This window comes from Schistosoma mansoni, chromosome 3 (genome assembly GCF_000237925.1).
Source record: "Schistosoma mansoni strain Puerto Rico chromosome 3, complete genome".
NCBI lineage: Eukaryota > Metazoa > Platyhelminthes > Trematoda > Strigeidida > Schistosomatidae > Schistosoma > Schistosoma mansoni.
In genome coordinates, this window is record NC_031497.1 from 4,276,870 (window position 1) to 4,420,545 (window position 143,676).

At 33.6% G+C, this 143,676-nt stretch overlaps 4 protein-coding genes across 5 annotated transcripts in view; 2 read left to right on the forward strand and 2 right to left on the reverse strand.

Moving 5' to 3' along the window:
• Positions 1-10,928: 10,928 nt before the first annotated feature.
• On the reverse strand, positions 10,929-44,489 carry Smp_132200 (putative shoc2; the record flags this gene model as incomplete). Its single annotated transcript, XM_018798952.1, has 11 exons — positions 10,929-10,981; positions 14,318-14,385; positions 16,623-16,780; positions 28,384-28,508; positions 30,124-30,241; positions 34,222-34,326; positions 34,582-34,675; positions 35,419-35,527; positions 39,407-39,530; positions 40,782-41,096; positions 44,130-44,489. The coding sequence occupies 11 exons, from the start codon at positions 44,487-44,489 to the stop codon at positions 10,929-10,931; spliced, it is 1,629 nt and encodes a 542-aa protein (XP_018650790.1).
• An 11,561-nt stretch (positions 44,490-56,050) lies between these two features.
• Positions 56,051-73,379, forward strand: Smp_018260 (glycogen synthase; the record flags this gene model as incomplete). Its single annotated transcript, XM_018798954.1, has 12 exons — positions 56,051-56,192; positions 56,278-56,459; positions 60,336-60,531; positions 62,652-62,842; positions 65,416-65,663; positions 65,750-65,870; positions 68,189-68,392; positions 68,491-68,646; positions 69,197-69,323; positions 70,286-70,443; positions 71,270-71,371; positions 72,932-73,379. The coding sequence occupies 12 exons, from the start codon at positions 56,051-56,053 to the stop codon at positions 73,223-73,225; spliced, it is 2,121 nt and encodes a 706-aa protein (XP_018650791.1). The 3' UTR covers positions 73,226-73,379.
• A 12,416-nt stretch (positions 73,380-85,795) lies between these two features.
• Positions 85,796-112,165, reverse strand: Smp_018250.1 (putative troponin I; the record flags this gene model as incomplete). Of its 2 annotated transcripts, none has more annotated exons than XM_018798955.1 (11): positions 85,796-86,759; positions 90,369-90,522; positions 91,861-91,904; positions 93,707-93,798; positions 94,632-94,752; positions 98,018-98,125; positions 100,657-100,686; positions 101,470-101,499; positions 106,552-106,578; positions 109,243-109,255; positions 112,140-112,165. In XM_018798955.1, 11 exons carry the CDS (start codon positions 112,163-112,165, stop codon positions 86,721-86,723), a joined length of 684 nt encoding a protein of 227 aa, XP_018650792.1. The 2 variants fall into 2 exon arrangements, with proteins under 2 accessions (XP_018650792.1, XP_018650793.1); XM_018798956.1 differs by lacking the exon at positions 85,796-86,759 and adding an exon at positions 87,132-87,146 and having other exon boundaries at positions 93,698-93,798.
• Positions 112,166-131,794: 19,629 nt separating this feature from the next.
• The window catches only part of Smp_163450 (tubulin tyrosine ligase-related), a gene marked incomplete at both ends in the record, with an annotated part of 34,240 nt that continues 22,358 nt past the window's right edge, over positions 131,795-143,676 (forward strand). Inside the window, 7 exons of the mRNA XM_018798957.1 lie at positions 131,795-132,924; positions 134,932-134,998; positions 136,187-136,817; positions 138,209-138,342; positions 138,391-138,622; positions 140,929-141,039; positions 142,389-142,421. Coding sequence (XP_018650794.1) covers positions 131,795-132,924; positions 134,932-134,998; positions 136,187-136,817; positions 138,209-138,342; positions 138,391-138,622; positions 140,929-141,039; positions 142,389-142,421 — 2,338 coding nt within the window. The remainder of the gene's footprint in view (positions 132,925-134,931; positions 134,999-136,186; positions 136,818-138,208; positions 138,343-138,390; positions 138,623-140,928; positions 141,040-142,388; positions 142,422-143,676) is intronic.

The following is a 143,676-nucleotide window of genomic DNA, read 5'->3' on the forward strand; positions in this document are numbered from 1 at the left end:
TCCAATGGGAGAATATCCAATTGTAAATAGTCCACCGTTTAAGACAAAGCATACTAATTATTGTTTTTATTGGCAAGGGAAGTTTTCAAACATAAAAAGTTCTCAGCTTTTAATTCTTTTGTTTAGTTGATTAACTAACTTATTAAAACAATTTTTGATTTACTAGTAAAGTACTAGAAAACGAGATATGAAGTAATATTATTTTAAAGAGCATATACATCTTATGAAGAAATTAGAAAAAATCTATTGACAGACTTTCAGGAGAATCATAAATGGAGCAAGGTCAAAAAGTCTTAGACAGCTAAATTGGTAAACACATCTTGACTGTTAGAAGTTAATAAACAAATCATCTACTAAATGTGAGAGAATCAAGAGCCAATTGTCAGTTGGGAGAAGTAGAAATCATCTTTATAACGATGTGAATGAAGTGATTATGATTTTGGTTTGGATACTAGAGAAGATATTAGACTGAGATGTTGATAACAGAAGAGTACTTTTGAAAGGTAACATCTGATCTACTATCTCTCTAAATTAACTAAATTTCGGGAAACTTCTTATATACGTACACACACACACCATAATTAAAATAACATTATACAGATTGTATTGACTTACAGTTAGTCGGGAAGAATTAAGGCACTTATGTGTGTAAGTGCAAATTAAAAGCATGAATACAAAATAACTTGGTGTAATCAGTAGAATTGTTAGTATTTATAAGATATTTTGTTGCCGTCGTAACTGTAGCACTTGTTGAAGGAACTAAAAATAAAAATAATTAAAACTAAAGTTTAGTTGTCAATTCTAAACTATTAAGAACCTATCTAGACAACCAGTTCATTAATTAAAATTTTTTAATGTTTACTATAACTACTCAATTTATTAGATTAAATGAAAAATCTTTGGTAACTAATGGATCATAATGGAATGTACCTCAGGTTAATAATGCTTCAGGGAAACAAATGGAAGATCAATTCATCTAACAAACTTATTATATATCCATCAGGAAAACGAACATTAAACACTAAATATTTCGAAATTCGAATAGGAAAGTAAGGGTCAGATAAAAATGAATTTACTTTCAACAGCATAATCATGATACAGTTAGTTGGCGATAGGGAAAGCCGATAGCTTTTATGAAGATCATTTGGTGTAGATAATTCATATGTTAGTTCACTAGTGTGGAGCATTCAAACTTAGCTCTCAAGATCAATCTAAAATCTTCCAAAGTAGCACGTTAGTACTTGTTTCTAATTCACACTTCAAGGGAGATGCAGGTTTCACAACTTCATTAGGAGTTGGAAATTTAATAGTTATTTACCATTTAAACTGCTACTTTGGTGTGTAGAAAAGCTGGAGATTAGTTGGACTGTCTATCAGTGTTCTACTGATTAATCTATTTGTTTGGTTCAAACATAGGTCATTAGTTCTCTGTTAGTGATAGTTTTGTTAACTTCTGTTACCATGATAAATTTGGAAAAACTATCTAGTTATTTTTTTAATGTTTTTTTATATGAAATGAGCACACTGTCCAACATTGGTCATTGATCCAACTTAACGTACTGCTGGAGGTTGTAAATACAAAGTTGTTACAGAGTAGCTTATAGAAATTTATAGAAAATGGTGGTAATTATCATATTAACGCAATTAAGTATTAAAAATAATTGAAGAGAAGTTTTTACGAGATTAAGAGAAAAAGGTGGACTGGGGATTTAAAATGCATATGTAACCGGAATCTTATCAACAGATATCGTACTACTGTCACTTGGAACCGAAGGTCATAAAAAATGATTTTATTTTCCTTCGTTTCTTGAAAGTCACGGTGGATGAAGTGACACCATCATGTTAAGATCTGGCTCAAAAAAATTACTCAACAAGATGTTCAAATTCAGACAACTTTAATTTATCTCAAAATAATTTCGGTGTAACTCGTCAATTAAAATGTTGATATAAACAATCAGGACAGTAAGTCGAACTACAGTATCAAAATTAATTCGTCTTCGCTTATATTTAAACCAAGGTCGCTTGAAAACAAATACTTGGTCAGCGAAACGTCATATTCAAAGAAAAATGAAATACTAGAATTATTAAAGGTATAATTTCCTCATACTGTTAAAAATGGGTTCAATACTATGAATTCTATGGATGTTGTATGTACTACTAAGATGTTTGTATGAACTAATGATTCCTTTGTACTTGATGACTGTCTGATTTCGAATTCCAAGTACAGTACGTTCGTTTGTGCTCACCTAATTCTGTCTACTTAGATTTCGCTATTTCTGGGATTCCTAGTTCGTACAATAATTCAACTACTTCTAATTATCACAACTATACAACATAAAATCAAATATGAACGTACTACTAACAGGATAATTAATATTTCTAATATGTTCTTTCTGTAAAATAGTAATTAATTTCATAAGAAATTCAGTCAATCAGTGGTGTTGAGTGCTGTTAGAGCTATGAGGGTGGTTATCACTTCCCGGTTGCCCACATCGTAGAAGGGTTCTTCTAGAGGCATCAGGATAAGAAATTGGGTTAGAGTTGGTCTTATTGACATGATGGCGTGACCGCAGTGCTTGAGGTCAGTCATATACGACCATTTTGTGAGTAATTTTCGTGTTAGCTTAGTACTTGTTGAGAACTTACCGCTGGAGACGGATATCCGTGGGATAAGGCGTGGTGTGAATTTTTAAGGTCAATCTTTTCTAACCCCAACCTTCCTTTGTGGGAAGGCATCATCTCTATCATGCTGGTTGTCTGAGGAAAACACCTTACTGCCGTCCCACTTCTATACAGTCAGCATTACGATTTCGCCCTCAGACAAAGGGTTTGCTGCCTTTAGTCTTACTACCCTTCAACCGACCTATCTAGCATGGTAGAACCTTGAGGAACGAATGTTTAAGTCAGTATTGCCCGATAAGTTCATCACGCTAGGCAAGCCCTACTACCACGTCAAGGTAACAGAAACGGTCGAACCATAAGAAATTACAAGAGAATAATGATATTGTTAGTAGATTATAAAATGAATTAAAATAAAGTATAACAATTTGATTGTTTAAATTATTAACCGTAACGACAACTCGAGATATTATCACTACTAAATTTTCAAAGATACAATGAGTGATTAAAGCTTATTACTACTCATTATCAATCATATACTAAACCAGTTAATAAAATAGTGAGTGAAAAAGAAGAAAAAGCAGTAATCACAAATGTTTTGGTAAGGGTAATTTGAAAAGTAATATAGAGAATAAACGCTATTCATATTGAACAAGACAATAAACAGTATAGACTAGTGTATTTATAAAAAAAAAATCTAATTTCAAGATAATTTAATCATTCAATTTTGAATAATAAAAAAATGTTTACTTATTTTAAAAAAAAACTTACATAGATAATCATGGCAGAACCACCTTGAACTATTGGTTCAGGTAAAGCACGTAATGGACAACTTTCTAAATTCAATATAATCAATTTTCCACATAGTGAGAGTTCAGCAGGTAAACTATTCAAATTCGGATTATTATTTAAATGTAGGTCGTGAAGTGTCGGTATATTACCTAAACGAAAAAAGATAGAAGAAAAAAACGGTCAGACAAAAGGTACTTGGAAAAAACCACCGATAATGTTAACAAAACAGACAACAGAATTGAAAATACAAAATGAAGTGGTCATTCTAGGAACTTCATCTTTAAGCCTCGGTGTTACCATTGGACGCGTAGAAAACACCAAACGTAGTTCACCTGCGTTGAAAGATTTTTGGATAGATCTGCGTAATCTCTGAGCAAGTATTTCGCTAGCGGCATCCCCCCTGAATTGTAGGCGCATGAATTAAAAATGTCATACAGATAGAACTATTGTTATTATTAATCTGAAATGATTAGTGATTATTATACTTAAAGTATTAAAATAGAATATAGCTGAAATTGCCACGCTGCTAAACATTGGAAAGATATATGACCAACTGAATGCATAAATTTTGGCAGATTTCTAAAACGATCAAAATAAAAGTGTCCAATAATTGAAACACAGGTCAATAACTTTATGAATTAATACATAAGCTAGATCTGATTATTCTGAAATTAATTTCTCGTAACTTCAAAATACAAGAGTGGGTTTTGCGAAATGAAAGTAATAGTTTCATTACAGCAAACTGACATTCATATTTTCAAAGGTGATAAAGCTCGATTTGATAGTCACATAATTGAACGGATCCAAAAACAATTCATCTACTTTTCTAAAGTTAGATAACAATCATGATCTCAAAAAAATACACTATTTATCATATGACTAATTTCATTTTTTTTTAAATGTAAGCTAATTGATAAACATTCTCAACTATTCTGGAGAATACACCTGATTATCATATTTTAACTAAAACTTTAATCACGAGAGTAATTGTTAATTATCCATATCAAAAGTACTAAGTACGATTATCAAACTTAATCCCATTTGGTAAAATATTGCTGAAGTTCTATAACGTTCATTTAAAATCGAACTCATCTACTCACCCATTAACATAGATTATATAATATCTACAAGTTTTTCACTAAGTAGGTCTTGGTGACCATCGTATTACTAGACCATTAACAGATGATTATAGTAGCTGAATTATATAAAGAGATTAATAGAGTCAGAAATTAGAAACTGTGGGTCAAAAGTTTGAATATGATTCGAACAGTTTTCCTCTAATCCTAATTGTTATACACTTTTATAATTTAGATTTTACTAAATCTATCCTATAAAGGATGGAGCATACAAATGAATTTACTTAAAACCAAGCTTAAATCAACCCAAATTGAATATCTGATGAACCGAATTTATTAAATTTTACAGATCTATTGAGAAATATGTTAGATTATGAATTTCTTTGTGAATGTTGAACCTAATCAAAACTAAAGATTTAACTACCGATTTTAAGGGGTCAAATCTTTTACGGAGTGACAGAAAACTGTGGATTGTTATGTCCTTAGCTTATACGATTGCCAAACTTAGATACACGTACTTATACAACCAACAAATGACACATACACCTGAACGAACGGCCTAGAGTCTCGATTGGCCCTTTTCTCTCCTGTTAAGTTCAGAACACCAATTTCAGCCTCCGCGATATGAACCATGTATCTCAAACTTATATACAAACCAAACAGACCACATCACACCATAAATAGAAAAAAGCATTTGTACAAGATCAGGCGAAAAGTGAGTATGATTGTGGGAGACTGTAATTAATAAACTGAGCATAACTTAAGAATGGTAAGTCGTGTAATAATAGTCTGTAAGTCAAAATAAAGCTTATAATAAGAGAAATATAAATATACATATACATACAATATAAATATACACTTAACAATTATACAAGGAAAGTATATATGTAGTAGTAGTAGTGACAAAAGGAGTTCACTAATCACTGTCATCTGAATATGGCTAACAAAATACAAGAAAGAACCGATTATTAATTAGTGTGAACGATACATGCATATAGTACGTTTTAAGGACCTGAAAGTATTAAATATTATACTTAAGGATGCAAAACATATTAGAAACTAAAATCAATTGGTCGAATTTGTCACTGACTAAATGGGTAAGCTAAATATCCTTATTTGTGATATTAATGTAGCAGGATAAATGATAGAAATCCAAGCCAATATTGAACAGTAAATGGTAGACAACAAGAAACGTGTTTATATTATAATTCATATAAAAAAATGTCATCTTGGTGTGTTTTTGTATACAATACAAAAATTGCTATTTTGATAGATAGAAAATAAAACAAAATCAGCTGGTGGTAACCCAATTATTGTAAAATTTTAAACACGTGTCCAGATATACAAAGCTACATAACTTCCCAAACTGTGAATCTAGGTGACGTGGGTTCGAATCCCATACTGAACATCAGTCCCTTTACAGTTTCTGATGAGTGCAAGGAGATGAGTTCTAAAGTCTCCTATCAATTGCCTTTAACCATCTAACATTCAAATAATAAGAGAATTTTATAAATGAAGTGAATATATATTAGGTAGATTGGTTATCAGTCAGTAAATGATAAGACAGAAAGAATCAAGTAACTTCACATTCTGCACATATGTACAGTCAGCTCTAATAAGTCAAGAAATTTTATTACAATTAATAGAATACGTATATTAGTGATATGGATATTTCGTCTCTCTGTCAACTGTAAACAAACCAGTTCGATATAATTTTACTGAATATTTATAATATTCAGAAGAATGGAATAGTAAATGTACAGTCGTGAATAGTACTTTACTACTATACATACTGTAATAGAAAACTGGAAATTTTATTTACTGTGAACATGGGGAGTGGCCCCCTAAGAAAACTACCTGCTTAGCTTTGGGTGCTCGGACAGTATCCCAGACCTCATACAAATCAAATGATTTGTGTGGCGCATATATATCTGGTGCATCTTCGTACCAATGTTTATGTGTTTAAATAAATAAATAAATCAACATTGTTTTACAAACTCAAGAGAAAATTAAAGAGTTTTATGATCAACTGTTTATAATATTGAGCAACTATACCCTAATTAGTTATTAAGCTACTCATTTAAAACAACAACACTAATTTTGTGAATAAAGAAAACAATGAAGATTTATACACTGTTAAAGGCTTCTTAGTCACAAGTCACGTTGAATAATTTTACGAAGTAAACAATTTAACTAAGATAGGAAACAAAGATTAATCATATTCAAATTTAAATGAATACTTTAGCATGAATAAAATTTGATCTGATCTAATCGAAGGAATAAGTGACTTCATGAAGCAGTATAATTCCCAGAGTTGAATTACACAGTCATTTTATAGAATGTAGAACGATAAACGAGACTGCGATCAGGAACGCACGGAAATCCAGATGTATATATAATTTAACGCGTTATTTTGTTGATACTGTTCATTTTTTCTGTATAGTTATCGTAATATATACATGGCACATTTCGTGAACATTTATGTACAATATAAAAGTACTTTACATCATAGACCGACGTGACACGGAGAACCAATATTACCAAAGAGTGTTTGAGAGATAAATCATCCAAGTTTCAAACTCGTTAGATTTATTTTATTATTTATTTAAACACATGAATATTGGAAGAAAGGGACACCAGATATATACGCGCCACACAAATCTCATTTGATTTGTGTAAGGGCTGTGACACTGCCCAGGTGCCCAAACTGAAGCAGGTGGTTTTCTAAGGGGGCCACACCTCGAGCCCTCAACCTAAAGGTCTGATCCATCAGGCAGTGGAGTATCGTGAGGAAATGCAGTCCCATGGTAGACAGTGACCAACGATTGATTCATACGCCATTTGTTCCTTCAGGATCCTGGAGCCCATGTTCACCATTAGTTTGGAATCGGGGTTTTCCTACTCCCCTAGGTGGACTTGCCGTGTTCATCAACCCGGTTAAAGCGCCGGACATTTGATTTTCGTCTTCTCACTTTCGTAAACAACACCCCGCCACGAGAAGGCAGTGATTAGGACTTCCCTGACAGTGGTTGTATACGCGTGGCTATATGAAAGCATTTCGAGAGGGAGAGCGAACTCTTACACTCTTGGTCGTCTCAGGGCGTTTGGGGGCATCAGGTACACAACATCACACACACACACATAAACAACACAACCTTGGGCATAACCATTAGGTTACATCATAAGCATGATACCAATTAAACCATTGTATCAAATTCTAAGTCTATATTTTTAAGTTCTATCAATTTGAGATAAAGTGAAACGCTTAGTTATGTTCTGTTTCGTTGATATTCGTAATTAAAAATTACATTTCAAGTTAAAATACAATTCGGTAAAATATAATCATTGACTAAAGTTTCATTTAACATTATACTATTCATTTAACCTTAATTATATTTAATATAAACGAATATAAATTGAAATCATACTTATATATGTTATCATTACAGATAAATAAAAATATAATCAGTATGTCACTATTATTATTATTACAATCACTTATCTATCTTGTTAATTCAACATGTAATTTATTACAAATTTAGTAGTGATCAAATTGACATATTAAATTTACATTATGATAATGGTAATATGTAAATGTTTTCAACAATAGATTATTACTATTATTATTATTAGTTATGTAATATGGACAAAGGTTAATTTAGATACATATTTTTGACTGATATTCATATGTTAATTAAAATTTTTTAAAAATGTTATTTTTGATTCAATTAAAACAACATACGATTGTATTCATCATTTAATTAACTAATAATAATAATGATAAAGTTAATACTGATATTATGATGAACTAATTCATTGTAATTACCATAAGACATGAAATGAATGAGTATGGTACTTGTTGATTATAATTTTAAACAAAGATAATAATAATAACAAACGGCGAGACTATAATTTATAGACAAATCAATCAGATCTTGGATTTGGGCACGAAATTCATTCATCTATTTGGCTAAATAGCATTATTGGCATTATAGCTGGTGTCAGCTCGTGATGAAAACCTTGAATCTAATTCCTCACACTTTTTTATGACCCTCATTTAGTCCTAGTTAGTAGGCGAACATTCTCAAGGTCACTTCAGCATCGCTCAAAGGTCGTTCATAAATTATAGTCGCACTAAAAATGACAACCAATCGACCAAACAATATTCACAGTCCAGTTAACTGTGAAGATTTATGAGTGGTAAAGAGAAACAGCCATTCAATCAAGATTGTAACGTCAGTCGGTACACATACTGTCTGTAAACCCATTGTGAAACTTATGTATTTAAAAAAAATAATCTAGAAATAACTATGAATTGAGAAGTAATAGGCTTCAAATTGAGGGATCTTATGAGTATTCTGTAGAACTGGGTGATTATTTTTTCTAGAAATTGATGTCAATCTGAGGACGGTTGAAAATTAAACAGCTAAGCAAAACTCTATACTATTTTATTTTTATCATATTATTCAATAATGGGCAGTTATAACCAAAAACAAGACTTTGAGATCTGAAAGCTGACTATGATTTGAAGTCTCCGATTCGGACTAAATATCTGTCCAATACTCATTGAATTTTGTCGACGTTATAGCTGAAAATACTATTACGCTATTAGCTTTTCATTTGTTATGATGTAACAAATATGTTGAATTCTGAACTATTCAGTTTATGTGTGTTAGCGATATGCATCGGTTCTGCAGATCAAATTAAATTGACCAGGATCTTGATCTGCAACCTATTGGTTAGAATGATTCTTTTAACCATTAAGCTACCTTACTATTTTTATATGTAATAGGTAATGTTGAAACTGAGGAAAAACTCATGTGACATAACACCACCATTCAATGATAATGAATTCAATAATTGTTCAGAGTGTAGCTACATTACCTAAATAAATTCAATATTGCAGAGGTTTTATAAAAACATAAAAATTCTTACGACAGGAAATAATTGTTGGTGTTGATGAGTGATTTTTCAAGATTTACAAAATCAAATTCGAATCAAATAAGTTTTAAGGAAATCATAATCATAACTCCTGTTAGTTACGTATAAATGATTTCAAAGAATGATTTGCGTATCGCCCATGATTAACATGATTTACGAGTACACACACAGACGAAGATGACATTCATATTGTTTTAACAACTAAAATGTACAATCAGTAGTTGGATGACTTCTAGTACGAAGTGATTCCAAGTTGGTTCTGCATACGGTGCAATATAAGTGGCTAATAGTTCAGTTGACTAATTCAGTTGGCGTAATGTAAAAAATGAAGTTGACTCAATAAGTGGGAAACTCTTAGAAATGATTATCAATCACCAAAAAAAAATGTGTACAGTTCATAAAAGATATAAATATGGAATAAAAGAGTAGCATTTTTATTCTGTCCAGAAAACATAGTTACTTTGTATCATTTACCAATACATTATCGCGTTTTAACAAATATTTCACAAGATATCTGTTTCTGGGTTATCTGTAACAAGGATAGACCATTCAAAAGTGTTTCAAATAAACACGTTAGTCTCCAATAAACGATTCCCCAAAAAGAAGATATCCGTGTATAAGTTAGATGATAATATCCAATAATCCATACCTGTGAGATTTTCGTCAGTGTTTGATAGCAACCCTAGTAATCTGACGTGTAAAATATCCTTTCTACCAGTTAATTGTTATATATGGTACCATTTTTCTAATATGACTGATAGACCCAATATTAGTCGACAGAAAACCTGAAAAAATCATCGCCTACTTAACGTAAGTAATGAGTAACAAAGTAGAGTTCAGTGCAATTGATAGTGTTATGCAGACGTTAAATGACTGGCATCAATAAGTTATGCTTTTAACTCAGTTGGTAATATTTTTAGAAAAAAAACAATGACTCAGAAAAAAACTTCTCTATGATCTGTGGTTAAAATCTTAAAGTAAAGTTATTAGGTCAGTAAGTACAAAGAAAATTGGTTTAAACTACAAGATTTTTAGATAAGTTAGACAGAAAGAGAGAAGGTTAATGACTCAACTACATACAGTAAATATGATCGCCATCGGCAGGACTATAATATACGGATGAATCAAACAGATTGAAGAGAACAACTCATGAATCTTAGGGCGAAATACATTCGTCTAGATAGTTCAATAACATTTTGGTTTCATAGCTGATATCAGTTAGTGATGGAAACCTTAACCCTGACTCCTAGCTCTAATTCCTCACAATAATTTATAATCTCATTTTAACCTTGTGAAGTGGTTGGAGTTCCTTAAGGTCACTCTAGTTTCACTTTAAAGTTATCTGTAAGTGATCATCTTCTCCCAATATCATTGTACCAGTTTGTTAAGATGGGCTAACATCAGCCTATCAGAATATCACCGCCTTTTATTCTACTTCATTTCAGTTTGTATTATAAAACATAAATGCACTAAAACGTTTCTTTTACAGTAATTGGTGCTTTATTGTTGGTCCGCTATGTGATGCTCTTTCTTTTTCTTTAGTGAAGCAAAATCTATACAATACCAGAGAGAAAGACAGCTTGTGAACTACTTCAAATGTCGCATTGTAACGAAATAAAAAAGTGTACTGGTTCAAATAATTCTATACAAATCATAGTATTCATCAATATTTATTTGTTTGTGTATACACATAATAAATTGACGGATCAATTTCTACATATTGTTTAAGGTCATATTTTCACGTGTAACATATTCTATGGGGTTTTTTCCGCATAAAAACTCATTTTGTACAAAAAAACTCAAATAACAGCACATGACTAATTCACAAATGAGCTAGAACGCGTGGGCGATGATATTAAACCACAGGTACTTTTTTTCGTACGGAACAACAAGTATCTAGTCTAAATTAACATAGATTAGACTGAATCTCGTTAATCATTTATGATGAAAATACAATAAATGTACAATGCATGGTTTTATGTTAGTTAAAATGTATACACTTGTAGAAATATATTAACAACAAACGTACCTTATTTGTGGTGAGCAGAAAAAGAGGTGACCATGTTTCGTTTATAAAGACAAGAAATCAGTTAAACAGCCTTTAGCAACTCTAATAACAATCATTATTTTAGATTTTCGAGGAACCCATGTAATGTAATTACCAAAGCCAAATATCTATTTACAAGTGATTCTATATTAAGTACATAGATTTCAATGTTTATTGAGGTCTGAGGCAACGGTGTGGTTGTACTGGCATCCACAGAAATGCTGATTTTCACGACGAAAGAAAGGGATTAGAAAAAGTCAGTCCTAAAAATGTCACCTGACTTAGCCCCATAGTTTTTCGTCTCAAATGGTAAGTCCTCTGAATTACGGAGCTGACAAGTAAAAAAGGTTTTGCAAAAAGACCGCGCGTGACCAGCCATAAGCAGTTGTCCTTTGGGCTTTATGATTATGCTCCGAGATCGCTAAGACCAATTAAGACCTAGTTTCCTTTACAAATCTCTCATGAAAAATATCCATTTACAGTGTGGTCAACTCGGGAGGGACAACCTCTCCTATATCTCTAACAACACTCTAGATTACCTTGTTCACGATCAAATCCCTTCGTCACTCGAGTATTTATCCTATCCTTAGTATCCACTCTTCTCCCACGACCTTAATACCATGTGCCACCAACGCTAACAATTCGAGTTCATGAAATGCTATTGTTGATCCCCTGAAACAACTCTATGATATACATGTTGGAGCATTCAATATTCGAAACATACGTCAAATGACACAACAGACTTCCTTATCTAAGTCCTTAGAATTTAGTGTTATTGACGTAAGCTTTTTTACGGAAACAAGAATGAATGATCAAAGTGATGTCTTTCGCTTGACGTCAATATAGAGAACTGATGCGATATATCCTGATGTAGCTTGTAACCTACCCGCTTCTGCTTGTGGTCTCGAATGTGTAGGTCAAAACAGAGAATAGACTCTTTTAAACTGGATCATGAGAGACAGTCGACTGTATACTCTTCGATTAAATAGGGCAGTAAGAACTCGGAAAGATATAATTAATTCTTCGTCGTTGTTGGCTATGCTTTCACTGACTGCAGTTTAGGTGAAGCAAAGGATCAGTTTTACAGAAACCCTTTCGATCAACTTTGAAAAGCCAAACACACATACATTTTAATTGTAGTAAGGGGTTTTAATCCCCTGGTGGGTAGTCTAAAAAAGTGAAGGACACTTGTGTAGGTCTTAAGATGTTCCATTTAAGCGAACGGAAAACGTCTAACGTCTGCTGCAACTGTGCTTAGACAACTACCTAGTTTTAACAAGCAACAAATTTGAGCATAAGGAAGGATATAGTACAATATGGTGGAGGTACGGTAGAAAACTAACGTCCATTCAGAAGCATATGTTTAGACTGTGATCGGGTTTTAATGTGAGGATACATCTGTGAGTCTAACTGGAAGCAGAAAAGACAACAGGAAAACCGACTCAAAATCCAGCTTAACGACGAAAAATGCAAAGGTATACTACATGAAAAAACAATGAATCTTAAGAGTGATGTTCAACCCGATGTAGATTGGAGTGATGCTCAAACAACTACGACAACAGAAGTGATATTTGACCAGTAACTTAAACCAAAAGTTTAGGCGAAATCAGTAAATATCGGTGGCGTCTTTTGAACTAATAAAATGTACAAAAACATATTAGGTTTCGAACATGATGAGAAGCAAAGGGAGCTTAAATATAGAGTGAAAACAGTCAACACATTGATCGAAAGCGATAGTGGGGAGTCAAAGAAAAAGTGATGGAAAGTATTTGATCGTAGATATCCTTGAATCATTGATCGTGTGCATTGCGAACACCGAGTAAATAACGTTGAGGTTAAACACCGGTTACTAGGTAAGGATCACAAGCCAATTAGTGAAGTATTGAATATTTATCGACTGGAGTGGATGGAACATGTATTGCGTATGCCCAGCTACCGCCTACCTTGATGGACAATGATGGCTGGTACAGGAGTAGGTTGTAAGAAATCTAGGAATGTCAAACCGAAATGTGGCATCAGTGGATGAAATTATACAATTATACAAACTTCTACTGTTTATATTGACATATTTACTAACAAATCAAACATCAATTACCATTGATACAAATTGACCAATGAACAGTTCTAAGTCATAAAAACTCGTCAAGTATGATGTTTCTTAGTTAGAAAGAGGAAGATATAACTGAAGAAAATGCATAATGAGCCTGTGATAATAATAATAATAATAGTAATAATGGTAATAGATTCAATTCAATTGAATATTTATTATTGTCATATCAACTATTGCAAAACTACCACCTATGTTCTACATTTTTTTCTTGGAGAACTAACAAAACCGTCACGTGAATAAACAAATTTAAGCTAAGAATTCAGAATGAGATAACAAAACGAATTGACACTAATGATGAACAGTAATTTATTTTTAACTGTTGTTATCGTTGATTATCCATAGCTGTGTATATTATATATAATGTTATATTTAGTATGGTTGGGTTTTTGTATTTAGATTAAGGGAATGAATTATGAAGAATAAAGCATAAGTGGAAGGCTGTGATAAAGTAACAAGAGCTACTTATTCTTTCCCATAATATCAAATGCATATAAATATTTAATGGAGTTAGAAAATATTATTAGTTGATGAGAATAAAAAAGGAGTTAACTGGGAAAATAATTAAATTGTTTTAAAGTGAATGCAACTTAGTGATTTCAGTAGATTGGTCAAAACGTATACTATACGAAATTAAATATGCACCGAAATTTTGTTCAAGATTAAAATGAGAAAAAAACATTGGATAAACTAGATACAGTATACAGGTAACATGTGTAATGTTATTTCGCTTACCTATTTCAACAGGAATATCAGTAATGTCATTTTCACCGGCCATAATCACTTTCAATTTGGTAAGTTGTCTACGGGGATGTAAAGCGAAACAAGAAAATAAACGATAGATAAATAGTGGGAAGATAAATGGTTATTAGAGATATATGTTGTAATGGCAATTTTAAATCTAATAGGAGATATTCTTTTAAAAAAATATGCATCCAATCATCCGAGTCATTTAATGTTCAGGAAAAATGACGCTGTGTAAATGTACATATTCAAATTTGTTTGAGTCTTAATTCTTGGAGTTTCCGAGTGTTCTTTAACTTTTCAAAGTATTCTAAAATTGATTTCACCAACAAGTCCATTCCTTAAAAGTATATTTCAAATTTTATTATAAACACATAGCTTTATTGATAGTTCAAATCAGTTGTTGGTTTTTTTTTAACAGATTATTGGTATTTTCTTAATACGTTATCCAGTTTTTTAAAACCCGGATTACGTTTGGTGGTTTATTTAATTATGAATTGTTGTTATTTTTTTAATTCACAAAAAACCCTTCTGATATTATTATGTTAAGCGTAAATTAGTATTAGATAGTTGACAGTAGTCGACAGGATATTAAAAACTTAGGCGTCATACTAGTTGGTGCTCGTGAGTGGTAGTACCATCTAATTGCACGCTATCCAATGCAAGCTAGGAAGTATAACGGATAATAATGCGTAAAGAATGTGCTCTATACCTTATATATGAAATATTTATACCCAGATTGACTGAAATCTATTGTACAACGATTAATATTAGAAGAGTGAGTAGCATCTATCTCTAAAGCGTCGAATTACTCAACAGATTATTATAATAATACTATACAGTAACACTGTAGTAATATTATATTACTGACTATAATGTTATTGTAGAAAACTCAACTGAACTCTGGGTTCCAGTAATAATCATTTTAAAAACTAATAAAATAGTTGGAACTTTTAAATTGTCCCAGTCTAAGAAAACGAAATTGTTCTCGAGACTGGGTACAACAATTTGCAAAGTTATCATTGCTTTCAAAATTTGACTACTATTAAATACATGGTAAGTTAATAAATTATGATTACCTTTAAGAATGGGATAGATTTGGACCTATTAAAAGAGAAGTGAAATTCTACACCAGAATATCTTTTTTTTATTTAAAAAAAACGACAGTCATCCATGATTCAGTGCGTGCATATTCTATAATGCTGAAGGTTCGTAATGATCGATAGCACAAGGTAAATATGAAAGCAGACTTCAAGTATGCAAATTGTCTGACTGTTTCTTCACCAGATCAGTAATGATAAAACGATTTGAAGAAAAACTACCGACAGTGAGATTGGGATAGATATTATATGTGCATCATTCTAACTATTCTTATGGAACACTGTTTATCATCAGTTGATTTTATTTTTGTATGCTCATAAATGTTTATCATGTTGGCTAGTAAAAAGTATCGATCAATTCGATTAAATGAGGCTATTTTTATTCTCATCTGGTTGACATTAAACATTATATTACAAGGGTGAAATTTTTTATTGAGGATCATAATTTTTATAATTTATGCAGAATGGGCGTTGTAAAAATGAACTCAAAGAAAATTCGATTTATGTATTGGAAAAAACTATATCCAACTATTTTGTTCGTCATATAAGATCGATTCACTCTTAAGTAAACAAGTGATTTTGATTTCATATTATAGCTACTTCTTTTTTACTGTTTTATATGATTAGGTTTAAGATCCGTCTCAATCTACTTTCAGGTTGAATTATTAATAAAAGAAATGAACTGATTACAGCTTACCATTTTAGAAAGCCCGGTTTTAGGCTGGACATAATGGACACCCTATATACTTAAGAGATTATTATTAATTTTTACAAATATGACTTATCAGTCATTTCAATAACAAATTTATCAATCTCCACCTTTTGTATTACTTATTCATGTATCCTTAATCGCAGTATAACATTCACTAGTTCAACGAAAACTTACTATGTATTTTATATTGAATATTGGAAATCAACATTTATGAACACAGAACCGTACATAATTTGAAGAGAATATCATATACATATGTATCTATAACCGATGTCTGATGTGTTTAAGTAATGCTGAATAATTTTATACAGTTGGTACATAAAGGTCATTAATTAAGAAATTCATTTCAATGTGTATGATCTATTATTTTGAGCATAAGCGATTAGGTATAAATTTCCGTTAAAAAGAAATGAATGCTACTATCATTACCTTCACTACTAAACAGAATGAAAAATAAAAATGACAATTAATGTCACGAGCTTACCCAATACTTGCAGGAAATGTTTTTAATCTATTACATAGAACATTTAATTCTTGTAATGATGTTAAACCTGATAAATCATTTGGTAAAGATTCTAATAAGTTTGATTCCAAATCCAGGATACGTAGTTTTGATAACTGTGTAATTTCATCAGGTAAAGACTTCAGATCCAAATACCCAAATATGTAATAAACAAAACGGATCCATTGAAAGAGATAAAGAGATAAAAGTGAAATTAAGTTTTCATGTTGTTTTAAAGAACACAAGTACACTATATATAACAAAAGGTTTTTATTTGTACTAAATTATCTAATATAATTTATTTTCCAAATTGATTTTCTATCAGGTTCAGTTACCAAAAAAAACAACAAATAAACAGAGAATCAACCTGTTTATTTTAAGTAGGTGTGCTATAAATAGATTATTGCTTTTTTTGGTAATAGTATAAATAAATAAATAATTGAATGATTGGAGTGAAATATACAGATGAACAAAAGAAAAAATAAACAGTAAACAATTCATTACTTCTAGTTGTCTTATTTTACTTTATTTTTTTTTTAAAAAAAAGAGACCAGTGAAATAAATACAGTTTAAGATAATAGACACACACACACAATTAATCAGTCAAAAAAAGGTGAATAAAGACTATACAGTTCGCTTACTAAATTTATATATTCATATATAGTTTAATCTTTATTTATACAGTTAAAATTAATCTTTTGATAAATTGATTAAACAAATTTTTATCAAGTGGTTTCTATTTTTTTTTTTCTTCAAAGTATTACATACATCAAGCTATAAGTTAGGTTAACAGTGAATATATTCATAGTTTAATGTATAGGTCAAGTCACTATGAGATATATTTTATATATTACAGCATAACTTAGACAAAATATTGCATGAAGATTATGAGAAAAGAGGAAACTTTCAAATATTACAGGTTAAAAGACACATACACATCTCCAATGAAACTGTTGTGACTTTTTATATAAGAACTCTCGTCTAAATTAGAGCGAATAGTTTCACAGTATTTGAGCGCCGAGTTGATGTAAGACATTAAATAGGAATAATATATTTGTAAAATATCTCACATCACACACCTCTTACACACTAATATATATACCTAGTTTAGACTTTGTTAACGTTGATTGGATGACCTATCCAGTGTACAATGAACCCGGAGAACCATGTACCTATTTATATTCGATAATTTTGATGTTTGATTATAATTCCTTGAAAAAGCTTGGACCAGATCGCCAGGCGAAACGTTGGATTTACTACAAATTTATTCGCTGAGATTTTACAAATATATTATCCCTATTTAATGTTGTGACTTTTGCTCGACTAATTTTCACGTGATGTGGTCACCAATCGGAATATGACTCATATACTGTGCCACGACAATGACGTATTAACCGGTATGAAGAGGCTGGCGTTCTTATTGGTCCTTTTCCTGCTTAATCCTGTCTGTCGAGTCTAGAACACCAATATCAGCTTCAATTGTACGAATCATTTGTTTCAGACATACTGAGTTTATATACAAACAAACCAGACTGCATCATACCATAAAATAAAAAAATAATAATTACACAAGATAAAGATAAAAGTGGTTGTGATTGTGAGAGGCTGTAACTAATAAGTTAGGAATGACTAACGAATATTAAACCGTATAATAAAAGTTTATAGGTCAAATGGAAGCTTAAAATAGAAGGAATATAAATATAAATAACCTAGTTACTCAGTAAACTCCACCTGTAGCCCCTTCGTGGGCTACTGCCGGTCCCGAGCCGGATAAAAGAGGAAGGTTGGGCATGGGGTTAGCGACCCCATTCCGTAGAAAAAATAACTCGCTAAAAAAACACTAACCAGGGAACATTATTCAAACCATTTAAACTCTGCCCTGGGAGTTAGAAAGTCTTCATTTAGAAGAGTTACGACGCTTCATGGTGAAAGCCGAGTTCCTTCGGAAGCCACGAGACCGATGCCCCTCCAGACAACCAGAAAAATTTTTTTTATAGGTACATGGAATGCTTGTACAATGTGGGAGACCAGAAGAGTCTCCCAAATCGCTGCATAAATGAGGAAATACAATCTGGAGGTGCTTGGGATTAGTGAAACATATTAGATGTAGGTTGGACAACAACAACTAGCTTCAGGAGAGCTTCTCTTATACTCCGGTCATGAAGAAGAAAATGCCCCACATACATAAGGAGTTGCATTGATGCTGTCCAGAAAAGCACAAAATGCACTTATAGGATGGGAATCTCATGGACCAAGGATCATCAAAGCCTCCTTCAAAACAAAGAGAGAGGGCATTACAATGAACGCCATCCAATGATATGCGCATACCAACGACTACGATGAAGACGCTAAAGACCAATTCTACGATAGGCTGCAGTTGATCTTCGAGAAGTGCCCAACCAAGGACCTGACCATTCTGATGACGTCATGAGACGACATGGACTGGAAGAAAGGAACGAAAATGGTGAGAGATTTGCAAAACTATGTGCCTTTAATAAACTGGTCATGGGCGGCACTATATTCCCACACAAACGCATTCACAAAACCACATGGACTTCACCGGATCACACTATACAGAACCAAATCGACCGCATCAACAAAATGTTCAAGAGGACGATGAAGGATGTGAGAACCAGGAGAGGAGCTGGTATAGCATCAGATCATCATTTACTGGTGACCAAGAAGAAATTAAAACATAAGTAATGGACAACGGGGCAGACAACATCACAAAAATTTATTAAGGCCTATCTTCGGGATACTGACAAGCTCAACAAATTGAAGATAGCCCTCAACAATAATTTCCAGACCTTTCATGATTTACTCAATGGCGAGGGAACTACTATGGAGAGCAACCGGAAAGGGATAAAAGAGGCAATCATTTCAACACGTCGGGAGGTTCTCGGCCACAAGAAGCACCATCATAAGGAATGGATCACTGTTGGTACACTGGATAAGATTGAAGAAAGGAGGAACAACAAGGCAGTAATCAATACCAGCCGAACAAGAGCAGAAAAAGCCAAGTAACAAACCGAATACACAGAAGTAAACAAGCAAGTGAAGGGGAGCATCAGAACCGACAAAGGTAAATATGTGAAAGCCCCCAAACGCCCTGGTACGGCCGAGAGAGGAGAGGGCGAGTCCTCTCTCTCGAAATGCTTTCACACGGCTACGCGTATACACAAATCGAATGAGATTTGTGAGGTGCATATGTAAGGCGTATACAACCACTACCAGGGAAGTCCTACTCATTGCCTTCTCGTGGCGGCGGTGTTGTTTACGAAATTGAGAGGACGAAAAGCGAATGTCCGGCGCTTTACCGGGTTGGTGAACACGGAAAGTACATCTAAGGGAATTGGAAAACCCTGATTCTAAATCAATGGTTCACATGGGCTCCAGGATCCTGAAGGAACAAATGGCGTATGAATCAATCGTTGGTCACCGGCTACCATGGAACTGCATTTCCTCACGATGCACCACTGCCTTGTGATCACACCTTTAGGTCGAAGGCTCCGGGTGTGGCCGCTTAAGAAAAACACCTGCTTCGGTCTGGGTACCCGGGCAGTATCATAGCCCTCACACAAATCAAGTGAGATTTGTGTTACGCGTATATATCTGGTGCCCCTTTGTACCAATATTTATGTGTTCAAATAAATAAATAATAAATAAAGGTTGTTGCTGATAGTTTCTGGCCAACGGAACTGAAGTATTTTGCGTATACAAGTGTTAATAAGCACTTGTATCTTCTGGATGATTGCTTTCGCAGTTGTCCAGGTTTCCGCTCCATACAGTAGAACTGTCTTATTATTTGTATTGAAAATCCTGATATTGGTGTTGGTTGACAGTTGTTTTGAGTTTCAGATGTTCTTTAGTTGTAAATATTCTGCTCTTGCTTTGCTGATCTGCGTCTTCACATCTGTATCAGATCCACCGTGTTCATCGAAGATACTGCCCAGACATGTAAAGGATTTCATATCCTCCGAACCTTCTCCGTCAAGTGTAATTCGATTGGTGCATGCTGTATTATATCGGAGAGTCTTGCTTTTCCCTTTGTGTATATTAAGACCTACTGCTGCTACACTAGTGGTCTTCTCCTGCATTTATGGTTGCGTGTGTGATAGAAGAGTCGGATCATCTGCGAAGTCTAACTCGTCCAGCTGCATCGTAGCTGTATCCCGTGCTTCCCTCCAGATATTGACGTCTTCATAATCCAGTCGATCACCAGGAGAAAGAGAAAGGGTAAGAGTAAGCAACCCTGCCTGACACCGGTTTTTACCTCGAATGAGTAGGTGAGTTGTCCTCCATGAATGACTTTGCACTTGAATCCATCATAGGAATTCCGTATGATATTGACTATCTTCTCAGGCACGCCGTAGTGTCGAAGAAGCCTCCATAGTGTTGTCCTGCCCAGGCTATCAAGTACTTTCTCGAAGTCAATGAAGTTGTTGTAGAGTGATGAATTCTATTTAATTGATTGTTCCACAATGATACGTACATTTGCGATTTGGTCAGTACACGATCGATCCTTACGAAATCCAGCCTGTTGAACTCGAAGTTGGGCCCACTATGGAGTCCCTCATTCTGTTTAACAATACCCTGTTGAAGACTTTTCCTTGTATTGAGAGAAGAGTGATGCCCCTGTAGTTATCACACTTTCTGAGATCGCCTTTTTTGGTATTTTGATTAGAAGTCCTTCTTTCCAGTCTGTTGGTGCTTGTTCTTCATCCCGAATCTTACTGAAGAGAATGTGGAGTATCTTTGCAGTTGCTGCTACATCTGCTTTCAGTGCCTCTGCCGAAATGTTGTCTGGTCCTGTTGCTTTGCCGCTCTTGATTTGCCTAATGGCCATGCTGATCTCTTCGATTGTTGGTGGGCCAACATCGATCGGGAGGTCTGTGGGTGCTGCTTCGATGTTGGGTGGATTCAATGGGGTTGGTTGATTTAAGAGTCCCTTAAAATGCTCTACCCACCTGTTTCGTTGATCTTCAATGTTGGTGATTACCTTGCCTCCCTTGCTTTTCACTGATCATTCTGGTTTACGGTAATTTCCAGCGAGTTTCTTTGTTGTGTCACACAGTTGTCTCATGTTTACTTCTCTTGCAGCCTTTCCGCCGTCATTGCTAAATCTTCAACTTATTTATTGTCATTCCATTTAATTGTTTGAGGGCTATGATACTGCCCGGGTGCCCAGACCGAAGCAGGTGTTTTTCTTAAGCGGCCACACCCGGAGCCTTCGACCTAAAGGTCTGATCCATAAGGCAGTGGTGCGTCGTGAGGAGATGCAGTCCCATGGTAGCCGGTGACCAACGATTGGTTCATACGCCATTTGTTCTCTCAGGATCCTGGAGCCCATGTGAACCATTGATTTAGAATCAGGGTTTTCCAATTCCCTTAGATGTGCTTTCCGTGTTCACAAACCCAGTATAATATTAGTCCATTGATTGCTTTTAGAAGTTCTCCGTAACTTAATCTTCGCTAGCATATCACAGAAATTAGTAAACAAAAGCAAAATCAATCAATCAAATGAACAGCTAATTAATTATTTCATCTATGAAGAATAAAACGAACAAACACGATATACTCTTAAGTATAGGTTGTATTAGTATTATGAAGCTGTGTTCTACTTGCTCTTGTTGTAAAAATACACAAAGTCACAATAAAACCATATTATTAAATAAATAAATCACCATGTGTTCATCACACACAGGTGACTAGTATCTAAATGAATTTTTTGAAGTTCTGGTAACAAGTCATAACCTGTTAATTCAACTAAATGATGATTAAGTTACTAACTAAACAATGACAATGGATGAAGATTCCTTGTAGTAAAGTTTAAGTTTCAATTTAATAGTACGATTCGCTACAATAAACACTGTTTAATTTACCTCTCTATAAAATAGACTTCATTTAATTATACATTTTTCTTTTTGGACGAAAAGGTAATCATCTATTCATAACAATTTGAAATGTAGTGTTCACTGGCTTACATATTCAGCAATTCATTAAAGTTATAAATATATTATACATAAACGACAATAAAACAGCTTATTCCGAAAATGTTCAACATCATTTGTTATAAAAAAATAAGATGATAAAAATGATCGATTTATTAGAATTGAATGTATTTCAAGACCAGCCAAAACTATAAGTCACAGAAAAACCGTAGAAACAAATATACCTAGTAGATTCTATTATTGGGACAGATCTGAACAGCACGATGAAGCTTTCAGAGGCTCTAAAGGAGCCGAAGAGATTCCGTCACATCAGAACTTGATAGAACCTTCCAGAATATCAATGAAACATGTTATGACCGAACAATTGTACAGCTTTCCTACTTCAAGGTTGGCTGAATTATAATGACGTTATCGTCAATACTAAAAAAATTATAAATGTTCTTATTTTTTGTTAATTTTTGACTCTAACCCAATAGTCACTTCCCCTGATTTCTCCGTTTTTTTGATTTGCGACTGTGGAGTTCTACACGTCCGAGTACCGTATTCTGCTGTAATCAAGTAGATAGCGTAAGATTTATTTCTTCAGCTAAAGGAAATAATTCAGCCTTACACAAAACCCAACGACTATTACGATCCTTCAGTATCACTGATTGATCTCAGCCGGATGAAGATTAATACTGGAAAAAAACTCATCGTTTCAACACAGTGATTCACTAGCAGTCAAATTCTATGATTAATAAATATTGAAAGTAATTTCAGAGACACAAAATAATAAAAGAATGAATGAAAAAAATACGCCCCTTTTAGTTTGGAAAGGGTAGGAAGCTGGGTGGGCTATGTTAGTCATGGCAATAATGGTCACTATGTTGGCCCAACCTTCTTTTGAAAGCGTCAACAGATAAAGCTTCAGTCACGTGTTCGGGTAATAAATTCCATTCGTTGATGATATAAATGTGAAATTATTTTGAAGTAAACAATGGATTTAGTATACATGATTTCTATCCCGTTGAATAAATTTGAATTCACATACCGTAAAAATGTTTATAATTAATATGTATCTGAAATGTTATAATTATTTGTGATTGAACTATACAGGTTACTTTTGTTTTATACACAGATATTAATTAACCATCGAGTTTTGAACGAAGACGAGGTAGATCACGTTGTAAAATAAATGAATTTTTACAGAGAATTAATCTCAGTCAAATAATATTTTGGCAAACTAAATATCGATTCTAGGCAGAACCTGATTAGAACATAATAATGTAGCTAACTTACAATCACGTACAATTCAATATGAACAAGCCATTACACAATCAGCTGAAATAATGGAACTGTTTTGCATCCTACGGTCATTTTTAATTATAGAGATTCCATTGTTTTCTGTACATAACTCAACCTTTGAAGTATTCCTCTGATATTTTAGGGATTCTGTTTTCCGTCTGGGGTCAAATAATTAAACATTTCAACTGACTTGGAAGTAAGGGTGTAAAGTGCTCGGACAAGATTACCTAGCCAAAAGTGACAACCGAAGAGCTTAATGGATTTGATCATAAAAAAACAGTAAGTATAATCTATCAAAATTTAAAGAAAAATAACGCCGTAAATCTATTACTTTTCTGAAACATGCAATTTAAATTTAATCTGAATACCTTAGTAGAATGATATCAATAAGAACATATTTACATGTGTCGTTGGAACGAAATATCAATATCCAGTTGTATTGTATTTTTCAGTTAACTGACAAATGCATTATGATTTTAACATTTCACCAGTTAAATTTAGAAAGTTATTGAATTCTAACACAGTGATTGTATAGTGTAGTCCTTGAAACTCGAAAGACCTGTGGTCAAACTCGTGAAAAGTCGTAAATGCATACTGTCGAAAGATTTCTAAAGAGCACTATTTCTGTCTGTATGCTTTTTCAACTGATCCCAATGTTTGATGAAAATTATCTTTCAACTAAGTATGCAATGGATATGATCGGTAGAAGTGCAACAAATGTGGAAAAAACGGTAAGAATCAATCACACAAACCATTATTTTAAGGATAACTTTGAGGATTTTCTAGAAAAGAATGCTGAAAAACACATGAAGAGAAATCATCAGAACTGATCACCTATATTTTCTTATAAACTTTACATAACTACAGTAAGTTTAACCAATCAAGTTAAACACTTAATCTCCAAACACGATCAAAACATTCCAGTCTATGTCATCTGAAATAATTAGACTTATTATTTTCTCCTGGAAACGATAGTGTATTAAATACTGTTGTTTCCAAGGTGTAAATAGTTAAAGGAAAATAAATAGATTTATTTTACTCTGCTACAATTATTATTCTTGATAAATTAAAAACAACTACAAGAGTTTCATTATTGAGGGCATTTTAAAGATTTGTAGTGCCGCGATTCGTTAATCGTTCGTTTCGATAACCGATATAATTCTAATCTTAACGGCGCGTAAAATCAGAAGACAAAGGATAGCAGCAACTACAGTTTATTGTCGAATAACTCAGGTCAGAAAGTTAGCAACACCTGAGCAAATAATAACGAGCGAGTGAGCAGGCGAATAAGCGAAGGAAGTGAACGAGGCGGAAATGACATGCAGTGGAGATGGCTGGGAAGCCAACTCGAGAGCGAGGCGAAAGATGATGCGTATTGATACTACAGATTATCTAGTAATTCGTTAGCAGACGACTTCAATTTATGATACGTTAGGATTTACTAAGCATTATTATTTATTTAAACACATGAACATTGATACAAGGAGGCACCAAATATATATGCGTCACATTTCATCGTTTCATTTGTGTGAGGGATGAGATACTATCCGAGTGCCCAAACCGAAACAGGTGGTTTTCTTAGAGGGGCCACTCACCGAGCCTTTGACACAAAAGTCCAATCCTCAAGACACAGTTGGACCAACGTCAGGAGATGCAGTCCCATGGTAGGCGGTGGCCAACAATACGTTCATACACCATTTATTCCTTCAGGATCCTCCAGCCCATGTGGGACATTGGTTTGGAATCAGCGTTTTCTAACTCTCCTAGGTAGACCCTCCGTGTCCACCAACCCGTTTACAGAACTGGAAATTTGCTTTTCGTCCTCTCAGTTTCGTAAACAGCAACCAAACCACAAGAAGACAGTTAGTAAAACGTCCCTGACAGTGGTTATATATGTGTGTCCATGTGAGAGCATTTCGAGAGGGGTGTCGATCTCTCCCCACCCCCAGACGTACCAGAGAATAACTCTTGATTATACCAAGAATTGATTTGATATCAAGAAAAAAATTATTGTTTTCAACAAACAATACATTTAAAATATCTTTGTCAAACTATCAGTTAAAAGTTCTTCTTCAAAGAGATAACATGACAGAAACCAATAAGCCATATATAAATTATATATATATAATCTCAGAAATACAACTGTATATAAAGCAGTTTTCATTTTCCAGAATGCAAAACAAATGGTAACAACAAACAGATTCCTTATTATTCAAGTCACATTTACATTATATATATATATATATATATAGGTATGAGTAGAAAAAAGTAAATCATTGAAACAATCTAAAGCAAAATAAAGTGGTAGTTATGATAATTGTTATAGACAATAATCATATGAAGGAGTCATATGACATTTTTTGTTTAAATCAACTTAAACGACAGCTAAAATTAAAATATGAAAATGTTTTCAGAAAATAAAAATCTATACCATAACTCATATATATTTGAAATTATTTTACTATCGGTAAATCCTTTTTAAAAACACTTTTTTTTCCCTTTAAAATGATTATTCTTTTGCAGAAGCCAATATAAAAATAAACGGTACACTAGCAATGTAATATATATATATATATATATATATATATATAGGGTAACAAACTTCTTTTATTGTTCCCATATTTTCTCTGCATACTTTCATAGTTGACAAGTCAAATTAAAAAAAATCTTTTTCATCACAATGGTTCAGCACAGAACATTTGATGAGAATTTACACTTTAAAAAGAAATTAATTTGTTGAGTAATTCTTTTAAATTTGGTTTCATAAAAAGTTATTGATGATAGGCTTATTCTTTATCGAAATCTTAAAGTAGATGACATCATGAATTAATACAGATGTAAACGCGTGATTAGAAAAATATTATTAAATGAGTTATTTGAAGCAATTAATCCCTTTGATAAATTTCGATAATGTAATAAGAAGACGAAGATTATCAGAACTATGTAATATATTAGCGCAACGAATTATTACTTGGAGTATTAACTTGAGCAAAGATTTTTAAATTACCATGTTATTCAGATATTAGGAAATGGTCAATTTAAAGAATGTCATACTTGAATCTATCGTCTACAAATGTGTAAGTACACAATTTAGAAAAAGAAAACTGCTTATTATAGAAAAAGTTGACTGATTTATTGACGCAAGAAATAAGTACACAATATAGAATCTATGATTTGTCTTATTTAGCTTGAATAGATGATCAATTGTATCATTACAAAACAAAACAAAGTGCGAATCGAAACCAGTTACTTAAGCTTAGAAATTATAAGATGAAGAAATAACAACACTTCATGTCACATCATATTAACATTATATTAACATTTAAGTGAACAAAATCTTCTTTTGATGTAGAATAAGTAAAGGCAATAGAATCACAAACAAAATGTTAATGATAAATATATTTTTGGTTATATCCCAATCAGTATGACAGAAAATATATTCATTATTAACTTTCTACTCAACGCTCAATTTATTGGAAACTATCAAGTCTAACCATGGCGTTGATACCTTCAAACACGTTATTAAGGAATAGATAATAACAAGTGTGATAATTATTAGACTGTAAAAAAAATAAATTTCTTTCAGAATAATGATATATATATATATATATATATATATATACCTACTTGTGCGGTTTTGGAAGTGGACTAATTGTAAAGAATTAGTTATGTTATGACTTAGCAAAATTCAAATTAACTATGAAACTGATCTAACGGACGAACATGAAACTTTATTAAAACCATTAAACAACCTAAATATTATAATACAAAAATGGTTGGATGATTCACTGTGATTAGTCTCACAATAGAATAATTTATCCGATAAAATAATTCTGCTGCTGGGCTGGAGGATCCTGAGGGAATGAATGGTGTATGAAAGTATAGTTGGTCACCGCCTACCATGGGACTGCATCTCCTGAAGTTGGTCAAACCATGTCTTGAAGATTGGACCTTTGTGTCAAAGGCTCAGTGAGTGGCTCATCTAAGATAACCACCTATTTCGGCTTGGGTGCTTGAGCATTATCTCAGCCCTCACACAAATGGAACGATGAAGTGTGACGCATATATATTTGGTGCCTCCTTGTACTACTGTTCATGAATTTAAATAAAAGTGGTTGAAAGAGGAGTAGGATTTCAGACAGCGTGAATTTACCGATCTCTCTCTCTCTCTCTCTCTCTCTCTATATATATATATATATATATATATATATATATGGATAGATAGATAGATACCAAACACTGACAACTTATAGCAATGCTAACAGAATCAGAAACTACAATGTAGACCTTAACATCGTGGTAATTAACTTGGTGAAAATGCTGAACTATTATGCTTATAACATATATACAAACAGAAGAATAAAGCCTTAGAAAAAATGAAATAGTGCGAAACAAATTCATTGGCATGCATTATTATCAGAACAAATAATGTTAAAATTTAAATGTTTTCATATGTAAACCGAGAAATAGAAATTGTAAAAATGGTAAATACAATTGAAACAACTCACAGTCAACTGATTATAGTTTAATCGTAGTACTTCAAGAGCAACAAGTTTATTGATTTCCGTAGGTAATTCTGATAAACGGTTAGAGCCCAAATCCAGTTCAACTAAGGTTTTTAATTCGTGCAAGTCTAAGTAAATAAATTTCAGAAGGGGTTTTGTGGATATTATAATAATTTCAATAGTTGAGAATATGAGTCAATTGAAGCTAGACCATCATGGAAAACCTGGAAGCACTGGACGGCCGTTTCGTCCTACTGCGGGACTCCTCAGTAGTGCACATCCACTATCCCGTCTCGCGAGATTTGAACTCCCCGAAGACAATGGTGGATGGTGGCGCGATTTCGTGGATTGGTTGAAGTTAGACATTAACACCGTTGGATGTCCGCTCAGTAGTCTAGAGGTCAAGCACTCGCGTGCGAGACTGATAGGTCCTGGATTCGAATCTCGCGAGGCGGGATCGTGGATGTGCACTGCTGAGGAGTCACACAATAGGACGAAACAGTCATTCAGTGCTTCCAGGTTTTCCATGGTGGTTTAGCTTCAATTGACTCATGATCTTAACTATGTAAATAAATTTATTGAAGAGAATATTTAAACAACAAATTAACAAGTAGTTTAGCGGATCAATTATTATTTACTATTAACTAATTAAAATATAGATATTGATTACTTGTTTATTATTCCAAGTACAATGGGTAAAAGTAAATAAAACTAAGGAGAAAAAAATAATCCACCTTAATGTAGTGTATACAAAAGGGAAGTTAGCTCAGGACAACTAAATTGAATAATGAACCAGATATTTCCTTTAAGAGAGATTCCGAATATACGATTGATAAACAAATTAATGTGAAAGTTATGTAATATGACAAAATATGAACTTAGATTACATATTTATTTACTGGTTTAGTTTGGAATAAACAGGGAATGAGGATTAGTGTTGTGATTGTAAGGTTCTGTAATTTATCAACTTGGATCCAGAATGCCAGCTTCAATATGACTTCAATCAGAACTTAACTTCCTAACAATGTAGTGGAGACTAGAAAATTTGACAGACTCTTAATTAACAGTTGGATGCAAAGAAAAGAAGTACTATCAAATGCAGACACAAGCAGATTAGACATATGGAATATTCAACTTGCAAAAGGAAGGAGCAGGATGTGGAAAGATTGTAAATTTCATGAACATCGACTGACAACAAATCCTCAACTGTTTATACAGGTTTGATTCACAATTATTTTTAACTCAACAATGTTACCCTTATGTGCTCTGGTTTTACCGTATATTCAGATTGTTGGTTTAGTGTGCTATACTGTAATCTTCAGTCAGTCAGTTACTAGATCATATGGAACGTAGAATATAACATATATCTGCATCGATTTGTGTCGCCACAGTACATATATATAAATTGGTATAGCAAAGGTTTGTGGAGATTGTTGAGTTTTAATGGTTTACATCAAGGAATGATCTTGGTTAAACGACCAATGAAACCTACGAAGCACTGAATAACTGCTCAGTCTTAGCACTGAACTCTTCTGCAGTGCGCATATATTGAGAAACTTATGTGAAATTCGATAATTTAGTAAATCATCAACGTAAATTTAAAACTGAACGATAATGAAAACACAATGGTGGTCTTATTACTAATCTATAGAAAGATAAACAGTTACTACAAAACTACTAATTATTATTATTATTATTTTATCTAGACACATTAAAATGAAACTGGGACGGTATTTAACTAACCTGGACCAATTAAACTGTCTAATGCATTATCACGTAAATTTAATTTAATCAAATTTGAGGCCAAACTAAATACAGATTTTGGAATGTTTGTAATTTCATTATGATCCATATTGATAGTCTAAACAAAAAGGAAAAAGGTGAAACAATCTGATAAATCGTCTGGTATATTATATGTATGTATATAAATTTTATTGATAGTTTAAAATGTTTCAGAAATCGTACATCTAAGGGAAAAAATGATATTACTTAAACACTAGATTTTAGATAAGATCAGAACCTTGGTTTTAAACAACTACTATGAAGTATTAAACGAGGTAGTCAGTACCAGATCTAAGGTCTGAATAAATTCTTTTGAGGTCTGGCCAGAAAGTAAAGATATTATTTTAGAAAGTACAACTATGATAGCCTTAGCTATGAACGATTATACGCTTTACAATACTTTAATCATTTTTATTGTTAACATCCAACTTTTTTTGGAGAAACAGCTTTACAATTAATATCACTTTTTAACTACACAATCATAGTCAATGTCATTTCTAATTTGTTGGATACATCGATGTTTTCATTATGTTAACGTGATGACATATATTGGAAAGTAGAATTCACTAGTTAAAATTTCACCAAACTAGAATATGGATTTTGAGCAAAGATGGATAGTGACTAGCAGTGGAATCCAGGACGCACGTTTCGTCCTATTTGGGACTCGTCAGCTGAATGTACCTGCAATACACACAGTTTGCACAAATGCCAATTAGAGACTGACCAGTTGCAGTCCTAAACATCAATGGGAGGATTCAAACAAACAATACTAAGTGAATCTAGAATATGGATGTTTTTCATACCAGTTTACTAAATCCAACTGTGATTAATAATCATAAATCATTATCATCACCTACAAAATTAATGTAAAACAATCGATTCCTAAAAAATGTAGAGAACGTTTTATTCCTTTGATTATAATTCAGTTGTTTTTTGAATGTCAGAAGACTAAATAGATTTCGAAGAACTTAGAAAGAGTGATACATCCGTGGCAATTCTGTTGTAAACTGTACTTTTGAGCACAGATATAATTCAGACATTTTAGAGATTGATGACAATAAACAGTTATTCAATATACTGTAAAAGATTAACTGTACATATTTGACACATTTAATGAGTTACTCACTGAAGTAGATGGGGTGAAAGAAAATGTGACAGATGAATATCTTTAGAAAAAAAAGTCAATAATTCCTATTGTCATGATGAGCTACCTTCTCAGTTGACAGTTCTACAGCACAAGTGAGGTTTTTTTTTAATCAAATTACATTGTTTTTTACATAATTAAGAGTTTATAAATATTTTATGGTACCAACTACTATTTTATTTGTATGGAAAACGCTGGTTGTTAGAAGACAATACAATGTAGTTCAACAGATTACTCATAGACCGTAAAATCGTTGACTGAGTAGCTAATTGTTGCGCTGAGCACAGTTACTGATAAAGATGGCACATTACTTGGGGAGGTTACGATATCTCAAAAGCTGAAGCGTTATATTGATTGTTGTTATCTAGCATCAGGAATCTAAATTGACGGTGATTTATAATCTGATTCATTTATTGTAGAAAAACCGAGTGATGTTGAGGTTAAACATAGGGTACTAGGTAATGGTTTATAGATTGAAGAGGCTGTGGATATTTATCGACTGAAGTGACTAGGACATGCATAACTTATGCTCAGACACCATCTGCCATGATGTGTAATCTTATCTGATATAGGCGTAAGTTGTACAAAATCTAAGGGCCGCCAAGTCAAGAACTGGTATTGATTCTTAGCCACTGACTGTTGGTCTGAGCCATTTTACCAGACTACCTGGTTGATGTCTAGATGATAACTATGATTAACTATTGCAGATTCAAGATCATTAACAGTAGCACAAATATTTTCTCGGTTTATCACTCAATCCCAAATTTTAATATTTCATATTTTCAGTTTGGAAACTCGTCCATTCTTCTTGAACTAGATTTTCTGTTTTCAACCTTTTATTAAGGACGTTAAACTGCCAAATACAACATCCAGAAGAATGCAGTTTTAAAATTCACAGATCGTTTAAAAGTGAAATTCGGTCGGCAACTTTTATTATTGCTTAACCTTGACTGGTTTTCGTTTATTGACTGGCAATGAATTTTCAGCAAACATGGGTGGTGGCTAGCAGTGGAATCCAGGACGTGTGTTTCACCCTATTTGGGACTCGTCAGCTGGATGTACCAGCATCTCAGAGTTGATGTTCACCCCGCGACTCGAACCCAGCACCGTTTACTTCAAACGCCATCGAGTCATCTACTTACCTAATGAGTCCTTATAGCCATTGACTTGTGCAATGGGGTGAAGTGTAAATTCATTTTGTAATGTTTGTTTGAATCTTCCAATTGATGTTTAGGACTGTAATTGATCAGTTTCTTATTGGCACATATGCATTCTGTGGGGATTTCCTCGATATTGCCTTAAGCCACAAGCATTGGAAGCAAAGATGGATGGTGAATTGAACATTAACTCTGGGATGCAGGTACGTCCAGCTGATGAGTCCCAAATAAGGTGAAACGCACGTCCTGGATTCCACTGCTAACCGCCATCCGTCTTGGCTTCTAATACTTGTGACTTAAGGCAATATCTGGGTAATCCCCACAAGATGTATATATGCCAACAAGAGACTGATTAATTGCAGTCCTAATCATCAATAGAAAGATTCAAACAAACAATACAAAATGAACCAATTTTCAGTCGTATTAATTCATTGAGTATGAAATTAGTTATTCGACGTTTTCATTGCATTTAAGAACTCGTGATTTTGTGCTCAAGTGACAGTTGCTCAGTCTGACAGATTTCGTAATTAATAATCACTGAATAGTCGATATATAATTGAATAAACTTGAGTGTAAATCGATTATTTCAAGGTCTTCGTCAATATATATTCCTTACAAAACTTCTTTTCCTTCTATTCCATCGTGCGAAGGAATAACAGTGTGTATTAATCATGCGATCTATCAAGTTAGCATATAAGAATTACCCGAATAACTAGATAGTTTCACGACTAGTTGTATAATTTACATATTTTGAATTTCAACGGGTTAATTATAAATATAAACATTAATAATAGGATACGAAATGTGAAAAATATTCACATTAGTGTAATTCCTTAACCGAGTTCTAAAGAGGATGCAAATACAATACAATACGTACGAATAATTCTGTAACATATAAACTGCAGTAATTTTGAGTCCTGAGATCAATAAAATATTTTTAAAAAGTTTAGCAATAAGGAGGATCATTTGAAGATTTAAAAACTTGTGTGCAACAGAGAGAATCATGGAATGTATTTCATGACTCAAAAGATACATTCGACCTAATCGTGTTTTCAACACTGAGTTCATTGATGAGAACCATCATCTAAATGACAAGTAGTCGAATATCCTGTTGAATCTATATACCTGTTTAAAACTATCTTTATACGGAAAAAACTAAACCCTATTGGACATATAGAAAAGGGAACTAAAACAATGAAAAAACGTTAAAATGAAGATAAATTAGAGTGTCTTCAATGAAGCGCTTGGATACTAAAGTACTCCTAATTAGATAGTTCTGGGAGAAGTACACTACGACTACCATCATCATCAAAAAGAAACAGATATTTATAAACAGTTATCCGCGTAAAATACTCCAGATTCGTTGGTCGGACACTACCAGCAAAAACTTACTGTGACAGAGAACAAACCAGCTTTCAGCTGAAGAAGAAATAAGGAAAAGCCATTGGAGGTGGATAGAGCACACATTGCGGAATTCATCAAACTGTATCACCAGGCAAGCCTTAACTTGGGATCCCCAGGGTAAAAGAAAAAGAGGCAGACGAAGGAACACATTGCACCGGCAATTGGAGGGGGACATCAAAAGAATGAATAGCGCTTGCGAACGACTAGAAAAGAGAGACCAGGACATAGTTGGTTGGAAAATCCTAGTCAGTGGACTATGCACCACCAGGGGTAACAGCCGTAAGTAAATAAGTGAGAAGCACACATTATTTGAACTATTACTAATAGCAGTAGTGATAATAAAAGATAACTTACATAACACATCTGGAATTGTTGTGGATCACCAGAGGGAAAGTTTGTAAAATAATTTCTTGACAGGGTGATATTTAGTAGATTATGTAAACATGGTAGCAAATTATTCTGTTAGAGAGATAAATAAAACAATATCGTATAAATTCGTAAACAAGACTCTAATTATAACAGCAAACACTTATTATAATCATCTTAAAATACATATACGGAGATAATATGAAAAGTTTACAATAGAACATACACAAATGACATATAGGAAACAAAGAAAACTATTAATGGGATGACTTGCGAAAACCATACCTATCAATGCAATGTACATTACAGTCTTAAATATAAACACTAAAATAAAACTCATTAACTTACGGGAAGTGAAGACAACTGATTGTTTTCCACATTAAATTCGTCAAGTTTCACACAGTTAGCTAAACTTGCCGGAATTTCTACTAATTGGTTATACCTTTAAAAGAAGAGGAAAACCCGAGCTGTTATATATATAAAGGTATGATATACTTCACAATGCTTGAGACTATTAGTAAGAAATTTATAATCTATATGGGGGATTATTGCTAGTTTGGGTGTGACTACCACCAATAATGATTATTTGAGGTTGTAATGCATACACTTTTAAATACCACTTAATTTGAATACTGTTTGAAGTAGAAGTATACATTGGGAACTTGCCAATTAATAAATTTCCATATTTTAAATTAACTCAAAAAAATAGTCATTTGAAGCACGAAGTGGCAAGGGGTCGGTGGGTGCAAGATTAACGTAAGTTTCAGAAGTACAGATTATTCAGAACCAAATAAAGATATAAAACTAGAATTAAAAACCGTAGATCTGTTTGTTATTGACCATTTATCCTAGTGACTTTATAGATCACCAAAAATAGCTCATAAGAGAGACCAACAGAAAAACTTGTGTACTGTAGTTTTATGTTTCGTAACCATTAAGGTTTTTTTCAGAAAAAGTAAAATCAATCCTCATTGTCCTCTTAGCTCAATTATTTTCTTCAATACTCGTAGTTTTTCTAAGGCTTACTCATCTTACCTCTTTCCTAAACTCTTACTCATTTTACGGTTTATTTTTTATACCACCTTTGTATTAAGCAATATGTCACTTATTAATAAACAACTAAATATAATGACTAACAGCTCAGTGAAAAAAAAATTGAAAGGAGAATTAGTGAACAACACTCACTTGATAGACAATCTACATAAATTCACTAGATTTCCTATGCTGTCAGGTAGTTTTGTCAGTTGATTATGTTGAAGATTTAGGTCGCGTAAAGATGTACACTTTCCGATACCTGAATAATTATTAAAATACAAAAAACACCATTAAACATTGACAATTGCATAACCATAGATAAAAGTAAAAAATGAAGTGCAATAAATTTCAACATATTTAGGAGCTGATAAAAAAATCTTGATGAATTTAGTTAGAGACAGGATAACGTGAGATTATGACAAACTTTTTATAATCCTTATACATATAGATTTGAATTAACCAAGAACGATCGTAGAAAAGTGGCATGAATTCATTTATTTCGCGGACTATCTTCAGCTTATTGCATGCAAAAAATAGTAGTGAATTCAATTTTTAATATCTTTTTGGGTAATAGCTTATTCTCTCAATGATAAACTCTTCTTCATTCTTGCGTCCTTTCTGAGCTTTATTCCTTATACGCTGTCAACCTATTCATTTTAACGATTATTACTACGTAACTTTGTCAGTAATTTTGTTTTTTTAGAAACTTGTATCTGTATTTTAAAATTTTGTTCTCGAATTCGTACATCAGTGAACATATAGATAATCACATGTTAAAAAATTGTTATAATTCTTCCACATTCATGATCGCTTTAGTAATTGTCATAAATATGAAATAAAGTATGCACACTTTTTCGCTTTCAAAAAATTAATACTATTGTTTCCAGGCTGTAAACAGCTGAAGTGAATTCACGAAATGAATGAAAGCATATTATTCTGCCACGACGGTTGTTTTTTTTTCTTTATTCAAATTTCAGCTTCTCTGGATTTCTAAGCTAGGTTGCATAAACAATATACTCGAGAATAATCGTCCATAACTATTGAACACCCTGGTGCTGCAGCTGCTCCCCCCACTCTACGTTTTTTATGTGGTAACCATTGGTTTAGATTATATTCTGATGAATAATTCCACACAGTATATAATGATATGAAATAATGGTTTGATTGCACAAGCCTCAGTAAGTGTCTTGCAGCTTGGATCCAATGCGATCAAGCAACCCAGCCAAGTGTCAGGCATTAGCTTCCATTCAAATGAATACAAATCACAGAACCTAACTCACGCGAACTCGAATTTGTAAGTAAATTTGAAAAAATATACATATAAAAATGAAAGCAGATGATAGCCAAGATCCACTTCACCATAAATGTATTAAAATAACTCATTTCAGAAAGTGAATAAAAAAAACATTGCAAGTACATTAGTTTTCGCTGCAACCTCCAGACTATTAGTTACGTATTGTGCATAAAATTTATTATGTGCTAAGAGTTTTTTCTGTACAAACATGAACGAGTTGATTAGATATAATATTATGGTTAATGAATGGATGTGCAAGATATAGATTTCGGGTTCTTATTATTTTTACAAAAATCTATTTCGAGAATTGCTTAGTATGACAAGAAGCTTATAATCCCGATTTACCTACTTTGTCACGATCAAAATTACCAAACTGTGTCAACAAAGTTGACAAGAAAGCATAGTATAGCATAAGTATTGATTGTGTGGCGCATATATATCTGGTGCTCCCTTGTACCAATATTTATGTGTTTAATTAAATAATAAATAAAATTGATTAGTATAAAATTAAAGGCTAATGTGACTGGTTTTTTGTTGAAACTAATGTTGCCTCCCCTTTAGTAGAAAGCTTAAACAAACAAATTTCTTCCATATTAACAGCCTGATACACGCTATATTTGCAACAAACCATCACTGAAGGGTCTGAAAACCATTTATGACACTAATATGTATGTGTATTTTTGAGTCAGTATTCCGATATGAGCCCTTAAATCAATTCTTAATTTACATGTTTAGTAAATCTAAAACGAACTGTGTAAAAAACTTTATTTCTATATAACTGGCACGTAAAACAGTTATAGGTGGATAAAATTATTCGTATCTTATTGGAGTGGGCGTTGACCTTTATCCCGGTGAATAATTCGTTTGTCTGACATTTTTCATTTTCACACCCACAATTGTAATGACTCATGATACAACGTAAGTATGTCACGTGACTTTGACAAACTTCATATCTGATCAGGTTGGTATATTAACCAAATTTCTTAAGATTTTTTCACGCAGGTTATGATCGACTGACAGATGGCATTTAAATTAACTTAGAGAAACGTTTTTATGATGCATTTGCAAAGAAATTTTTAAGTCAGCGTAATTATAAAAAGATATCAAACGTTTTAGATGTGAATGGAAGGTGGACTCTAACTTAATAAATATGCAATTTTGACGCACTTTTGGTGTATTTAGTTGAAGGTTAGTCAATCACAACGTGGATCCTGGTACGTATGTACATCAGTTCAAGTTGCCGTACCCCATTAGCACGAAGAGATAAAACCATTAGGCCGAATCCCAGAATAGTAGAGGTAGTAACAGTATGAGTGTTGATTGAAAAGACTAGACATCGAAAATATAAATTAGTGAGATAAAAGCACAAAATGTTATGAGGAATTCAGAATATTAGAACTTGGAGGGAGACAAAGAATGAATGCACCTGTGCCATTGCAAACAATTTTGAGCCATGTTATTCAAAGTCTCTAACCACTTGTTTCCACAATCAAGAGGAGCCCAACCAGGTAGTCTTCACCTATTAACATGGCTAAGTCCGATTGTCAGTGATTTCATAGACTGACATGTTTTGGTTTGGCCTCCCTAGCTTTATTCCAAATTTAGTTGAAAGATCAATGACTTATTTTTTTGCGATAGGACTTAACAGGAAGTTTTAGTTTTTGTAAGGCTAGGTGGTTGAGAAAACTTGGCAAAAATCTCGGAATGTAGAAACGTTAGTCAATTGATCTAAAACTTCTCATTAATATTATTATGACTAGTACACAAATTATCAAAAATCATTTTATGGATAGAAAAAAGCCTGCGAATCAAAAGTATCGACGCAATAACAAGTAGCCACTGAGTTGAGGAGTTGTAGCTCAGATAGATGATTTCAGAGTTTGATTCTCTCAGCGGGATAGTTTAATCGTGATGATTTCATTGTTCTTCTGACCTACGTCATCAACACAAACTTCGAGTAAAGTGTGCTATTCGAATTTATTCGTGTGTCATTAAGTTTATCCTGTCGATCACGATCTTCGTTGGTGATTGTTATTTTTTATCCTGTCACTATATGCGCGTTTATTTTGACTATGTTGCCCTATGGCCTTATTCTAGATCCTATATATCTACATGACTTTATACTTGCTTGATAAAATGGGTCTATTTCCATGTTTTGATTGAAAACAGTCATTAAGTATTTTTCTTCATTTTTCCCGTGCTGTAAGTACGCTGCCATGTATTTTCTCTCTTTTGATTAGAGATCGTACGTAGTTGGGTTCTTTGAATCTTGGGTTATCGCTACTTTAGTTGAAAGTTTGATCTGTGTAGGTGGACTTTCGATGCACCTGAGTCTCCGGGTCTCCTATGTTAGTTCCGATGATTAACACATCCAAGAACGATGGTTTTTGTTGTTCAGCTCATTCTCTACTTTGGATCTCATTTTGTTGAAAACCAAAAGAATTTTTAGAAGCTTTGGACTCAGGTCAGCCAGCAATCAATTAACAGATCGATCCAGTTTATTAATCATTTATCAAGCAAGTATAAACTCATGTAGATATATAGGATCTAGAATAAGGCCATAGGTCAACATAGTCAAAATAAATGCGCATAAAGTGACAGGATAAAAAATAACAATCACCAACGAAGATCGTGATCGACAGGATAAACTTAATGACACACGAATAAATTCGAATAGCACACTTTACTTGAAGTTTGTGTTGATGACGTAGGTCAGAAGAACAATGAAAGCATCACGATTAAGCCATCCAGCCTAGAGGACGAAACTTCTCTATAGACAGAGTATTTAGGTCAAACGTCTGGCCAGTGAATAAATAAAACATTAAAGTGAAACATATTGCTTACTGTCAGGTAAGAAGGTGATATGATTAAAGGACAAATCCAATTTTACCAATTTCGTTAGTTCACCGATGGAACTAGGTAAATCTTGTCGAATCAAATTACGGCTTACAACCAATACAGATAAGCGCTGAAACAAACAAATAAATGTCGAAAAATGACAACTTTTTAGTGTTGTTTATAAGGCAACCTATCGAAAACGTTAAAATTCTGGCTTATTTTTTAACGGATCTTACTGTGGAACCCAGAAGTTCCATGCACATTTATGTACTGAGATTTGAGTCCACCCATTGATATGAAAGTTAACGGTAAGTACTAACTTCACAATGAATGTGAATTTGTAATTTTACGCATAGTGTTGGTTGATAGTAAATATCAACAGTACTGCCCTCCTTTATTAAACTAATAGTAAAGTTACGACTGTTATACAATAGTTAAATGAGCGAATATACTACGAAACTAACTAATGCCCCCAAATACCCTGGTACGGCCGAGGGTGGGGATGGTTAGCTCTCCCTCTTGAAATCTCCTTACATGGCCACGCGTATACAGGCACTGCCACGGAAGTCCTACTCATTGTCTTCTCTTGGCGGGGGTGTTGTTTACGGACTTGAGACGACGAAAAGCGAATTTCCGACTCTTTAACCGGGTTGTTGGACACGGAGGGTCCACTTAGGGGAGTTGGAAAACCCTTGTTCCAAAGCAATGGTGCACATGGGTTCCAGGATCCTAAATGAACAAATGGCGTATGAACCAATCGTTGATCACGGGCCACCATAGGGCTGCATCTCCTAACGTTGCTCCGAGAGTGGCCCCCTAAAAAAACTACCTGTTTCTATTTGGGAACTCGGGCAGTATCATAGCCCACACACAAATCAAGAGACTCGTGCGGCGCATATGTATTCGGTACCCCTTTGACTAATATTTATGTGTTCAAATAAATAAAAATAAATTAGCAAAAAATGACAGAACTAACGACACTGAGCATGGATTTTTTGTTTTAGAATCCCTGCGCGGTATGTGATAGAAACTAAAGAACATATGGTAGTTAAATATATACCAATGAGTGAGATTTGTGAAAATTTTTCATATTCGGGCAGTGGAAGGATCGATGATAAGTCGTCAAAATATACTTATTTAATACCAAAAAATAACAAGACAACCTGTATATGGAAGATATTACTTTGGCTAAAAATATTTGGACACCTAACTTCACGTGTAAATTTTTTTATATCGCTTAATAGCAACATTCCGAAACCGATAAAATATGAGGTCTGGAGTCACATATTCATCTCACAGGGCAAACAATAAGATTAGTTTTCAAACTTCATTTGTTAAGCTAAACTCGATAAAAAAATAATAGGTGAAACAAATAACTTACTTTTAAATATTTTATTTCGTCTACAATATGGGTTAATTTATTGTATGTGAGAAGTAAATGTTCCAAGTTATACAAACCACATATACAAGTAGGAAGAGGACCATCCAGACGATTATAACGTAGATCTAATTGTTCCAGATTAGTCAGTTTCGTTATTTCATTTGGTATACCAGATGCTGTTAACCAGTTTTGTTGCAGCAACAGTCGTTTTAGATTTGTCAAATGACTGATACTGCTTGGTAATGTGGTTAATTTGTTACCATACAGAAATAAATCTTTTATAAAGGATAAATCTTTGAAAATCGCGTTTGGAATCTGTTGGAGATTCATATTAGAAAAGTCAAGGTATTCGTTATGGGACACTCGACACTGAGCAACTTCTTTGCTAATATCCTGAAACAGAAAGAAGTTGATACTTTACAAAAATCTGATTGAAGCCTGAAACATGATGATAAAAATAGTCACATGAATACATAAATTAGCGTCCATTCAAAACATACTATACAATACTTTTGAAAGGCTGAAATTGGACTTGTGGTTACATTGACTGTTTAGATAAAATACTTTGACAAAGTGTTATGAATTAATCGCTAGAATTTAGCAACTCTACACAATGGACGTTATCTTACGTTCCCTGAGTCTACGTAACTGACGACAAAACTTTGTTGGGAATAGCTCTAACTAAAACATTGTTCCAAGCCACTAAAGACGAGATGAAAAAAAGTACAAATAACTTCGAAATAACAGCTGAAATGATAAAAATATTGTGCAAATATATCTTTGGTAATTTAAGGAGTCTAATTGTGATGTGATGTAACGGTGCGCTTTACTTTTTCATCTATACGAGACTTTGGATCTAAAAGGTTAATCCAAGTTCCCCCTCACAATGTGTAGTTCTCTTAAAACTCGAGAATATGTGCACATAGTTAACAGTAGGTACAAAAAACAAATCAGAAACTAGGAAATGCTACCACCACCTGTCATAAGGTTCGTAGGCAAGGAAATATGTCTCTGAAGATAATCTGAATTATTGATTGGTCTCGGTTAGACAAATACTGAAAGCCAGGGATCACAACTGTCGTCTGAATATAGGACTCCTCAGCAATACGCGCGCCGATCTTGCTAGATCATACGGTGTGTATACTTTTATCCATCTGATATTTTGACTCTTATGTGGTCCAGAGTGAAACAATTATATATACAGACCTAGCATAGTACATCGCAAACATTAACTAAATAGTTCTAACGTACAAGTGATAATTACAGGTCCATACTTCAGACATAACTACTTGCCAATAACACAACGAAGTGATATTTCAAAATTCAGTGGTAAAGATCGAATATGTAATCGTGACTGATCTTACAGTTGCCTACCGCAGTAATAGTTCAAAATAACCCCGAAAATATCAACATAAAGATATATTTTGTCGTGCTGTCGCACATGACTTCATTGAAGGCCCATTTCAACCTTTGAAGATTCCAACGTTTTGGTTTCTTCCTACAAAAATAACAATAATGAGCTTCTATCATTTTAATTCTTACTTTTCAAACCCGTTCCACCATTTAAATATTTGATTCCTATATTACATATGTAGTCTAACATATTTTGGATATAGTATTTGAAACGTTCCATTGAAGTTCAACAAGACTATAAATTGATCGTCGGAACCAGGTTTTGGAGTCTTCCGTTTTATCTCCAGTCATGGCCCAAAACAACTTTATGGCTTTCATAATACAATCTATGGAATGCATTACATTTTCGTCCAATTTGGGACTCGTTGATTGAATGTACCTACATCTCAGCGTTGGTGTTTACACTGACTTGAACTTTATGCTTTTCACTTTAAATCCTGACATGTTACTGATCGAGCGGAAGAGTTCAGATTGCTACCAAAATGTCTCACAGGTACGGTATTTACACCATTACAACACGTTAAGATTTAGAGCAGAATCTATTGGGCTTGAGTGTCATTGTGAATATCAACACTAAGACGGACGTACATTCAGCTGACGAGCCTTAAACTAGACGAAATGCATATCCTAGATTAGAATGTTATCCACTATATCTATCCTAAAAACTTGTGGCAAAATGAATAAATCAAAACAACTCATCGGGACCGACCTATACAATAATACTTCGTTTTGAGTTTAACGACCATTAATGAACCCACTCAGCAAGGACCGTCAAGAAAACAGAAGTTTATTCCGCTTTTTTGTGTTTCTCCTGAAGAAAGATTGTTTCGTTATAAGTGATGACAAAACCTGGCAAAAATGTGGATCAGGTCACGTTGTTACACCACATTAGCAAAGTGAGGTTATGACCGCTACAGTAGTAGAAGTATCAGTAACAATAGATAAACATAAAATGATTCCAGAAGGGCGGGTTTTCAGAATAGAAAACAGGATATTGATACTCTGAATTGAGAGGTAGGTAAGGAAAAGATGCGTATTTACTACTGAGACCGATTTCAAATCATCCTGCCTAATGACTTAAACCATTGGTCGTTGTAATTATGCGGACGCCATTAGGGTAGTTTCTACCTAATAATACGAGTTGAGCAGACTGTCAGTGCTTTTACGAACTGAACTCACGTTCTAGTTTGACCTATTGAGCTATTTTTCAACCTAAGCTAGGGCTAGACAGCATATCGCAACGATATGGGAGGGTCGATATGTGTAATATATATCCTAGTCATTTCAGCTGGAAACTGATAAACTCCTTAAACAATTTTCCGTGTTTACTTAGTGTCTTGAGCCAAATATGAGGCTGTTCATTTCGACACCAAAGGAGAAAAGAATGCTTTGAAAGTGCTTGTGGTTAAATACTAGTAACCTATGTGTACCTACTTTTAAAGGTCAATTTACAGCCATGAAGTAAAACAGAGGACTGCTGATTAGCATACTCACAACTGAGGGGTTTTCAAACGAATATTCCCCCTAATATAATGCATGTAGTTTATTTGCCATGTGTCGGTTTATATAGGGAGTTGAATTGTGTTTTCAGTGCGTTAGAGTTACTGTCTGTTCACAATGAAGCATGCAAAGCGACAACAAATTTCTCTGCACATATTTGGACGCTGAGTGGAGAACTAAATAACCTTATGGGCGCATTAACTAGCGACTAGAGTGGCATAATCAGTCAAAACATATCCATTGTCAATAAACAGAGGATCTTGTAAGTGCGAGCAAAAGCTGTTGGTAAAAGTTATGCATCCCAAGAAGAAATATTTGTCGAGATCAACATTTCTTCGTGTAAGGTTTACGCAAAGAATGACGAATCTCACATTGTTTAAAAATTTCTCTACGCGGACTGAGATGAAGGGTCAGCAAAAACTATACAAAACTTACGGGAGGTTTTGCTTTCTTCATACTGTGTCTTGACACAACTTTGAACAACTTTCCATCATGCGGTTGGACAAAGACAGTCTTTTTACTGATATCTGAACCGCGTCTTCGGCTACAAAGACGAATTCCATGTTTAGAATCCTTCACCATACATTTCGGGTTGATATCTAACATTCCAGTACTGCGGGAAGCCTCGTGAATTTGAAAATATTGGTCACTATCGATATCATTAGAGACTGAAGGGCGTGATTCATCAACAGATGAAGGATTGTCATCAGAATTACTCTGATGCAAGATTTTTGAGATTCCTATACACATTGAATCCATATAGTTATCACCAGAAGACTTATGGTTACTGGTCATTGTGAATCAGAAATAACAGTTTCGAAACAGCCATTAAATATTTATTCCCAAATATGACAAACAAATCCAGTTTGTCCACAGTAAATAACTTAAAACACAGCTTAACTACAAGATCCCGGAAATCATCATTATGAGAGTGACCCTGACTTTGTATGATCTACCTTAAGATCAAGGCTGAAGGCTCAATAAACACAACTTATTGAGGGCTTAAATTCAGATTCCAAGATCAAAGACTATTTGTCATCACTCAACCCATTGAATGAAGAACTTTATAGGACATATGGTTTTCGGTGAAATAAGAAGAGATTGTAATAAAAGAAACTGACAAAATGTTTCCAGATTCAGATCTGTGTAGTTAGTACAGAAAGTCTACGGCCTATGTTATTTCTTTTCCAGTATGCTCCTGTGAGTATCTAGCCTTCTCTTGAACGAGTCAATTGAAGGCCCAGAGACCACTTATTCGGGTAACAGGTTCCAGGGATTGGTAAGTTGATGTGAAAACCTGTATGCCACGGGTATTTTGTTCGTTCTTGGCTTTTCTACTCGCCTACTGTCCTCTGAGATGTCCCGATCTGATAAGCAGAAAAAGAGAGAATACATTGGGTCCAAAATCATTTCCTAGTATTCTATGCATTAAAATCAAACCACCTCTTAATCTGCGGGACGACAGAGTAAAGAGGCCTACCTTTCAAACCAATTTTTTTATGATAAACCTCGGAGTTTTAAAATCGTACAGGTAGCTGCTCTTTGTACTTTTTCCAGGAGATCCTTGTCACTTTTTAAACAAGGACTTGCAGCCTAAACGCAGTTCTCAGGTTCAGTTCTCATTAAGGTTGTCTGTACTGTAATGAACTTGGTACTATCTAACTTGGTGAATGTCCGTCCTGAAGCCCATAAGGTTCTAAACCCTCTAACTCCAACCTCCCGGCAGTGAGCCTTGGACCTAGGATCACGAATCACTGCCATCTCAAGATCCTTATGAGGCCGAGCCACGGGTACAAGCACTTCTATGCTATACCTATTTACATTTGTATCCCCAAAGTGTATGTAAACACATTTGGCCGCGTTGATAAACATGAGCAATTTTTTAGACCAGCTAATCAGAATATCTAAGTCTGCTTGAAGCACTCATTCATCTGCGTCTCTTGTTATTTCTCGCTAGATTTTTACATACCAGCGTATAGTAACAGTGAGGAGTCAACTATACTTGGGAGATCATTTACATACAGTACAAATAGTAAAAGACCTAGAACAGAACCTTGCGGTATTTCACTAAGTACTGGTCTCCATTTGGAGCACTTGGGATTAATTCTTACTTGCTGCCTACGACCTACTAGAAAATCATTAAGCCATTCTAAAAGAAGTCCAGTAATACCAAGATATTCTAACTTCAATAACAGTCTATTTTTTGACACCTTGTCAAAAGCCTTACTGAAGTCTATGTAGAAACATCCACTGAGTTTCCGATGTCTAGTGCCTTGAACCAAAATTCCCTTGCAATAAGGAGGTTCGTTGTACAAAATAAACCTTTTCTAACACCATGCTGTTCGCTGTTTATTGGAGTGACGATTGCGTCCTTCCAGTCCGTGGGTAACACATCTTGGTCAAGTGACATATTGAATATCACAGTTAGTGAGGCTGCAATATATTGTGCAATTTGTCTCAGGATTTCGGGGGTGTAGCTCATCTGGTCCTGTTGACGTTTCCATGTCTAAGGTACCAAGAGACTCAAGTACATTGTCTCGACCAAAGTTCATGGTGAGCAGACGATTTGTTTACTTTGTATTTGGATCTAGTTCTTCGTCTAGAAGAGGCATCTGAGTGAAAACTTCTCCGAAATAGTTTGCTACAGCCTCTGATGTTTCTTGATCATGTTATATCATCTCAGACCCACTCCCTTCCTTAATCAGGTAGGGAATTCAATTTTGCGTTCGTATTCTGTGATTTATGTACATGGATATTCTTTAAGGCTGTTTGATTATAGATTGTGCCAACTGCTTTTCATATTTCCTCTGAGATTCCCGGACTATAATTATACACTTATTTCTTACTGAGCCGTAGCGTTTCATAGTACTTACTATCCCAGGGCTGATGGCAACGTTCCAACATTTCTTCTTTTATCCTAGTTAACATAGAATATCCCGACCTAACCAGGGATGGCCGTGTTTCTTCTTTGAGACTATTCACAGTATATGTGATTGAGTTACCCGATTGTATAATCGCAGGAAGTTAGTCCACGCCTCTTCTACTGATGCTCCTGAGTCAATTATCTAGTTTTCAAACGATCCCGCAGAGTATATCGCCTCCGTGTCTGCCCTCCATATTTTAGGACCGGCCGGCGCAACTCTTTATTAGGCCATCTCAGCTACGAACTTGAATAAAATGACTGCATGATCACTTCTCCCTAGAGATGGGAGCAAAGTTATTTGGCCGACATCATGACAATGTGTGAAGACCAAGTTCAGGAGAGACAAGGAGTTTCGCAAGTCATATCTAATGTGCTATAATAAAGCTAGTGCAATTGCGGTTCCTAACAATTTGCAATCAAATGACGCTGTAAATGACCCTACTTCTAATTTTACCCAGTTTACATATGGTGCATTGGAGTCACCTACTATAAGGCTTTTACCCCTATTACACCAAGACTTGAGTTTGCTTAGGAGGAAGTCATCTACAACACATTTTGAACCGCGGCATACTATAACTAATTCAATATATTTCCTCCTACACTTCACCCTGTAGCATACCAGTTTACATGTCCCTGAATCGTGTGGAACTGTCTCAACAGCACGTGTGGTTGAGGTACTTTTTGTGTACAGGATAACCCCACCTCCCCTAGGGTTAGGTCTATCAGCCAATCAATTGGATTTAAATATCGAACATTTCTGACGTTAACCATGTTTCTTAGACGGCAATGATATTCGGGTTTTCCATATCCATCATTGTCTTGAGCTCCGCCGTTTTGTTTTTTAGGCTGCGAGCATTTGTGTGGCTCACCTGTAATTCTGTGGGAACTTTCCCTTACCATTCAGAGTGACTTGGAGATGACTTTGATCTGAAATTTTACCATTTGAAAACCCATGCGCACGGGAGCTTTCACTGTTTCGACAGCAGTCATTCATTTCTACCTCTGCCGATCATCTTTTAATACAGGCAGCCAGGCTGAGGTTCCGGATCCAATCCGTCTGCGTGGGTTTCCCAGGATCAAGCTTCTTTTTTCCGCCGAAGCAAAGGTAACCCTTAAGAAACGGCTTTTCTGAGTACATACAGAATTCCCTTTTCCCTATTGTATAAAGCTTAGAGATGTTAATTCCTAAAGCTGTTTTTTTATGTAACTTGCCTATTGAGGACTTATTGTGGATGAGGTAGTGCTCAAACCTAACCATTGGTTCCTTTTCGGAAGATTCTATTAACTTATGAAAAATGACTGACCTGTAGGCAAGGTCCGTCTTAACACACTGTCGACCTATTTTTGTAACATCTTCCCCTCCCTTTAACCTCCTGCCTATAAATCGTTTCTTCTCAGCATGCTTTTTCTTTTGGCTTGTAACAATACCTACATCTTTATGCGTGTTATCTGACTTTTTAATGGGTTCAACATTGGTGGTCTCATTCGAATCTAAAGCCGGGTTCATGATAACGCACGCTATTTCTAGGAAAACTGAGTTCTGCTCATCTTCTGCCGCCTGCTTATCTAAAGGCAATTTTGTAGCTTTCTTCACTAGCTTAATCGCCTAAAGAATCAGAAGACACTTTGTAGAGCAGAGTGATTTGCTCAGCTGATATGACAGTGGCTTGCAGCACTGATTATATGCAGCAGGTATGAGTTCGGTGCACACATTGTGACACCATTTATTGCGGTTTTCATGTAGCGTTCCGTCATCGACAGGAAAAAAGCATTCAGGCCTGCCATGATACTGTTTCTTCATCTCACAGTAAGAACAACGGCAAAAAGTGATGGATGATACACACTGGACACAAAAAACAGAGGTTTGTATATTAGTGTTCCCAACAACTAATAAAAAATGCGAACTCATTAGATACGAAAAGATCTAAATACCTTTGGATACAAAGAATAAAAGGAGATGTGTTGGACAAGCAAAAAAAATACCAGTGCCTACTTTTTGTATCTGTGCTAAAAAATTACAGATGCTAAGCTACATTGGTAAAAGCGGTGTCCTTGGAGATTACTTAAAATGGAACAAAGTATATTAAACAAAAAATAGTAATTTTGATGCGTAATTACATGATCATTACTCATAAATATACTCTTAGGAAAAATACTACTGTTCTTTTTTTAATAGAGCGTGTTGGAAAATATTTTATAAGGGAACTACTTTCAGAACAACAACTGACTAAAACAACGCGGTTGAGCTCAGACAATTACGGCTCCTCGCGAGTTTTATTCAACTCACATGCGTTGATGAGCCTCCAAACGTCGTCAGGGTAAAATGATCACCCTAAACTCATGGCCAGGTAATAATTGATATACGAATAAATAAACTTGAATGTAGACTATTCTTCTGACGACTCTTTAAAGAAAAATCCTCTATGCAAAGTTGGACGCTCCGCTTAAGTTAGCTGGTAGAAAATAAAGGTATAATATCACTGTTGATCATATCGGATTTGGATTTGCAGATAATTGGCGTAGTGCACAAATATATCAGAAGAATGCATTGATTGTATCTAAAACAATTCGCCATGTCACCTAAATTTTGTGATGTTTTTTATGTAATAGTCTTTTACGAGTTCAGACATAGAACAGCTAAAAACGTTGTTTATTGTGACTAAACACAAAGGACCAATTGTAAGTTGTGACAGTTCGGAACGGAGTGGTTACATTTTAGTAAGGATGTCACTATGTGACTCATTTCTATCATCTCGGTTGATCTGGTATCGCTAAAATTTGTAGATGATCTTATTCTCAGTTTTTTGAAGTTCCTGATAAAGAAGCTGAAGTTCTTGTATTAAACTTACTCAAATGAATTGACTTTTTGAGATTCGTTTGGATTTCCAGTATGTGGGCATAATGGGTCCTGCACATTGTTATCGGACGCTTCTTTTCTGCTTTCAATTGAGGCTTTCATCGAAATACTCTAGACTTTTTGAGCAAACTTTTATTCTTCCTTTAGACCTGGTTTTATATGCTATTACTGAGATCTATATACTTTCACCAGAATACTTCGATTTATTGATTCATTATGATGTTATATTATCTTCGTACTCGTTTTCTTCTTGTCTTCAGTGGAGAGATCTTTAAGGTTATAAAGAGATCTGTGTGTATGATATTAACGTTTTTCGTTGAATGAATAGAGAGTGTCGTTTTAAACTCGGAACTTAAGTTTTGTCACTTTTTTGTTTGGTTTGAGGGATTTTGGTCCACACTGTATACTCCTTCTTCTTCCTTGTGGTATACATTGGTCACTGTTGATTGGTTTACCATCTCAATAATTTAGTGAAACTGGCTCATTTACGTCAAATATATGTCTTTCTAAATCTAAAGTAACTTTTCGCGGGATAATGGATCTTATGCAGTTATTATTGAGACTGTTGTGAGGAAATCGTTAAGGTTATCATCACAACACAAAGTATGAATCTGATACTTATCTTTGTGTATATAACTAATGTTTAACAGTATTAGGGAGTGGAATGTCTGCGAGCATAAGATTTATAAGATTGAAATGAAGAGAAGAGGGAAGGAATCCGATGGCAATAAAGAAAAAAACAGGAATGAAGTAACAATGAAGTTTGTAAGAGAAAATCAAAAGTGTATATGCAAAATGACCTAGGGGTACATTACTCAGGCAGTCCTAACTTCTCAGAACATATCTCAACTAAAGCATCTGAAATGAGGAGATTGCTTGGCTTCATTCTTCGTAATATCTTCCAAAACGAAACTAAAATCATTCTTTATAAAGTCTGCGTAAGACCCATCATCGAATACTGATCGTTCTTATTTTCCAACCTACGCCTATCCGATATACTTATTTTGGAAGGAATACAGCGAGACTTCACTCTCAAAATACTTAAGAACGACCAACTCATTGACAACAGATCCGGATGCCATATCTTAGGACTAGAACCCCTCTGGAAAAGAAGGCTTAGGTTTAACTCGATTCCCTATTTCAAACTCCTTAAAAACCTTACTTATTCCACAAGGAATATAGTTCTCTCCCAAGACTCACATGGATACAACCTTCGAGACAAAGTTTCCACAGTCAAACTTGGAAATACGGATCAAAAACTAGGGAAAAATTCTTCCTCATCAAGTACACATTGACATGGAACAGTCTTCCTTCTGAAATACGCATGGCAGACAAATTACTACGTTTGTAAGAATTATCGACCAAGCCCTCACCTGCAGAGATCTGGAGCAAAAGAACACGTCCGCGTCCCACACAGACATCATAAACTCTCTACATCTATAGACTAATTTGCCCTATTTCCCTAATTTGTAGTTGTATTAATGCTTTTCCCTCCCTAATTTTTTTCAAAATTGAAGTAGACAGGCGACTCACTGGACCTATCAATACTCGGTCGCCAAACGACGCTTACAAATACCCTAAAAAGTCAAAAGAAACGCACAATCAACTGCCTATCACCAGTGATCGTACATCTATAGAACCTGTTACTCATCAACCGGTTAGGATAGTACAAAAGAACATCAGTACGAATTTAGTGTGAGTCCCTTCTTGTCTATTCTCCATCAGCTTTTTACTCCTCTGTACACTATATTTCCTTGCCATTAATATTATTTCACCACTCGTTATCTTACCTTATCTGTAAATAATATATATATCTACACTTTTCCGCCTACTTTGGCAAGCAACTATCCTACATTATACTCTACTTAATGCCTATACTCTGATTGCAACCTATACTTCACACTGTAGTCAATTGAAGCATTGCATAGAAGCCTTACCCACAGTCCATAATTTGTAACTGTCTGATAAGCTTGTAAAATGTTACTTATAGAAATAGTGTTTTCCAACAGGATGTGAAACACAGGGCATTATGTGAGGTAAGATATATATCCAAAAAATAAGCTTAACTGAGCCTAACATCACAAAAGGAGGGAGGGTGGAGTTACTGACCAGAAAGCATTGATGGTGAGGGCGATGACTTCAATCCACCCGTGTTTGTGGGGCAGAACATTTTGTTTGCACCAGGCTCTTAATGGATGAGAACAAGTCAATCAACCTGTGGTATTGAGGTTTTTCTCCTACAATCACCATTCAGACTCATGTTTCTAATTTTTATGCTGGATAAGCTATTCTACTGAGACAACATATGACATGCTAACTCGGACTTTTACATGAAAACTGTGTGGCAGGCATTGGATGATGAAAAACAAAACAGACTGTATAGGACATGGTTGTTATTTTACTTAACACTCTACTCTCTATATGCACTCTCCCTTCTAATAAAATCTTCCTCATTCCAACCTTGACTTCCCTTCCTTCTTTCGAACACGCTCCCCCTTGATAAATAACATAACTCATTGTTCTTTATTACTGCATTCTCTCATCTGGAGCACCTGATCACATTTCACTCTAGCAACATGAGCTAGTATCAATTTAATCTAATAATTTATCGTACCTCCGTCTGTTCCAGTACTAAATGTTAAGCATTGTTTATCGTTCATATCCAAATACCTTGCTGTTCCTCAGTTTCTTTATTTCTCTTCTTTTTCTTTTTTTCTCTTCAGAACTTTTATGGATTATATTTACTAAACAACCCTGCTAGGGATGCACACTGTGAACTACCGTATAACGAATCTGATGTGTGGGCGAGAACCGCAAGTTAGAGGAAGATATAGTGGTTGCTTCTATATCACTTGAACCGGAAATAAAAAGCGTGTTCTGTGATGCTATCAGAATCCTACCAGTAACGGCAGAAGCAGTCAAAGAAGCCACAGCTAGTGATCCTCTACTTAAAAGAATAAAAGAAGCTGTTTTAAAGGGTTGGAAACAGGACAAAGCTGATCAAGAGTTTCACCAATTTTTCCTGAGACGTGAGTCTATATCGATTTATGATAATTGTTTGATGTATGGCGATCGTGTTGTTATCTCCAAATCTCTTCAGTTTCTTGTGCTTAAACAGTTTCACATTGGTCATCCGGAAATGAACAGAATGAAAGCAGTTATGCGTAGTTATGTCTATTGGCCATTCATGGATAAGGCTGTGGAAGAATACGTAGTGAGATGTCGGCGATGTGCCGAAGTCGCAAAAGATCCACCGAAAGTAGAATCTCAGCCATGGCCAGAAACGACAAAACCTTGGGTCCGACTACACGTTGATTATGCTGGACCAATAAATGGACAATATTTTTTGGTGGTGGTAGATTCGTACTCAAAATGGCCTGAAATTTATGTGGTACGAAGACCATCTACGTCTGAAACACTGCTACATCTGTGACAACTATTTGGTAGGTTTGGTACACCTAATGTTTTGGTTTCAGATAACGGAACGCAGTTCACGTCGTTAGAGTTTACGGAGTTCTGTAAACAGAATGGAACCGAACACATTAAAACTCCACCGTATCACCCTCAGTCAAACGGGCAGGCAGAGAAATTTGTTGATATTCTTAAACGAGCTCTCTTAAAGATGGGAGAAGGCAACGTAGAAGAGGCTCTGCAACAATTTCTCATTTCTCATAGAATTACACCGAGTCCAAACTGTCAAGATGGGAAATCACCAGCCGAAATAATGTTTGGCCAACAGATTAGAACATTTTGTGATGTTTTGAACCCGAAAGACAGAACGAGAGGACTACAAAAAAATAACAAAGGGAATTGCCCGAAAATTCGAGAATTCAAAGCAGGTGATTTAGTTTATGCACACGATTTCCGGCCTGGCAAGCCAAAATGGATATTTGGGTGTATAAAAAAACGACGTGGTACAGTATTGTATGAAGTGATGGTCGAAAATACACTAGTTATTAGACATATAAATCAACTGCGAGATAGAAAAAATGTTTATGAGTCATCTAAACTCAAACCTTTACCAATGGAAGTATTATGTGATACATTTAATATTCCACCACCACCACCACAAGTTGAAATGAGAAAAAATGATCTAGAATCAGAAGTTAAGCGAAGGTCATTCAGGAAATGGAAACAAACGAAATTTTTTCAAATAGACCCTAAAGTGAAATCGTACGATCAAACTTCGCGAGGGAGGTGATGTGTGGGCGATAATGACAGTGATTGGTTGTCTTGATGAGTCAGATATTAGATAGGATGACAGGTGTTATGTGTTATATATATATTCCCCTATCCTTATTATGTATTAACTGTTCCTTGTTGATGGACACTTATTGATGGACTGTTATTGATTGACTGTTCCTTGTGTCGGATTTTGGTGTGGAAATATATTGACGTTATAGTCGGGCTAATCTTGTGTTCTTGATCTGAGTTGTGTTGAAGTCCTGTAGAATAGACACTGGGTGGGAATCTAGTGTAGATATTCGTCTAAGGCAAATTAACGTCCCACATACGTGTAAAAAGTGAAAGGGCTGTTATAACAAGAAACCCCTAGAGTTATAAGCAGCATCCTCTCTGTTTATAACAGAATCAACGGCAAAAGTATGCCTGCACTCTCGAAACGCTGCCTGGGTATTTCATAACTGCTGTTCATGAGGTTGTCCTGAATGCAAATGTACCTAACGTCTACGATCGTCTCGAGGAGACGATCCTTAGATATTTCCACCCTTCGAGGGAAGAACGGCTGAGAAATGCTAAACCGAGCCATTACCCCACGCGCCTGCAATCTCCCGCAGGACCCATGGCAGCCGATTCCGAAATCGTTAAGGAATTATGGCTCGAATCTCTACCAGCACATATACAACCAACGATTACAGATCTGCTCGAGGACACCTCACTTAACCAAGTGGCCCTCATAGCAGATAAGATATTGGCAAGGACTAGCACCCGAGACAACTATATATTTGCCTCAACATCACGTTCGAACATCGATCTCGTCGCTAGTCAACCTACGGCTCATGGTGATAGGGATAACTGTATTCATACTCGTCTCAGTTCTCGAGACCAATCTAATATTCCAGAACCTGAAGTGACCCAAGCCAGGTCACGCTCCCGTAAAGCCGTAACAACTCGCCCCAGGCGGACATCTTCCAATCCACGCAAAAGACGGTTTTGGAAGCGAGTTTTGGTTGGTGCCGGTTCCACCGTGCCTTCGGGTCCAGCGCCCGCTGTTGTCGAGCTCCCTGCTCGTACAAGGCGGAAAATTCCCGAGCCGGCGAGTAAATGCGGCCGTACTCGCCGGCCCTTCCCCTCAGGTTGGTCGTTTATCTTGTGTGTACGATTATCGCACTAACTCTAGGTCCCTAGTGGATACAGGTGCCCAAATTTCTGTCGTTCCTATTGGTAACAGTAAGTCTCAAGCTACGATGCTTCGACTGTGCGCTGTGAATGGCTTAGTCATTCCTACCTATGGTACACGACAGCTGACAGTCAGCCTGAGCAACCGATGACAGTATCTGTGAACGTTCATCATTGCCTATGTTCCCACAGCCATACGCGAAACTGATCTCCTACAGCACTGTGAATTGCTAGTCGATTCACGTAGGCTGCAGGTAATCAATACTTCGTCGAACAGCAAGTTCATGGACGTCAAAGTTCAGAGAGTTAGTCTATGTTCCGTCTCAAAGATGTAGTTAGTAACCCGTGCTATTTCACTGCCAGTACAATCTTAGTACGCGAAGAAAATATGAAGTGATCATTCCATTTCAGTACCAGGTCAAATTTTTAATGGAGTATTGTTGAGCCGAGTGAAAGATCAGCTTGGTGTGCAGCCGTAGGATCAGTAATCTGAATCGACCAAGTACCCACAGAATTGCTACACCACGGACCAATGTTGAGCACTCAGTTAAATGGAATGCTTTTTTCATAACAAACTCTTCGGTTGTGAGAAAGAATTCAGTGAAGTGTACATAGAACCCTTGTCGAATTTTCTACAATAAAAATTTTCTGAAATCTTCGCCATCCCACGGAACCCACACTTTAGATTTACTCCTGCAATCACGTATGCAGCAACAAACAGAGACTCCAAAGAGATCAGCAGAAGCCGATTAAAACGTCCGACAATTGATGGCTTCCGCAACATCAACCGTGAGCTGTATAATCGAATACACTGATCTCATCCCTTGAGTCTTTCAAGTGATAATAAAGGATTGATTGTTCTCATGAAGCGCACTCTAATGGCTTCAAAAGTGATTTGTCCGAAGAAACTACTGGATTAAACTTCATACAGTGAAACACAGCTCCACATTCACCGTTTATTGCATCACTACTACTATTGCTGTTCACCACATGAACAACCATGCCAGTATTAACGTAATAATAATCTAGTTCATTGTAAACAGCTACCGAATAAATTCGAAAACAAAGTCATGGCTAACATAGAACCCAAATGAGTAATAGTTCAGAGTGAAAGAACTATCGTTTCTTCAACTTGCAACTTACTGAGTAAGTTTGTTTAAATATACCACTGAACTTTAAAGAGTTAATTAAGGGGGTCACGAACGCATCGCGCGAACTATGTCAACTCTTGGGAGGAGAGCAAGTGTTGCTCGGTATAATAGAGACTCATTGATATCTGATGACTTGATACAATCAATAAACCCTGAGGTATACCAACGTAAATTTGTTTTCGAAGTTGCTTGGGAGGTGGTCAATAAAGGTCAGAGTTTTATCTGTATTAGTCTTTTCATTTTATTTTTAACTTCATCAAAATGACTTCATTCAGTATCACTTATTTCTTCTAGTTGGTGGGATATATACTGTCATCCGTACTAAGGCCGCATCTGCTGTGGAGGAGTTGGGCGACCGTTATATTTTATTTGGCCCACTCAATGAAGTGTGCATGAGGACTGAAGTAGACGTTACAGAGCCAACAAATGAGGCATTAAAACGCACAATCAAAGCCATGCGTGAACATGGCACAAAAGTGAGTAAAGATTAGTGTAATCTGTCTGCTGTTCGAGACAAAGTTATCCCTATATTTTAGTTGTCTGCTGGTTATGCTTGTTCTCTTGAGTTAGCTCCATATAATTGGCGTCTGTGACTTAAAGCTATCATATTCTTAAGTCCGCACAATAAAAAGAAATTTCCGTTAAGTACCGATGCAGCTGGTGCTCTTGTAAGTTATAATCGTGTGGTACCAGTTGTGTCGCCTAAAGAAGTACGAAGCTTATCATTATCCAAGTTTCTCTAAATATGAAACGCAATGAAACTATAATTTACGGACGATCTATCAGAGATGCAATAAAGACCTTGAGAATGTCCCCCTACATACTACGACTAAATGAGGGTTGTAAACAAGTGTGAGGAATGAGGTTTAATATTTACAGTTGATGACTAGGGTTAATAATTAGATTTAGGGTTCTAATCACGAACTGACATTGGCTATAATGCCGAAATTCTGTTTAGCCAAGTAAAATAATTTGGCGCAAAAATTCAAGACCTGTTATCCTAGATCTGCTTGGTTTTTCCATAAATTATAATTTCACCTGAAATACCCATCCACCATAGACACTTTTATCATGTTAAGAAATGAACCCCCATACTTACCACCCAATTCTATTTTGAAGACAAATAACTTATTTCCTCTAAATAGTTTTTAACCTATCACAAGTCAATTGTATTCGGTAACATCACTTTGAAGTAGTTGATATTTTCTGAATAGAATGGTAGATAATAAAACTGTAATAATGCCACTAACTTCACTCACGGTTAAGTATTTATTTTTACTGGATCAAGAAGGAATTACTTATCTACATGGAAAGTCCCTCTCGACCACAAAAATTTTACAAACTGAAAAAGATTCACCTGGTGTTTATGGAAAATTGTTTCGACAAATGTGACACTCGAATGTGTATAATATTAAACCATTATTTGTTATTTATTTATTTAAACACATAAATATTGGTACAAAAAACACCAGATAAATATGCGCCTCACAAATCTTATTTGACTTGTGTGAGGGCTGAGATACTGCCTAGGTGCCCAGACTGAAGCAGGTGGTTTTCTTAGGGGGCCACACCCGGAGCGTTTGACCTAAAAGTCTGGTCCACAAGGCAGTGGAGCATCGTGAGGAGATGCAGTCCCATGGTAGCCGGTGACCAACAATAGGTTCATACGCCATTCGTTCCATCAGGATCCTGGAGCCCATGTGCACCATTAGTTTAGAATCAGGGTTTTCCAACTCCCCTAGGTGGACCCTCTATTTCCACCAACCCGTTTAAAGCGCCGGACATTCGCTTTTCGTCCTCTCACTTTCGTAAACAACACCCCCGCCACGAGAAGGCAGTGAGTAGGACTTCCCTGGCAGAGGCTATATATTCGCGTGGCCATGTGAGAGCATTTCGAGGAGAGCGGACTCTCCCCACTCTCGGCCGTACCAGGGCATTTGGGGGCTATATATTAAACCATACTGATTTTGTGCTTAGTTGTGTGGTCATCTGCCTAGGTAAAGTTCTTATGCAGAATTACATGTATGTTAAAAGCTCATTATTCTTCGCAAAGCTATTACCACAAATAACAATATTTCATTAAATATTTAGTAAATGTTGCTTAATATTACTTATCTGGTTGCTTTTAGAGAAGTTATGTTTTTTAGTCATCGCAAACTAAGTTTGTTCATAGTATCGGATTCACAATAGAAAATTATTAATAATGATCTTGTTTGATGCGAAAATGAGATCATTTGTAATCATGAAATCGTCATGTGAAGTTATCTAATGCTTAAAACGTAGTATGTCTAATTAGTCACTAGTTTTTTGTTTTGCGGATTAGCCTTGTTTAATTTAAGGCGAATTTCGTTTTGTTCTCCACTTTTTCTTTTATTTCAAGCTCCTAAATGTCTGGCCATCGTAAGAGATTTTAAACAATTTATATATAGAACTTTCAAGGTATTCATTCTCCTTTTATTAACATCGCGAAACTACAAAATCCCGGAAATCATCATTATGAGAGTGACCCTGACTTTGTATGATCTACCTTGAGATCAAGGCTGAAGGCTCAATAAACACAACTTATTGAGGGCTTAAATTCAGATTCCAAGATCAAAGACTATATGTCATCACTCAACCCATTGAATGAAGAACTTTATAGGACATATGGTTTTCGGTGAAATAAGAAGAGATTGTAATAAAAGAAACTGAAAAAATGTTTTGACATTGAATTGATTATTATATGACAAAATAAACTTGAATGTAGACTATTCTTCTGACGACTCTTTAAAGAAAAATCCTCTATGCAAAGTTGGACGCTCCGCTTAAGTTAGCTGGTAGAAAATAAAGGTATAATATCACTGTTGATCATATCGGATTTGGATTTGCAGATAATTGGCGTAGTGCACAAATATATCAGAAGAATGCATTGATTGTATCTAAAACAATTCGCCATGTCACCTAAATTTTGTGATGTTTTTTATGTAATAGTCTTTTACGAGTTCAGACATAGAACAGCTAAAAACGTTGTTTATTGTGACTAAACACAAAGGACCAATTGTAAGTTGTGACAGTTCGGAACGGAGTGGTTACATTTTAGTAAGGATGTCACTATGTGACTCATTTCTATCATCTCGGTTGATCTGGTATCGCTAAAATTTGTAGATGATCTTATTCTCAGTTTTTTGAAGTTCCTGATAAAGAAGCTGAAGTTCTTGTATTAAACTTACTCAAATGAATTGACTTTTTGAGATTCGTTTGGATTTCCAGTATGTGGGCATAATGGGTCCTGCACATTGTTATCGGACGCTTCTTTTCTGCTTTCAATTGAGGCTTTCATCGAAATACTCTAGACTTTTTGAGCAAACTTTTATTCTTCCTTTAGACCTGGTTTTATATGCTATTACTGAGATCTATATACTTTCACCAGAATACTTCGATTTATTGATTCATTATGATGTTATATTATCTTCGTACTCGTTTTCTTCTTGTCTTCAGTGGAGAGATCTTTAAGGTTATAAAGAGATCTGTGTGTATGATATTAACTTTTTTCGTTGAATGAATAGAGAGTGTCGTTTTAAACTTGGAACTTAAGTTTTGTCACTTTTTTGTTTGGTTTGCGAGGTTTTGGTTTTCATTAAGTTATCTCGTCATCATTGGTAATCCAAGTTGAAAATGTGTAAGCTAGGAATGTTGAAATTATTTCTCAGTCACCATTCTATTCATAACTATAGCCTTAGTATTGTTTGTTTGAATCTTCCCATCGATGTGTTAGGACTGCAACTGGCCTTAGTAACTAGTTTGTCTTGTAGTATTTAATTTACCATAGGATTAATATGTTTGTTAGTCCATTTGTAACAGGTAATAGTTTGGAGAGTTATATTTAATTGGTTTTAAATTTTAAATTTCTTCAAAAGTATTTATGTGTAATTGTGTAATTTTCCCCAACTACTTCGATTTTATTGTTCAGATAAGTTATACTTCTTAAGCTGTAAATAATTTCTCATAGTTAGTAGTCTATGTATTACCTTGTCAAGTTTAATCGACTCCGCCAGTGGGTTCTGAACCCTAGCAGACGTGAAATCTTGTCACGGGTTCATTTTACAAACTAGTTTTTCAAATTCTTACTGTATTTGAGTGATTCTCATTGTTTTTCTCAGAGTAGAAAAACCACTTATTTGTGTTAACGCCCTTAATGTTCCTCATAAATATTCAAACAGTTTCATGAGGCAATGAGTCCCCTTTTAAGGGGAACAACGTTTTAGGTGTATTAGCCACTCCATTCACACTTGAAAACCAATTTTAACAATAGTTATGACAATAATCTTGTATTTCTTCTATATTTCAATTCAATGTTTACCCATTGTTTATAGGTCGTTTTTGGTCGATGGCTAATTGAGGGCTATCCAAACGTTGTTCTGTTCGACATAGGATCATCTGCTTGGCGCATCGATTCTTGGAAAAAAGAACTGTGGGAATCTTGTAATATTGGGATTCCGGTCCATGATACTGAGTGTAATGATGCAGTCATTTTTGGAGCGCTTATTGCCTGGTTTCTGAAAGAAGTTAGTGAATTTGTATTAGATTGAAGTTCATTATATGTGGTTGTTTTCACGGTATCGATAAAAAATTTGAAAATTTTATTTATGTACGTTGATACAAATGTGTGATTCTACACAAACTAATCGATGTTACTAATTAGGTCCAGATGAAGCTTATTTTACATAAAAAGTGTTGTCACTGAGCGATATTGGTTGGGATGGGGAGTGTGTTGGAAGATAGCTGGAGACAGCCAAACTAAACGTGACATCAGTCCATGAAGTCATTGACTCTTGAACTAAGACGTGTCGGAAATTGCAGGTTATTTAGTTGAGGTCTGCACATGTGTCGTAGACAGTCATTGGTAATGTTTCGTGGCATGGCTCAAAAATGACTACAGTGACATAAATATATTTACTCTTTACTTCCCTTTAGATCATAGGTTCAGAAATTATTCCATATCCTTTTACTTTGCGAATTTATTTACTCACCTCGGGTTAAATTTTCTGCGTCTAGTGTTGTTTTACTGTCACCGATAAAAATTCTATTTTGGTTTTCTCCGTGATGGTTTCGTATCTTTGGGCTGATTTGATATGCCAACTTTGACTGATTCATGTAAATGCAGGTTGTACGTTACAAATGACTGGCTAATAACGTTTAGCAGGTACTTCTAAATAATTACAGGCCGACTGTGATAAAAATGGTAACAATTCTCTTATTCGCAGAGTTTAAAGTGATTTATTAATTGGTGATTCTTACTACAATTTTTGAAGTTTACCCATCTTTCTATCGATCAGAGTACTATTAATTGGCTTATATTATTACCTAACATGCTTGTAGATGGATATTTCTGAAATTAGATGAGTTGACTAAATGTCACTGAAATCTGTCTCAGGTTTAGAATCTTGCAACTAACTTTCTAGTAAGGAAATCTGAACACATTAGAAATAAACATTGTTTCACGGGTCACTATACATCGTGAAAAATGGAAATAATTTAAATAGTGACTTTTATGGATTGTATAAAGCTAATCAGCAGTTCTTCATAAAATACCGAAAACGATTTAACGATATTTGTTTCTTTTCCTAAGGTATTTATTGTTAAGGCTTTTTGATTAGTTTGCGAAATTCCTATTTACTGTTCTAAAATTGACGTATATATGAATAATGTCATGCACTAATCCTAATGATAGATTGGGTTCTTTTAGTTTAATAAACGACGTTGCCGTCCGATAACCTACATTCCACAGTCTTATTTTATAGAAATGTTTGAAAAGTCTTTAATTAACCTATGTTTTGTTTTACAAAACTAATAAAATCGTGTGACGATAATTTAAATAAGCTTTACCAAATCATTAGTTAGTCGATTAAGCATTCGTTCATCAGATGTTCTGTTGGTACAGCAAAGGGGAGTTGGCGAATACTCATCACATCGGTCACTTTTTTCATGCATTTAGAGTTAGCTCATTGTCCACACAGCACTAGGCTGATGTTTTAAGACGTATAACGTGACTCGTTTTTGGATATTGTGGCTTCCAAACAGTTGAAATGCATGACTTCATAAAGTTCAGTTAGTAATTACAGAAGAACATCATTTGGTGATTTACTGAAGTACAGTGCAAAATCAAACCTAAATAATCATATTGTTGAATATCATACTGACTGTGGTCTTGATATGGTTTCAATATCAGATCAATCTGTACAGTGCCCAGAACTAATAAGATCAATGATAATGATCTTAACGAATGAAGTATTTCAACCAAAAATAATGACAGAGTTCTTCTCAAAAAGATACTAATGACTTAGAGAATAGCCATGACGTCTCATGATAGGAAACCGGATATTACTGCAGTGATTGGGTCGAAAAATCTGATGTTTCGCATCTCTTGTGCTATAGCTATTAATGAATAGTAAACTACATGTTTGTTATATTCATAGTATTTGTTGTAAACTTAAATTTGTCTAATTTACCTTTAGTATTTGTTTTTGGTGATATTTACGAATGTCCACCTAATTTGTAATCAAATGAATATGTCTTCGTTTTGCATTGTAGCTTAGGTTAACAAAGCCGATTCATCTGGCTTGCCATGAATTCTGAGTAATTGTGATTTTATTTATGTTTTTAGTTTGCTGAGAATGTCAGAGAACTAGAAACTGACCCTCAACCACCAATCATTGCACACTTTCATGAATGGCTTACAAGCATTGGTTTAGTATTTACGCGTACTCGTCACCTTCCCGTTGCTACTGTGTTCACTACACATGCAACACTTTTGGGTCGTTATTTATGTGCTTCCTCTGTTGATTTATATAACCATCTTTCGGATTTTGATCTAGATAAGGTTTGTTCTTGTTTTTCATATATTGTTTAACCACCAAATGGTTCATTCTAATGTTCATATTCATCAATAAAAAATAAAAGAATAATATCGTGCAATTTCATGATTCTCTGCTGTTTTGGTTTTCTCTATAAGAGTATTAACTTAAAGCAACTGAAAGAGATAGTCAAACTAACACTTCGGTCTATGTGTTGCCAAACTGTTATTGCTTGTTAAAGATATGCGGATCTGGCAGTCAAGTGTAACATATTTTTTAAAAACTGAAGGCAAAGAATTTAAAATGGTAACGATATCATGTTTGAGATGTGGAACTTTTGTCCCAGTATGATTATGAATACTACGGTTACATTGAGCATATTATCCCATAACTGAGTGGTTGGACCAATAAAATATTGCTTGGTGGATGCTTTCAAACTGTGAATCATGCCCGGTGACTCAAGTACCTTACAAGATAATTAGACATATACATATTGTAGGAAAAAATCACTTAATTATACGAGTTGGCGATTCGAATTTAAGCATATAAATTCTGGTACAATAATTTAAAACTATGTGAATAGCTACAATAAATTATCTATCTCTCGGTCTTAAAAATGGAACCAAGTTATTGTAACTCTGTATGTGTTTTATAGTAACTTCAATCTCAAATATCTTCTTGATCAACAAAAACATTTCGTAATTTTAAGTCATACTTACCTAGGTAAAACGTTTTTACAGAAGAGATTGAGAATGCAGCTCTGCCACCAAACACTAGAAAAATTGATGTTTATGAACCATCAGACATTTTTCCTAGGTCAGCATTTAAGAAAACTTAGCTAAAGTAATTTTCAAATCATGTAGTATTTCTTCATTTTTCTTAAATACCAAAAAAACTATAGGCCTCTACTTCTTTCATTGTTATAGTGATCCTTTGTTATACTTCAGCACTGTTTATATGGTGAAACAGTATGTTATGTTGAACATTATAGTTGAATGTCAGGGGCTAATAACCAAGTTTTTCATCAGGTTACTTGCTATCTAGATCTTTTTAAGATTGAGTTTCTGAGATGACGAAATGAAATTGTCTTTACAAATCTTCCTATATTTCAAATATAATTTGAAATTTTTGACCAGCACTTTTTCAACTTTCCTCAAGGTCAAACTGTCCGTAAAATACCATTAAAATCAGTATAAATCGGATAGACGGACATAAACAACCTCTCACAAATGTCAATCGATCCAAGTTACTACACGTTACATCCACATATCTAGATGAAATTAGCCAGCGAAAAGAAACAAATCACCAGAAATAATAATACCGAGAATAGTGAATAACTTCTGAGGGAAAACAAATAATTAACCAATGAAATCGAAGAACGGAAGGTATATGGTGATGCAGTATTCATAACTTTGGGGAAACTTAATAGATTTGTACATATGGACACGTCCAACTAATTCTGAGCTATATCTCTTTAGCGTTTCATGGACCCTAAAAAGTAAACGTGTCCTTATTGAACTCAGATCATTAACCAAAAACTTCATAGACTTTTGACGTACGTTGTGTTGTTCCATATTTCTCTTCTATCCCAACTAGCAAAGCCTAGCATAACAGAAAACTGTAGAGATGTGTTATACAATTCATAAGCTTTTCTAAAGACGTGCTAAATCCAATCAGAAGTCTGCGGCAAACATGTGTATTCCTCAATGCTGCCACCATACCCAAGCAATCTGCCAAGACTATCTATGTTCCAAATATTTTTAACTTGTCTCTGTACGCTACTTGTGAAAGCCACATTTCGATTTTTGTAAGCAAATCTAGAGTAAAATATTGCTCAGAGAAGTTAGGCTTCAAAAACCAAACGAACGTATCATCTTCACTACAGATGGAATAAATTAGCAATCTATGGGGGTTCTTTCTTTAGCTCCAAAGTTTTTTATCTATACGTTTGATGTAAATGTTACGGTCTCGAACATTAAACTTCTTAACTATTTAATTATTAAGTGTGACTTCACATTTAATATGAGAGGCTTCTCTCATACTTTGTCTTTCAAGGCTTTTAGAACATTGAATTTTATGAGAATTTTAATCAGACACAACTGTATTATCTGCCTGCTCCGAGACTTTGGGAGTCTTCAAATATGAGAGCTATCATTGAAAAATCATTTGAAGAAAAAGCTATTTCTAAGAGAATATTTATAGGGATATCATATAAAAACATTGTTGATGCGCTTTTTGTGTTCCCAATTAATATTTCGATCCGTCGTAAACTTTGATGTGACGACTTGTATTCCCGCAAACACCTTGTAGTGCAGTGTTCTAGTCCATCAGCGTACTTTTCAGTTACAGACTGCTGTGTATCATTTTTCTAAACACCTAATATTAATGGAACTATGGAATCAAGTATTGAATACAGCTTTTGTATAACGCCACACTTTCCAATAGCATGTACAGATGAAGTCAACAATAGTAAGAAAATGACACAAAAGAAAGATATAGAATAAGTAAAGATGACAGATGATTTTTAACAGAATATCAAAGGTTTGAAAAGTAGGAATTTTTGTAAACTATTCATAATCAGATGTTTTTATTCTTACAGGAGGCTGGCGATCGAAATATTTACCATCGTTATTGCCTTGAACGTGCAGCCGTTCATTGTGCACATGTATTTACTACTGTGAGTAAAATTACTGGCTTGGAAAGTAAATTTCTTTTGCGAAGAGAACCAGACATCATCACTCCAAATGGTCTTAATGTTGTTAAATTTGCTGCACTTCATGAATTTCAAAATCGTCATGCGTTGGCTAAAGAAAAACTGAATCAATTTATTCAAGGACATTTTTATGGGTTAGTTGAAGTTATTCATAATTGGTAAATAAGTTTTGTTGATTTTCAAAGATTTTTTTTACCAAATCATAATATTTGTTTTTCAGACATTATGATTTTGATTTGGACAAAACATTGTATTTTTTCATTGCTGGACGTTACGAATTTCAGAATAAAGGAGCTGATATATTTATCGAGGCGCTGGCTCGTCTTAACCATCATTTAAAAGTATGCGATTACTGTTGATATTTAAAGTTATACATTTTATCCATAATGAAGATTTTTGTTTTAACTCATCATCTTTTTGTTACTAATCAGTTTATTCAATTTAGTTGCAATAATAACAATTCCAAGCGATTTATAATTTTATAACGTACGGCCTAATGGACATTTTCAACCTCTGGATGACATAGAGTTTAGATTTATTCTAAAGCAATCTAAAATTCATGTGTGTTTATAAACATGGCAATTTCGTTTCCTGAACTCACTCACCAAAGATGATAATTTACATTGTCATTGAATGTTTCTAATTGTCTACTTCAAAACAAGAAAAAGATCAGAGTATTTATCATTTTAAATGCCCAATGTTGGTAAGCTTTCTATCTTTGAATGGCGATAAAACGAATCAAAAGATAATGTGCAGTAAGCTTACTGGTTTTAGAAACAGGTATAAAAATTACGATTTATCCTGAACAATTCGAGGAAATTTTCTAGAGCATTCACTACCAAGATTTAATTAACTTTTGGGTCCGTTAGTGAATGATCTCTTTATTGAATCGTTTACCTGAAAACAGCTTGGGATTATCTGGCTAACTGTCACCAAGTCACGTTTTCCTACTCCTTATTATGTTTTCTACTTATCTCCAGACCCATCTTTTATCTATGCAGTAAAAAATAGTGGTGTTATTATTCTTACTCATGATGTTTCTATCTAATAAGCCTCTCTTTTTACAATCATGAAGTCTCAAATTGGGGATTTGCGGGGATTTTAGTAACTTTATTAGTTGAATTTATTAGTCGATATAAGCTGGAAGCAGTGGTCGACCGTCTCGTTCCAGTATGGGACTCTTCAGTGGTCTAGAGGTTAGGCGTGCGCGTGCGAAGTCGAAGGTCTTGGGTTTGAGTCCTTTTTGCGGGATCGTGGGTAGGCACTGAGGAGGAGTCTCATACTAGGACGGAAAGGCCGTCCGGTGCTTCCAGGTTTTCAGTGGTGGTCTAGCTTAGATCGACTCATGAATACAAATACTATAATCATGTATTCGCCATAACATTTTACACAACAACATATCAGTCTAGATCTTTATGCAACTTTTTGAGGATAAATATTGGAATAGAAGGGCGTGAACAGTTTTCTAACATTAGTCAGTTACTCATAGACCTAATATGAATGTGTATTGAATCAAGTTGCGACATCTCATCGGGATAGTGATAATAGAAATTAACAACACCAGAAGAAAAAAAGTGGATGATGTTAGCTGCAAGAGGAGTCTAAACATAAGTAGAATCGTTCAGCAGGAGTCAATAAAATGATAGCAGTACGAGAACAACAATTTGAACTTAACGTCTGAACACAAACATGCTATTGTGATTGATTGACCACGTGTTTGGGGAACTAATAAGTCGGTGTGTCACGAGTGATCCGAAGATATTCGATCAAGAATAAAAAATCAATTTACTTTTTTGTTTCATTAATATAAAGCATTAGGATTTTATTTATAATGCTCTGGTACCGAGACTTAAAGTTTATATTTTTCAGAAATACATGTGTTGTCGAGACATTTGTTCTAATACAGATTAATGATATCGTGATGACAGTTAGACATGATAACTTGAGATGGGTACAAATAGCACATTTCGAGCCCTATTAATTCTGAGGAATCAAAATCTCTACGAAAGCCTATATATTTCGTAAATTCATGTATTTGAAGGTCATTTCTATCTACAGTTTCACTTACGGTATCCTCTCTCTTGATAATTATTTACACATCTTTCTTGTTAATTGTAAAGAAGTGAATTTTTTCGCAAACAATGTGTGCTCATATCTGTATACCCAGAGTAAACTTCTAAAGTTAAGGGTCATCCGTTTGTCTCTCATTCTGACTCGCAAGTTATTTTTAAACGTTTCAGGTTTTTTTTAATTAGCCTACTATTAGCTATTTCCTCTATTCAGTTCCAAACTGTTCATAATTATACGTTTAGTGTATTAAGTACGTGGTAAATTTTTCCATTCTTTTCTGGGATTATTTAGGCCCAAATATGTGAGTTGACATTAAGAATAGACGAGAAGTTCAAACCTGACGTCTGTTTGTACAATCGTCAAACTGTCAAAACCTTACCATATCTAGAACATCACATTATTACTTAAGAACTTATGATTTTTCACGAACCTTATTTGGTTGGAAGCGACCGACTATTTTAATAAAATGTTACTGTAATAGGTGCAGTAAGATTCATGAAACGTTTCTTTTTCATTTTGTAAACGTAATTAGTTTAAGAGCTTTATATCATGTTACAAGTCCTCTTAACTTCTTTCTTTCTTGTCTCAGCAAGCACAAACTGATGTCACTGTCGTAGCCTTCCTCATTTTTCCAGCTCATACGAATAGTTTTAACGTGGATTCGTTTCGTGCCCAAGCTATTGTAAAGCAACTGCGTGAAACAGTAAATTCGATCCAATGTGAAATGGGACATAGGTTATTTGAGGTGTGTCTTCGAGGACGTATTCCTCAAGGATCTGATCTACTTACTCAGGTATGGTTATAAATGTTCCTGCGACTTTGTAGTGTACATTTTGCTTTACAGTCATTTATTTTATGAAACTGTATAATCATCTCATATTTGTTTTTCAGGGTGATGTATTTCGCCTTAAACGTTGTATATATGCAACACAACGAAATAATTTGCCCCCTATTTGTACACACAATGTCGTTCAAGATAATATTGATCTAGTTCTGTGTAACTTACGCCGGTGTCAGTTATTTAATGACCGTCATGATCGTGTTAAGGTAAACCATTTGTTATTGTCTTTTATTAACTTTATATTTTAATTTTCGAAATATTGAAAGTCAACTAACTGGAAACCATCTTGAGATACTTTATAAATGGTACTTTTTCAGGTATAGCTACGCCTAATGAAATACTCACAGCTCCTGCCATTTTGATTACAACGGTTAGATATTCTGAAAGATCAAATGTGTACACTTGAGTTCGTTCATGTATATTTAGTGACAAATCAGGAACATTGAAGGTCATCATTAAGTTCTTGATTATTGCGTCCAGAGGAAACCATTCAGAAATAAACCATCCCATTGTTAACCACTGTAAACTTTTATTTTTTGAGACTCCAAAATTATTTAGGCCTTTCCCATTATATTGAATGAATATATTTTTGTTTTGTTCTATATAAGGAAAATCATTGTCATGCGACTTACCTGTTTATAAGATGTTACAAAATATTAAAGAAATCACGTATTATAACTGCTTTTTCTGAATTCCGTCCTGTATGATGTGCATATATATAATTTCAATTCTTGTGTTTTGTTTTCCAACTGATAGGTTATTTTTCATCCTGAATTCTTAAGTTCTACCAATCCACTATTACCGATGGATTATGAAGAATTTGTGCGAGGCTGTCATTTAGGTGTTTTTCCATCTTATTATGAACCATGGGGTTATACACCAGGTAATATTTGTGTTTGATTTTATTTGTCTGATATCCGCGTTTTACTAACAAATCTTAGTTTAACAGCTAGTTATTTAGTCTTTCTACTACTTCCTATAACTTGTCTACTTTTATTTTAAGAATTGGTATATCTAGAATCAACTAGTTAGCTATTATTCTTTCCTTCATTAGAAAATGTCTACCAGCCTGATATCGAAATAATTATGAAAAACCAACGTTGTCAGCGTGAACTGTTCTTTGTATGAAAACTTGCAGTGTATATTTCTTGAATACAAACGTGACAATCTGTTAATGTATTGAATTGAGTACAGCGAATAGCATTAACGTCATGTTTCAGTCATGCTAAAAGCTCAAATAATCATACCTTTTTATTGGTTGTTTTCATCTTTCCATTGATGTTTGAGATTGGAATTGATCAGTCTCTTTTGGTATATGCTTGTCCCTTACGAATTGCCTCGATATCGCTATAAAGTTACAAGCATAGTAAGTTGAGGTGAATGGTGACTAACGGTGGAATCTAGGAAGCACGTTTCATCCCATTTGGAACTAGTCAGCTTGATATACCAACAAACAATACAAATAGGCTGAAATTCACTCCATTACACAAGCCAGTGGCTATATGGACTTAATAGCCTCTCGCATAAAGCTGCAGCGTTTGAAGTGGACGGTGTTAGGTCAGAGTCTCGGAATGAACATCAGCTCTGGGATGCAGGTACATTCGCCTGTTGAGTCTTGTAGAGGACGAAGCGTGTATACTAGTTCCATTTCCAGCCATCACGCAACTTGAATAATTATGTTGGTATGAGAGGCAATGGAACTATCCCGTATGGTGTGCTTAATGAGCTGTAGTGACGAAAGTCTCATTCGTTATTATGATACTTAAAAGTGATATGATTTGGTGCATTTTTATATAGTAATTATTCATTATTCTTCTATATTGCTTTTATTTTGTTTCATTTAAGCTGAATGCACTGTAATGGGTATTCCATCGGTAACGACAAATCTTTCTGGATTTGGCTGCTTCATAGAAGAGCATGTAGAAGATCCCAAATCGTATGGAATATACATTGTTGATCGTCGTTTCCAAAGCTGTGAAGACAGTGTTCAACAGTTAACCAAGGTATTACTCTAGGATCAAAGCTATCAAAACTGGAATTAAACTATACCTGTAGTTGGCTCTATTTCATTCTTCTATAGTTCCTTTTTGAACTCATTTTATGATCACATATAAGATTCAGCCGTTGGTTGACGCCTCAGTTGTCAAATATGACACAATTTAAAATAGAAAATATTTCTGTATTTTTATATATCTTATGGAATAAGGTGGCAGGGTAATGATTGAGAGCTGTGCATCCAATAATAGATCATTTTCTGTTGATATGTTAGGATTAAACTAAAAGTGTATTCGATGCAAATTATCTCTGAAAATAGTAATTTTTAACGAAAAGCAACACTTTCAGAGGTGTTCAAAGTTATTCAGTGCTGACTGGCTTTTAATAATTGTCGGGCCAAAGTCAGCACATGATGTTAGAACTTCAAATTTAACAATCTACATAGCACTTTGTGATAACTTTCAAGGTTGTTTGAACTTATCGTATTTTGAGAGAAAAATAGTAACGTCACATGTCATACTCTGTTGAAAAGTATTTTTTTACCATTTAGTTTTTCAAACTGCTTCCCTTCAAGCACCTATGATTAAATAACTGTAGTCATGTTGTTGTGTCTTCAATCATCATTCGTGATTAGTATAAGATTTCTTAATGGTAAGCATACATAGACGATTTTTTCAATTGAGATAGCTTAGTTTTAAACGGAGTTGGTTGTCGTCCATCATTTAGGAAGGTTGATTTTTTATTATAAAGTATATGAATAGAAACATATATAATAAGTGTAATTTTTTCTTCAAATGTCTTTCATTTTACACCTTATTTCTAATTTTTCTACAGTATTTGGTTGAGTTCTCTCAATATTCTCGTCGTCAACGTATTGTTTTACGAAATCGTACCGAGCGATTAAGTGAACTGTTGGATTGGAAAAATCTTTCCTGTGTAAGTGTTAAGGTTCTTCGAAGTTGTATTTCAGTCAAAAGATATTTAAAATGATAAATAACACTTATTATTTTAAAGTACTCATCTACAGTAATATAATTACTATGAATTGTTTTATTTCCTTAGGCTTAGGTTAATTTATGAACTTTAGACCTGAAGTGTAATTCGATTGATCGAGTAGTTAACTTTAATCTAATAACTAGACTATTTTTTCATATATGCTGAACCGTTTCTCATCAAAATGTGCTACACCTATTGGTTTAAGAATGATTCGGTCTAAGGGTTTGAGGACAATAACTTTGTAATCATGTACAAATCTTTGAGGAATATTATATTTGACTAGAATTTGGAAGAATTGCGTTTCTTAAATCTATGAACTCAAGCTCTACCTTATTAAATATAAGTTAATGTTTGTCACCATGATATAGATACATTCACTCTCTAGTATTCCTATTTGAATCTCAATAGCCCTCTTCTAGTTCAGATTGTTGAAAGAAGTACAGTCAGTCCTCCGACTGAATTAAAATACTTCGAATAAGTTGATGTCAAATTAACTTAACTAAAGAAACCTACTGTATCATTGAAGAAGAAGCAAAGACAGTTCAACGAAAAAAGAGTTTCTTTTTGACTATTTCAATTATATTTCTAGTTTATTTACTTAAATTGAATTTATAATAAAATAGCAGGGTATCTTTGTCATTTTGAAACAAAATTATCAACAATAATCAAAAGTTTTAAATATCAACTATGATACTTTTAGTATTGTATGTTTGAATCTTCCCATCGATGTGTTAGGACTGCAACTGGTCAGTCTCTAATTTGCATATGTGCATACTGTGCTTATTGCCTCAATATAGCCTTAATTCACAAGCATGGTAAGCAGAGATGGATAGTGGCTAGCAGTGGTACATCCAGCTGACGAGTCCCAAACAGGACGAAACGCGCGTCCTGGATTCCACTGCTGGCCACTATCCATCTTTGCTTACAATTATTTTAGATTGAAAATTCATTGTTAGAAATTAGTAGTATATCGGATATATTAATTTTTAATATGATATATTTCTTTGAACATTATAATATGTCATTAATCGTTGGTTTATATGAATTTGTGATTATAGTGTTGTTTAATTAATTGACTTATTCTGAACGTCATTCAGTGATATATATATTTTAATCTTTGAACGTAACACGTTTGGTCATAAGGAGGAGAGGAAGGAATTAGTTTTAATATTTTCCAATATAATATAACGTTTTTATTAATGAATTTGTTTAGTGTTAATAAACTATCCATCCATATCATGGATACTTCTTTTTGGCTAAAAGACATGAACTTTTGTGCTTGTGTTTGAGTTCCTTTTATAATGTATCAACGTGATGTCTACTTTAAAAACAGGATTTTTATTATCCTCATTATAATAAATTTATGAATCAATCTTATCGTTTGAATGTCATTAGCAAAGTTAGTGTCCTATAAAATATAGCCACTTATGAAGTGTATTATAATTCATGTATGTTTTTAATTATTAGTACGTTTCATATATATCTTTTTTTTTCATCTAGTACTATCAACGTGCCAGATTAATGGCATTAAAGAAATTCTCTCCAGAACTATTCACATCTAACAACAATGATGATGCATTATCGACCCATAGTTTTCATATTAGTCGACCATATTCAGCACCTGTATCTCCATCACTATCTGGACAATCAACACCGTTGCGTAGTGCCGGTGCAAATAGTTCAAATCGTAGCAGTCCTACATCACATTTAGATGATGATGAAATTGATGATAACACAGAACGATTAGAACTAGGTCTTGGTGCAATAGAAATCACTGATGCTGTACCTGGTTGAGGTACAAAAGTGAAAAAAAATATCTCATCAATATTGAACTATAAACTTAGAATGTGCCTAGTTTATTGTCTACTTTTATTTCTTCTCTTTTCATTATTTGTCATTTATTTCATTTCTTTTTTGTTCATTTCTAATTCATTTAGACCTTTGTTTTAATGTGCATATTTTATCAATCCTATAATAATGTTATAATTTATTATTATTATCCTCTCTTGGTAATAGTTTAACACTGTACTAATTTTTTACACTTCATTATGAATATTATTTTGGCATTTTGTAAAGTCGTGATCTCATTTCTTATGTGTCAATAAGATTTAGAAAAATAGAAAACATGAATCTCATTCATTTTACAAATTTTTTATTCCATTTTTTAAATTGGTTGAAAGTGTTATGATTAATAAGTTCAGTAGGTATGATTTCTGAATACGAAAATATTTATAGAAACGATATGACGAGCCAGCATGTCGGAAATGAAGATAAGCGCGAAACGTTTGTTGTATCCTATGCTGAAGCTTATGAGATAATTAAAATGAGACTGTATAAGAAATTTGAAGTACGAGTGTCAGAATAAAGTTAGAAATACATTTATTTTTTATGTAAAGTCGACGTCGGAATAGTTTGATAGCGTGTAATACCAAATGTAGGAAACTAGGTGTTTTCTATTGATTTCATATACTGTAAACTGAACAGAAACCTTGATCTTTCAATAATAAATATTATATATACCTCAAATTATCTTTCGTACAAGTCATCTTAGTAGTTCTATCATCTTTAATATCTGAGATTTCATCATAAAGCTTAGAGTTCGAATGAGGAATGTTAGGGTCTTTCGAGAGTTATTAGGTGTAGGAAGGATTTGAAAGTGACCAACTTGGTCTCGTGTGCAGTTACAGGTATGAGGGTTAATATCACTTCCCGGCTGCCCACACCATGGAATGGTATTTCTTGAGGGACCTGAAAAAGAAGTTGGATTAGTGTTGGTCTTAACGACCTGGGAGCGTGACCGCAGTGCCCAAGGGACAACTGCTTGAAGTCGGTCACATACGACCTTTTTGTGAGTAGTTTTTGTGTTAGCTCCGTTCTTCAAAGATCCTTACCACCGGAGACGGATATTCGTGAGATAAGGCGAGGTGTGCATTTCTAGGGTCGACCTTTTCTAACTCCACCCCTCCTTGTGGGAAGGCAGCATCGCTGTCATGCTGGTTATCTGAAGGAAACACCTTACTGCCGCCACACCTCTGTAAAGTCAGCAGTACGACTTCGCCTTCGGACCTTAGATTGCTGCTTTTAGTCTTACCGCTCTTCAACCGACCTGTCTGGCATGGTAGGACCTTGAGGAACGATTGTTCCAGCCAGCATAGCTCGATCGGTTCATCACGATAGGCAAGCCCGACCACCACGTCAAGGTAGCAGCAACGGGGGACAACCGAATAAGTAATGCAGTTGTTAGGAAACGGGTACTAGGTAAGGATGGCAAATCGATTGATGAAGTAGTGAAACTTCATCAGTTGAGATGGCTGGGACACGTGTTACGTATGCCCAACCACCGACTGCCCCGACGTGCAATGCTTTATGGTGTAGGCGTAGGTTGGAAGAAAGCTAGGGGCGGCCAGACCAAAACGTCGCATAAATCCATGAAGTCACTGACAAGTGGACTGAGCCATGTTGGTAGATGTAGACTACCTGGTTGGGATTCGCGAGATGATAACAACCGATGGTTAGAGACCTTGAATGACATGGCTCAAAATCGTTTGCAATGGCGAAGGTGCATCCACTCTTTGTGTTCTACCAAATTCTAATATTCTGAATTCCTTATGTCTCTATCTTTTTTCTCTTTTCAAATTTATTTCACTGTATTATACACCTTCAATAACATCTTTAAACCCTAATCTTTCATATAATGCTTATACTATTACTACTTCTACCACTATGGGACTTGAATCGACAATTTCATCTCTGTGCTAATGTGGTATGGCAACTCGAACTGATGTACGTATGTACGAAGTTCTACGTTGTGACTGACTGACTGAGGGTCTTTCGAAGATGCAGAACTCAGATTCCCTGTGAAGTAGCGGCTAAGTAGTTGAGGCGTTCGACTTTGAACCACTAGGTCACATGTACGATTCCTGCTCCTCCTACTTTGGTCCGAGTTGTATCATCAGCCTGTGATGAATAAAGAGTTTTTTTTCACTGTATTTATATTGCTCAAAATTACATATCACTTCAACTTTCATGCTAACAATCTTGATCCCATCAATCACAATTTAATTTCCAATGGGAACTTCAGCACGGTTTGTCAATGTTCCTGTATAGTTGTATTGTTATTCTCGCTTGATTACTGATTAAACTCATCGTTTTACATTAGGAAAATTGTATAGATAGAAAAACTTGATTCTTCAAATTATACTCTCAAATTATTGTTATAATCGAAAAAGGATTATCCGTTAAAATGTTTATTTGTTTTAAAAACGTAATCTATATGACACTATCGACAGGTTATATAATCTGACAATTTATCGATACGTGCATAGAGACAAATCATGTTGGAAATGAGTATTTTTTTAATCTGATAAACTCTGTGATGACAGATCACTCATTTTACTGATTTAATATATTATGACACTATGGGCTCACTCGTCGTATCTATATTTAAGTTTTAGGAAGTTAGTGTTTTGATATTCAGTAAGTTACAGCATGTGATGAACTACTAATAACTTAATGCCTTTGTGTATGATCGCTAATTTAAGGGTCATTTACTATATATTTAATTTATCAAAAAACATTTGATGAAGTTAGTCATTAATGTGTCATACACTCAGAAGAATTATAGTTTGTTAGGGTTTTAAAAGAAGAAAGAGAATAAAGAAGTGAAGATAAGGAAATATATGGTCCCTGTAATAGTATCAACCAGATTTCATTACTCCTGGGAAAACATCTTAGTGGTCTTTTACAAGAAGACTGTAATAAGATCTCCATTAACATTTAATTCTCGATGCATCTATTAATGTTCCAGATCATTGGTTTGCGTAATATATATCGTATCCAAAGGGTGATGTGTGAGCCATTAATTACACCTGTCTTTGGAGTCACAAACATCGTATCTCCACTTTTCATTGAATACCTTCTTTGACTATCTTCTTATTATATACAGACTATCACTAGATTTTCAGAGAAGAGAATAAGCTATGGTGAAAATGATACAAGTGGCGCCGATGCAGCCGAAACCCATGTTCACTGGTATCATGTCGGATTTCCTTTTTGCTTATCCACTTTTCATTGGTCACAGACCATTTTTATTATGACTTTTTATTTTAGTAAAGTACTTTTTCAAGACCATCTATTCATGAGAATAAATATAACCAGATAGTTTTGAGAACAGTTTCATCGAAAGGATAACGTTTTGATGTTTTTATCCACTTTATATAGATATCGGTTTGTATATTTTTACTGCAAAATAATTCCAACTTATTCGTTTCACTTTGGGCTATTGTGATATTTTTCATAGTCAAAATTTCCATCGTCTGCATTTTGAAAGAAAAAAAGAAATTGATTATTAGTGATCTCTTGATGGTTTTGTCCTCTCTAATCTAAACTATTTCACTGAGTTTTATTATTATTCTAGATAAAATCTTCATTCAACAGCCTTCTTATCAAGTTATTCCGTTGCATAATGGGATAGTATGCCAAAGAAGGTGACTTCATTCTGTCAAATCATAGTAAATAGCAATACATTCAGGTAAACAAAAAAACTTGAAAGTTTGTTTTTAAAATTAAAAGGAAAGAAATTTTGAAGAAAAATCGGCCGAAATTACTCATCAACAGTCGTATCTCTTTATTCAAGTATAATCATATGGATGAGATGGTGTATTTTATTATTTTATTTATCTCACTGTTAAATATCAAACAATAATTTCTTTGACAAAAAATCACTGACCCTATAATTAATTGAAAAGGATTGGTTTATACTGGCACTATGACCAGTTTGTATTAAATGGAGCAATATAACTTGCACCACAGGAGCAAGTTATATTGGTCGAAGTACTAGGAATTTACATTTTCGTGATCGTGAACATCTCCCAGCGTGGATAAGCAAAGGTTTGGTGAAGAAAGTAAACAGCTCGATATTGGCCAAATTAGTACAAACAGGTGCCAGTATAAACCAATCCTTTTCAATAATTTCTTTTAAAACTTCATGATTCCTTAATTCGTAACATATCTCTTATTTGCAGATGAATAACTATATACAAAATTGTTAATGAAGTTTAAATAAAGAACAAATAGATTGGTATATTCATACAATCAGTTCTCCATTGAACGTAAAGAGATTTTGGCTACACATTGACTATTAACTATAAACTGATGACGTTTTCTAATCTCAAACAAATTAGTTATATGACTAAATTAATTTCGTAGGATTTTAGTATTTTAAAGGAATTCTTATGAATTAGATAACATACTTATAGATTGAAGGTATACTGCAAAACATGAATATTCCATGTTTCCCATGTGCATAATTTAAGTACACTCAACTCTGGGCTCTAAGGTGGTGTGGTGTGGTCTACTTATATCCACACAAGTAGTATATGGTGATGGTCAGACATAGAATGCATTTTGGCAGAAGTTCGATAAGGAACGATCAGGAATGACCAGGAATGCATGAACAATGAAATCAGAGAAAACGGACTGATATTTGCAGAAGTAACAGTTAAGGTTAAGACAATTGATTGTTATTTGGCAAATTAACTGTTTACTGTATGGTTAACTGAATTTTGATGAGATAGTCTGTAATTTGTGCTTAAATACATTCGATTGTTCCCACTCGTGTTCTTGTTCACTACAGTAGTATGAAACAAGTTTCCAATTTCTCTTAGATGATTAGTTAGTTTTTAGCTAGTTCTATACTAAATCGTTTAGTTTACATAAATTATCAATGAACTACATCGAACAATCTAAACTTTTATGTCTATACATGTTTACTATACAGATTGATTAAAATGATTGCCGGTTATTGTGTTAATTACATAGTTGTATGACTGGATTTTTATCAGTCTGTATCAACTTTGAAATTGTATAAAATTGAATGATGAAAATGTAAAACATTAACCGGCAGATAATTAGGTATTTTTAATATACATAAATGAACTACAATATTAAATAGTGTCAAAATTCTGCTGTAATTATGCTAAACTTATTCGACTCTTGTATTGAAAACTGATTATTGGTGACCTATATAGTTCAGAACCGAACATTGGAATTTCAAAACATAATTTATGTTGTAAATAATTGTCAGACCATAAAGGTTAAATACATTACAGCACATAGTTAATCAACTGATCAATTGGGTAGGAAATGGTAGATGGTTGTATAAATTATGGTTTTAATTCGGTGTGAATCCCAGTTTTACTGCAAAAATGACAAATTCAATTCTTATAGAGTAATGTTCTGAAGTAATACAATTTGGTCATATTATAAATGCTTAGGAAACCTAAGCTATTAACTTTGATTAATCAATAGTTGCGGATTAAATGATGGTCGGAAAATACTCAACAACCGATTACGTGGTCACGATCATTTACACAAATTTTTTTAGTGAAATGAAGCAATTCCCTTACTACTATGGTAATGACGTAACAAACATGATAAGAAATTATATAATCTCTGTTAACTTTGCATGAAATGCTATGTACTTACTCACTTTACTTATGCCTGTTACCCCTCCTCGAGGAACATAGGCCGCACACCAGCAATCTCCATTCAACTCTATTCTGAGCAATCCTTTCCAGTTCTTTCCAGTTGCTATTCATCCTTTACATGTCTGCTACCGATTCCCGATGCAGTGTATTCTTTGGCCTTCCTCTTTTTCGTTTCCCTTCAGATTTAAAAGTTAGCGCTTGCCTCGTGATGCAGTTCGGTGATTTTCTGAATATGTGTCCTATCCACTTCCAATATCTTTTCTTATTTTCCTCTTCAACTTGAAGTTGCTTCGTTCTCTCCTATAGTAGGCCCCTGCTGACGGTATCCGATCAACGGACATTGAGTATCTTGCGTAGACAATTGTTTATAAATACACGTGTTTATTGCCACTCTCCTACAATCGGTTTCGGTTATGGTTAAATTTTGTTAAGCCCTTTTTATTAACTTAACAGAAAATGTTATTTGAGCAGTAGCAACTCGTCTATTTCTATGTACTATTATGATCACTATCTAGTTTGTATAAACGTTTACTCCTGATCAAATGAAAGCCTACGCATATCTCTCTAGCTTAAATGTTGATAGCTTGAATATCGCTCGATAAATTATTCTCTTCTCCACGTATATGTGTACTCGAATCTTATTATTAGCCTTTGCCTTTCCTATCTGCGCCTTGATTCGATTTGACTATAAATTCGCCTCAGTATTCGCCTCCATACACACATTCGCCTATCTGCTTTAAATCCTCTCTATGTGTTTGCAGCTTTGTTATCAGTGTTATCCGCTAATAAACTGTAATCACCGCTTCTTATTGCCACCTGATTTCAAACACCGTTGGAATATATATATTAACGGTTATCAAGTTGATTGATTAACAAAGCTAAGCCACTACATGCGTTTTTGGTAATGGTTATAGTATTTCTCCACGTTTCAGCTCCATACAGTAGAACTGTCTTGACGTTCGTATTGGAGATTCTGACTCTAATGAGGACTAAAAGTCGTTTTGAGTCCCATATATTTTTCAATTGTAGGAATAGTATCCTTGCGTGCCAATCCTCACATTTACGTCTACATCAGATCCTCCATGTTCATTGATGATGCTACTCAAATACGTGAAACTTTACACTTCTCCCTGAGTTTCTCCATCAAGTGTGATTGGATTGGTGTTCTCCGAGTTGTATTTGAGGATCTTGCTTTTTCCATTGTGTATGTTGAGGCCTACTGATCCAGAGGCTGCTGCCACACTAGTTTTCCTCATCTGCATTTGTTCACGTGTATGGGATAGAAGGGTCAGGTCATCTGTGAAGTCCAAATCTTCTAACTTATTCCGAGCTGTCCATTGTATTCCATGCTTCCCCTCAGATGTCGCGGTCTTCATAATTCAGTCAACCATCAGAAGAAGGAAAAAGGGAAAGAGTAGACAGTCTTGTCTGACTCCGGCACCTACTTGAAATGCATCTGTCAACTGTCCTTCATGCACTGTAGTCCGACATATGAATTCCAGATGATGCTGATGATTTTCTTAGGTACCCCATAGTATCGAGGAAGTTTCAATAATATTCTCCTATCCACATTGTCAAATGCTCTCTCATAATCAAGGAAGTTGATGTGTAGTGACGAGTTCCATTCAATTGATTGTTCAATGATGATCCGTAGTGTCACGATTTGGTCTGTGCACGACCAATTCTTACGGAATCCAGACTGCTGATCTCGAAGTTCGGCGTCTGATCAGTCTTCCATACGGTTCAGTAACACTCTGTTGAAAACCTTCCCTGGTACTGACAGTTGTGTGATGCCTCGGCAGTTCTCATATTTACTCAGATCTCCTTTCTTTGGTATCTTGATGAGGAATCCTTCCTTCAAGTCTGTTTGTGACACTTATTCTTCCTCCTAAATCTCCCTGAATAGAACGTGGAGTATCTTTGTGGTTACTTCTATGTCTGACTTCAGTGCTTCAGCTGGTATATTGTCAGGTCCAGCTGCTTTCCCGCTCTTGATTTGTTTGATGACCATCCTGATTCCTTCGATTGTTGGTGGAGTGAAATTCATAGCAACGTATGTAGATGCTGCTTCGACATCCGGTGGATTCAGTGGAGCTGGTCTATTTAACAGTTCTTCGACATATTCCATCCATCTGTTCCTCTGTTCTTGAATTTCAGTGATTGACTTGCTTTCTCTGTCCTTGACCGGTCTATCTGGTTTATTATCTTTCCCTGTCAGTTTCGTTGTCGTGTCAAACAGCTGTCTCATATCGCCTTCTGTTGCAGCTTTTTCAGCTTTCGTTGCTTCCACGTGTTTCTGGTTGTCGGCTGTAGTGCACCACTTAACTTGTTTGTTTGCTTCTATGTATTCAGTTTGTGCCTTGACTCCCTCTGTTCCCGTTCGGCCGTTGTTAATTTCTGTCTTCTTGTTCTTCCTTTCATGAATCCTGTGCAGAGTTTTGGTAGAGATCCATTCCATGTGATGATGCTTTGATGATTTTGGATCCATGAGATTCCCATCCTATAATTGTATTTCGTGCTTCTTTGGACAGCATCAAAGCAACTCTCTGAGTGTGTAGAGCATTCACTTCTCCATGGCCAGAATACAACGGCATCTCTCCTGTACCTAACCTTTGATGTATAGTCTGGGTCCAATGAGTTTTGTTGATTCAGAGAACCGCCAATTTGTATCTCCTCATTCACGTTGCTATTTGACTGGTTCTCCTGGTCTCTAACATTGTCTTGACGTTCCATGTACCTATAAAAATTGTTGCTCTTGTTGTTAGAAGGCGCATCGGTCTTGTGACTTCCGAAAAATCTCGGCTTTCATCATGTGGTGTCATAATTCTCCCCTCAAGTGCCACGGCAGAGTTTAAATGGTCCAAGTTCTTCATTCTGGTTGGCGTATTTTTAGTAATTTTGTTTTCTTTGGGATGGGTTTGCCGACTCTACACCCGACCCTCTTCCTTTACACAGGCTTGGGACTGGCAGTAGCCTTAGAAGAGCTACAGGCAAAGTTATGAAATGTTATGTGTAGATCACTAATTATTCAATGGGTTTATGAATTCCTCAATATGTCCGCCTATTTTCGTTATTTTTGAATTTGAGACTTCTTTACAAAATATCTACTTATAATAATTTTGGATCATTCTGATACATGTCAAGAAAGTGTGGAAGAATTTCAAATAATTCTCCAATAAATATTAATCGATAACTGAAACACTATTTTATAATAATATTACTTGCAAACAATCAATCCTCTCTTTTACAAGTGGTAAGTCTCTTACAATTGCTGATACATATCATCAAAGAATGTATAGCATTTATAACATTCCCTATTATTTTCAGATATCTATTTTCTTTCGCTGTTGTACAATATGAGAATGATCACATCACTGTGCTGTTTCATTTTGGATTTTCAAATATCCTAAATCACTTTATAGTTCACTCTGTCAATACGTGTGGCAAAGATAAAACGGATTTTTTGTACTTATTATTACTTATTAATTGAACATGTATCAGTAATCATGATGTTTGCTTAACGAAGGTCATCAGAGTATTATTTCCCACCAGATGGTTTAATATGGAAAAATTTAACTTTGCTTTAAGACCGTGAAACGAAAAGTGTAAGCCTACAAATGGAAACATGGAAGCAGTGGACGGCCATTTCGTGCACATCCATGTAAAGCACGCGGCACTCGAATCCAGAACCTTCGGTCTTAAGCAAACGCTCAACCTTTAGACCAATGGGCCGGCACCTAACGGTGTCAATGTCCAACTCCAACCAATTCACGATATTGAGCGACCATCTTCCATGGTCTTTGGTGGATAACTGCGTCACACTAGATACGGCTGAACTCCACTGGTCTAGGCTTCTCACTAGAACGCCAAGAATTACTCCTTGAGGCTGGTTACTAGTGAGCACATGATAAATATCAGTATATGTTGACTTTATTCACCAATCAAAAAAATATCTTGTTATGAAAAATTTAATATTCAAAATGAAACCATGGTAAGGCAGGTTAAAAAAAATACTCAGGTATCTCTGAAAACGTCCAGTAATACAGGAAATTTTCACTAAACAGCATCATAATCAGCTGTACGAACCTAAATTAAAAAATATTCTATATGTATTTTGGACTTTTAACAGCGAATCACTAAATGTAGAAGGCAGAATATTAGAGACTTATCTATATTTCGTCATATAATTTAATAAATTCATAAACTTTTCTTCTAATGGCTGAAACTGGAGGTAAACACCTTAGATACATCATTATCACTACAAGTACATTCACTATGAATAAGAAGGTTATGTAAGCATGAACTAATTATCTTACCAATTAACTAAATCGTGTTCAAAAATAATCCTAAATTATTTATACTGTTAAGTATTGTGTTATACAAGTGGGCACGTTTTCTGAAAGATGTATAAGGATATACCTTTTATGAGATTAATTTCTAGTTAAGTAGTGATTAAAAATGATTACATAATAAAGAAGCATATTTTTATATTGGATGCTATCTGAGTGCTTCTGTCATTGAAAATACTGTGAATAAGCAATTTTGTAATCGAATTTATATCGTCACTGTTAATGAGCTGATTGATTCTCCTTACTTGTTTCACTATTACAAACACGAAGATTATTAGGTGAGGTTTAAGAAAATTTAAGATTTATACTACAGAGCAAGAGTTTATTATCTTACGCTAAGTAGATCTCATATTTCTTAAAATCACCAATTATTTGAATTTCATATCAGGGAGAATACAAATACCATACAAGATGAACATGAGATTTTGTGGTGTTTGCATGAACTAATGTTCCCTTTGTACTTGATGACTGCCTGATTTCGAATTCCAAATACACTACGTTCGTTTGCACTCACCTAGTTCTTTGTGGCTTGAATTGCGTTATTTCTGGGATTCCTAGTTTGTACTATGATTCAAATACTCCTAACTATCACAAATTTCTCTAGGATATAGTATGATGGCTAATTTAAAATTAAAATCTAGATATCGATTTGATGTTGTAAATCATCTGGTAGAGCTGTGGATAGATCTCCCAAATACAGGTGAATTTTATGTAATCTTTAAAACATAACTACCATTCCTAAACAGTATGTGGAAAACATCATTTTTCAATATATAAACCAGTAAGATCAATAATTTTAATAACTTGTGGAATATAGTAAGAAAAAACGTGATTTTCATCCGCAGTTATGGTTTGAAGAGTGAAAAACCTTTTTGACGTTTTGCCTTCTTCATGTATACATTGATGAGGACTTAATGAATTTGTGTGGTGAATGCATTATGAAATCTCCTATCTCTGACATTCGTTTCTAGGGTTGTAATCAAGGATCTAATGTTTATGTGAACTTGAGTAAACATTGTTAGGTCAACATAAAATTCTAGAACCATTTCTATCTTGAACAATTTATATAGATATTCAAAATAATTACAACTTTAGAATGGACTGTAATGAACAAATAAAATGTAAATATACAAAAGGACCTATTGATATAAGGGGCTTAATGTCTGAAAATGTGTTTATAAGTACCCAGATTTCGTGGTACTGTTGAAGGTTGGAAAATTCCGCTTCCCCTCTCGAAGTGGCCTCATATGACCACGCTTATATAGCCACTAATAGAGAAGTCCTACTCACTCCCTTCTCGCAGCGGTGTTGTTTACAGAGTTGAGAAGGGGAAAAGTGAATTTCAGGTACTCGAACCGGGCTTGTGCAAAAGAAAGATCCAGGAGAGTTGGAAAATCTTGATCACAAACCAATTGTTCACATGTGCTTCAGGATTTTGATTGATCGAATGGCGTATAAACATATTCTCAGTCATCAACAACTATAAGACCTCATCCCCTAACATTACTCCACTGTCTTGTGGATTGAATCTTTAGGGGAGTGTCCCCTAAGGAAACCCCCTGCTTCTGTCTGGGCATCGGGGTAGTATTCTAGCCGACACATAAACCTTTTTTATCTCTAACTATGCTCCTACTGATTGATCGGTTGAGCAAAACCAGTGGATTTCAACAGTGTCTACGGAACCAAAAGATGAGCAGGCGCAACCCGTCTGACTCCCAAAAATATCAGAAGCGGAGGCAGCTTAGATATAGGCTGATAGATAACCTACGCAATGATCGTGGCGCGTAGAGAAAGCAGAAGAGACGGAAAATGCAGCAGAGTTAGATAACAGTAGACAACTGTTCAGAATTACAAAGGAAACGAGTATTGGAAATCCGGTTGTTGGTGGAACTCTAGGAAATGGACGGGAATGTTATTCACTCTCAGTTCAGGAGATGGGAGCGATGGGCAGAACACTTTAGGGACCAGTTCAATTGGCCTTCAGTCACACTTCAGTTACCAAATATCTTCAGGCAACCTAAGTGGCGATTTGATGTAAGCCTTCTAACTCTTAGTGAAGTTGAAAAAGCCACAAGTAATTCAAAGGGAGACAGGGCGGCAGGGCCCGATGAATTAACTTCCAGAACGTTTAAGGATGGTGGTCTAGTTTTCTCAGCTGGATTAAGTAAGATCTCAGCGAAAATTTGGAGACCGAACGTAATCCCATCTGACCAGCCTCAATCGCTGATCTATAAGAAGGGAAAAATACCTCTTGTGTGGATCACAGAGGAATCGGTTTAACTGAAATAGTTTATAAGATAATAGCCTCAGTAATATTTTGACATCTAACAACAGCTCGTGAAGAGCGAATCCGAGACAACCAGGGTGGTTTAAATTAAATAATTATGGATCTATCTTGAGAGTTTACAAGATCGTTTAACAAAGTACAAACATCTTGGATTAACCATAGTTATCAAGTAGAATGAATTGTTACCTGGCATTACAATTTAATAGTTTATATACGTCAAAAAAATAAAAACAGAAAACATAACAAAAAATTATTGGGTATTTTATTTCATTTGTTCATTATACTGACTTTCATAACAGGGAATTAAATAATAAACATCAAGTAGCAACTCAGTATTTGAAATAAATATTATAAGAGAAGTAAACGAAAACTGATACACACACAGATAAAGAGAGAGAGAGAAGAAAATAATCAAAGGAATTTAGATCGAGGTGCAATAACTAATTAAATTTTTGTGGTACTTAAGCAGGTTTGTATTTAATTTGCCAAGTTAGAAATTAGGTAAACTGATAACATAACATTGATATTATTCAACAAACATAATAATAACCATGATAGAAGTAGGGGGGTAATGAAGTTTTCATTCGAATAGTGATCTACACAATTCTACAATGATCCGACATCAAGTTTAGAGAGTGGATAAATTGAAAAGATTGAAACCACAAGACAATAATTAAAATCTAAATAAAGTACAACGACATACTGGTAAATGTAACAACGAAATGAAGCACGTAAAATTACAAAATGAAATAAGGAATGATAATATAGAGATTCATAGAAGAAAAGACAAACGAAAAATGCAATAGCCAACTTAAAAGGATTTCATGACGCTTATAATGTCATAACAGTAAGACAAACTAATCAATGTAGTATATGCTTTTCTGTTCATTATCATTCCAAATCAACTAACAAATGAAAAATTTGAGGACAACTATACAATTACACCTAAAAAAGATTCAAAATAAGAGGGTAGAAAGAAACTTAACACAAAGGAAGATAAAGATGAAATAAGATAGGGAATGAAGGAGAAACGCATCGAATCATTGATCTACATTTTTCATAGAACAATACTCTGTATGGAAAATGCATTTTTTAAATATTGAACATTCATATTATCATCATCATCTTCAGTAGATACTTTCTTGACAATTACAATATTATTGTATTTATTCTTTGGCCTTTAATTGATCACGCCAATCCTCTTTCTACATATATATTCACATGAAGTTAATTTATTGCAAACAGAAAAGAGTGAGCATAAAAAAAAGAACAAAAAAGAAAACACACCACAAAAATATTGGAGAAAAAGCAACAATTGTAAATAGGGACTAAATTATAGTCTAAGTATAAGTATAATAATGAATACATAGAAGATAAAATGCATCTGGTTACAGATAGCAATCATATAATTACTTTAATGAAACTCACTGTATTATTTCTCTTGCTCATTTGATGATAAATGTATTTCAAAGTATCTATCAGTTAAGTTTATTGTTGTTCTCTTTGATGTTTTACAATTATATAAAAAGTTTATTTAATGAAAGTAAATACTGACTGTTACTTCATAAGGTAAACTATTATTTAGGTGTATTCTGTAGTTTATTGATTATATATATATATATATATATATGTATATAGTGCGTGATATAAAGGGATAGATTTATTTATGAGGATCCAAATAAAGATGGTGAGACAAGCGGGGAAAAAAAGAGAAGAAAAAAAGAAAACACGAAATAAGGAAATACATACAATCATTTAAATATAAAACAAACTATTTAATCTAGAAAATAAATTCAAACTAGTATCATGCAATTCATTTAGTATTGTTTGTTTGAATCTTCCCATTGATGCTTAGGACTGTAACTAGTCAAATAGGACGAAATGCGCGTCCTAGATTCCACTGCTAGCCACTATCCATCTTTTGCTTAGTATCATGCAAATTATTCTATATAGAAATTATATCAGTTAACTAACGTAACTAGATTTAAAATTCTTTGATAGTTCTTATAGTCTGTTTTTTTTCTCGGCATAGTTCGACTTTCGTAGAAAAGCAAGTATACATGAATGTACTTCAATCATGATTTTAGTCTAAATTGATAATCAAATTGAGTAAACATTTTGGATTTTTTATTCACCATGGTAGATGTTTTGAGAAAGAAAAAATATCATTCATTTATTATTAGTCTATTATAGCCTCACATTAACGATTTCAGCTTAGTAGAATGGTAATATGAATCATATTGAATCTATGTCACTCGATATTATATAAACGATTATTAGTAATCAGTTATTTAAATTAATATAGGATAATTTCAATAGTTGACGTCATGAGTCAATTGAAGCTTAGAACACCATGGAAAACTTGGAAGCACTGGACGGCTCATGATCTCAACTACTGAAATTACTATAATATCCACAAAACCCCTTCTAATAATAATATAGGATGAATAAGTGAATTTTCTAAATTTTATTATTCAAAATGCCTTCATTTTGTTAACAGTAATGGTGACTGTTAATGTAAGAAATGTAATAAATTCGTAATTTAATTTACTTATAATTGGTGGTCACTGGAAGTCTTGAACTGAATTTGCATATTTATAACACTTTCAAATTATTTAGCTACCTAGCACAAGCATCTGATAGATTTTAGATAGGTCTAAATAACTACTTTTGGTTTTTAATTCACTTAGTATTGTTTGTTTGAATCTTCCCATTGATGTTTACGACTGCAACTGGTCAGTCTCTAATTGGCATATGTTCATACTGTGTGCTTAAATTCACAAGCATTATAAGCATAGATGGATGGTGGCTAGCAGTGAAATCCAGGACTCGCATTTCGTCCTATTCGGGACTCGTCAGTTGGATGTAACTGCATCTCAGAGTTGATGTTCACTCTGAAACTCGAACCCAGTGCTGTTTGCTTCGAACGCCATTGTGTTATCCACTCAGCTACTGAGTCCTGATAGCCACTAGCTTGTGCACTGGGGTGAAGTTTAAATTCATTTGGTATTGTCTGTTGTTTGTTTGAATTTTCTCATTGATATTTTAGGACTGCAATTGGTTTTGTTTCAGAAGACCAGTATAATTATGACGGAGCATAGCTATTACTGCTATCTTCCAAAATTTAATAGTTCTTGTTGCTTGGTGTTTTGTCCTAACTACAGATCTCAGATAATGCATTAGTAGAAATATGAGATTCGAAAGTCGTCAATCTAATACTGAGTAGTATTTAGAGGTTAATAAAATGTATTTACCTACATAATAAATCTAGTCCATTTGTAATCAGTAAGATAATAAACTAAACAGTATTGTAAAACTACTTCAAAATTGAAAGCTCTAGTGAAATCTCATGCTCACTCAGTGGTAAATTCCAAAACTCAACTAAATATGACTGAATAAAATACAAACTAATAGGAGCAGAGTGAGGTATCGTTTCAGGAGTAAGTCATTTCAAGTTAAAGTTAATTATGAGCAGATTGTATGAATTGAGTTGACTTGAAATAATTAGTGTTTTAATAGTAATCAAAAGTAGTCTAATAGGTTATTTATTTCCAGAGATCATAGAACCTTCCTGGTTGCTATATTAAATCAAACTTAACATTGAAAAGTCAAGTAAGGTCACTTACATACTCTCCTAGAGTAAGTCATGTCTGAGGCTTATTAAAAGAAATATTTCTTAGCTGAAAAAAGCTCCGATTTTTCAATGTGTCATGAAATATTCAAGGTTATAAAGAGGCTTACATATAGAACTCATGTACACCTTCGACAGATAAAAAAATTATTTCTCATTGCAGTTATAATGAAGTATATTATGTCTCCAAATGATTTTAGATTACTAGTAATCAAAGCAGAAATTACGTATCAATCTGTTCTGAAAACATATATCTCTAACAAATAACACATAGATATGAATAGTTTTTCTTTCTTCATTGCAGGTACTTAATGGGAGGCTTCAGGCATAAGTTTATGCTGACTTGCACTAGTCAGCATGGCCATTCCTCACTCTTGTAGAACTCAATGTTTTCTTGTGATTTAAACCGGTGTTCAAATTTAATTTCATAGTTTTACTGATTCTAAGAACAAATGTCTATTTAGCTATCGAAATTCAAGAAAATCAAAGTAATTTTGTTGATGATTCTCTAATAAGATTATAAGTGTTTCAAACAACAGCAATTACTATCATTAGAGGATTCCCTACATTATTCAAAGGGAAACTGTCACTGAATCAAATAAGTAAATAATCATAGTATGATCTCAGTATGATTAAATTTAGAGGACAGGGTTTAAAAAAGCAACCTATATTTACTTACCAAGTGTTCACTCTTTCATAATTGTTTCTGATATTTTGTTATTTGTTGATAATACATGTTCTAAATATCATACCTTTTAATACTATGATAAGTTTTCTAAAAATCTAATTAAATGCCTTGTCGGATATTTTGCTAAAATACTAGAATTTCAGAGATTATGATTATTTGATAAGATTCGAGTTTAATAATACCGTTTAACAGTCATAACTCGTAGGGAAAAGTTGAAACTTGATTACCTACTGTTTACTTTGAAGTTGAAAAAGTGGTATTCATAAGTGGTATGAAATGTAATAGATACAATAATAAGTAATGAACACAATGAAAACATTCACTTTCTATACATATGGAAGGTGGATTATCTTAATATCCTGAAGTAAGGTTTTACTTAATAATTACTGGTTATTTTGGCGCATAAACAAATAAAACTCATCATTTCATACGTCTAATTTATAACTGACTTATTGGTATATATTATTCATCCTAATAATAATTTATAGAACTTACCGCGACTTCATCCTTTTCCTCCAGAGCGTACTTACTATGACCGGTTGACTTAAGTTGACTACGGAAAGAAGAAAGTGAATGTCCACCTTCCTTTTTCTCAAATCGTGCCATATGACTTTCAGTTTTAGATACTTTCTTTAATACTGGTTTTACACTATATAAATTCAATGAAAATAGCACATATTAATATTTATGATTTGTAGAATGAATTCTATAAGAAAATGATTTTGATTAGGTAGATGATGAAACTCTCAATACTACACCATAAACATACTGTAGGAAGTCATGAATTTCTTTAGGTTCAATAATAATAATAATAAATTTAATTCTTAACTGTCATGAGTTATTGGCAATTCATGATAATGGTCATAATATTGTATAAATCAAAAGTCTTCTAGACAGTACAATATAATGAATCTCAATCGTCATTCTAATGACACAATCGTTGCTGCTACCTTGACGTGATGGCAGGGCTTGCCTACCGTGATGAACCAGTCGAGTTATGCTGGCTAAAACAATCGTTCTTCAACGTTCTACCATGTTAGACAAGTCGGTTGAAGAGTGGTAGGAATAAAAGCAGCAAGCCCAAGGTCTGAGGGCGAAATCGCAATGCTGAGTGTACAGAATTGGGACAGTAGAAAGGTGTTTCTTTCAGAAAACCATCATGACAGCGATGCTTCCTTCCCACAAGGAGGGATGGAGTAAGAAAAATGCACACCACGCCTTATCCCACGGATATCCGTCTCCGGCGGTAGGGTCTCAACAGGTACGGAACTAACACGAAAATTACTTACAAAATGGTCGTGTGTGACTGACCTCAAGTAGTTGTCGCTTGGGCATTGCGTTCACATTCTCAGGTCAATAAGAACAACTCTAACACAATTTCCTTTTCATGTACCTCTAGAAGAACCCATCCACGCTCTGGACAACCAGGTAGTGAAAACATTCCTCATACATCTAACAGTACTCAAGACCACTGTATTCATAATCAATTTTCCTCTTCAATTCCTATTATTCCTCCTACCTCGATTGACACTCTAATTACAATAGCAAATAACTTACAAACTTAGATTTTGCCAACTAATTCAATCTAATGGTACTAATAATACCTAATATAAGATGTGAAAGTTTAAGATACATTGTTTAACTTATTGAATTTCCGGACTTGTAGAGACTTTGATACATGTTTCATTGTTAAACTGGACATCATCAGTGACAATATTACAAATATCTTAGTAAAATACTAAGTTTATAAAATTTCATCACCATGTTTTCGATTTTATCGCTTAACTTAACCTTAAACTGGACTATTGACAAATATATTAGTGAAAGTCATGTCTACTCCTTTATAAATTTGACATTATTTCATGTGCCTGTAAAACCTAATGATAAACTGGGCAGTTTTTAGATGATTCTAGTTTATATTTCAATGAATCAATGATCAGGTAACCAATTATTTCATTAATAATTAAATAAGGAACAACAAACTTACAATTTGCCTTTTACATCATTAACCTTGATTGTTAATTCATTGATCTAGTTATAAATGAACAAGTAAAAAGACAAATCATTGATAGTAAAGTTTTAATTGATAGGTGCAAAATCTTATTATGATTAGAATTCAGTTTAAAAAAAGACAAACAAGTAACATTAAACATAGTTGAAATCATGAAGTTAGAACACCATGGAAAACCTGGAAGCACTGGACGGCCGTTTCGTCCTATTGTAGGAGTTCTCAGCAGTGGGCATCCACGATCCCGTCCCGCAAGATTCGAACTCAGGACTTATTAGGAGTCCCACAATAGGACGAAACGGCCGTCCAGTGCTTCCAGATTTTCTATGGCGGTCTAGCGTCAATTGACTAATGATTTCAACCATATAAAAAATTAAAATCTCCACAAAATCCCCTTCTGATAACTAACATTAAAATCTGAGAATAAAGGAAATGTTTCCAATGTTCAATAAATTGTCATATCAACTACTTTCGATCATTTTATCTTTGATTTGAAAAGTAGATAAATCAGTATATATCTACGTACAAATAAGAGATATATATGTATGAAGGTTGTAAAGTATTGGACGATTATTTTACACAATACTATTGGGATGTGTAATCATAGTAAACATGTAAGTATTGAATAGGTAATTAATAATTCTTTTTGAATTTTTCGGAGACAGAACCTTAGTTTTCAAGATTTGTAAGAAAACAGAATAAAACCTATTCAGACATCACTTCGTAAGATTAAATATAAATAAATCAAATGTAACAGAATGATTACGAATTTGATTGTGTTTGATGGACTTCAGGTAGTTTGTGCTGATGTTGTTCAGAAGAATGATGAAAGCTTTACGACAAAACTATCCAGCTCAGAGAACGAAACCCCAGCAAAATCATCCACCTGAGCTATAAATCTTCTCTATCATCTAATTGTATCTCACGGTTTTAATGATTAGAAAAATAATGATAATAAGATGATATGTGGTATGATATGATAAATATGTGTTTGTTTAACTTGCATACGTAGATATAACTAACAGTTAATAAAATTTAACAAGTGACAATCATTACACATTATCAGTATGGGGGTTTGTGGAAAATGTATTTAATATTAATTTGAAAGCTATACCACTACTTTCTTTTGTATTGAAGTGTATTATTTGAGTCCTATGTAACAAATCAAAAGAGTTTAAACTTTCAATGCAAATTATTAGCTTCTTCATAAGTAATTCGACTTCGAATAAGTGAAATATTTTTCATTCGGTCAATAAAAATTGAAAGACGGGTTGTTTTCGGTTGTCTGTATTATTTATTAGTAGTTATCATACGAAACATTCAAGAATTTTATGCTAAAAATATCAAACGAACTACTGAGGAGTTACATACTAGTGTGGTGAAAGAGAATCCAAATGGAGACAGTCGAATGTCTTTGAACACAAAATTACAGAACATCTTAGTAAAATATGAGAACCATACAGTAAATAATTCATTTGCAAAATGTTAATCAATTGTCTCATACTTGACTGTTCTTTTTACAAATATCAGTTAATCGTCTCAGACTTCATTGTCCTTTCGTTTCTACACCAATCAATTTTTGTTCTCATTGCCTTTTTTTTAGCTTCTTAACCGTCTACTTTCACTTTTGATTGGTGATACATACTACTTATATCTGTTGACATCAGTAGCACACACCACATGAGGACGAAATTACTATTCAATATTTCCTCTAGTTTCCAATAGTTATCTAATCGTTAGTCATTAATGTGAAGTATGACATTATGTTAATATTACCGAAATGTACTGAAATAATTTAACTGAAAATAAAAATCACCTCAAAATCTTGACGTCTTAACTTTTCTTCCCAATCATATTTATCACCTTCGAGCTGTCGAACACGTTCGTACAACTGTTTCACTTTAGCATTTAAATCGTCTGTTAAAAAGAAAAGATGTTAAGTTTAAAAGTTATATAGACGTTATATAGTACACACTAATAATTATTATTATGGTAAATAATTTTTATAGTATACAAAGAATACATATACTCTTTTCTTTTTCAGAAGGGGGTTTTATGGAGATTTTTAGCAATTTTATATAGTTTTATAAAAAGGATGTGCACTGCTGAGGAGTTCCACAATAGGACAAAACGGCCGTCCAATGCTTCCAGGTTTTTCATGGTGGTCTATCGTTTCTTTTTGTTTAAAGCATTAAAATAAACTGGTAAAATCTAAGTACTTAGAAATAACATTCAGATTATCAACGAAAATCAGATATATTTAACTGACAAGTCACTAACTAACGCTTGTAAGTGGAATGTGCACATAGAATGAAACAATCATTGTAGATTGTTTTATCATAATATGTAAAAATCAGATATGGAATTGATGTTATGTAATGAACCAAAGGCAGGTAACAACTAGAGATACGAAATAGCTTGAATAATTGATTGGTGGTTAGAAGTTAGTTGACTATTCTCTTGTATCAGGCATCAATGATTGTAAAAGAGTTGAACAACTAGATTAACTTGCTGAGAAAACAGATTAGCGCTAAGAATTATTTATTATGACAGTGGTTGCAATCATATGACAAGTCAGTGCAAACATTTCGGCTATACACTTTCTAAAAAGTCAGGAATAACATCCTGGGATGCAAGCAAGATATTTTTTTGTAACAGCCGATAAATAGTTGTTCAACTGGTCGAAAAGTAGCTAGAAAAATTCTGTTTACCTCGTACAAATATAGATAACATTTTTTTGATCTACTTACTTTCACCAAGACCATCAAGTTTCAGTGGCTCTACTTTTCCACGTAAGAAGTTCTCACGTTCCTCCTGTCGGCGTTTCATCTCAGCTTTCATTTCATCAGCAGCTTTTTGCATAATCAGTTGCTGAAATAGACAGTATTATTGAAAATATTATGTTTGACCAGTTGATTATAAATAGTTCACAATTTTTTGATGATTTTTTTCAGTAACCTCCCTTACTATGTCTACCTTCGTGACCAAGTAACAGATTAGATAATAACTATGATATTTGAAATACGTAATGACTTCAGATGACTTAAAGACCAAAGTCCTGATGCGGCACATCATTTTCACTTTGCTACTGTTGATGTACATGAAATGCGTAACTTGAATTCTACCCTAAGGGAAGATTATATGAAAAAATTTTCAGAACACCTAACTTTAGTAAATCTATTTAGTTAACTCAATTAAATAATCCCGATGAGACTATAATTTATGAACGAACAAATTAGATTTAAGATAACAGATCTTGGATTTGAGCGCAAAATTCGTTTGCCCATTTGTCTAGATAGCGTTTTCTTATTTCAACTGATGTCAGTTCGTGATGAAAACCCTAAATCCAATTCCTAATCCTAACCGTCAACTGTAAATCACAATCTTTATTTTTCACATAGGCTTATAACCATTATTTAGGTCTAGTAAGTCGGTAGATACTCTCAAGGTCATTTTAAAGTCGCTCAAAGGTCGCCCATAAATTATAGTTTCACTTCTGAAATTAAATAAATTAAAAAGAATGTATGATCAAAACTTTGTAGTCTAATTACATGCTAGTGTAGTTAATTTAGATAGGACATATATTGAGGAAATCATCAAACTGCATCATGAGGCAAGCCCTAACTTGGGATCCGGAAGGGAAGCGGAAAAGAGGAAGGCCAAAGAACACATTAAACCGGAAAATAGAAGCATATATAAAAAGGATGAATATCAACTGGAAAGGATTGCCCGTGACAAGGTTGGATAGAGAGTGTAAGTGGGCCGCCTATGCTCCTCCCCGAGGGGTGACAAACGTAAGTAAGTAAGTAGTTAAGTTGGAAAATTTTCTGGTTAAACATTATATTCATGTCTTGATTAACTATGGTTACATTTTGTAAATTATGTTTTTGTCTTTTATTAAGATCAGAAATGATATTTTTGTTTTTCCATACTAACATTTATCAATTCAAAGTTGTTATTTTGTATTTTAACAGATGAAACGTTGAATGTTGACCATCCTTAAAATAAGAATTTAGATTTTGTTGTTCTAAATGAACTAATCAATGAAGGTTATATCAACAGAAACAGTTTAAAGGCGTTTAAAGTAAATCTACCCTATCATCACGTGAAATCAGTTGAATATTTTCATAAACAAGTACATTCATTTATTTTTGATTCGAATTAGGGAAATTCAAAACAATTGTTGCTACAAATCTATTCTATAATGTTTATAATTAAATTATAAATTTATGATTTGAGGATAAACTTAAATTGATCAGTGATAAAAAAAATGAGATCAAAATGGAATTATTAAAAGAATAACTTAAATTATCGATATTTTTTAAATTCACTTGGTATTCTTTGGTTGAATCTTCCTATTGACGTTTAGGACTGCAACTGATTAGTCTCTTATTGGCCATATTAGCATATTGTGCGTATTGCCTCGATATAGCCTTGATTCACAAACATTATAAGAGACTGATCAATTGCAGTCCTAAACATCAATGGGGAGATTCAACCAAACAATACCAAGTGAATTTAAACTTCACCCCATTGCACAAGCAAGTGGTTATTAGGACTCAGTAGCTATGTGGATAACGCGATTGTGTTTGAAGCGAACGGTACCGTGTTCGAGTTTCAGAGTGAACATCAAATCTGAGATGCAGGTACATCCAGCTGACGAGTCCTAAATAGGACGAAGTGTTGCGCGTCCTGGATTCCAGTGCTAGCCACTATCCATCCGTGCTTATTGATATTTTTGTTAACTCAATGATATAGATAATTAACAACTACATGAACATCATGAACATTTTAGAGATGTAGAACACTAAATTTCTAAGTGTTCAGTATTATTTAACAAAGCAAGAGATGAAAAAGCAAGGAGTAAATGTAGATCCTACTGAACCACATGGATAGTAAAAATGATTGTTTTACGTTTAAAAGTCATAAAATCTTTGTATGCTGTAATAAAATTCTGTGAATCACTACTGAAACTAATAAAGGTAAGTGCACTGCCCATCCATTTAAATAATGATCAAAGTAAACTAAGATCTTTAAATTTCATGTTCTGAGTGGGTTGATAAATTGTTTATCATGAAAAGTGAATTATTTTTAGCATCGTCACTAAATAGTAAATGTTCATAATGGTGCTATCACGGTTTATTAATAACTAAAAAGATACAGGGCTAATGTATCTAAAACAGTAATATGAGAGAGTATAGAACAGTACCATAAATATTCTGTAATTAAACGGAATTTCTTAGAAATTTAGGACAATTTCTCCATACAAGACTATTTTCCTAAAAATAAGACCATACTAACATAAAGTGTAGTGTAAAACACGACGGCTCTATCGACCGCCTGAGTCATATTAATCCGAAGTCCATTAAACATCCACGACATCCCACGTTCCCCCTTCATTGACGGAGGCAGCTACACCCAGTGCCGTTTCGCTAAACCACCTCACTGGACCTCTCCTGTCCGGACCAGACCACTCAAAGCAATGCCTACTTCTCGGTTCCGCAATGTCGTTCGCAGAACTGCCTCTCTCTGCCTCACAAAAACAACAAATTTAAATCACGTAAGTAGGCAGGAAGTGTGTATACTGATTACAAGAAGTTCAATAGTATTTAAATAATACATATACACAGCCTTCAACAGTTCATTTTCATCTTCCGATGTTTTCTGCAATCCTAATTGTACTCTAAACTGAACTTTAAGTGTTCTGCTAACTCCGTACTTTCAATGAACTGAAACTCTCCATTCTATTCGTCAACCGTTGCCACTTAGACACCACTTTCCGCAAAGCCCTATTTACGAACACCCTTGTGAGTGGCGTCCACTACAATAGTACTACATGATTTCCGCAAAAATCATTATTTATGGTATTCTAAACTACTGAGGGTTTTCATCAATTAATTATCTAGATGAAGCAATTATTAAATAGATGCAGTACTTCATATATAAATAAATTTGACGCAGTTTGTGATAGATGTGATCAACGAGTATCATAAATCAGTTAAATATTACATCGATACATATAATTAACCACATCTATAAAAACTAGGCCACTCTATTGGTTACATTAAAAAAAGTTTATAGCTCACTTGCATAAAAGAAATTGCAGATATTAGAAAGATCAGTATGATTAACTCACTTTCAACAGTCGTTTCTTCTCTTTCGACAAACCACCTAAACCTTTACGCTTCTGACCAGGTTTACGTTGTTTCTTTGAGGCTTCTTCAGCTTCTTTACGTTTCTTCTCCTTTTTTATGTTGTTATTAACAGTAGTCAAACAAAGTAGAAATTGAAAAAATTGTGATTAAACACAGCTAAATATTTTTACTACGGATTAGTGTTGAAAAGACTTCAGACGAGCGTTTTTTAAGTTCTCATTCCATTCAAATTGGAAGCACCTGTATCTCATCAATCAGAAAAGAAATATTCTATTCTGCCGTTTGTGTTAGGCGTAAACATGCAGGCAAGTTGAATTAACTGACTATCATTTCTTTAACATAAAAGCATAAGTAATCACTAGATAGATTAGCAAAAATAAAGCATCAAACTCAGAAGTTAGCAGGTTAGCTAAAACAATTTATATCAAACCTAACTATTACTCTGTAAAAGAATAAAATAATAGAATTAGACTTATATTTGTCTCCTGATAACTTGGTGAAGATTTTGAAATATTATTATCCATTATTTTAATGGAGTCCAAAGGTTTTACATGCTAAATGATTTAAATGACAAATTATTTTAGCACAAGGATAAAGTTTGGTAAGTTAGACCATTGGACTATAATACTGACTTCATCATGAACGATCTCATGAAAAGTTGAAATGTACTGCAGCTCCATACTTATAAACTTGAAGTGTAATAACTTTATTTCATTGTTTCATTATATCTCTATTGCTTTTGTACTAAAGTTTCTTAGAAAGCTATTTATAACTGTTTACCAAACGATCTGTTAAATGAATTAACCCTTAATCATATTTTCTGATAATGTTTACTACTGAATGTCTAATTCTCAAAAGTTATATTGTTGATAAGCAGACAAGGGAAATGTCAAGACGGTTACTTATTTATTTTACTTTCCACATGAATAATTCAGATTATTGGATGATTAGAGTTGATCATTTTGAATTAATTTAAATGGAATTAAAACTGATATTGTTGATATTGTTTATTTTTTCAGTTCTTAAAAGTTAAAGTGTTCTTTCTCAAGGGATATTCTGAAATCATGTTATCGAATTTTGTTGAAAACAATCATGAAACATGAAAATGACTCACCATCGATTGTTATACAACGAAATGTCCAAAACAATACAGTTAGAAAATAGAATAAACAGAACGCATAAAGTAGTACCTAATAAGAATCTAGTGTACATCTTTCCATTTTTAGCACTCTGAATCTAGAAATAGGATGAATTCATCAATCACCATTTACACATACATAGAAATATTATTAATACACATTTCTGTTTTTGACTAAACTACTTAAACAATTCATTTATTTATGATCTGGTTATAGTCAAAATGTAAACACTTCAATAATGGTCTTGAAAAATAACACTATAGAGAAAAATATACCCATATGTGTTAAGTTGTTAATTTTTGTTTAGTATGAGTAAAACATTATGAGGTAGAGGTAAGAGAAACTAGCATAGTACCCTGTTATTTAGCATATGTTTCAACCTTTTTTTTATTCAGCAGCATTTATCTTCCATGCTCTCGTGTTTGTTTTTGTGCAATGAAAGCGAAATGGTGAATTGGAAAAAGAATATTAAATTGTGTAATAACAAACTAGAGTAAATCACAAGGAAGCAACTAAAATAACAAGTTTGGGAGAAACGAAAAGCAGTAAATAAAGCATAATTGTTAAGTAGCGCTGTTTTGTTTTCGAAAAAAAATGCTTCGAAATGGAACACATTCTGTTTTGTTTATCTCACACAACTACCATTTATGCTATCATAATACAAAAGCTATCTAGTGCACAAAAGCCATTTTAATTCAGTCATTGAAGGTCTTGAAAATCGATAGCAAGAACAATGCTAACAAATCATTGATGAAATCATGAATTAAAAATTAACCTAATCAACCAAGATTTAAAGTTTTCTCTCTTTTATACTTCTTATAGTATAATGTAACTCAAAGAGGTTTCTTCATTAAAATGATTTTTGTGTACTTGATACACTGAATTACTGAAATGTTCTTTTGTTTTTTTCCATAAATATTATCATGTTATCTTTTGAGTACTTGATAAACATCTTTGAGGTACATTATAACTTCAATCTCTATTCAATAATCACCATTCAAATGAAACATGCCAAGCAATGTCAATTCAATTTATTCGTGCATTTTTAATTTTTTTAAAAATATTTATTAAATTGATTATGGAAATTTTAATCCAATTAATGCCTTGACAACAAGTTAGAACACCCTTAGAAAGATTTATTTGATTAATAATTAACTATAATTCGATTTGTGAAAAAAATAGTAATGAAAATAGATGAATAAATGAATTAGTAACTAAGTAAGTAGGTAAGTAATTAGTAAGTGAACTGTTGATGATGTCGTTCAGTAGGAAGACGAAAGCTCCATGACCAAATCATCCAGTTCAGAGAACAAAACTCCATCAAAAAGAATTATTGAAATGAATGAATGTATGAATGAATAAATAAGTAAATAAGTAGTATTAGAAATATGTAATTAGTAAGACGAAAAAAAGGATTATTTTATTGATTTAATTTTTCACTATGTTTTTTTTAATTTTTTTTATGTAAAAATGTTTCTAACCTCTAGTTTACGCTGTCTTTCTTGAGCTACCTAAATTTATAATAAATAATAGAATAGAATAAATGAGATATATATGCAAAAAGAATACATCAGTAAAAAAAAGAGACGACCAGTGAATGTTTTAATTATACAAAATAAATATTTTATAAATTCTATATATACTACTTATTTGTTTGAGATATTACTTTCAGTTTTTTTCCATTATAATATTCATGCTGAAATGAGATTTCTTTGAATGTATATCCAATTAAACTATTTTAGCATGCATTGAATAGTATACGATTATTATCACATGCATTTAAAATAAAATCCTATTCACTATTATTTATTACATTTGATATGATATGAGGACTAGTTAACGAATATCTTCACAATTATGTGTGCTTTTTCTATAGTATCTAAGTAGGAATAGCATTCCGAGTTCCAGTTGAACATGAAGTCAAACAAACTACACATATAAGAAATCTACATTTAGATAAATTGATTATGACATGCTTATGAGAAATCAATGTTTTCTTTAACATATCAACCTTTTTTTAAAACATTCATATGGTCAGCGCTTTATTTAAGATGTTCACATATATGTTTAATAAAGTTAAGAGAAGTTCTCCTGAGACAATGTTTTAATATTCACTCTTGTTGTTTCTTCCTTATCACTGTTGTTATGTGTATGCTTGTAATACAATCAATTAAGATTTAAAATTTATATAACAATATTCTGTAAAGAAATTTTAATAAAACATTGTATTATCAAATAATCATTTGTTTTATAAGGCAGAAAACATTATAGAAACCTTCTCATTTCATACATACCTCTTCCTCTCTGCGTCGACGTTCTTCTTCCTACAAAATGTGTAATGTAAGAAATGAAGAAAAGTAAAGTAATTTTCTCTTCTGATTACCGAATCATTTCAATACATGTATATAAGTAAATTTACATTTTAAACAGCCATGATAACTAAGTTGTTTTAATTTACTGACAGATTCAAATAATCATATTTTCATTGTTAACAAAACTAATAAACTTTACTAATCAAGAAAACATGAGTAGTTGAACATTTATGGATTACTCCTATCAAGTGCTGTGATTCAGATACTGGTATATTTTTTTCTAATCGATTTTCCTGATAAACTGTCTTACAATTTTCTCAGACAAGGTTTTTGTGGAGATTTAGTATTTTCATAGTTGAAAGCGTGAGTCAATTGAAGCTAGACCACCAGAGGAAACCTCGAAGTAAATGAACGGCCGTTTCGTCCTGTTGTGGGACTCCTCAGCAGTGCGCATCCACGACCTCGCCTCGCGAGATTCGAACCCAGGACCTACCAGTCTCGCGCCAGAGCACTTAACCGATAGACCAGTGAGCTGGCATCCGATGGTGTTTATGTCTAACTCCAACCAATCCACGAAGTTGAGCAACCGTTCACCAATTTTCTTCAGTGAGCTCCTATCTCACAACAGACGTGGTTTGAACTCGACTGGTCACTGCTTCTCACTAGAACTCCTGGATTTGTTTCTCGAAGTCATTCGTAGTGAGCATATGATTATTATTATTATTAGAAGGGGACGAAACGGCCGTCCAGTGCTTCCAGGTTTTCCCTGATGGTCTAGCTTCAATTGACTCATGCTTTCAATTACAATTTTCTGTAATAAACTTTACTAGTTAATAAATGAAAAGCATTTGCTGTAAAGAAATGAAGTGCTTCTAAATAAATATTTACGTTTTTTGGGGAATTTAAATAAATCAAGAGTTATGATATTCAGCTAACTAGCTCTAATATTTATAGAAAACCGATGTCTATTGTTTAATATTCCCATCTAAAGAATCAATTGAATAGAACCGTTCCTTTTTTTAAAAAAAACCGGATCGCATTTAGCAAAACTATTTTGTCTAGATAAGGTTGTTTGTGTGAAATGTTGTTATCAGTGCAATTTGTTTACCTATTATAAAGTCATATGTATACACGAGTAAAAAAATAAACAACTATCATTTTAAACAAAAGTAAAAAAACAATTCAAATAATATCATCATAAAACTACAACGGAAACGACAAACAGTAATGCATATAAAAAGAGTAAACAAAGAAAAAAGAAGTCCCTAACTAAGATACAAATGTATGTGTAGTACTTTCATGACTTCATGGATTCTCCAGAGGTCATTCCGTGTAGAACAAGCTAACATCGAATTAAAAGAATCTGTTTATTATACCCTATCAAACGGTAATCGGTTGTTTAGTGATGACTGACTTAGTGATGGATTTCTACGATTTCAGTGAAATCACTTTTGGAATTGTGGGAGTATCCTACGAACGAACTGGATGGTTGCCTTATCAAATGTAGAGTAAACTGAAGACAGTGAAATGAACCTTTTTATCTAAAGAAAAACCGCTCAACTTCGTCTGAGAACTTGCTATTGTGAAATCATAAAAACTAAAACAAGAACAGTCTTCTAGTGCTTTTTGGCGGTTTTTGATTCTCATGATGAGGAAATTGTTTGGTTACATAGTCCGTAAAGATATTTGTCTATACAAATCAGTGCTAAACAAAGAACTACTTAGCATTCACATTATATTGAATAACTATATTTTTCTTAATCAGTGTCTATTCTCTATCTTTATTGGGTATAACCTGAAATCACTTTTAACACAATAGATATGTTAATGCAAAGCTAATGAATCGTTTTCTAAAATAATCTCATCTTCACATTATGACATTCAAAGACTATATCCTGGGTTCGAATCTCGCAGGGCGGGATCGTGGATGAGCACTGCTGAGGAGTCCCACAATAGGACGAAACGACCGTCCGGTGGTTACAGCTTTTCCATGGTGGTCTAGCTTCAAATGACTCGAGATTTTAATTATAAAATTACTCAAATCTCCACAAAACCTCTTCTGATAATTGTATAAACATTGTAAACTATGGATTATTTACAAATTTCTAATAAAGCAAAGTGGCATTCGTCCAGTACTATTACATTTTCAATAATCCATTATTTAATCCAATATTTAATATTAACTAATAATAAATAGATACATTCTATTAATTTACATTTAACAAACTAAAAATCAAATTCATACAAACATCAAACTACAATTACTAAATATGAAGTTAAATTGAAACTGTTTACCTCTGAATCTGTTTCAGAAGATGACTAAATTAATTTCAATGTAAAACATTTTAATTATCTTTTTATAAATATCATTAGTTTGAATTGTTTTTTTAAACAAAATCAGACTAATATTTTTTAAAGAAAACATATCATGTATATATAAAGAAATAATACATTTGTAATATCCCAGTGAGTAGAAAAATAGGGTTTCCTGATGTTTTGTGACTCAGTGTAAGCCACTTCTTAATAGAATAAATGACCAAATCAAAACTAATCCAAGTTTAAATATTACAACGGAACAACTTGTATATTACGTTGTTCCATTTAAACTTGGATTAGTTTTGATTTGGTTATTTATTCTCTGAAGGAGTGGTTTACACTGAGTCACAAAACATCAGAAAATCCTATTTTTCTATTAACTGGGATATTACAAATACTATATAGTTGTGGTCATGAGTTAATTGAAGCTAGACCATCATGAAAAACCCGGAAGCACTGCTTGACGGCCGTTTCGTCATATTGTGGGACTCCTTAGCAGTGCGCATCCACGATCCCGCCTCGCGAGATTCGAACCCAGGACCTATCAGTCTAGCGCGGGAGCACAAATATATTATTCTTTTATAACGATCCACCCAATTATCGAGTCAAACCTTGGTAACGATACCTATATATATATATATATATATAGGATTTGGTGCTTTTTTTCTTCCCAAAGTTTAACAATTCATTTAACGCATGACACTATTCTTAGGATCAAATTCATCAATTTCCAGGTCAATATTTAGATTATTACTATTGGATTTGACCTTAACATCTCAAAGTTTATATTTCATGCATCAGTGTATCGTTCTTGTTTGTGTTTTATTTTTGTTTTTTTCTTTCTTTTAATAGTGATATCCATATGAAACTTATTGATGAGTACAAGTTTAAACTAAAATGTTGCAAGGTTTTTCTTATTAGAAAATTAAAACATTAATAGCTCAGTGACTAAAATTTACATGTTGTATTTAAAAACATATTGTCCAAGTACAATCTTATTGATTATCTACTCAAAGTTCACTCTTATTAATTGGGTTTTTATATTTATAGAATCTTTAATTTTGTAGATAAGTAGTTGAGTTATTTTTTGTTTTTGTTTTATGTATAATGATTAGAGATAAGAGTTTATTACCTCTAATAAACTCAAACTTTCAGTTGTCAAGTATATATTTTGGCTATGATTAAAGAAAATGTAATGTAATCATTAATAACTATTTCATTAATATCTGTCTTCCCTTTTAACAGGTTATTAAATAATCATAACAAATTGACATCACTTGTTAAAAAAGGGGGCTACAAGATTTAAAAAAACATAATACCAATTAAAAGTGTAAAAAGTCTGGATAGGTATAACAAGCAAGTAACTTCTTGAAACAAAGTCAATTATGTTTTGACTCCTTCGTTTGAAATAAAAAGGAGCAATACTGGAAGTAAACGTATATAATTATCATAGCTTACAATATTGAATATATATATATACTTTCTTATTTCATGAAAAAAATAATAAACAAATAGTAATAATAAACAAAGATGAATAGCGGCTAGCAGTGGAATCCAGGATGCGCGTTTCGTCCTATTTGGGACTCGTCAGCTGGATGTACCTGCATCTCAGAGTTGATGTTGACCCTGGATTCCACTGCCAGCCACTATCCATCTTTGCTTATAATGCTTGTGAATTCAGGCTATATCGAGGCAACACGCACAGTATGCACATATGTCAATAAGAGACTGACCAGTTGCAGTCCTAAACATCAATGGGAAGATTCAAACAAACAATACTAAGTGAATTTAAACAAATATTAAGTTTAAAATTTTCTCTAAAATGACACTTGAAACGGTATAAGACATAAGAATCTAATCCTTATGTAGTCATTCTGATGACATTAAATTAAACAGCAAATTTGCTAGATTATCGCTTACTTTCTATAGTTATTTTTTCTCAATATCTTATGAATGCATCATAACAAATGAATGTATACTCCATTGTTAAAAAAATGATTATTCATCGTATTCAACCATTGTTATACCAAGAAATCTATATAGTCTATCGCTTTACAATTATTTAACCTTTATTAATATATGCATACATTCTACATCTAGAATAGATGAAATTAATAATATTCAGTCAATCCTATCCCTACATTTGAATAAATTAACTTCCATAGATAATTAATGACTCCCTTAAACATTTCATAATGCACATAACGAAATGTAGAACTGTTAAATTAGTTAGATATTTATAATCAACTCCGCCTGTAGCCCTTCCAAGGGTTGCTGCCGGTCCCAAGCCCTGATAAATGAGGAGGGTTGGGCATGGGGTGAAAATTATATTTGAAATAATTTCAGCGATTGAAATTTAAATAATTCCAACATTTCGTCCAGCTAACTTGTTTGGACTTCTTCAGGGTAATAATCAAAATCAAAATCATCCACAAAAAATAAAAACTTTTTTTTATAACAATCATATCAAAATCTATACTACGTTGAACCAATCATATTTGGATGTTGAATTTTTGTAAACAGGATCATATAAGTCAGTTATATGAGGATCAAATGAAAAGTTCAAAGATGTAAAATAAAAGGAGACTGGATTATTTCAAATATAATTTTAACCTCTCTATACTCGGCGTCCAATTTTTGTCAAGCTATCTTGACGAATATTCATATAAAAGGTATTTACATTCAAGAAATATTGAGTCGAATAATTTAGTTTACAATCATTTCTTTTTTAAAAACATATACTCATACCTTTTCCCTTTTTTCCTTCTCAGTCTCCTGTAAAAGTAGAAAACCAAAGAAATAAATTAATTATAGTTCAATTCAGTAAATAGTTATTACACTAATTTTGGCACACGTATATATATATATATATATAGGTAGATAGATACATAGATACATAAATAGATAGACACATAGATACATAGATAGATAGATGAATAAAGATGTGCCGACAGCATTATATTATATAACGAAGCTAAATATTAACATCTATAAGCACATTAGTATTCACACACACACATACGCACACACACACACCAGATTTAAACATGCTTTACACTTAATGTGAAAATTTACGAAAAAATTATAAAAATATTTTGCATTAGTTATTATTTTGATAAATAAAACAGATCTAAGATACTAAATGAACATGCATCATAGTTATAAACGTGCTAATTATAATTTCTTTTAATTATACGAAACAAATATATACATATAACTTTTTCATTGGATAAATGGATAATATTTTCTTCTAGACTAGTATTGTGTATTTCATTGTAACCAAGTAATTAGATATATAATTAAGGTTTAGGTAAAACTAGTTAAGTAAGAACTAATTCTTTTACCAGAAAACTCATTCTAAATTTGATGCAATGTACTTTGAATATTTAACACGATAAGTGGAAATACAGAGCTTTCATCACTAAGTCATAGTTTGAAATAATAGAATTGTCGATTACTGATGTCACGAGGTTTTTTTACACTATAACTTTCTAATCACTCGGGACTATAATGAGTAAGAATTATAACAAACTATAAATAAAAACTCACTTTGTGTTGTTTGCTTGTGTCTTCCTATTGTTGTTTAAGACTGCAATCAATCCATTTTTGCTTAGAAAGCTTGTGAATTAAGGCAGTATCGAGTCAATCCGCACAGGATGCATATATGCTAATAAGAGACTGATCAATTGCAGTCCTAAACATCAATGGGGAGTTTCAAATAAACAATACAAAATGAACTTATACTTCATCTCATTGCATAAGCTAGTGACTATTAGGACTCAGTTGCTAAGTGGATAACGCAATGGTGTTTGAAGTGAACGGTACTGTGTTCGAGTCTCAGAGTGAACACCAACTCTGAGATGCAGGTACATCCAGCTAACGAGTTCTTAATAGGGTGAAACTTACGTCCTGGATTTCAATACTAGCCACCATCCATCTTTGCTTAAAAACAATAAATACAGTTTTAAATATCTTAAAAATGTGAATACTTTCATTGGTAAGGTTTCATATTTCTTATATTGATAAATTACATCAGACAAATATTCCTAACCAATAATTAGTTTTATATGTAGTTGAGATCATGAGACAATTGAAGCTAGACCACCATGAAAACCTGGAAGCACTGCTTGACGTTCGTTTCGTCCTATTGTGGGACTCCTAAGCAGTGCGCATCTACGATAACGCCTCGCAAGATTCGAACCCAAGACCTAACAGTCTCGCGCGCGAGCGCTTAACCACTAAATCACCGAGCCGACATCTATCTAGTTGTTATCTATTTGTACTGTCTATGAGCTATTAGTGTTACTTACATCAACCTACGTATTAAGTTATCTTTACAACAGTGATTTGACTAATAGATAAGTGTTTAGGTTCATTAATGAATATATAAATAAATTTTTAATGGTTTTAATTAATTCGATGTCATATGTGTACAAGAAAAGAAAAGGAGAAGTAAACTTTGCCAATGAATTCATTTAGAATACCTCTGTATTATGATAGAAAATTGAAAGCTTGCTATTCATGACAATTATCTTCATTAACTTATTATGTTGTTATATAACTTTACTACTAAACAAAAGACAAACATCATTCTTGATTAAAGGGGTCTGCATAAATAAAATATATTTGAGTTAAGTTAAAATAAAGAAACATAACATGCAATTACATCAACTGAAATAAATCAGTAAGGAACATCTATAGTCACATCTAGATAGTTATGATTAATATATATATACATATATCTCAATTCCAAGATAGTGCACTAAATAATCTAATACAATTTACTTCGAATAGGATATACATATTAACAAAAAATACATCTATGCATTATAGTATATGCATGAATGTGTATATGTGTGTTTTTCAATTTTGATGCCCACCTCTTCAGACTCTTCCTCAGACTATAATAGTCATATTGTGTTGAATTATATCAGATCATTATGAAATCACATTGAATCATACAACAAAAACAGGGATAAATAAAAGTTATCATTAAAAGCACAAAAAATTATTTGTTAAAGTAAACTTGAAATAAATGAAATAATTTTATTATTTCAATGAAACATATGGAATGGTTAACTAGGATAGTGATTATTCGATACACTTTCATTGTCGTACAGTGTTGCTCCGTAAATAAGTCGCTTTTCCACGATAACTTGTGACCTGAATGTTATTTATCTGATCAAACGTTTTTGTAAGCGTTAATAGTACTACTTAAATAATTATACGTAGTATAAGGAATGTAAGTGAAATTTCAGTGGATGTTACAAAGCACAGCAAATAAGTTAATAACCCTAGTTAATTGATAACTGATTAAATTCAAATTTCTATCTGTCAAAGTAATAAGCCTATATAAAATCAACTATCCACTCTGTACCAGAATGTGTATACAGGATTTTATTACAAAACATGAAATAAGGAAAGCAATAATTAACTTACTTCTTCCGATGAACTAAAACAATAAAACAGAATGCAAATCCAAGAAATTATTGCTTATTTATAAAACGACTAAAGATATCCATATAAGCAAACGTCATTTTTCTGCTTCCTAACCTATATATTTATGTAATCTGTAGTTATTAAATCCCGTGTTATATTTTGTATGCCTTTTATCTTTTATCATGAATGAATAAACAAATTAAGAAAAAAATATTAATTAACCGAGGTGGACTAAAGTTTGTGTTTCCCTAGCCTGAAGTTCTTCAAGTATGATTACCTGCAACTATAGATGATGTCAAAGATAGGATCTTCAAATCTCGTGGATGTTTAATGACATTTAGAGCATTAAGATGTGATGCAATGGATCATATGTCCAAATTCAGTCAATTTATAATGCATTATCATGCAATGCAACACTCAGCATTTGGTTGACTTTCAAGATTACAGTATTTTGTTTGCATACTTTACTATTTTTACCATTATTAAAAACAAATCACTATTATTAAGTTCAACAAAGTAGAATAACTCATAGGACAAACTTGACTAAATTCATGTTATGTTAAACATCGACTGAAACTGAAAATATTGATCATTATCTTTCGACTTGGTATCTCAATGATGTTTTTTAGGCATATAACCCGAATAAAAAGGGCTTGACCCTAATGGATACGAAAACGACGCATAGCTGAAAAGCTTTGCAATAGAATGAAAGAGTTATGCAGTGGTTTCTGGATTTTTCTTAATTATCCTTCAAGTGACATCTATTCGTGCAGAAACTTATCTCACAAACGCTCAAAAATACTACCACAAAATCAGCTTAATTTGTGATCTTCATTATATAATTTCATTTTAAGATACAGTAAGTTAAAAAAAACTTCCCAACAAAAAATAAACATTGACCACCCTTGGCTACCATGGAATTCGTTTTATAAATGATTGCTATTTCTAATTTTCCAGAAAACTTTAGTCATTAAATGTAAACTTGATCACAACGAATTTATCTACAACCATCACTACTACTGTTAAACGTGAACGATTATCGACTATACATTACCTATCAAATGACACTCAAACTATGGTATTCATTTGAAGCCTTTCTTTGAAGTGAATACGAAATGAATACTTATAGAAGTAGGTAAAATAATGCAAATTTAAAATTTGAATTCTCAGTGAAAGCCAATTAATCATTTTTCACATTATGGTGAATGAATACCAATTTATTGGTTAATACAAAACTACAGAATGGTTTCATGGAATACGAAAATCATACTTAATTTGCACATCTTCCATCAATTGTCTCTTATAAACTTCATCATTCCTTCATTCACTTTGTTATTACAATTACTCTCTGTTCACATAACTGTTCTCTTTATTTTGATTTTCTTAACCTTCTTCTATCAGACATTCCACTACTGATCGGTGTTACATACTACTTATGTAGATAGACATAATTAACATACACCACAACATATTCTAACAAGAATGTTCATATTTATTGAATTCGATTTTGTTCATTTTTATTTGACAATGAAAAAGCATTTACGTAAAAAATTTTAATTCCGATCTGAACAGGCATAGTTTTAATGGTTAATGCCTGATTTCCGTAATCGGTAAAGAAGAATTAAATATTTACATCTTCATTTAATTCATTACGTTTTGTATTAATCAATCGACAACTGCATCTCTGTGCTAATGTGGTATGGCAACTCGAACTGATGTACGTGCGTACGAAGTTCTACGTTGTGACTGACTGACATTAAGTTTAGATGGATTTACACACTGAATTCTGTTTATTCGTTTTACTATTGAATCTTAAAAGTTTATTTTATCTTATACCTGTATAATCTAAATTTTAGATTAGAAATTTTCATGGCAATATACATGCATTATGATAAGCGAATCAATGAAGAAGGTTATAGATCATACTATTCAATAATCAAGAGCATAATTGTTATAAACAGAATATTTAAGCAGCCTATTTTTCGTTACATGGAGAGTTAATTGATTAAATTAGATTCTTATGTGTATATATGTGATGAATGACAGCTCACATGAAACGTCAGTTCAGATGTTCTTATCATATACCTCCAACCACTCAATGGTTGTAAATTGTCGATTTCTTAATCGAAAATTTATTTTACAGAGTTCAACTAAAAATGAACCGTATCCTAAGTTTGTTTATTAACTTACATTTTTTCGGTTAGCTGCTTTCATGGACAGTTATTTTGTTACTATGGAAACATGTTAATAATAATGCTAAACTATTGTTTATGATCAACTGACCAAATTTATATTAAATAAAGCCAGAACAAATATTAATGTAGAATAATATGAATTCATTATATTTTGTGGTTTCTCATCAGCTGCTTACAACCAAATATGTTATAGAATTTTAGCATTGAGATCATAAATAGTGGGGAACCATTGACATAAGTTAATGTAAAGGATTGGAATGACAAAGATTATCAACGATAACTATATATATATATATATATATATATATATATATATGCAAGAAAAGATCAGAATCAAGGAAACATAAAGGGTGGGTGTTGTAATAGTTGAGTGGTGTTCAGAGACAGATAAGATAAATTGTGTGATAATTTTAGAGGTAATAAAGGATTCATGGAATAAAAAACAAATAGGATGGGTTACGTAATAATTGAATAGAATTTGAAAAGTTCACATAGTTTAAGAGAAACAAGTGAGCGGAAATGTGAATGAAAGGGTTCCATTACCCAATGCTTAAACCACCCTTTTATTTAGCAGAATGCATATATCATACTATGTATATATCTACAGTTCTATTGTACAGTAAAATCATCAGTTTAAAAATTCTTTTTAAATATACAATATATAGCCAAAGTCTTGATAATCATGGACAATATGAAACTCACCTTTGTTGGCTTTCTTCGTCACTCATTTTGTTGTAATGTTAGAATTGGGTATAGTACGTGTAAAGAAGCTGTAATTAGGAAAAGGGTAATTATTATTAAAAATCCTTTAGGAATATCAGAATATGAGAATATATTATTTATAAGTGGAAAATTTCTATTTGTCTCTCACTAACAGAGAAAAGGTGAAGTTAATTTGTGTTTGATTACTTACGAAATGTGTTAATAAGATAAAATATCAAGTTGTTGGTGTTAATTTCAGTGATTATGTAGGCGTATTGGTTAAATGCACATGGTTACATTTCAATAAATTTATCGATCAAGATAAGGACACTAAAAGCAAACCAATCTAAATTTCTATAATAATTTCCCACTACTTCCCTTCAACATCAATCTGACGTAAGGTTGATATATATACAACATGTGTATATCTATCTGTATTTTCACTGTTTAGCCATCCAATCGATTCATCTCACATTTGTGTTAGAAATAAAAAATTACTCTTCCTTTTTCATAGTTTATCCAATAGAATATAAGTAACGAATACACAGTTGCTTCAATTTTCTATCCTTTAACCTTCTTTTCATTATGGGCACACTGTATCATAATGATTCGGTTAAGGACAGAAAGTTAGGTGTTTTTGTGTAGAATTTATACGATTTGGAATGCTTTACCTAACATTTATTTAATCCAAGTAAATAAATATCACAAATTGCAAAAACTTTTCATTCCCAACCTTCTTTACTTGTAAAGAAGAAAAAAAATCAATTTAGTAGGAAGGATTCAAAGAACAATTCTAAGAAAGAAACGTGTTTGGGTATTTTTGCTTGTTTGATTTTTTTGATGATTGCATAACACTAGAGCTAAATTCACTGAGTATTGTTTGCTTGAATCTTCCCATTGATGTTTAGGACTGCAATCGATCAGTCTCTAATTGGCATATGTGCATACTGTGCGTATTGTCTCGATATAGCCTTAATTCACAAACATTATACCGAGTGAATTTAGACTTCGCCCCACTGCACAAGTAAGTAGGTATTAGGACTCAGTAGCTGAGTGGATAACGCGATGGCGTTTGAAGCGAAAGGTACTGGGTTCGAGTCCCAGAGTGAATATCAAACCTGAGATGCAGGTGCATCCAGCTGACGAGTCCCGAATAGGAGGAAACGCGCGTCCTGGATTCCAATGCTAGCCACTATCCATCTTTCCTTACTAAAGCAAAATTTTTAAGTAATTCAAAGAAAATTGGGCACAAAAGTAACTGTGAAGTTATCTGAAGTGAAATTACCATAAATCATTTTATTCTTCACACATATGATTCAGAGTGGGGTTTTTTTCAACGAAAAATATCATCTAACTTTCTTAAAACACAAATAAGCAACAGCTTATCTGATCAAATACTTAGTTTTATAATCTAGTCCAATGATCGTACAGTAATAATGGTCTAATAGTTATAAGTGAACCTTCAGTATCTACTTATAAGTAAAATATAACAATATACTTCAACATCAAACTCATCCTCTTAAATATTGTAGGTTTATCCATTAAATTAATGATAGAGTCCGTAACAGCTAAATAATTTGAATTGTTTCACCACATTAAACTAGAGAATTCATTTTTTGCTAGGTATTCTTCAGAAAAAGAATCACTATATCTATGTTTATTCATTCGAAGTAAACAAAATATTCTTGTCTTTTAAAAATTGCGATTTTTTTAGAATTAATTGATGTAAACTGTTCTATAAAGTATGTTGAGTACCAGTTTTGTTAATAGGACTATTTTACATCAGATCAATCCAAGATTCTTGATAAATATAAGATAATATTAATGGTTGAGATCATGAATCAATTGAAGCTAGACCACCATTGAAAACCTGAAAGCACTAGACTGCCATTTCGTCCTACTGTGGGACTACTCGGAAGTGCACATTCACGATCCCGCGTCGTGGGATTCAAACCTATGAACCAAAGTAATTGCCTAAAAATGTAAAGCTGTGTAGAGAATGAAATGTAATATGTTTTAATTTATTAGATTCCGTAACATTATTTTTTAAATATTTTAACCTTTTGCATGTTTGGGGTTCGGAAGACTTATAGGTTCTTAGGATGTAGTTTATTCCTGTCATCTCAAGTTAATTGATCTAAGAAATATGAATTCGGATTTACTAACAAAAGATAAAATTTAATTAAATTACTGACGTCTTCCTAATTAGTGGGATCATTTCATTAATTTATGTACTCCCCAATGATTAAACAAAAACCATTTAGAATTTGCAAAGTGATAATTTATTAAATTCAATAGTAGTTTTATAATCCTGTTCGGAACATCATAAATTTAACGTGTTTCAGAGCTCGTAAGCGTTCCTGACTCACCTCAAATACAAGTGAAGACAATCGAATATATCTGAATACAAAATTACACAACATCTTAGTAAAATCTGAGAATCATACAGTACATACTTTATTTACAAAATGTCAATCAGTTGTCTCATACTTGACTGTTTCTTTTGCAAATGTCAGACTTCATTGTTCCTTCGTTTCCACACCAATCATGTTTTATTCTCGTTCTCTTTTCTTTGATCTTCTTAATCTTCTACCTCCAGGTATTTCACTTTTGATTGATGATACATACTACTTATATCTGTCGATATCAGTAGCACACACCACACTATCAGTTACTAACCAGCATGAAAAATTCTAAGTATCTTTCGTATTGCTTCTCTCTTTATTATTGAAAGAATAATGAAAACTGACCGTTTCAAAACTGAAAATCACAACCACACTTTTTTGCGGCAATTAGACTCGTACTGAATGAACTAATAGAAAACATAGTAACAACAAAGCATCGGAAATGTTTTAAACTTGAAATAAGTAACATATAAATAGGAACTAGATTTTATGAAACCCCTAACTAGTTAGTGATTGTTCTATTCATCAATTTAAACCAGAACCTGATTTTTCTGTACTTATGCTAGATTCTATTTAAATGTCAATTTAGGCAATTCATAATTATCCCTAAATTTACTTCGTTTTAACATACGGAGTATTCTCAGTACTTTATGTTCAATAAAATTAGTATTTTGGCACATGGTAGTCTTAAAGTTTTTTTTCCAATAATCACTAACTCTATGTTGCTGATAAATTTACTAACTAATCGCATGGCTTTGTGTCATAAAAGTTTAAAATTAGTTGCTTTCATGTTTTATCATGGTGAGAATTTCCACTCGATAAACTTCTCATATTGATACTTACTTAGCACTAGTTTTCCTAAGAAAATCCATTATTTAAAGTCGAGCAACTTGGAATTTATAATAGAATTTAGTCGATCTTCAAATATGTACTGAAACAGTCAACTGGAAATAATAAATACTTGAATTCAATAGTGGCCATCAGGCAAAAATATATATGTACATATGTAAACATATGAGTTGACATTATGATTGATTTTGATAGTTAGTGAATAAGAAATTGAGTCATTTTACTATTAAATCTCAATACTTATGAAGATAGAACTGAAAAATCATATGGAAATAATTAATTTGTCAGATATTCTGAGGAGACTTTTCAGATGGTATTCTGTGCTGTTAAATTTTTCTGCATGAACTTCAAGACTATCTACTACACCAAACAATCATAGCATTTCTGTATTTGAGTCTAGAACCTTTTTTAGCCTGTTGTCTTTGTTAGAATCTCATCAATAACATTGTAATATGTCTAGCTAACTACAGCATGTCTCTGTTCTCCTTAGGAGTGTATTAACTGAAACTCTGGATCTGTGGTCTATTAAAGCAAAATAAATAACTATCTATGAGTGAAAGTGTCCGAACTACCTTAATATCGTTTGAAATAACACTTATGACGATAAATGCAAATCCTTCACTAACAGGCCTTAATTTTCCTCTTTTCTCTTAATATATACTTGAATAAAACCAAGAGAAGACTTTAAAAATTCATGAGAATAAATCATTTATTTTAAATTTGGTTCCACTTTCACGACATTTTATACATTAACCTAAATTATGGATAAGTGAAACGCTTGCTGTATTATGATCAATTCTTTATGATACTAAGGGCTAGTGGAATGAAACAAAAACACATCAACAAACAAAGTATCTTAATTTAAAGTTAAATTCACTCAGCTAACACTATCAATGTTCAGAAATCTAAAAAGTGAACATTTTACTTTGACACGTAAGTTGTTTATTATTGACTCTTTGTATGGAGATAAATATCTTAGATTTATTGAACAAAACTATTGAAAGTAATGATAAGTATCCAAAGTATTCAAACACTTCACTTCTACCAGAAGTTTGTCCTGATGATGTCGTCCAGAAGGACGATGAAAGCTCCACGACCAAACCATCCAGCTCAGAGAATAAACCTACATCGGAATGGTAAGTATCCTTCTGATGAAACTGTAGAATGTTTAGAAATTATTAAAAATTCAATTAAGTTCTTAAGTTCTGTCTGTTGGATTCTGATTCATCGGTTTAAAGATATCCCATTTGTTCTTCCATCTGAATATCCTAATTCCGATCCTGAACGGACCTTATGGTTATGATTCTGGATAATTTCTGTCCTAAGACTAATCTAGCACTCATCAGTTCCAAACGAACCTCGGTCATTTGATTGGAGTTTGTTTTGTGACATTTCTAACCTCTCAAACGACTATTTAAAAGCCCGCAGATTCAAACTGTTGAATTTAAACTATGTTGAACTATGAAGACAATCTGTAACTATCGTCCTTGGATGTGCATAAATCTTTCTTTTACTTGTTTACTTATATATACTTAATCAAGACCCATTAGGAAAGCCGAATACTAACAACGGATTGGAAATAAAATTTACAGCAATATTAGTAGCATTGTATTTTGCCGAATATTTAAGGGTAACTAAGTAAAACCCTTCATTTATTATATTTTCTTACAAAGGAATGTTTCTGTGACGAAGATATATATTTCTATACCTATACCTATCTCATCATTATTAGTTACTTACAAATCAGTTGACTTTTTAATAGTTGAATTCATGAGTCTATTTAAGGTGAACCATCATTGAAAACATGAAAGCTCTAGATGGCCGTTTCATTCTAATGTGGAACTCCTCATCAGTGCACGTCCAAAAATCTTCACTCAGGACTCGAACTTAGGACCTTTGGTCTCACACGCTAACGCTTAACCCCTAGACCACTGAGCCGGCACCCAACGGTGTTAATGTCTAACTCCAGTCGATCTATGATCTTGTGCAACTCTTCATCCATCAGTAATCTGTCATCCATCAATCAGTCGACGTCCCCAGTCATCGTAAAAATACTGCAAATAAGAACTTTAATTGATCTTAGTTATTGTAATAAAGAGTAAATCACTGTGTAAATGCTGAATGAATACTTGTGTCTTTAATTCATTTACTTTATTGATAACAATCATCATTCATGAGACTCAATAACTATCGAAAGGTAGAACTACTGTTTAGTACATGGTTTTTCTACATTATTGTATTTATATGGGATGTGACTAAGCTATTGAATCGCAGCTTAGGATGAGCTTTTCCCAGCGACTCTATGGGAGAATTACACAAATATCTCTATTATATTGAATCTGAAATCTTTCTACTAATAGATCTCAATATTTTTGTTAAAATATAATATGGTCACAAACGGACCAGAATACATCATACGTGACCCAAAAATACGTTAGGGATTCACACTAGAGAGTTCAGCCATTAAATAAAATGCTCGCTGCTGAGGAGTCCCACAATAGGATGAAACGGCCGTCCAGTACTTCCAGGTTTGTCTTCCATGGTTGTCTAGCTTCAATTGACCCATGATCTCAACCATTAAAATATTTTTGTTCACAGAGCTTTACAAGCTAACCAAGCTAATTTACGATTTTACATAATTGACCTTTCAATATATTAACTTATTTCAGTAGTATAAACTGTTTTATCAATCTGATAACCATCCTAAATAGTGATATAATGAAACAAAAAATGTTCCGTAGATAAAAGAAATATGGTACAGAATAAAAGGTTATTGTTGTATCCCGAAAAGAATTATGAATGGTAACTTTTGAGGACTATTTGTGGACCAATGTAATATGTATATTGCCTATTATATAACTGTTAAGTACCTAACCTAATCATATTCGTGTTCCTTTTATCATTAGCTTTATTTTGATCTCTGAACTATTATTATACGATTCTTGAGTTATCATCAGTTTATTGATTACTTTACACCCTATTCATAGCCATATTTGGCTAAATATTGTACAAATATTATTTTCTATTTTATGGTACGATGTGGCCTGTTTGATTGGTATATAAACCCAGTATGTTTGTGAATAATGATTCATACCACAAAGGCTGTTATTGGTGTTTTAAACTTAACTGGCTGGGCTAGGCAGAAGCAGGACCGGTTAGCGCTCTAGACTGCTCGTACGGTTTCGCGTGTCACTGTTCCAATCGATAATTCGTTGCTCCCTGATTGGCGGTCTCATCAAGTCACACACTAACTAGGCATCCACTCGGCCACAAGATATAACAGTTATTACGTTTGGAATTTAGTTATTCTTGTCCATATGCAATAGTGTTAATATCAGGATTTAGTAACAAATGTTCTAATGCTAATTGTTGTTGGTAATAGATGTAACACAAGGTTAACATTTTAATAGTTAAGCAAACAAAAAATGCATGTTTCCTAACTTTCTATCATTTCAAATATGTTAGATAGTTTTCATTATGTTTAGAAATTAAGGAGAACTATGTTGATACAACAGTTGTTTCAGTAAAATAAATCGGAGGTTTATTGTTAACCGAAATTGCTTTAACCTGTGTTTACTAACCTACTACTATAAGTATTTTGTCATTAACAATATCTAAGGAAAGGAATTGACCAGTCTTTCATAGAACATGAACTATTCAGACTACAAGATATTCAAGTTACATATAAATCCAACTGCTAATACTCAATAAAACAAAAAACACAACATGGATTACACTTCGGATTACTACAGAAAACATTCACAAAACTTCACTAATTATGATAGTATTATTTATACGAAGACAGTGGGAATAAAAACAACAGTGGAGTTCTACTGAAATTGGAGATGGAAGTCTACAAATCTATAGCCAAATTAGATAATATCTAGAATCCCTGTTTATAAATAGGTTGTTTTTCATATATATATAATAGATTGTTAGGTTAAAATGATAGTTACTTAAAAAAGAGACGACGAATAGGAGATCTAATTTGACTGTAAATCATCTGTCATCCACTTTGACCTGTTAAGTTAAATGGTAAGTTGCTGACTCAACTAGTGAGAATAGTTGTACCGATTTCTTTTTGAAGCCTAACTCATGTGTATTGAACACGGTCATCAATCAAAACAGCTAACTGTTGACGTGAGATAAATTACTGTGAACACTTTACATAAGTCAACTCGTTCATCAATGTTTGTCGAATTCGTATTAGGTCCTTGGTTCGAATCTCACGAGGCGGGATCGTGGATGCGCACTGCTGAGGAGTCCCACAATAGGACGAAACGGCCGTCCGGTGCTTCCAGGTTTTCCATGATGATCTAGTTTTAATTCACTTATGATTTCAACTCTAAAATTAATCTATTTAACGATTACAGATATTACTGGAAATTCTGATGGAGAATTGATACAATCTTAAGCCTGATATAAATAATTACATGCAGCCTCACAGGAATTTAGTAATTTTACGCCATTTATCAGTATGTCTTAATAACTGTACATAAATTAAACCCATATTAATAAACCTCTTAACTGGGACTAATTTAGATAATAATCATTCCATTTTTATTATTTAAATCACAATCATTCTTACCATTGTTGCTTTTATTACAGCGAAAACGATACATCTTGTAGGAAATCAACCAATATTAAAGACTTGTTTCAGTATTTTTAAGCTTACTTATACTGGTTGGAAAACGTACGGAGTTTCACAGCTGACTCTTCATTTAGTTTTAATTTGCGAGTCATCTTACTTTGAACAGAAACATATTATTAGTTATCATTGTCAAGTTCTTGTCGGGACATAACAATCATCAACTGGTTCTATTAAAACAAATGCTTTTATATAGTGTTAAGGAACGGCAGTTCCTCTTCTTTTGTTCCAAGACTTTATACTGATATCCGAATTCATAAAAAATAGTTTCTATATTCATTCACCTAGCTGTTAAGATACCTGAAGGTTTAAGATTTTACAGACTACTATTATGTATCTGGTATACTTGTCATGATAACTAAGCCAGACAATATATGAATTTTAGAATTTCTGTTTACCTAATAAACAGAATCCACTTTTCAGAACTTTTAATATTTGCATATCATTAATTTTGAATATTAATTTCCCTTTAATCATAAGGGAAATGACAGATGTATGATTCGTTTCTTAAGAATAAATATTGTTGTGATAGAGTTTAGAAGGTAATATAATTTGTATTAAAAATCTACTGGTTTCATTCTATCGTTCTTGTAATTGCTTACAGAATATTCTAAATCATTATTTTCTAGTTTCCATAGCAGTCACTTAAGTATAAATACAACTTAGTAATTAAGCGAACGGGGACTGATGATAGAATATAATCATCTAAAGCGGGTTTTAGTGAACAGTTATTTTATAACCTACGTTTCACTGGAAATACTAATGTCTTTGATCTTTCTCTAGACAGGTTTATTTTCACTAACTACCTCAAGTTTTGCATTCTGGATAATAGTGAAATAAAATCATTATTATAATCAACTTTATGTAATAATTAGATAATCATATATTTTGAAAAACTTTTATTTATCGTGGTAGTTGTAAACTATACTTATCATTTCAAGAGATTAGTATGAAATTAGTCTAAAGAATGTCATATTTCTGAGTATTGACTTTTAGACTGCGGTATGATGGTCTTTTATTCCCAATGAAACATTAATACAAGAATGAACGCTAGGTAAGAGGTTGTAAATTGTCGAATCACTAATTGTGTATATGGCAATTTATTTGAACATCCATCCCTAAAACCAACAAAGGATTGCATCTGAGTGCCAAAGCTCAGAACTATCGCAAATGTACAAGGTCAATTCTTTAAGTACCCACAAAAATATAGACATATTACATGGAGATCTAGCTGGCTTTCACTTTAAGATTTTCAACATCTATTTACTTAACCGATAAATGATCAAAACAGAAATGGCATACCACTTTGTTTCCTTGAATATTATAATTATAATTCAAGTCTATTTATCGTATTACATAATCCATCATTTATGCATAGAGAAGATAAACATTTCACTTAGAGAATTTGTCATCAGTTGTTCAGAAAACCCAAACATATGTTATTTTTACCCGGCACTGTAAAAATGTGTTAAACAAATTTTTTCGTATTGATTTTCCGTCACTTTACATTGTTCCCCATCACTTCTTTACATTATATATATATATATATATATATATATATATATATATATATATTCCCAAATGAAGACTGCTAAATTATGGTAATTATCTTACCAGGTTTAACAAAATTTGTTGGCAGTTCGTTACTTATAATATCGTTAGTAATGTATGTAAGGATAATTAGAATTATTTGATGTGCTGAAAAATTAAAATACAATTCTATTACAATTGAATGCAGTACACAATCTAGAATACAATCGTTCATCATAGTAATTAACAGGATTAATGTATACTTTACATTACCGTTAATTAACGAGATTTCACATTTGCTATCACCCATACACGGATGTGCAAACTGGTAATTAATTAAAATTGTGATTGAATCATCTTCGAAGTTTCGACGAATTGATCTAGAGGTTAGGCGTTCGCGCAAGATCGAGTGTCCCTGGTACGAATCTCACTAGGGGGATCGTGGATGCGCACCGCTGAGGAGTCCCACAATAGGATGAAACGGACGTCCAGTGCTTCCAGGCTTTCCATTGTGGTCTAGCTTCAATTGACTCATGATCTCAACTATTTAAAATTATGTTTTAGGTCAATAAAAGTGAAAATTCTGTCAATGTCCAACACATAAAAATATACAAGTTTTATAATAAAGATAACACTAAATTTTCAATGTAATTTCTTTAATCATATTAACATTATACGCTCTTATTAAAATGTCACATTTAGCATACATAAAGGAATTTTTTATACGAAAGTAATAAATGAAATTTCATCATGACAATAAAGTTCAAATCATTTAAAAATAGTTTTCACCAAGGTAAAGGTTGAGCTTTAACATGTCTATATATTGTCTTTAGTGACTTAAATCTAAATTTTTAAAGAGAGTTTATGTATTATTCAGGCGAATCGTTATGTAAAGGTCAAAATATGATAGTTATATTACTTCCACTATCTTGTCGGAATAATTATTTCGAACTAATGAAGAAAAATATACCAAAAGATCTATTCAGTTTCCATTGTAATCAATTGAAATTCTATCTTGATAAGTAACCTTCAACCTTTTTGTGACACAAAGGATATGTTTCATTTCAACCAATAAACAATATCAGAAACTGAAGAGAGTAATATTTTATATGGTTGAAATCATGAGCTAGACCAACATGGAAAGCCTGGAAGCACTGGACGGTCGTTTCGTCCTACTGTGGGACTCCTCAGCAGTGCGCATCCACGATCCCGCCTCGCGAGATAGGTCCTGGGTTCGAATCTTGCGAGGAGTCCCACAATAGGACGAAACGGACGTCAAGCAGTGCTTCCAGGTTTTTCATGGTGGTCTAGCTTCAATTGACTCATGATTTCAACTATATAAAAGTACTAAAATCTCCACAAAACCCCCTTGAGTGTAATATTTGTTGGTTAATTTAAAAGGGAGATATCACTTTTCCTTAAAAACTGGTTTCATCTGGGTAGAAACTTCATCAATCTACTTTATAACAATAATATGTACGTACAATAATCAAGGTACTATAAATAGGTTAATATTTTACTCCCGAAATCGAACAATTTTACCTATCATGGGATTTTACTGAGAAGTCTGGAATACAGTCACAAGTTAGAAACTCTTCATTATTGACATACATATTGTATAAAGATTATATAAGGAAGTGGATAAGTAACAGTAAATTAATTGAATATTTCTAACGAATACTTTTATTCAGTGTACAGAAATGAATTAAACATTTGCAAAAATCATTCTCTTTATTGATTATTTGCCTAATGAATGTTTATTAGATATTTGTTTGTTATGCGTCTAATTGTTTGACACGCATTTTCATCGAGTTCAACATGACCTAATTCATCGTTCACCAATTACCATAAATATCTAATTTCCACTACCACATTGTCATATTTAAACGCCTTCATGGATATGAACTGCACCATCACCTTGCCGGTAGACAACCAAAACAAAAATCCTGACAACCATAATAATAACAAAGTTTAACCATCATAAGATGCATCTAGCCATGTCGATCAACTGCTCTCCTACTAGTTATTTCAGTTGAAATATATACTCGTTTATTTTCTTACAAATAAAAAACTTGTGGATACATTACCGGATACACATGATGTTGCTTGCTATGGTGGTTAGTCGTAACGTTGCAATTTTAATTGACTCAGATTCCATCCTTGACTAGCAAATTTTCACCAATCTCCATTATCTCTCTCCTAATAGACTCTTGTCTCGTGTACTTGCTCCTTCAATTGTCTGACACATCACCCCCTAGTCTATTGAACGGCATGCACAGTAAAAGCGTTGCTACAAATACTTACACCACAACTACAAGAACAACTAGCTGAGGTAGAGGTCTTAATTCAAGGGTTACTAGTAGGCCGAAAATCCACGTCTCTAGCAACAAAGTCATGGGAAAACTCAAAACGAAACCACAAATAAAATCTTCACTTAATGTGTCCAATACGAATCACTCAATTCAAACACTGAAACTAAATTTCCTACTAAATAATCAGGATAACTCTCCTTCTCATGTTCCTACCCCAAGTAAGACAAGTAGGCGAGAAAGAAAAAGTCTTGAACTGCCTGTGTTGCAGACTACTACTCGGGGGAATCTAAACAAAAATGAGGATGGTAAATCATGCTCATCATGCGTCAAAACCAGTGATTCGCCATTTCAATGTAATTCCTGTAGTAGTTAGGTTCGCCCTAGATGTGATCTGCAGTATCTAGGTTGTGCTACGGGTTTATGTTAAGTCACTCCAGTTCGTGCTTCTGTCACATTTACACATTATGTAGAAAGGATTCGCCAACAGAACTAACAAGAGCGAATCATAAGACCTTCGAAAATAACCACAGCTATCCACACCACTCTACACATTTCGTCCGACACAGGCTCTGACAAACACGCAACTATGGGAGCCACAAGCCGAGCTCATACACCAAAGAAATTATTGACTGTCACTGATATCGCAGTATCTGTTCACAGTAAGGAGCAGTAAGTAGTCATTGGGGAGAGAAGGGACGGAAACATTGCTCCTCAAGAGCTTAGATTGAGGATGAAAACGTTAAACAAAACAATCTGATTTCATTTTACGTTACAGTGTCGAAGAGTAGCTTAATAGATAGTAGGTATGATAGCCTTTGATAGAGAACAGTGGGACAAATACTGTGCAGTGTTTGGAATGGTTATCGATCAACCAATCTGTGCCGCCTGCATAAGGACTAAAACGTAACAAAAGGTAAATTCCACCCATTGAGTGTAACTTTAGATTCAACACACACGGTGACTGTGAACTCCAGAAACCGAGAGAACGTAACTGATATGCTTCAGGCCTGATACAGCTTGAAAACTGACCTCTCCAGTCACATTCAATGTGAAAGTCAACCTAGATCAGTCAAGCAAATACAGGAAGTCCCTTGAAAAAACACTTTGATGTCAGTTGGCACTGATCAACAACCCACCTAACAAAACACAGATACTACGGTCTGGTTAGTAGAACACGCCACATAGGCAAGAGCCTGTAGCAGCTAGTTTTCACGGAACTGCCCAACACACCTTCATTAACAGCCTGTTTGAAAACCAGAAGACGAATTCTAATGCGAAGGAGCAATAGGTGATGAAACAAACCGTTAAGCACTTCTAAATCAACGTTGGAGTACCATTGTATAAACCAATAGAATTCAGAAACATGTGCTTTCAGTTAGACCTGAGAACCATATTTCTTACTGAAACATGGCTATCGCTTGGTACTGCGGATGAAGAGTTGAACTTTCAAACCATTACATTTTTCCAATACAACAGGGTACGCAAAACAGGGGGTGGAGTGGAAATATACATTAGCGGTCATTTCAGGGCCGTAAGGCCATACTACTAAACTAGCCGAAATGACAAAATGATACTGATGCTGCTTGTATGCGAATGGCACAAAGTACTTGATTAAAACAATTTACTGGCCCTCTCCCTGTTCTGAAATAAAATAATACTACCTGAAGACTTCATCACTCCATCCCTTAATCTCAACAAGCAGGACACAACTCATATAGGGTGGTTCCATAGGCAGCTTGCCACAGCCATTCAAAGTTCAGCACTGACTGGACATGTGGGTGGCGCTACAAGATAAGACAAAAACGGAAAATCCTAACTGACGATTATCCACAGACAAAGGAAGATCTTCTCGTTGAGAATGTCCATGTCCACTCACTAATAGGAAGTAGTGACCATCGTACAACATTTTAGACGTGATCACAAACGAGATACTTGCGAGTGATGCGAACACTACCAATCTTAGCTATACTAAGATAGATCACACTGCCATGAGGAGGATTTCTAACACTCTCCATCGCCACCAGCTTGTTGGGGGCTAACAGTAGATAAACACTGGGACATATTACGAGACATAATTCAGAATGAATTCCAAAACAATGCATCTCAGGGCAAGTGCTCATCTGGAAAGTAAGTACTATTGGCTAATTGTGTCACTGAACGCTTGCCACAGATAAAAATGAGAGCCTTAGAAAGTTGAAGGTCTCCTTAAAGAGATTTGATCTTAACTCCCCCTTGTCTTTTGGAAATCCATACAGTACCGAAGTTTGAAGTCATAGAAGATGTTTTCAGACCAAGCTGATAGTCTATATTCAAGTTAACTACAAATATCACTGCAGATTCGTAACCAGGAGAAAGCCCACAAATCACAGGATTTGCAGACCTAGAGAACCAAATAGCGAAGATCTCACCAAATTACAGATAGCAAAGATCTTTAAAGCCAACATCGTGGAACAACTAAACCAGGAGTTCACAAATGCAGATTTCCTATTAAATCTAGTGCTGATGAGGGTATGGAAGACATCTAGATAACTTCCAGGCTAAAATCCCTGCGCCCTGGAAAGGCACCAGAATGTGATAACATCCGACCTATAACCCTGAAACAATGCATAGAATCCATCAACAAAAAAGTGTGTGGCCTAGTCAGACAATTACCAATCACACCAATCTCTGGAAGAATGGAAACAGGTCGTATTCTCTCCAATCTTCAGAGAAGGAGAAAGAACAAATTCAGGCTATTACAGACCAGCCACACTACTACCGAATACTGTCAACAGTAATGGAAAGACTGATCAATGAACAGCTGAGAGAATTCATAGATAGAAACAATATCCTCCATGAAGGTCGACAGAGGTTTAGGAAATGCAGATCATGTGCATCCCATATCCTCATAGCATAGGCAAGCTGGATGGGATGTTTGGACCATAAGATACCGGTTTCTCAAAAGCCTTTGACACGTCACCCCATTTAGATTCACAGAAAAGGTTGCAAAGATGGATTCCACCAAATTATTTTTCCCCTGGCCCCAAAAACTGCCTTGGAAAAAGGATGAATGTGATTTGGAAGTTCTCAATATCGGGCGTTTCTCAAGAGGTACTCTTATATCCGCTGCTGTTCTTGAATTTTACCCACGACATGTTGAATGAAACTAGCTCGGTGGTAATGATCTATGCAGATGACGCGAAGACCTGAAAAATGGTCATAAGCAAAAAATTTATTTGAGCTTTAAGACTACCGTACGGCGATAGGTGAATGGGTAGTAGACGATAGGTTAAAACGTAGTCAATCGAAGTATTGCGTCATGGACATTCTGCCTCTCTTAACACGAAGGATTTAAATTTCTTCAGATGTTTATCTCCATCATTACACGACAGAGAGACTGGACACTAGATTAAATTACACTGTGAATGCAGCCAACGTAAATACAGCTTACACCAGACAGCAAATTTTAAGGTATGCTCTCACGTCTTCGCATTACCAGCAGCTCAATTTTGAATGCTCAACTAGCTGAAGCGACCTCGGGTCCCAAGTCTATAGCCTTAAGAATAGACTTGAAAACCATGTACTCATCCATGGATTACCATCCTCTTAACCAGCTATCTGATGCATGTCTCACAAATTGTCACGGTTATCATCATCACATATCAGTAATTACTGCCTGTCTCTCTTATTATCATTTCTGCACTCATATCGCCTCTTCGATTATGTCTCCCTACACATTATTAATTAAATAAGTTAATTAGTTATTCTTGATCAATCATCTTATTTCATTCGAATTATCACTACATCATGTACACATTGCGGCCAACCAACCTCCTGCCCGGTAACGTGATAGCTGTTGGTATTGAGGAGTCCTACTATCGTGAGACAAACACACTCATGAAACTAAAAGATACACAGAAATACACAAATAACTATCACACTGAATAGAGTTAATGCAATCGAGTGTCTAGACTACCAACGATTGTATACAACCGATTCATTGAAACCTTACTGTAACGACAAGAAGCAAGCGCAAAGGTATCAAATGGTTGATACAAGCCCTCGACAAAGACATTGTGTATGTGATATTAGATTAAATAACTTCAGCATATTTCTTGCTCGTGAAGTTTGAAATCATTTAGACTGAAATGCAAAGACCTGGTCAATAAAAGGAAGTATTTATGTGGATTAATCAGTTGTGTAACATAATATATTGTAGAGCTGTCGACGTACGTAAATTCAAACCTACGTTGTAAAATAATTGAGAATCATTAATTTTCTCTAGTTTTTCACAACAACATTTGTAAATGATTTATGCGCAGAATCATTTAAGGCACTATCCTGCCTTCTACTTTTTTAACATAATACTTACTATTATTAAGCAGTAGGAAGTATAGGGCAGGTGTTCAATTCAACTATAGGAAACCACAGCGGTGCACTTACAACCAAATCAGGAGTCTCATACAGAGACGAAATAACTGCCCTGCGCTTCATAGTCTTTGATGATAATCTAAATAAAGTCCGTTCATTGTGTAGGATATGAGAAACTATGGGTTAGTTGCTAATATAGACCAGACGAAGGTTGTGTTCCAAATGTACGCTACCTGTTCAAAAGTCAACAAACACTTCAGAATCCAGGTGCGATACACAAGATAAATGACCTTTATCGTTTTTCTGTATTGAGTGCAAACATTGGAAAAGACAAATGATGTGGTTTGAGATTAAAGAAAACGGCTCATTTTCTTATTACAGTACGTTAAAATAAGTTTCTCACTTTATTCGTGTAACTCTACGATAGGCATCATAATCACTACTAAAATTTATTCATACTTTGCAAACGGGTACAGGAATAACCACTTATTCAATTTTCAAATAACGTTTTTAGCGGAAATCACCAAGATAGCTTGCTCAAAGATGAACACAGAAGAAGCAATGATCATTGGAAGAAAAAACATACTTGAATATGGGCAGAGACAGGCGAACGAGAGATTCATAAACTGACTAGCAACGGAATTGTAAGTTTGAATTGCAGTCATGCAGTGCTTTTTATAACAGCTGATCTCACCGTTCAGTAATTCAGCAACCCAACCACCCATCATACGAAGATCACGAAAACTCATAGCACAACTGGTTAGAGCGGTGTTGGAGCTGAGTTTAAGATGTTACAGACAGTTAAATACGATCACATCACGAAATGGAGGTTGTCGAGTAGCCAGGTAGAACGTTTTCCCCTCATTACCACTGAAAAAGAGAGACCTCGCTCCACTGACGGGCTTTTGTGTGGGACTCCAGAAACTTCCCTATGAAAATTAAAATGGCTTCCAAATACTTAGATTGAAACTGATATCAAATTATGTTAGAAAGTGCCGAATCAAATGTTTGCAGATTAATTCACTTGAATGTTTATTGGCTTTTCAGCTCATTACATAAAAAATGAGTAGAACAAATGTCTAGACTACAAGAAACGTGCTGTATTTTAGGACTATTCAATCGAGAACACAAAATAGGGGAACAGTGGCGGCATATTGATCGAACAACTAGGCGACCCTGTTATCAAACTATGAACAGATATTGCTATATGTGATACGCTAGATTTCTTTAATCAACAACATTCTGTATCTGAAAAAATAGTTCTCTCCACACCCTTAAGCATCTCCAACCTTAAAATTGTTCCAAATAGCTTCCGCTGTCTTCTTAAGAAACTGCCTTAAAAAAATCTCCAGAGTATCCCCCATCTAAAAACAAGATTTTGCTCTCGCAGAACGAGTTCAGAAATAAAATAATCTTTCCAAATAAGTTTTCTAAGTAATGTATGTTTGATGTCCTGGTTTAAGATCTCTTTTGAAGATTTTGTGTGTGAAAATCCATCCATGCAAACATTCACAACTTATTCTTATTGGTTTCTTTAGTTGTACATTTTGTTAGTCTTTTAGATGCCATTGGAAATGGTAATATTTTATTTTATTTTAGTTTTCTCATTTTTCTTTCGAATTCACTGAGTTTTTTTTTGTTTCTTCCTGAGTTGTATTTATGTTATTTTAGTTTATAATTAATCTTGGCGGCAGCCATATTGGTTGTTCCCTCGTTGATTATGTTGCTTGAGTTGACTGTGATTGTGCATTTTGACTGTGAATTGCAGCAATTTCGCAGAATTGGTAACACTTTGTGTCATAAAGCAACAAACTATTATCTTTTGAACGGATTTTTAATTGATCTATTCAGAAAGGATGGAATAACACTTGTTTTTTGGGGCGTGCAATCGATTATTGGGGGGAAAATTATTGGTCGAATAACTGAGCGGTAATATTTGACTAGAACCGTTATTATCACAATCCTCTTGTTTTTATTTCAACTGGGCAGTAGTGCGTATCCAAACTACCCAGACAGTTATTCTTCAGCCAAAACTTAGTTTGGATATTATAGTGCTCAACAGATAGCAATTGGTCGGGGTTGCTTAGTTATTGTTTCGTAGATTTCAATTATCGTCTCGGAAGATAATTGGTCGCTTCACTCGTAATGCCAAACACTCGTCAAAGGAAGTCTGTTTCCAAGCTTGTCAGTGCTGATGGATGCAAATTAATTGATGTGTCCCTTTCTATAAAGCAAGTGCTTTCTGATGTCCTTGTATCTTATGATTCAGCCTCAGATAGGGTAAATTATCATGATAGGGTTTTTTTGATGGACAACCAAAAGAGTACTGGAAGTTCGTAAGATAGTTAGAGACATATGTCGCATCAAGAGTCAGTGATGATAGTCAACGTTTGCTCTACTTGATACGTTGCTGTCAGGGCAAGGCAAAAGCAGCCATTGAAGGTTGTATCGTGATGGGAGCTTCTGCTGATTATAAGAAGGCCAGAGAAATTTTAAAACGTTTGTTCGGTCAGGCCCATGTGATATCTGGAGAAACTTTGGAAGACCTTTTTCATACTGTGAATTTTGATTGCAATAAAGCGGAAAAGCTATCGAACCTGGCTATAAGGATGGAAAATTCCGCTATGGTTTTGGAACAGATGAATTATACTACAGATTTAAACTCTCTGGTCCCCTTATGGAGATAATAACGATTTATAACACGTGAATAGCCATAACAGTAATTAATGAACAAATAAAAATTGCATATTTTCAAAAAGTATAAGTGATGTATAAGATTTTAAAGTCATTGTTTCGATTTCCACCATCGATGAAAAGTTAACTTCCACGTGTGTACAAAAATAAAATTGATATGCTACATATGTGTCAACGTGTTTGGTAGCATCAATTTGCTAACTTTAGGTAAGTTATGACGACAACGTTACCGAACATGGCAATCAGGCAATTTTTAAGGCAATCAGAATTTCTAGATTGAATGTCCAGGAGGAAACATCCAATAAGAAGAAGAACAAGCGATATTTGCAAATTTACTTCAATTATAGATCTAACTGTCTTCTAACGTTTTTGTCTATATATTTCCCTTGACTAAACGATCGCCATTAATGCGAAAACTAAAGTCTGATAAAAAATAGTTCGATGTTGTGCTTAAGTATGATAAAACAATCCAATAAACATACGTCTGAATATCCAGGTGATAATATAAATGAGACAAATCTATCTATGGTCTGTAAAAATAATTTGTTTCACTGTTTCAAATTATAAACTAAGACTCAACCTTTCATTGGTTCACTTTTAAATGCGGTGAAAACCTTGGAGATACAAGGACTTGCAAAATCATATGGATTACTTCACCTTTTTTTTACGTTGTTTCGGCTTAGACATGACTTAAACACTTGAGGAAATTTTTAATACAAGCCAGCTGTCCAACTTTTTCAGTATTATGCCCAATTTTCAATTCGATCGCCTAATGTAATTCGCACAATGTGGAGTGAGAACAACACAGAGAATATACCCGACGCCACAGACGCAGTAAAAAAACGTTTAAGGCCTAGAAGTCCGTTCATGTATAACAAGATCGCTGATAGATATCAGTTCGACTCTGATAGGGAATTTTTGGAAGCTCAATACCGAAAATCACCTGTCAGTTACAATTCACAACATTATCTTGCAAATTTTATCCGACCCGTTTCCTTAGCCACGTTGAAAAGTCTTTCTCACACTAAACAGAATACTTGTGAGCTGAATATCTTGGGAAGGCGGGATAATAAAATGATTCAGCTCATATTCCTATCTCATAAAAATGATTCTGTTGATCGATTCAATATTAGAAGCGCTCCTTCGGACGTTGGCTCGATAGTACTGAAATCCAGTCTTGGTAATGGTGGTCAGCGTTCAGTGGATAATGAAGACTGTAAAAATTGTTCTTCGGGAGTCTCCAATGATAAACATACTTTAATAAACAATGAACAGTTTATGAATTTTAAAAGTTTACATAGTGAGCTCCAGTTATCAAACGACCTTCAGCCTTGCTCCAGAAAAATGCCTTACAACACGAAGTCCAGTGAATCGGTCTCCATTAACCCATGTACTGTAAGTCCTCTCTCGTACAACTTACGAAAACCACATGTAGCTCCTAATCTCAAATTTATTCCTTATCCAATTCCTTCAACTACAGTAAAAAGAATAACACATGACGACAAAAACTCAGAGTTATCAATAAATCATAGTGCTGAATTAACTTCGACGGAAAAAAATACCTATTCAGAAAGAGATCAAACACGACAATTTATAAGTAACATACAGAGGTGTCAGAGCATCTATAAAACGGGTTATACAAGTCCGAATCCAGGTTTTCCGGAACACGTAAAAATACTTCAGCCGCATTCCAATTCAATTACAACATACAAAGATATCAAACAAGCTTTTGAAAATTTTAATAAAGCCACTAAACAGTTCAAAATATATGAAGCATCTAGCCAGTCAGTGGAAGATGTTGCTAGTTATGACAACAGAAAGGATTCAAGCATGTTAAAAATTGCAGGGAATGGGAACATTGAATATGCCATATCCATCTGCCAGCCACGTCCGCATTCAGCTGTTCTACTGAAAAATCATGGCCCGCATAAGGAAGACTATGGAAGTGGTAAAATTCCCAGCTCGGTTTACGAACAAAATGAATTCAAAAGTAACAGGTATGTGAAAGCTTGTTAATTTTATGTTTGAAAGTATTTTAGTCTTACAAACTCACTATTATTACTTACCGTCATTTACTATTTTCAATTAAAGCATGTTTTATCTTAGGAATTTATCGAATAATAATCTCTTCTTTCTACAGTACTATCACATCATGAAAAATGGTTTATTTGATAACGGTGAGTCTTGTTCTAGAGGTTTCTTGCATTCAGCTTGGAGTTTACAACCTTTCCAATTGTTTCTTTTGTAATCAAAAATAAGCTGCCTCAGTTTCATTCTTTCTAAATTAATTAATCATAATCAAGATAAACAAGCCATAACACGAATTTATCCTATTATTCTTGACAGCTCAACAACAAATTTAGTCGATATTGAACGGGGACTTTTTATCGTTTAGCCCGACTCTAATTGAGATCTTCATGAATCATAATTGTATTCCTTAAGTATTTTTCAACTCTATGACAACGGTAAAACCACTTACAACTTCTGATAGTCCTCCTTATTAATGTTTATTTTCGGGACTTAACTGGATACTTTTTATTGTGAAAATATGGATGCCACAGAACGTTTTGAACGCTGCTATTTTTTCATTTCACGTTATATTTAAAATAAATTTATTCAATGAAAGTTTTGAAAATTATGTGTTTTGGAAGGAGAGTTTCTCCTGCTGGCATATGCATACATCCAAAGTCATCCTTACTTGATTATCATATGAAAAAGAACCGTAGTAGTTTTCTCGGGATCGAAAAATGGATTGTCATGCAAACAGATATTAGAATCTATGTTGCAAATTGTTCTTACAATCGATATCGCAGCTCCCTAATACTATAAGCATCATCAGCGTTCTAAATATGGTATGCTACAAATTTCTTGTTTTTGAGTTCCCATTTGAATGAAAATACGACCTTCATCAATCAAGCCCCAAAATAGTAGGTTTTATTACACACTTAAAACCCCACTTTCCCAAAATTCTAATTTGTTACCAACTGATTTACAAAATACCAATGTGATTTCTGGTGAAATTAATGTGAAATTTAAGTATTTGAGATGAATTTTCTTATAACTGTTGGATAACTATTATTTATCTAAAGTAATTAGTCCCTTTGATAAATTTTGGTAGTGTAATAAGAAGACGAAGATTAGCAGAAAAAATGGAATCAAATGACCCGATAAGAGTAAAGGACAAACATCCATCATCCTCCATTGCCAGACACACTTTCGAAACAGGCCATAATATTGATCTTAACTCGGCTTTCGTGGTGTTGTATAAAAGTGTAAAAGGTGTATACTAAGGTTCATTGAAGCCTTAGCCATACGAAAATTCAAACCCCTTTGTGTATTCAAAAACAGTTTGTTCTCACCTTAAACCTACCCTGGTAATATTAGCTTATTATTATTAGCTTCAAATTGTTTTTACATTATTTCTATTATTATTATTATCGTTGTCTTCTCTTGCTCCCTCCATATCCAGTCTAGTTGACCTTTAATATATATATATATATATATATATATATATATATATGTTCTTAACAACTATATGTGTGATCAGATTGTTCAAAATGTATTGCGCTAATATATCACATAGTTCTGATAATCTTCGTCTTCTTATTATTTATCTTTTACGAATTTTGGAGATATCAGTTTCGTTCTCCTATTTCGCACTAAATTTCATTCTGTAAATAATTTTGATGAGTAGTAAATTATATACAATAGTGAAGGTAATAAACTTATGGCAACTTATTCTTGTTTAGTATTTTATTATTATGTATTCGAATCCTTTAATATTTTAAATCTGAGTATTAGGTAATTCAATGACGTAAGTTTTTGCCAACCTTTATTATTATTCTCTTGGCTCTTCGATAAGAAGTAAAAGCTAAAAAAGAAATGTTGAGCTGAAGCCTGATGTGCTAAAATTTAACTCCTTGACTGTATGCACATTTTTATCGTCATATTTTACAATAATGACTTTTTAACAACTTTTATGTGCTATTTCTTCTTTAATGAAGTGATAATATCCCTAATGAACTACGAAGCAGTCATAAACCCCAAAGTAAAGCTGTTGTCATGGAAACGGTAAGTATATTCTTAAAGCTGAATGTTGCTAATACGTTTTCAATAAATTAACTTTATATTTATATGAAAATTATTGTCAGACGTTCGACTATGAGCCACAAATGCTATGAAAAGAATATGGGTACTAATGGGTTAGTAGGGTCAAAATCTTTATTCGCTGGTCGAAATTGAAATGTCTAAAATCATAAGCTAATGGTTTTATTACGAAATCTGAAGTCGTTTAGCATTAAGTGGCACATTTACTCAGATAAGCAACATTAAAATAATACTTCTTTTTTGTATACATTTCGTTCCCAATGTAGTGATTATCAAGAATTATGCGTTCGTTGACCAAATAAATTTTCAGACCATAGCAAATTGTCTAGTAGTGTTTTGAAGTCAGTCAGTCGCAAGGTAGAATCTGGTAAGTATGTACATCGGCTCAAGTTACCATACGCCATTATCACAGGGCGATAAAATTCTTAGGCCAGTGCCAAGAGTGATGGAGATAGAAACGGTATTATTTATAATAGAAAAGATGAGGTACCGATGACACAATTTAAGAAAATATAAATTGTTGAAATAGAGACCAGAAACTCAGAGCAATTCAGAAGTAATAAAAATTAATATTGTGTAGAAATCATTAGATATTAGTCATTCCATCTTGATTTTTCATATTCTCGCTTTAATTAAAAAGACTGCTTTCACTTTGATCCCTTTGCATTATAATCTCTATTGAATTTTTTTTGTAATTTTAAATATGACTTCTTAGTACACTTAACTCATATAATAGACTTTTTGACTTACAACATAGAATTGATTCAAAACTGAATTTTGATATCGCTTCAATCTTCCCTTACTGTGGCCTGTACATTTGTTCTTATGATTTATTTCTTTACCAATCTTGTGCTTATAAGTTATTTTCACCAAAGTACTTAGAAGTTTCAAAATCCACAAACTTCCAATAAATATAGAACTTTTTTCATTATGTTGCGGGTGCCATTAGTTATCTGAGGTCTAGTCATACTCAAGGTTTGACACTTTCAATCTCCTTGAGTGTGACACGTCTTCGACAGTCATTGTTAGCGAAGAAATAAGATCCAACTTCTCAGTTTTTCGTGTATTGAAAGTTTTATTTTATTAAATATCTTTTAAAATAGTATTTGCATCATGGGAATTCTGCTTGTTGTCATTGTTCTTTTTATGTAGTACGAACGGCCGAGTTGTTTACGAGATTCATTATCCCACTCCAAAGATACCTTCCAAGTTTACCCAACAGCAAAACAAGTGGAGATCGATAGTGGAAATGGTACCGATGAAGATGATCACATTTTTAAGGAAACTAACTCATTGAAAGATGATTCAGTGACCCAGAAAGTAAACGAAAATATTACTTATTCCTGTAATACTAATCCAGCTGAATTATATGAATGCTTTTCATCTGATATTGATGAAGACGGTACTATTGTTGATGATGACAGTGTCAGCAATGATAATCAATATATTAAATATCAGTTGAATGAAGAACCTTTAACAAATAGTAGTTCTAGTGAATTAGCAGATGACAACTCAAGTGGTAACGAAGACTCTCTTAATCCAACAAATATAAACGAACAGTCAGATACATTCCCAACTGACGGTCAACATGTTGTAAGCAAGAAAAATCCTGATTTAAATGGTAAACAGGAGATTACAGAAGTGACTATTAAAAAAGATTTAAATGCAGAATTGTGTATGCAATCTAAATTAAGTAATTTCAAACTTAGTACATTTTCAACAAAAACAGAGAAACATTCAACATTACATGTAGTTGCATATGATCATAACACAACCAAAAAAGGTAAGCTTTAACTAAATTCAAGAGTTTTCAGTATCACTTTTTGCCTAGCTTCATAATAATTACTTTGTTAGGACACTCCCTTTTACGAATAGTTTTGAATTCCTTTTATGCTTGCCATTTACTTATAGAGGTGGCGATTTATTAAATTTGGTTGAGTTATTATTTGAGTAGAAGATACATGACACAGTTTATTAACCAATTTGATTATTTTCGTAAAGTCATCCAAAAACAAGTTTTTCTTTATTCAATAAAATTAACCCATTGCGTTTCAATGTTTTCCACCCAATTAAATGTTTAGGATAAAACGAATATAACGATGATAAATACGTTTGTCCATTAAAAAACGAAAAGAGAAGTGATATCGTGCAGTGTTAGGAATTCATGAAAAAAGAGGTGGTAACTGAAAAAAAACTACCCAAATAATGTTTGTAATTGGTTGTCATGGTTCATTTAGTTACGAACCTGCAGTTAATGAATATAAGAACTTTTGTATAGATTTGATCTAATAGTTTCACAGTATTTGGGCGCCGAGTTGTTGTGAGACATTAGGGGGGAAGAATGTATTTGAAAATCTAAGCTAATGACGTTTGATTGTATTTGTTTGAAAAAACTTAGACCAGATTGCCAAGCGAAACGTTGGATTTACTTAAAATTCATTCGCTGAGATTTTACAGATGCATTCTTCCTCCTTAATGTCTGTAGTTAATATGTTCCAACTTTTAAAATTAACTAAGTTGGAAATGAGACTGATATTTGTTATATCGTGTGAGTGCTCTGTTTGATTTATGGATGGTAAGACCGCCAATTGGAGACGAGTGTTTTATCGATCAGAGCTATGATACGCGAAAACAGTATGAACAGTCTTGAGTACTTATCAGTCCCGCTTTCTGCCTAGACCGGCCAGTTAAGTCCAGAACACCAATAACAGCCTCTGCAATATGAATCATTATTCTCAAACATACTGGGTTTATATACCAAACAAACTGACCACATCGTACCATAAAATAGAAAATAACATTTGTACAAGATTTGGCCAAATGTGGTTGTGAATGTGGGGAACAGTAATTAATGGATAAGGGATAACTCAAGAACGGTAAACCGTATAATAATAGTCTATAGGTCAGAATAAAGCTTATAATAGGAGGGACACGAATATGAATAGTTTATTTACTTAACATTTATACAATAGGGAATATACATATCATATTAGTCCACAAATAGTTCTCAAAGTTACCATTCATAAATCTCCACGGGATACAACAATATTCACTACTAACATTAGGTGTTATTGTCTTCATATTTTTTGTTGAAAGAAATCCTAAAGTTAAACTAGTGTATCAAACATGTTCTAAAACACTTATGATTGTTTATCAATTTATTTCATTTAACAGATATCATATCTACCGGCAAATGTAGTATACCAAAGAATTTTATGAATAAACACAATGAAAATTTATCAATATCTCATTCTACTAGGACTATTGAACATAGAAACATTTCAGTAGAAAAGGAGAGTTCAGAAATGGTAGATTGACTCTTTTGTATGATAATTATTTCTGCTTTATTTTCACAGTCTGGATCTACAGAATTAAAAAATTCTGATGACAATCTTTCATTGAAGCTAGTCAATGCTTCAGCTGAATCACCACCAAATACTCTTAGTTCAAAAGAAATAAAAACAAAACCTAAAAAAGGGCTTCCTAATCGATTTACTCAGTTCACTAGAAAATCTCATCCGGCTTTAATCGACTCATTATTTCCAAATGTCCCACCGGTCTTACGATTTGTTGAAGAAGGACAGAAATGTACGCTTCGATAGTATGATCTGTCATTAATATTTTTACTTTTTTGTAATATACCCTACCCTCTGTAACTTTTCCATTAATTTGTTAGAATATAAGTACAAATAAATCTGCAATTTTAATAAACTTTTCAGCTTTAATCCGTATTTATTAGCTTACTACTACTGTGTGTACTTTATTTGAAGAGAAAATAAACTTTATTCAGAATTTGTCCTATGACCATTAGTCCAGATGGCTCAGAGCTGGATGCTCTATGTCAATGTAAGGTAGTCTAGAGAGACTACTGGGAATCCTTGGACTTAGGTTTCGGGTTAGTTAACATTCTTCAGCAAAGGGTATTCGGAATCTTTGGGGTGGTCTTCCAACTGAGCTTTCTGCATCAAGACGAAATTGGAAGATCAAGTCTCTAACCATTATAGTTTTATAAGAATTATTGCTAAGTAATACGAACCTTAAGTTTTGGTTTTCCTCTTGACCATCTCCAATCACCTATTATTAATATGATATCTAATAAGATGCAGGATTCGATAACATGTAGAAGCTTTCATCAACCTACCATTTTACACAGATTGTATTCAAAATTGATAAGGAGTTTTTGTTCACAAATGAGCCAATATATAATCATGTCGAAGATAAATTTAAATGATGAACTAATTTAGAGTTGTGAATTTCAAATCGATTTATGTAAAAAAAATCAATACTACTCAACGACAGATTGGTTACGAAGGAGTAGTAAATGGATTTTCTACACTCTTTTGTGGACATTTTCCCAGTGTGTACATCGTGAGTCAGTGCTGAGTTGATAGGTCTCTTCGCTTTAGTCTTACATGTCATTTGAGTGTTATCAGCCTAGTTCTTTTTAAAATACTTTGTATGGAATCATATATAGCACATAACAACCAAAGCATTCTGATATCTGATGTATTCTGAAGCCTTTGCATTGAGGAAAACCTAAAACTTTATCTATACATAGCTGTCAAATTGTTATTCCACAGTTGAATTCACAGGTCGATCCATGCTAGACCACAATTGAAAACCTGGAAGCACTGGATGGTCGTTTCGTTCTAGTATGGGACTCCTCGGCAGTGCTCACTGATGATCCCGCATGCGGAACTCGAACCCAGGACTTTTAACCCCGCGCGAGAACGCCTAACCTCTGAACTACTGAGTGAGACACAATAGTGTCATTGTTTAACTCCAGTCAATCTAGAATCTTGCTCAACCATTGATTCATTGTTTGAGGTGGATAACCGTCTCACACCCGACACGGATTGGATTGCATTGGTCACTATTTCTCACTAGAACTCCATAAGTTCTATCTTAAAGCTAGGTGCCAGTGAACACAAGATTATCATCAGTATGGGGATTCTCGGAGATTTTAGTATTTTCACAGTTGAATTATCAAACATGGTGAATGGCATCTTGATAATGTAAATATTTGGTTCAAGTGTTAGAGAAATGTCTCAGATCGCTTACAAGCAGACTCATTACTAGCATTATCACTGTAATAATCCTATTTTCAAATTTCACGCTTTCAAGAAACGAATATTTTGCAAAATTGAAACCTTCGTAGCTATTCTACAATTCTACTATACGTATACCTATTAAATACTTGAGTTTTCAGATATTTTTAAATCCCTCTCATTGTAAGCTTCTATTTTGATTCATAGACTATTATATGTTTTATCGTCTCTAAATTATCTACTAAATTATCAATATGAACCTACTACTCAATTTTTGTCAGATGTCACTTAGTCATGTAGACATTTTGACTTCATATTTGTGGTGTGTTATGGTAAGCTGAATAATATACACAAAACTAAGAGCTTTAAGTCATGATAAACAAAGAATGCCAGATGATTTAATTTGCTTACTTCCTCTGTCTTCTGACTGAATATTAGGTCAAATGAAGCTGATGGACTGACGAACATTGAGATTCATTGGTCTTTATTCATGGTTATAGAGTTATTGGTAAAAAGAGATCATTGTTCCTACAGACATGAACTAGATCAGGCTGTTATTGGATTTTGTAATCAGCTACATCTTATTACCAATCCAACAGATCAAGCAAGCCCAAAAAGTATAGGGAGCTGAAAATACAATACTTTAAATGCTAAAATATATGTTTATTAAATTATCCTGTCTTGATTATACTTGCCACTAATACTATGACACTCGTCGTCATATTATTAATTATTTATTTACTATGATAATAGTGTTTGCATGGATGTCTTATTCTCCTAAGATGTATCTATGAATTTAACTTTTATTTGATTCACATAACTTGTTTATTTTAATCTGATTTCTAGTGGAACCATTGCCATGGGAATTTCGTCGGCTACTAAAGTGGAGAGCTAGCTCTCTAACCCCTATTGTAGTTAAGCAAACTTTGCAACGTACCGGGTTTAAAGCTTCAAAATGTTAGTTGTTTTCCCATATGTTATTTTATTATATAAGTCATATGTTGTGAGTTTTTCTTTAAAAGGATAGATTGCAAATAAGTGGATAACGCGACGGCATTTGAAGTGAACGGTAATGGGTTCGAGTGCCGAAGTAAACATCAACTCTGGGATGCAGGTACATCCATTCGTCCCAAATAGGACGAAACGCGCGCCTTGAATTCTACTACTAGCCACTATCCATCATTATTTATAATGCTTAAGATTTAAGATATATTTCATCTGTTTACAAAATTAGGTAATTTTTTCTAAAGGATAAAATCAAATTGCACTGAACTATTAGACTTCAATGATGGCCGAATGAATACTGTACGGTAAATTGAGAATTTTATATTCTTATTTTTGGCCAGTGTTGACAAGCTCAGTGATTTAACACCTAAACTAGTTCTCCATCTAATCTACACGAACTGCCCAGCTATATTTACGTGCCTAATAATTTACCACTTGAATGATTATTTCGTAGTATTTCTTATTAATACTATTACTTTACGTGAGAGACTCTGTTGATTATAGTTTCTTAAGGGAATGTGCACGGTGACTCCGTCCTTTAGATAAAAATCGTCTAGAAGTACCAATGTTTTCCCAAATTCAACATTCCTTAGATCTTTAATCTGATTGGTTATCCAATTTAATTTATTGTTATTGTTAACTCAGGAATTCCCTTGATTGGTTTAGTACTTGTCTTAGATACGTTTTAATATTACTGTATAGAGTAGAATAACTCGTGACGAAAGTATGATAGAACAGTACTCTAATACATTTCTAACTGTTTATATCTATCTTTAACTCACTACATATAGCCGTGTACACTACTCCTTGAATTCAATCCGAATTCAAATCAACTCCTTATAGATATCTACTTTGTATTTTATTTGACTCTTGAAAGTTCCTACATCATACATGACTTCTGTTCAGTAAAACGTGTTAAATTAATGAAGAATAATTCTAAAAATAGTTGTTTTTACTTCTTACTGAATTCAGATGAATCATCTTTGAAAATTTCGGAGTTCCGAATGTTTTTTGTCACACATTGTAACATTTATTGAACGGAATAGAACTTTACAAGAGCTCAAAACTAGGATCTTAAGTTATCTATGAGTTTTAATACTTTCTGGTTTACTTTGATTATTCAACTGATGTAATTATGTGATGAAAACTAATATATCTATTTATACAAATGTTCATGAACCTCTTATATAAATAGTAGAATAAATTTAAATCATATCCATACCATGCTTTTTGGATGATTTAAACTGTTTGATTCCATCAAAATACTCCTTTTTGATTTACAAATTTTATTAAACTTTCAGTAACTAATGTATCTGAAGACTTGGAAACAGTTGGTAAGTCATATGAGAATTACTATTAATTATCTGTTTTTGTAAAAGTGAAACCTAATGCTTGTACTTTTCATTGCTAATTCATTGTACTTGAAGTTAAATGAGTTTCTTTGAAACGGATGTTGAAATTTACTTCCCCATATAATACCATTTAAGAGTTTATTAAAATTCAGTATTTCATTGAGTCTTCATTAACATACTAACTAAAGAAAAGAGGCTAAAAATAAATTTTCATAGTTGAAATGATGAGTCGATTGAAGCTAGACCACCATGGAAAACCTGGAAGCACTGGACGGTTTTCCATGGTGGTCTAGCTTCACTTGACTCATGATTTCAGCTATGAAAATACTGAAATATTCACAAAACCCCTTGCGATCTAAAAATAAATTGTTTTTTTTCTTAAATACCTCGACCCATCTCTCGTGGAATTGTATCATTCATCCATTAATTCCCATTGAATATTTCTAATCATTGATTTTTATGGTCCAGCTTCATGAAAAGCTTAAATATAAGGAAAAATATCCTACTGGGTTAATTTTGTTTTAATTTTTTAAATTATTTTTTCGAAAAGAATATTTTTTTAGTTCCTAACTGAAATAATTTTGAGAATTAAAGGTAGTTTTACACTGAATAGCAGATTTTCTTCTTATACTTTAACATGAAAGTTCAATGATAGATTATTTCTCCAACCTTCTGTCTGAATCCCTAACCCATCATTGTATCGAAATAGACCTTATTTAATAAATGTTTAAGCAACTGTCACACTAACACGTCTTGATCTTATGCACCTTTTTTCATTCAATAAGATTCAGCTGCTGTATTATCCGTTCTCATGTTTTCACAACTATAAATATTGGTATGTTTAATTATGATCTGATACAACTTAAGGGCCCTGATATTAGAAAATTTACTCTTATTGAGCATTATATCTAGATATAAAGTCATTTGTTCATTTCTTTAAGGTAAACCGTAAATTAGAATAGAGTTGAACCCTACTATATTTTTTAGTGTGGGTCATGTTCTTCACAATAAATACTAACAATTACTAGATATTTGGTAAACTTCTCAATTTCCAGTTTATTTTATGAATGTTCTGGAACAACAACATTCGGGTATATTATACCATAACAAAAACCTTAATTTACAAAAACGATTGTTACAATTAGTCTTTTGTTAAAAATAATAACAGACTGATAAACAGTATAGTTTCCATACTAAACTCCTTTACTAGTTTGTCAGGGTCGTATTTGGCATTTGT